Here is a 143,785-nt window from a genome sequence, read left to right on the forward strand (position 1 = left end):
TTAGCCTTCTTCTTCTCCTCCATCTCTCCTCCTTCTCCAGCATTGCTACAATCTCAGCCACCTGACTGGTAGAGACATGAACATCTTTGTCCACAAGCTCAATCACCTTAATGAGGTTGTCAATGTTGACCTTGCCATTCTTATTTTTATCCAGTGTTGAGGCCAAGCTGATCAGCTTGTTTTCTGGAATGTTCTTGATTTACTTCATGGTGCTGATGAGCTCAGTGATACTGATGACTTTCTCTCTCCCGCTCCCCCTGAGCCCTCTGCCTGGCCCAGCTTGCCAGGCCTCTGATCCATCTCCAGCTGTGCGATCAAGCTGTCTATCCGCCAGATCACCTGCTGAACTCTCTTTGTCAGTGTCTTGCTGGCTTTAGATTTTTCCACACATTTTTCTTTGCTGGTCTTTGAAACTTCCTTCTTGATCTCCTGCAAGTCATCACTATAGTCCTGGACATCCTCCTTCAGCAGCTCCAGCTCCTCCTCCTTGGTTAGGGACTTATTTTGCTCCTTCAGTTTAGAACACGTGTCGCTAAGTACACCCATTTCTTCTTTAGTTATTTTCTCTTCCTTCAAGATCTCCAGCACAGGGGCAGTGTCCTTCAGGGCCTCTGAGGGCAGGATCACATCAGGCACTTCTGGCTGCTGGTCAGCCACTGGCCTCTCAGGGGTGGCTTCTTCCACTTCGTTTTTTGAGATAGCTTCTGCAGCTCATTCTCCCTGTGCTCCAGCTGGATGGCCATCTCCTCCTGTACTGTGGCCTCCAATTTCACTTTGTTGTCCACCTGCTCACCCTCCACCTTGTCCACTTTCACCTGGGCTCCCTTCACCACTATCTCTGGAAGAGTCTGCAAGGTGGATTTGAGCTGGTCAGTAGGAGAGAGGGTGTCTGGGAGATACATAGCTCAGGACAACAAGAGCAGTGATATGGGGATCTCTTGATGCAAATGCAGGTCCAGCCACTGCTTCAGCAGGCTCCTCAGGTGGTTTTCTGAGACCCCAAGGGCCCACATCCCTCGAGTTCTACATGTCGACAGCAATTCCTTGATATTCAGGCTGTCCACCCCTTCCTCAGCAATCAACTCATTGTCGGCCTTTATGGACCTCAACCTCATGGTGAGCTGGAAGCACAGGAAGTTGTTGGTGCCTATGGCCTGGAGACCCAGCAGCTCACACAATGCCACCAGCTGCTGGCAGGTGAGGTTATCCAGGGTCAGCTCATCCTCAAATAATTTGGGAAAGCGCATGATTTCTTTGTTGTTAGGTCTTTCCTGTCTCTCGGATCTTCTGGAAAAACATGGAGAAGCCTTTGGCAGTCCTCCCCTTGGCTTCTTTGTTCTTCACGGCCATCTCCTCGATGGTGTCCTGGAGAAATTTAGCCAGTTCCAGCTCCCCCATAGCTGCTTCTTCGGTCTCTCCTCCTTGATGGACTGGGTCTCAAATGTGGACAGCAACATGTTGGGAAAGATTTTCACTATGATGGGCAACAGCAACTCCATGAAAAGCACCACCGCAAAGATGAGGAGAGGGACCAGGCAAAAGAAGTCAGCACAGACATGGACAAACTCCCTGTCCTGCCGGGTCAGCACGTGGCCACTGAGAATCCTCCAGAGCATGTGTGTGGCTATCTTGGTGTCGATCCAGAGAAGGTCTGCCTGGTAATGGTAACAGTGCTTCAGCCCGTCCAGGACCCTCTACCCTACAGACTTCACTGGCACCTCTTCAGCGGGGCTGTACCCGGGGCTGCCTTCCTCCAGCTTCTTGTCCTTGTCCTTGGGGGACATGACTACGGAGTAGTCGCCAAGGTGGGGAGATGAGTGCCAGCAGCACGCAGGAAGGTCCTGAGGTCCCGTGACCACCAAACATGGCACCACCGTAGCCACTGTGTGCCAGCGCTCTGGCCTCACAGGCCAACCGATGAGGTGATGGCCTCTGAAGGAAGATACACCGGGTAGGCGGGGGTGCAGCAGCTAAATGGAACATTCGCACAGCTTGTCAGCCCTGCGATGTTCGTCCAACGGAGACCAGCACAATCCCCCAGGTCACCCCTCAGGGCAGCGACGTGGGATGGTGGGAGCGGGAGGCCACTCGGCCCTGACAGCTCCTCAGTAAGATGGATGACAGGGGCCTCCTGCAACAGCTTCCTCCTCCTCCTCTTCCTCCTCTGAGGCTCCTGGGCCTGTGTTGCACCTCAACCTGGCCCACAAAGATGACTGACAAAGGCTGTGGACCAACAAACAGGTCCAGGACCCAGCATCAAAGGCAGCCAAGCCACTCACAGACTTCTGGGGACCAGGTGGGCAGAGCAGGGACGGGGAGGGGAGGCGGGGTTGCCTTCACCAATGGGCACTTCCACTCCTGCACACTCCATTTCTTTAGATGGTTGATCTCTTTCATTAGTTTTATCATTTCCTTGTGTGGGTCCTGTACACATTTTATTATACTTATACCTAAATAATTCTTTTCTTTTTTTCCTTTTTTTTTTTTTGGTAAGTGTTACTGCATTTTTAATGTCAAATTGTAGTTGTTCATTGCTGGTATCTATGAAAACAATGGACTTCTGTATATTAACTTTTATTTTTTTTTTTGAGACGGAGTCTTGCTCTGTTGCCCAGGCTGGAGTGCAGTGGCTCAATCTCGGCTCACTGCAACCTCTGCCAAAAGAGTTCAAGCAATTATCCTGTCTCAGCCTCCTGAGTAGCTGGGTCTACAGGCACCTGCCATCACACCTGGCTAATTTTTGTATTTTTAGTAGAGATGGGGTTTCACCATATTGGTCAGCCTGGTCTTGAACTCCTGGCCTCAGGTGATTCACCTGCCTCAGCCTCCCAAAGTGCTGGGATTACTGGCATGGGCCACCACGCCCAGCCCTGTATATTAACTTTGTGTCTTGCAACTTTGCTATTTGTTCTAGTCGTTTTTTTGAAGTTATTTGAGATTTTCTCCATAAACTATCATGTTATCTGTAAACAAAGACAGTTTTATTTCTTCCTTCCTAATCTATAGACCTTTTCTTTCCTTTTCTTATCTTACTGCATTAGCTAGAAATTTCAGTACGATGTTGAATAGGACTGGTGAGAGGGGACATCTTTGGCTTGTTTCTGACCTTCGCTGGAAAGTATCTAATTTCTCACTATTAAGCATGATGTTAGCTCTAAGGTTTTGCAAATATTCTTTACCATGTTGAGGAAATTCTCCTTTGTTCCTACTTTCTAGAGAGTTTTGTCATGAACAAGTGTTTGATTTTGTCTCTTTGCTTTTAACCTTTATAGTTAAAGTGGCTTCCTGTAGACAACAGAGAGCTTTTTTTATTCCTCTGACAGCCTATTTTTAATTGGTACATTTAAAGCATTCATATTTAAAGTGATTATTGATATAGTTGGATTATTAAGTATTGTGTTTGTAATTGTTTTCTATTCAATGCACTTGTTTCTTATTTGTTTATTTATTTTGAGGTGAAGTTTCACTCTTGTTGCCCAGGCTGGTGTGCCATGGTGCAATCTCGGCTCACTGCAAACTCCGTCTCCCAGGTTCAAACAATTCTTCTGCCTCAGCCTCCCAAGTAGCTGGGATTACAGGCACGCACCACCATGCCCAGCTAATTCTGTGTTGTTGGTTTTTTTTTTGTGTGTGTGTGTGTGTTGGTGTTTTTTTGTTTGTTTTTTTGTTTTTGTTTTTTTTTTAGACAGAGTCTCACTCTTGTCACCTAGGCTGGAGTGCAGGAGTGCAATCTCATCTCACTGCAACCTCTGCCTCCCGGGTTCCAGTGATCCTGCTGCCTCAGCCTCCTGAGTAGCTGGGATTACAGGCACCCACCACTATAGCTGGCTAATTTTTGTATATTTAGTAGAGATGAGGTTTTGCTGTGTTGGCCAAGCTGGTCTCGAACTCCTGACCTAAAGTGATTCGCCCACCTCGGCATCCCAAAGTGCTGGGATTACAGGCGTGAGCCACCATGTTTAGCCTGAGTTTTTATTTTAATCTTACTATAGCTGATCTGTGTTTAAGGTTTGCTATAGCTATAGGTGCCAAAGGCTTTGGTTTCCTCTAATTTCCTTGGTTTGTTTTTTCTCCATGGTTAACTTTGGGCTTCCCTAAGAACTCCTTCTTAAAGAGTCTGTGTCTTACAGCTGTTTCAATTGTAATTCATTGTTATTATACGGAAGACCTGTTGTGGTGGTGGAAACAAAATGTTGGGGAGAGGAGGCATTCTATACTCTTATTATTAAATCTTAGTTTTTTTAGTTGGCCTGAGTCCCTGGGCTGTGACCCTCAGAAGCATTTTTTGTCTCCATTATTTTTTTCCCTTCTCCTTAAGTAAGACAGACAGGAAGGATGGAGGGGGTTGAGTTGTCTAATTGCTCCAGTCAGACAAGGCTCTGATAAAGTAGTTTCTCAGGAGGGTTGGCCTTTGTTACTGAGAAAGCTCTAGGGGTATTTCAAATGGTTATTTATCCACTCTTTCTGTCTGGAATAATGGTTTTTTTCCTCTGATCTTCCCAACGTCAGTCTGGTGGGGTTCCTGGAGGTAAAACCCACTTACGTATTGAAGGGAGACCTACAATTAGGCCCCCAGAAGTTTTTAATTTTCAAGCAAATTCATTCTTAATTTCCAGAAATTCATCAAAATTACAATTCAAGTGTTCCCAACAGTTCCTGGCTCCAGTGGTTTCTGCTTCAAGTAAGCTGATCTTGGCTGTATTCACTCATCTCCCCAGATTTCAGAGTGGCAGTTTGCCCTGTGACCTTAATTCTCTGAAGAGAATTAAGAAACATTGTTGACTTTCAGTTTGTTCAACTTATTTCATGGTGTGAGGATGGGTGTGACAACTTCCAAACTCTTTATACATCAGAGCTGAAACCAGAAGTACCCCCTGCTGGCATTTTAACATATCTGCCAAAGGCCTGCCTCCCAGTCATGGGACAGGGGGACAGAAAACTGTGCAGGGGAAGCAAAGCCAGGAGGAGCCAAATCCATGATAGGTCCATTCAGTAGACCTGTCCTGCTGCCCTGCAAAAAGGAGACCCAACCAGGGGAAACCAAGGCCCTAGGGAAGGAGCCACAAGCTTCATGCCCAAGAGCTCTCAGACTCCCTATTCTTCTGCCAGCCCTGGCCTCTGGATCCCCCCCTAGGGCTTGAGTTGGGTTGCAGTGGAGGAGGAAGCATGGGGCACATGAGGGTGGCTGAGGTTAAGCTGGCCAGGCAGACCCATCAAGCACTAGCTCCACCCCTCACTAACTGCAATACCTTGGCCTGGTCACTGCCCTTCTGGGGCTTCCGTCCCCATCTGTAGGATTATAAAATAACAGCACTATTCTGGTGTAACTTTGGAAGAGAAGAAAGTGCCTGGCACTGAGCCTGGCATACCCCAGTGTCATACAAACACATTTCCTTCTTCCCCCTACAGGAGTCACCTCCAGTCCAGTATCCCTGCCTTTGCACTGCTTTCCCTGACTCCTCACAGGTCAGCACCACCTTCCCTTCATCCCACCCCAGCCCAAGGGCCACCCAGAGGAGGGAAAGATGGAAGGCTGATAGCAAGTGACGAATGTTAATGGCGGTATGTGCCAACCACTCTTCTAAGCATGATGTATATATTTGCTTAGATATATGCTCCAAAAAAAGGTATGATCTAGAAAATGTGTTACCTCTATATTACAGAAAAGGAAAACCAAGGTGCAGAGAAGTTTAGCAACTTCCAGGATCACAGTCAGTAAGTGGCGGAGCCTGGGTTAGAACCCAGAGCCCACATTCTAGGAAAAGACATAAAGGAAGTGAAGATCCTCCACCTTGGGAAGTGGCGACTCAGCAGGGTGAGAGCATCTCACTCATTATACTAGTTTGGCTGTGGGGTTTTAAGGACTGGAGGCTTCCTCCAGTGACCTCAGTTTCCAGGGTTAACTGAGGGGATGCTTGTGCCAATGAGAGAGCCAGAGGCCCCATAGAGCTGGACTGAGCATGGTGCAGATCCCAGATCCCCATTACCCTGTAGTGAGAAGGGGTCAGGGATCTGCCGGTGTGCCTCATCCAGGACTTCTTGAACTTGAATGTGCTCACAAATCCCTGGGGATCTTATTAACATGCAGATTCAGATTCAGCAAGTCTTGAGTAGGGTCCACGGTTCTGCATTTCTAATAGGCTCCCAGGCATTGTTGATGCTGCTGGTCCAGGGACCACATTCGGAGAAACAGTTCCCTATGGGACTGTGCATTCCTCTCAGGCCTCACTTCCTTCAGGCCTCTTCTTGCTTCTCTCACTCCACTTGCCTGATTCTCCAGTTCTGGAGTGAGGGTTCTCCCCACTGCTCCACCTCTTAGGTGGCAGGACAGCTTCTGAAGGGCATTTTAAGAAAATTACCCAGGGAATGGCCAGCCAGCTACCATATTAGTTAGCCAGCATGGGTCAATCTATGAGTTGGGCCCAGGACCATCCATCACTTCTGAGATCCCAGAACTGTGGCTTCTGGTGAAAACACAGCATTTATATCACCTGTAGAATGGAGAAATGATCATAGAACCTGACCTCAATGGTTTGGCTTGAGGATTAAATGAGTTAGCATACGCAAAGCAGTCAGCTCAGTACCTGGCACACAGTGAGCACTACTTAAGCCTTAGATCTCACTTTGTTGAATGACTCTTTATAGCAGATGTGGGTTTGATATTGGCCCACAGATTATTGCATGCAGTGGTCCTCAAACTTGAGCATGCATCAGAATTGCCTGGAGGGTTTGTTAAACGTGGATCGCTGGGCTGCACCCCAAGGTTTCCGACGTAGTAGGTCTGTAGTGGGGAGCCGAGGATCTGCACTTCCCTCAAGTTCCCAGGTGCTGCTGATGCTGCTGGTCCAGGGACCAACTTTGAGAACCTCTGATCTAGGAGCAACTCCTGTCCCTGCCCCACAAGGAGCCTGAAGGCCAGAGCTAGCAGTGCTAGGCCAGGTCACACCCAGAGCTAGAAGCCTTACCAGCCAGGTATCTTGGGCTCCAAGAACACCAGAGAGGGGCTTGTCTGAGGCCCGAAGCCCCTCCACAGGCCTCTCCTGCAGGCTTCTGCCTCCTTCCTGGCCCAGTGCCCTGGCCCTCGGAAGGCCCCTCCGCCCAGCTTTGTTTGCATTCCTGGAGGCTGCGTCAGCCTGGGCAGCGGGCGTGTCCATGCGGGCTGGCCTGGTGCAGCTCTGATGGCTGGCCCCGCACTCCAGGCCTCCTGGGCTGGGGCCGCAGTGGCCACGCAGGACTCACTTAGCAGGTCGGTGACTCATGTTTCCTCCCAGATTCCGGGAAATGCCTTCCTGCTGCTGCTGCTTTTTTCTTGTTTAATGAGAAGTTCTCTGCAGACTTCCATGGCAAACTCAGGATGGGGAGGCAGCGGGAGGAGGAGGCCAAATCTATTCCCAAGAGGGGCCCCAAGAATTCCCATCTCTCTCACACACGCACACACACCCCCACTTTATTGCCAGCCCCGGCCTGAGCCCCCAACCCACCATGGTGCTTTGGTCCAGGAGGGCCAGCCCCAGAAATGCTTGCTTTTATTAAAAAGGAATGGCCTCACAAAGGCACAACTGTAGGAAAGGTTGTAATTTGCCCAAATAAAACTTAATTTGATCCATGAAATAGCTGTGGTTTATTGTGTAATAGATGTGCTATGTGTTTCAATTTAATAGAAGCCAATATAATAGGGGGCCAGTGGGGGCCTCTAGAGGCCCACCTCTTCCCCTACTCACAGTAGGGCCACACAGCCCGCTCCAATGTTGGGACCCTCCACCAGGAGAGGACAGAGAAGGGCTGCTATAGACCTCTGGCCCAGACCACAGAGGCTCGTGGGAGAGACAGCTCAGGGACAGAACAAGTAAGAGTGCTTGAAGGGGAAAAAAAGGAAAGAAATGAAAACCGCCCTTTTACCAAAGTAAGGCTGCGGGTGCATGAGTCTGAGGAGGGGGCCGTGGGGGCTGAGTCACTTTCCTGTCCACTGCTGGAATGGGAGGGCCTCTGCTAGGGGCTGTGGGAGAAAGAAGGCTGAATCTGTCACTTAGAGTATGTTGAGGGGATCCCTTTGAAGAAGGCTTCAGGGACAGTTCCTGGGGCAGTGGGCAGCTGCTTCAGCCCCCGGAGCCTGTGCGTGCCACCTGTGCTCGGACTCAGAGCAAAGGTAATAGAAGCCAGGGGTAGGAGAAAGACAGGAATGGGGCTTAGTTGGGTCTGGTGAGGCTCCCAGAGATGGTCCCCTCCAGCATCCCCCTGCCCCCCGCCACCCTGGTGGTCCAGACTGAGGCCCAGAGAGGATAAGTGAGTTGCACAAGCTCAGCTGGTCCTCATTCCATAAATTCTTAGTACACACTGGTGCTAGATCAGGATGGGGGCAGGGTGGGATGCCAGGCTGGTTTCACAGGACCCAACCCCAAGAGTGCTAAGCAACTGACAGAGAGCAGCAGGGGAAGGGAAAGCAGGTATTGCTCTAAGCATGTCGTGTGCATCATCTCATTTAATCCTCGTGACAACCCAGTATGCTAGGTATTGGTGGCCCAATTTTTCAGCTGAGGAAATTGAGGCCGGGGTGGTGGCTTGTCCAAAAATCAGTTACCCCTCAACCCCAATCCATCTTGTGAGTGGAGACAGTATCTACCCCATCCTCCCATCCTTCTGGGTTCTGGAACTCTGATCCCTACATCCAGGTTATTCCTCATTCATTCTTCCTGTTGGGTGCTTTTCTTTAAAAGGCCGTTATTTGGCTCAGTGTAACCTTAGACAAACTTCTGAGCCTCAGTTTTCTGATTTGTAAAATGAGAACTGCATGCATCTCACAAGGGCTATTCTAAAGATTAAATGAGATGCCACATGAAAAGCATCTTAGCCAGGGCTTGGCATTCAGTAGGTACTCACAGGTACTCATTAAATCCATCTATTTCTAACAACCCCCATTGAGAATACCATATGCTAGGTTAAGTTCTGGACATTAATTTGGGAGGGAGAATAACCGGGATTTGAATTCCAACTCTGCCATATACTCACATAGTATTGGAACAGGTTCTCATCTTACCTTTCTGAGTCTCAGTTTCATCATCTGTAAAATGGGCATAACATTACCTATCACAGGGATGATGGGACAATTAAATGAGATAATGGATGGCATATAAAAGGTGTTCAATAAACAATAGTTGTTATTTCATCATTATTATTGCTTCCTAAATGCTTTTCGGTGGGCTGGCCTCCAGTGTAAATGACCAACATGTCTAGTGTGATGCTTCCCCCTTGATCTTGGTCGTGTTGGCTCCTTTCACGAGAATTTTTCAGTCTGTCTGTGAGCTGGGGTTTCTGCCCTGAGGCTGAGAGAACGCTCTGTGTCCTCTCTGCCCCAGAAACAAATCACACATGAATTCAATGACTGAAGGAACTGAAGGCAGCTACCCTGGAAGCATTTGCAGGACACAGTCTTCTCTTTTGTTCTTCCAAGGAAATGCCGCCGCACTGCCAAACCCACTGTTGGGCTGAGAAGGGCGTGTTTATGGGGCAACAAGAGGGGGAGAAATTAGTCAGGGACAGCAGCAAGAAGCCTTCTCTGAAAGCCAAATGAGAGAGGAGATGCCCCCCATCCCCTCACAAGGACCCTGGGGTGCTCCTCTCCTCCCCTGCTGCCTTGCCAAATCCCACCAGTGCCCACTGGACCACAGGGAGGCCAGGAGGCCCAGTTAGAAAGCTGTGCAACGGCTTGTTCATCAAAAGCTGTACCATGGGGCTTGTATGAGATTGAAGCCCTTGAAGACTGTGATTCACCCAAGGCCACAGCACATTTGTGTGCGTGTGTGTGTGTGAGTGTGTGTCTGCTATTTCCATATGTCGTGTGATCCCCCTTCATCTCAGTACCTCACAGGGGTGCTACAGAGATCAAGGGAGGCGGTCATGTGTGGAAGTCCACTATTAAACGATACAAATGTGAGGATTTATTTATTTATTTATTTATTTATTTTTTAGACAGAGTCTCGCTCTGTTGCCCAGGCTGGAGTGCAGTGACGCAGTCTCGGCTCACTGCAACCTCTGCCTTCCGGGTTCAAGCGATTCTCCTGCCTCAGCCTCCCAAGTAGCTGGGACTACAGGCACGAGCCACCACGCCCGGCTAATTTTTTGTATTTTTAGTAGAGACGGGGCTTCACTGCGTTAGCCAGGATGGTCTAGATCTCTTGACCTCGTGATCTGCCTGTGTCAGCCTCCCAAAGTGCTGAGATTACAGGCATGAGTCACCTTGCCTGGCCTGAGGATTTATTTATTGTCTTTTAATAGAGTCAAACTTCAATTAAGCAGAGCACTGGCAGCCAGAGATGTTTAATTGAGATTTAATGGCAAATCCTTTTTGTTCAACATTTATTGTGGAGAAACTTTTTAAAATTATAATTCATAATGAAGTTTAATAGAATGAAAATGATATATGATCTGTGTAGGAAATTTCAAAAATGTGGGAAACTATAAAAGAAAAAGGATACAAAAATCATTCCTAACTCCAGAACCCAGATATAGTCACTGGTTATTATTTCATGTTCATATATGCATGCATTTATATCATTAATATCATTATTGTAAATTTGTATGCATATATATACCATTTTATTCTGCTAGGGACTGAATTCAGTGCTTACTACATTATCTATGTATATATGTATAAATGAAGTATCACATTATATATATGTATGTTTATCACCTGCTTTTTTTCCATTCAGCATTATTTAATGATAATTTTTCTATATAATAAAAAATATTCTAAAACATGATACTTTTCTTTATAACAATAATACATGTGTATGGTAAGGTAACTAGTCCAGAAAAACAGGAAGTAGAAAGAAAAAAAGCCAGTTGTATCTGCATCTCCCGCCCCGATTCCCCAGATGCAAGTGCCATTAACAATTAAGCATAATTTTTAAAACCTGTATAATATTTTGACACATAGATGTGCCATCATTTCTGTAATTTCCTATTATGGGACATTTAGACTGCTTCAGAATTTTTTCTGTTATAGAAAAATGAATATTTCTCAGAAAAGATCCCCAGAGGCAACATTGCTGGAACAAAGGGCACAAATATTTTTAAGGCTTTTGATCCAGATTGAGAAACTGATTTCCTGAAAGCAGCTGCCATTATAGCCTCATCCGCATGGAAGGAGAACGTGCCTTTTGCCCATCTCATTTTATCTCAGCCCCACTGAGCGTGACTTAAAAAAAAAATACTTTGGCCAAAGTGATCAGTGAAAAACAACATCTCCCTATTTTAATAGAATCTTTTGTTTTCTACTGAGATTAAGCATTTTTCCAAATACTTAGCCACTGAAATTTTCCCTTTTGATTTTGTTTTTTATATCCATTGCCCATTTTTTCTCATTCTGGGTTTTAGACATTTTTTCTTTTTGATTTGTAAGTGCTCTTTACATATTTCTTTTTATTTTAATTTTATTTATGATGTGTTTTGATGTACAGAAGTTTCCAATTTTAAGTATTCAAATATATGCATTTTTTCGTTTATAATTCCTTCCATTACTGCTGTGCTTAGAGAAGCCCTTTCCATCCAGAGATCAAAATCATGAACATTTTATGTTAGTTATTTTATGATTTCATTGTTTTCACATTTTGCAGTCTCATCCATCTGGAATTTATTCTGCTCTGTAGTGTGAGGTGAACATGGAGCTATTTGCTCCCCTCCCCACTTTCCTCCACCATCTCCTGGGTTTCCCTAGCTCCACTTCTTAAGCAAAGCTCCCTTTCCACGGGAGTTCTGTGCAATGCAGCAGCTCCAGGCACTGTGCTGTCACCATCTGAAGACCCCTCAGTCCTCCAGCATCACCTACATTTGCCCACCATATGCCATGGCCCTCGCCTCCTCCTGGGGACACAGACCCCAACACAACACAGTTGCCAATCTCAGGCAGCTCCTAGCCTAGGGAGACAGTAGGCCTGTAAACAGACAGTCACAATAGCATGTGCCAAAGTCTGGAACAACGACGGGTGTCTGGGGGCTGTGCGAGCCCTCAGAGAGGACTCAGGGTCTACCTGTGCCAAGTGAGGGGAGAGCTGTAAGGGGATGCATCCCTGAGGAAGGGACAGGTAAGCAGGAGCATTGAGAAGCCAAAATAGTAGAAGACTCCAAGGCACACAACCAACAGGTAGCTCCAGGGGATTACAGTGGCTGGACCTAGGTGGGAGGAGCCAATTGTCACTATATGCCATTTGGTCCTCGTGCATGTATCTCCTAATAAAAACATTAAATGTTCACAAGAATCACCATTTTAAATGAACAGAAAAGAATTTCTGTTCCGCAATTCAGCAGTGGAGTGGGTGAAGGGCCTTCTAGGAAAAGCATAAGCAAAGGCTTGGAGTCACAAACCAGGAAGGCATGACAGCTCAGCCTAGGGAGGGTGAGAAGCTGCAGACTAGGAAGGGCCTTCTATTCCCTGGGAAGAGCTCGGGCTTGCACGGGCAACCATGGAAGGCTTTGCACAAGCATTGACTTGGCCAAGGCTGCATTTTAGAAAGATCCATCTGGCTGCATCACAGAAAGAGGAACAAAAGTCACTCCTGGGATAAGCGAAGGGACCCAGGATGAGACAGCTATGGTGATGTCACAGAGAGATGATCACGTACTCAGAGCCATGGTGGTCTGGGGCTGCCTCTTCCAGCCTGGAAGAAGGTGAACATGTGGACACCTGGCATTTAGTCACTTTGGGATCCTGCCATGGGGGAGGATTCTGGGTCTGCTCTGCCCCGGCCCCAGCCTCAGTGTGCTTGGCTTCTCTGGGGGTGAGAGTCAGGGGGCTAGAAAAGCTGAGGAGCCCCAAAAAAACTAGTCTCTGTAGCAGGAAAGATCTCGGTCCAAACTCTGACTCTGTCTCTTATTTCTCATGAGAAATTAAATTACTGAGATCCTGCCATCCTCATTTTTCTATATCTGCACAACAGGACAAAGGGGTTAGTGCGAGTACCCAGCAGTAAGTATCCCATTAGAGAGTGTAGGTAAGGTTGCATGTGCATGGGCTCCCGTTATGTTATATGTAAAGTATAATACCACTGCTCTAAAGAGGGGGAGTGCTTTAAAAGGAGAGTCTAGGCCAGGCATGGTGGCTCACGCCTGTGATCCCGGCACTTTGGGAGGCCGAGGTGGGTGGAGCACCTGAGGTCAGGAGTTTGAGACTAGCTTGGCCAACATGGCGAAACCCTGTCTCTACTAAAAATACAAAAAATTAGCTGGATGTGGTGACACACGCCTGTAATCCCAGCTAATCAGGAGGCTGAGGCATGAGAATTACTTGAACCCGGGAGATGGAGGTTGCAGTGAGCCAAGGTCGCATCACTGCACTCCAGCCTGGAAAACAAGAGCGAAACTTCATCTAAAAAAAAAAAGCTGGGCGTGGTGGCTCACGCCTGTAATCCCAGCACTTTGGGAGGCTGAGGCAGGTGGATCACAAGGTCAGGAGATCGAGAAAATCCTGGCTAACATGGTGAAACCCCATCTCTACTAAAAATACAAAAAAAATTAGCCGGGCATGGTAGCGGGCACCTGTAGTCCCAGCCACTCGGGAGGCTGAGGCAGGAGAATGGCGTGAACCCGGCAGGCGGAGCTTGCAGTGAGCCGAGATCGTGCCACTGCACTCCAGCCTGGGTGACAGAGTGAGACTCCGTCTCAAAAAAAAAAAAAAAAGGAGAGTCTGGAAGATGCACTGCTTAACTCAAAGCCATATCTGGAATTTCAGGCACAAGAAGGCAGCTCATGAGAAAACCCCAGCCCATACTCTGATTAGCCCTTTCCACTCTGCTCTGTCCATCCCAGGCCCTCTGGCAAGCCTTTCATTCTCTCCTGGGCCATGTCTCAGACCACATCACTGTCCACATAAGTACCTCCCGTTTTCCAAAGCACTTTCCTGCTCCTGAGCTCATTTTGTCCTCACCACAAGATCTAAGCATGTCTTAGACCCATTTCACAGATAAGGCAACGGAGATTCCCCTATGAGTAGGGGGCACTAGGGAGCCCACTGGCTGCTCCATGCTCCCCCAGCCTTCTAAGCCTCTCAAGGCTTAGATCTGGTGGTATCCAGAACCAAGAGACATGAAATGCCACAGGCCAGGGTCTGTGGGGCACATGAAAGAATCCCAGCACGTTGGATGAGGGAAAAAACTACTGAGGCCGAATTTAGGGAGCACTGGAACTGAAGTCAGGCAGACCTGGTCACAACCCAGTGCCAACACTTGGCCGTGTGACCTTAAGCAATCGCATGACTTCTCTGATCTTTCACTTCTCCCCTGCAAAGCAGGCACTATCCCACAGAAACTGAAGCATTACTGTGCGCATAAAACCAGAGGCCTGATGGTGCAAGAGTTATCTCTTACCTGTGTAACAAATTATGTGTCTTTGAAGAGACTGCCTAAGGAGTCGGTCCAATCTGTCCTGTTTGTCTACACCACCAGTCGGGTACCGTTCAGCACTCCATGGAATGATGCATGCCCCACCCCGCCCCGCCTTCTAAGGCATCCGACGAACAATGTGTGTGGGGCGGGGCAGACAGCCATAAGTGCTGACAGGTGTTTTGCATGGGAGGTGCAGGAGTTGGGCTATCTCATGCTATTTCCTAAAACTTCTTAGTTTTTCAGTAAGGTTAAGGGAAATGGCAATCAGATAATGGTTAGAGTCGTCTGGTGGAGGATGATCAACCCAGCAGTCTACTAAATTTAAGGCCCTTGCAACAGTTTGGGAGAGTTGCACCAGGGCATCTTCCACTGTGAGAAAGGCTCCTGAGATCTAAAGTGTCCACCCCTTCCCAGGTGCTGGGGTGTTGCTTTCCTTCCACTAACCCGAAAGCAGTGTGTTCCATTGCAGTAGCTGTTAACTTCACCTTTTTTCCAATTGTGCCTTACTTGTATCCAGACTTTTCTTCCAGAAGGGTCAGGTACAAGAGCAACAGGATATTTTTATAAAATTTAACCAGAATTCAGTTTGAATCCCCAAGAGACCAGCATGGGCAACATGGCAAAACCCCATCTCTACAAAAATACAAAAATCAGCCGGGTGTAGTGGTATGTGCGTGTGGTCCCAGCTACTCAGGAGGGTGGAGGCGGGAGGATTGCTTGAGCCTGGGAGGTCAAGGCTGCAGTGAACCTCTTGGCCAAACTATCAACTGTAGGTTGTATCAACTAGGCTGGCCATTCAGGAGAAGTAAGAAGTACAAGGCCCAGGAATTTTTTGAGCAGAATCTCAAATTTTCAAAATTGATTTTTTCTTTCTTTCTTTTTTTTTTTTTTTTTTGAGCCAAGGTTCTCACCTTGGTGCCCAGGCTAGAATGCAGTGGTACAATCTTAGCTCACTGCAGCCTCAACCTCCCAGGCTCTCCCGAGTAGCTGGGAACATAGGCAAGTACCATTGTGCCTGGCTAATTTTTGTATTTTTGTAGAGATGGAGTTTTGCTATGCTGCCCAGGCTGGTCTCGAACTTCCGTGCTCAAGCGATCCACCCACCTTGGCCTCCCAAAATGCTGGGATTGCAGGCATGAGCCACCATGCCCAGTCTCAAAATTGGTCTTTATAAACTCCCCACCTCTTTCATCCTGGTCATTACCCAGAAAGTGGCCAAGAGTAAATGCTCCCTTTCTGGACAGCCAGAATCAATGACCAAACTGCCTTACTCAGGTGTGTAGACTAGGAGATGGTGAGACAGAGTTGGAAACCTCGACCCAAGTTTTGAGGAGGTTGTTCCATCACTCAGCAGTATTGGATGCCAGTGGATGGCAGGATTGCTTTCTGCAATCAAACGTACACTCTTTTTTTTTGTTTGTTTGTTTTTTGAGATGGACAGGGATGTAAAGCTGAGCTACTGCTGGGGCCAGGTGAACTACGTTGTTGAGTCTACCATTCCCATTGGATGAATAGAACTTGTTGGGCCCTTGCCACCTTGTTATTCATTGAATCTGAGTTGACCTACCCCAACTGGGAATATCAGACCATGCAGTCACAAGGCCCCTGTTTGGTTAGGTGTTCAATTTCACTAAGCCCAGTAGCAAGCTAACAGACAATTTATAAAGGAGTATAAATCACACAAAGCTTCTCCCTTTAGCCAGAAGCTTCAATCAGCAAAATCATCTGTCACTTTTTGCTCTTATAGCTCAAAGGCGTCATTAGAATTGTGGGGCCCCAAAGGTATCAGCACTTCTCTGTGTATGAACTTTCCCCATTGAGAGAATCTCAATGGCCCTTATGGGACAGGGAAGCATGAGCATTGAATCACCAATTCCTGCCAGCCATTTAGATGTAGAAGCCACAATAGCAGTATATTGACACGGCCCAAAGTAGTATGTTAGTTTCCCTTCCCGTCAATGAGCCCTACTCAAGTACATTAGCTGAATCCAGGCTCCCCTCCCGCCATGGGTAGGATGTTGATTTGGCTGCCTGTCTCCCGCAAACCCATAAAGGTTTGAGTTCTTCTCCTCTCTAAAGTCCCTCGGTGTGCTTGAATGAGAGCAACTTTAGCCCCCTTAGGAACAAGAAGACTTTAGCCCCACCCCAATCTTTTTGTTTGTTTGTTTGTTTGTTTTGAGACAGAGTCTCACTCTGTTGCCAGATTGGAGTGCAGTGGTGTGATCTCGGCTCACTGCAACCTCCACCTCCCAGGTTCAAGCAATTCTCCTGCCTCAGCCTCCTGAGTAGCTGGGACTACAGGCACACACCACCACACCCAGCTAATTTTTTTATTTTTAATAGAGACAGGGTTTCACCATGTTGGCCAGGATGGTCTTGATCTCTTGACCTCATGATCCGCCCACCTCGGCCTCCCAAAGTGCTGGGATTAGATGTGAGCCACCACGCCCGGCCCCACCCCAATCATCTTACTCCTTAGATCAGTTGAGGTTGGGGTAGCAGAGGAGGGGGCCATCAGAGGTATGAAGGGAGAGAGTGCTTCAGTGCCAGTAAGCAAGGTGCATTCACTTTTGGCTTCAACCAGCATGGTGGTTGCTTATGGCCCAGCTAAGCAGTCCACTCAAAGCCCTATATTGGGACATTCTAATGTTAATGTATTAGGACATTCTTGCATTGTTTTAAAGAAATACCTGAATATGTAAGACCAGGTAATTTATGAGAAAAGATGTTTAATTGGCTCATGGTTCTGCAGGCTGGACAGGAAAACATGGGGCCTGCATCTGCCTCTGGGGAGTCCTCAGGAAGCTTCTACTCATGGCAGAAGGCAAAGTGGGAGCAAGCCTGTCACATGGTGAAAGCAGGAGGAAAGAGTAAGAGAGAGGTTCCACACACTTTTAAACAACTAGGTCTCACCCACTCTCACAAAGACAGCACCAAGCCATGAGGGATCCGCTGCCACGATCCAAAGACCTCCCACCAGGCCGCATCTCCAGGACTGGAGATTACAATTCAACATGAGATTTGGGCAGGGGCAAATGTCCAAACTATATTATACAGTCATCATTGTTGACACCTCTAGCTTAGTTTTAGTTCTACCTTGACTCAGCAGCTGCAGCCACATTATTTTCTGGCTGGGGCCACAGGATTTATGCCCAAAGACTAAGTTGGGCCTGACCTGCAGACAGTGCAGCAACTTGTTAAAGGAGATCACCTGAACCCAGGGCATCTGCTGCCCCAAATATAAGATCTTTCAACTTCTTATGTGGTTTCAAAATAAGGACTAGGGGAGTTTTCCAGGGTGGTGGGGTTGATAGCAAAACTTTATCTAGATATATTTGGGTCAATTTCTCATTCTCTAGTGGGTCACCATTGGTATTGCAAACCCAACATGAAGGATTAAGAGCTCTAATATCTGCCAGGCATGGTGGCTCACGCCTGTAATCTTAGCATTTTGGGAGGCTGAGGCAGGCAGATCATCTGAGGTCAGGAGTTTGAGACCAGCCTGGCCAACATGGTGAAACCTCGTCTCTGCTAAAAATACAGAAATTAGCCAGATGCGGTGCCACATGCCTGTAATCCCAGCTACTCAGGAGGCTGAGGAATCGCTTGAATCCAGGAGGCAGAGGTTGCAGTGAGCCGAGATCGCGCCACTGCCCTCCAGCCTAGGCAACAGAGCGAGACTGTCAAAAAAAAAAAAAAAAAACACACACACACAAAAAAAACTAATACCAACCAATTCTTCATCTGTGGTTTCCTCCAGGTGTTTGTCTGTCTCAGAGAAATCCCCCCAAGCAGGCCAAAACTCCCATATATTCCCTCAGAGCAGCCAGGGCCCATTGTAAAAACAACAACAACAACAAATAAACAACAAAAAAACTGAGACCTATTGCTGTCATCTCCAAATGGATGGCATCTCCAGTTGGCATGGTAGAAGGCAGGGGGGGCTGAGTGTTGTCCTTCTTCCTTCACAAGCATCATGTGCCCACCCCCTCATCTCTCCAGTGAACCTGCCTAAGTTGTAACAACCCTTCTCGTCTCTGCCCACAGCAAGAGTGAGTTTCCCTCCCTTCACCCTCTGTGCATGTGGCCATGTCTGTAATTGCTATCTGAAAGGCAGTGCCATCTTCTGCCCACCTAGGACAAAAAGCTTAGTGCTTCTTTGTTTCAGTGGGGGAGGGATTGAGGCTGGCCATTAGATTGGCAAGGAAGCCCAGAGAAGAGTTAACAACCACGAAGGCACTGTTTTGGCAGCTGTCTTTGAATCTATTCCCAGTACTCAGCCTGCAACCATCTCTCCAATTCCTTCTCATTAACAAGCATTAAAATAAAATAGAGGGCCACTTATTGTCCATGTGACCATACAATTTGATCAATATGTTTGGTGCTGGTTTCCATGGACTTCCCTCAAATTGCATGAATTGCCTTGTGAGACCCTTATCTTTCCTCTTCAAGAAAGCTATTTCTCTGTCAGTGCCTCATCCTGATCACCAAAACTGTCAAGAACTGTGAAGAATCTGAGATTTTATCTATTTTTTAAATAAGACAAGAAGTTAGCTTGTCACTGTTTCATGAAAGACATGAGAAGACACAAGACTCCTGGGTCAGAGACAAAGGACTTCTTTCTGTTTCTCATGATACAGAATGAGTATCATCATAGTTTCCCTTGTGATGTCAAGAGAGACAGGTGATACCACACACTCAGTGGAGGTGCCTTATAGGAGATGAACCTGGACTTAGGGAACCCAGATCTTTTATAATGGGCAGTAAACATGCCTGCCTGTTGCACCAAAGGGAGATACTGTATCTTCTAATGCTTGTGGCTCTCATATATCCTTGAAAATATAGTCCAGAACAAAGGCCATCAGTGCTTCTGCTTGCAATATTTGCAGAGAGACCCATGGAGAATTGTCTCTAAATGCGATATGCTTTCTCATTTGATTCCTACATGGTAGAAGGTATCATCCCCATTTTACATATGAGAAAACCAAGGCTCAGGGGAAACATGAAATACCCAAATTCACACAAACTGGAAAATGATGGAGCCAGGATTCAAACCTGTGTCCGCTTTCACATCTCTCTGAAGCCAGCCCCTCCATCATCATCAGTAGCTCAGGCATAAGGCTTGATGAAGAAGGTAGAGAAATCTCTCTGATCAAGGATGGTTTTCATTGGCTTTGTGGACTTCAGGTACCTAGTGCCTCCTCTTTCCCCAACCACGGAAAATTCAAGAACAAACTTACCTCAGAGGCCTTTGGTTTCTCCTGGTCACTTGGGAGTCCACCCCCAAGGCTTAGAAACTGTCACAGAAGATGTTTGATGACATCTCCTGCTTCCTCTAGGCCCGGGCCAGCCCTCACCTAACAGAGCACTCAGGCTCAGACTCAGACAGAACAAAGCTTCCTAGACATATGGACTGACAATTCCTCAATTTAAAAATCTGCATGGCTTGGCCAGGCGCGGTGGCTCATGCTTGTAATCCCAGCACTTTGGGAGGCCGAGGCGGGCGGATCACGAGGTCAGGAGATCGAGACCACGGTGAAACACCGTCTCTACTAAAAATACAAAAAAATTAGCCGGGCGTGGTGGCGGGCGCCTGTAGTCCCAGCTACTCTGAGAGGCTGAGGCAGGAGAATGGCGTGAACCCGGGAGGCGGAGCTTGCAGTGAGCCGAGATTGCGCCACTGCACTCCAGCCTGGGCGACAGAGCGAGACTCTGTCTCAAAAAAAAAAAAAAAAAAAAAAATTTGCATGGCTCAAGTCTGGTTCTTTTCTGCAAGCTGTGACAAGGACACCTCTCATCATGGCCAGGGTGGAGCAGAGACCCTAGATGTGGGCCCAGATGGTGCCAAGGGGCCCTAGGAGCTAGACCTCAGAGCCCCTGGGCGCTAGAGTGAAGAGGGTTCAGGAGCCACCAGGACAGACCCAGTGCCACTCAGCTTTCTGGGGACCTGATGTGGCTTTTGACATTCATTGATGTTATATTTGGGGCAGCACAAAGCAGAGAATTTTTAAAGGGTCAAAATAGTTGTCATCAGGGCCAGGAATGGCAAACATCCTTGCCCCATTGGTAGAGAAGGAAAGGAAATAAGGGGCCAGTAGGGAGTCACCACTTCCAAAAGATCAGCTTCTAATACACACACTGTACTTGGAAAACACCAAAATGCTGCCCATTTTAGGCAATTTAAGGAACTTGGCCAACATTGAATGGCCTATTTTGGAAGAGGTTTTTTTTTCTCCTCTACAAAGACTCATGAATAGTTGTGTTTCTGTTAAAATGTTCACGAAAATGCATTTTGGACTGAGCGCATATATGCAGGGGTGTTTATGTGCATGTTTTCCTAGGCGTTCCAAAAACTCCATTTTGTTCATTGCTCAATGATGAGAAATAGAAAGCAAAACTATTTTAAAAATAAACATTTCCAATTTGCTGGTTCAAGCAGAACTGACCCAAAAAACTGGCAACAGACATAATATTTTATGTATTTAATTTTTATTTTTTTTAAATTATAGAGACAGAGTCTCACTATGTGGCCCAGGCTGGACTCAAACTCCTAGGCCCAAGTCATCCTCCCACCTCAGCCTCCTAAGTAGCTGGGACTATAGGCGCACATCACCATGCCTGGCCCAAACAGGATTATTTAAAAGAATTCAACAAATACTAAATGTCACTCACGATGGGACAGGCCCTGCTTAACTACTTCACAAATATTAACTCATTTAATTTAATTTCCCTAACTACTAACTATGCCCATTTTAACAGATGAGAAAACTGAGGCTCAGAGACTATAAGTAACATCTCTTAGCTCGAGGAAGAGCTGGGCCTGGAGCCCCAGAAGTTGGCTGCAAAGCCTGTGTGCTCAGCAGCTGTGGAAAGTCAGGTTCAGAAGTGCTGCCACCAGCAGGGGTGTGGGGGTAGGAACACCAGCTCTGGAAAGAGAGATCTGAGTGTGAGACCCAGCTCTGATACTTACCAGCTGTGTGACCTTGACAAACTTGTTTAACATCTCTGAGACTCATCTATAAAATGGGATAAGGATTACATGACATAATATAAACATAACAAGTACATAACAAGCCCCTCAGTAAATGATAACTGCTATTATTATCACTAAGCAAAGTAAGAGTTCTGTTACTAGCAATGGTTCCAGCTTCTCTTGGCAGGTTCAACGTGAAAGTCCACCTTATCTGCCTCTCTTGGAGCATAAGACTTTTGGGTGAGGGGCAGGGGTTCTCTTGAGCCCCTGAATTCCCCCAGAAGCCATCTGGCTAAGACTTTTCATTTGAAGGGCACTTGAGGCCTGGGAAGAGGGGGATCTCTCCCAGCATCACTTACCCAGGTCTCCCGTGGTACCCCAGAGAGTCCAAGGAGGTCAAGTTGAAAACCATCTCTCCTTTGCTCAGATTATGGACACCCAGTCTCAGGCTCAGAAATCCTGGGTACTTTATCTACACTCCACTAGCCCCATTGATAGTTGTTTTAAAAATGGTTAGAGAGGGCTGGGCGCCATGGTTCATGCATGTAAACCCAGCACTTTGGGAGGCCAAGGCAGTCGGGTCACCTGAGGTCAGGAGTTCGAGACCAGCTTGACCAACATGGAGAAACCCTGTTTCTACTAAAAATACAGAATTAGCTGGGCATTGTGATGCATGCCTGTAGTCCCAGCTACTCGGGAGGCTGAGGCAGGAGAATCGCTTGAACCCGGGAGGCAGAGGTTGCGGTGAGCCGAGATCGCGCCATTGCACTCCAGCCTGGGCAACAAGAGCGAAACTCCGTCTCAAAATAAATAAATAAATAAAAAGGTTAGACAGGCTACAAGGCTGTTCTATGTCGCTAGTGGTGATCAGCCTAGCCTGAACACCCCCTCCCCAACCCCCCAACAGCCTCCTCCAAACCCCCAAATGGGCCAGGGTGACACACACCCCCCTCTAGGTTCTCAGGGCTGCTGGCAGTTATCAAGGGCTCAAAATCCCAGGGTGAAGGATTTAAAAACCTTCTCTTCATTTGCCCTTCATTAAAAAGTATGGGGAATGCAACAATGAGAATGTGCTTCATGCCACAGGACTGTGCACTTAAAAATGGTTAAAACGGCAAATTTTATGGTATATATATTTTACCATAGTAAAATGTAAAAAACATGGGCAAGATAGAAAAAGTTCTGGAGATGGATGGAGGTGATGACTGCACAACAATATAAATGTATTTAATGCTGCCGAACTGTTCACTTAAAAATGGTTGAAATGGGACATTTTATGATATCTATCTATCTATCTATATTTCACCACAATTAAAACAAAATGAAACACATGATCTGCACCCCAACTCTTCTTGCCTCTCAACTGCTTTGCTCAGGCCAATGCTGGCTTCCCAGAAGCCTTTGCTGCATTGCTGAGGCTGGCTCTGGAAGGAGCTTCAAGTCATGTATTGGCCTCGCTTTGCTACTGCCTTGCTGTGTGATCCTAGTTAGCACCCTGCCCTCTCTGAGCCTCAGTTCAGGGATAGCCATGGCACTAGACACACTCTGAGGCCTTTCCCAGTTCAGATGGTCCCTGAGTCTGTGGTTCTAATTCATCCAATGGACTGCCCCCCCACCCCGCCCACCTCCCACCACAAACCAGGAATTCTTTTTTTTCTCCTGTACTTTAACAGATGCAAACAGCAATTCTTGTCACCACACTCTCAAGAGGGTAGAATAAGGCTGCAGGCCATGAGCCCCCAGAGCCTGGGCCTGAAGGTGGGGGAGGGGTGAGTGATCTTAGGGGCCTGTAGGGAGAAGCCAGCTGGGGGTTGTCATGGAAACACATGATGCTAATAAACATAACCCCCTCTACATGGCTGCTTGGTCCTTTAGAGTTTATATAACTCGCCCACATCCACTACCTCCATGGTCTTTTCATTCCACAAACATCCAGGGAGTCCATCCTTTGTATCCGCCACTGGGCTGGCCCATGGCCACGGGGGCCAGTGGGATATGAGATATCTCTGGCTCTCAGGAGTCTCCAGGGGAAGAAAGAGTAGACAGCGGTGTGGTCAGAGCCTGGATGGGGTAGGCTGGGAGATGATTGAGAGGAGGCGACAACTTGGGCAAAGGCTTGGAAGACAGAGACAGACAGAGAAGTCTGGAGTGCGGTGTTTGAAGGGGGTTGTCTGGGGTTGAGATGGGGCAGAACCACATCACATCAGGGCCTCACAGGTCACTCTCAGAGGCAGGTCTACATCCTGAGGGTACAGGGAGTCATGCTGGCACTTGGAGGAGGAGCGGGTCAGATTTGGGTGCAGATCATCCCTGCGGGTGGAGGATGGATTGGAGGTGGCAGGAGAGGGGCAGCAGCTGTTAGGGGAGGGACGTGACCATGGATCATTGATTCTACTCCCCAGCTGAGGAAACAGGGATTCACACAGGTCGGGTGACTGCCCAAGGCCACCAGCAAGTTCAGGAATCTGGATCTGAGTCCTCACACTTGAGGAGTCCCCACACCAAACCTTTACTCGCCTCCCTGAGCTGCCTTCCAGGCCCCCAAGTCATACCTGTGAACACCTGATGAGAGCTTAATGCAGGCCAGGTCTGAGTGCCTGACAGGTACGAGTTCATCTAATCCTCCCAACAACCCTAGGAGGTAGATACTCTTATATTATTATTCCTCACTTTTACAGATGAGGAAACTGAGACAGAGAAGTCAAGCAACTTGCCCAAGGTCACACAGCTGCTAAGTGGCAGGGTCGGGATTAGAACAAGGCAGCTGCAGCCATAGGCAGCTGGGGCTTTTATGCCTCTTGCAATGTGTGGGATGGGAGTTTGCCGGAGGGGACAGATGGGCAGGAAGTGGATTATGGAAGTTTGGAGCACCAGGAAGTCCCCAGAGATTAATAACGTGTGTGCATGCTACGTGACCTTGGGCCACTCACAACCCCTCTCTAGGCCTCAGGTTTTCTCATCTGAGACAAGAACTCAAAATCTCCGGGTTCCCTTCTCTCTTCCCATCTGTTCCTCTCATTCCTTGGGTCAACCCTTCCATTCCTACCCTCAACATACACACCCAGAGACTAAAGCAGGGGAGGTGCTGGAGATCGGAGTGGGGTATGGAATAGAGGGGAGAGGAGAACGTGGGGACTAACCCTTCCCCAAAAACCTAGTCAATTGCAGAAATCCCCCTGGGGCATCACCTTGGATTTGGGGGGCAGTAAGTCCTACCAATCTTGCCTCCCAGGGTCTGCTGGGACCGGGCTCCCCTCAGCACTCTGCAGAGACCCAGGACTTGTTTAGAAAGTGTCTCCATTGGAGCCTGAGTCACCAGATCCCTGGGTGGTCTAGGGGAAACCACAAAGTTACTGTGAAGCAACAAGACTAGGAGAGGAGTGAGGACGGCAGGTCTTGCCACCGCTGAACTCAGCAGCCAGGCCAACTCCCAGAACTTGGTTTCCCCATTTGTAAATTGAGGAGTTGGAACTGGACTCTCAGACCCCCGAGAAGGCAGCCACAGGGCCTCTCCTTGACACTTGAGGCCACCCCAGGACCTCAGGGAAGTCCTCAGCTTCGGAACAGGAGATAGTTTCAAGGTTGAGATCCCTGGGTCCCCAGAATTCAGTCTTTCAGGCATGCATATTGTCCCCCAAGGGACAAGCCCACTCCAGCAAAGCCAATCACAACCAGGGCATGGGGAGAGCTCCAGACTGGCATTTGAGACGGGGGCTTATTGCTTCCTCCAGAGAGCTTGGACAAATGACCATTAATGTAAGCATCTGCTTCTTTATCTGTAAGGACTCCCAGGCAGTGAGTTAGTGTCACTAGTCATTGCTCCAAGCACATCCTCACAGAGCAGCCTGCTATGAGCCTGCAGAGTTCAGACAGAAGGGCCAAGGCCTGAGCAGTGCAGGGCAACAGACTGGGTAGGGAGGCATGGGGACTCCCACGCTCAGTTCGGGCCTGGGGGTTGCAATGGGAAGGGGTGTAGGAGTTTGGGTTGGCAGCAGAACCAGGAGAGTTTTCCTTGAAGGCCAGGGTGGGGCCAGTGAGGCTTAGCTCTAAGAAGCAAATGTTGGCCAGGCACAGTGGCTCATGCCTGTAATCCCAGCACTTTGGGAGGCCGAGATGGGCGGATCACCTGAGGTCAGGAGTTTGAGACCAGCCTGGCTAACATGGTAAAACCCCGTCTCTATTAAAAATACAAAAATTAGCCAGGCATGGTGGTGAGTGCCTGTAATCCCAGCTACTCGGTAGGCTGAGGCAGGAGAATTGCTTGAAACTGGGAGGCAGAGGTTGCAGAGAGCCAAGATCATGCCATTGCACTCCAGCCTGGGCGACAGAGTGTGACTCCGTCTCAAAAGAAAAAACAAAAAACAAAAAGCAATGTCATGTGCCTGGCTGGTCGCCCTCTGAGAATCTGGGAGACAGGGAGAGGATGTCAACTTTCTATCTGCATGCAATAGTCTCCAGGGTAGGGGGCAGGAAACCTGGGTCACACTCCAGCATTCCTTGACTACAGGCTTGAGACGAGCACCTCCCTGCTCCGGGCCTGTTTCCTCACCAATAAAATGGGGCTGTCAACCCATGATAATGGCAGATTATAATGATCACTTCCACATCCAGGCATTGCAGGGTGACTGGCTGCTTCCTCTAATGGCAAGAAGCCTCTCTTAGGAGACTAGCATTGGTAGGCACCAGGCTCAAGGGGAGCCAGGAAGGGTTCAGGGCTCAGGGGACCCAGCAATGATCCTTAAGCTGCCCAGGTCTGCTCATCTCCCTGGCCCACTGAGAAGCAGCCTACCTTCTCCACTGCCCCCTGAAGATCACCCTAGCTCCTCATCTTGGTGTTTGAGGGTGGCCCAGCCCTTTCCAGCCCTGGCCCTGTGTGAATAATGGCAGCTGTGTCCTGGTGACAGACCAGGTAGTACGTGGCGTGCTTCACTCTCCCAATTCATACCTACTTCTGAGGTGGGGACAATCTTATTCCCATCTTACAGATGGGAACACCAAAGCACGTTAAAAAGTTATGAAGTCACGGAAGTCACTCTGAGTGGCAGAACTGGGATTTGAACTCAGGCAGCCTGGCTTCAGAGCACGAGTGTCTGGAAACTACCCTCCTGCTTCGTGGTCCCTGCCACCCCCAAACTCTTTGCTCCTGCACCCTCTGCCACCCTTAGCCTGCCAGCTTCCTGCTCATTTGTCCTGTGAGGACCGGAGGTCGAGGCACCGAGCCTCCTAGGAGGCCTCCCGATTCTTCCTCCTCGGCACTCCCATGGAGTGGTTGCTTATTCCTTTTAACTATGCACCCACAACTGCCTGCGAGCCTGAGGTGCCTCCCGTCCTGCCCCTACACCAAGAGCTCTCTGAATACTCCACTGAGACAGCCATCTCTGCTGAGTGTCTTCAGGCCAGGGCCTCAGTGCAGAGCACCCTGGCATGGCCAGCTGTGGTCAGCCCAGAAGCACCGGCATGCCTCAGTATGAGGACAGAATTACAGGGGTGGGGACAGTCTATTTGTAAATAACTTTGAGAAACAAAGTTAAACGGTTTTTCTTCTTGGAGGATGTGGTGGCCATGATTCCTGTCTCCTGGTATTCATGTCCTTGTGTAGTCCCTCCCACATTGTAACAGAGATGGTTTGTATGACCAGTAAGTATGGCAGAAGCGATGGCATGTCACTTCTGAGATCTAGTTACAGAAGAAAGCAGCTTAGGTTGGGCATGGTAGCTCACGTCTATAATCGCAACACTTTGTGGGGCCGAAGTGGGAGGATCATTTGAGCTCAGGATTTCAAGACCAGCCTGGGCAACATGGTGAGATCCCATCTCTACCAAAAATACAAAAATTAGCCAGACACGATGGTGTGCACCTGTAGTCCCAGCTACTCAGGGGGCTGATGCAGGAGGATCACCTGAGCCCCAGGAGTTTGAGGCTGCAGTGAGTCATGATGGGGCCACTGCATTCCAACCTGGGTGACACAGTAAGACCCTATCTCAAAAAAACAAAAACAAAAACAAAAAAACCAGCAGCTTCACCCTTGCTCTTTTGCATCACTTGCTCTGGGGAAGCCATGTTGCAAGTAGCCCAGTGGAGACGCCCACATGGCAGGGAACTGAGGGCTCTTGCCAGCAGCTACATGAGCGAGCTTGGAGCAGGTCCCCCAGACCCAATCAAGACTCAGATGACTGCAGCCCTGGCCGACAGCTTGATGGCAACCTCACCAGAGACCCCGAGCCAGAACCACTTGGCTAAGCTGCTCCCAGATTCCTGACCTGCAGAAACTGCGGGAGATAATAAACGTTAGTTATTTTAAGCTGCTAAGTTGGGGGATAATTTATTATGCAGCAAGAGATAATACACAGGACTTCTCAGAGCACTTAATATGTTAATATAAATCTCCAAGAAAAAAGATATACAATGCAACATTCCTCTTAGTTATCTGGCCAAGGAGACTTTCTTTTTTTGAGAATATTCTTCAGAAAGCTGATCTAATGATATGGCTCTGGTCCTACAATTCCATGTAACTTCTAACCTTGATTTTGTCTCATGAGCAAATCATTTATCCTTCCAGAACCTCAACTTTTCCCTTTTACAAAGTAGAAATAAACCATCTGCCTTTACATAAATCATTAATACAGCCCTGGATGGGCAGATTCTGAGCTATTTTTGCCTGGGGGGTGGGAAATAGCCTGTCGAGGTCCTAAAAAGATCTACTCACCATGGGGCTCGAGATGGTTCTGCAAGGTAGCAGGTGGGCTCAAGGCCCATTTCAATCTTTGTTCCCCAGGCCATTTCCACAAAATGGTGAAAAATAGTGTCTTCTTTTAGCTTGTTCATAGCTCCAAGATGGGGGGCATGGACCTGGGCCCTTCTAGGCTAGGGCATGAACCTCCTCCATCAGACTGGAAGAGCTTGTCCAGGATAAATGGCCAGTGTATTCTCCCTTTCCCCACCGCCATCCCTATCCAATGGACACCCCATAGCCATGGGCAGGAAGGAACAACAAAACTTTCTCTAGTTTACTGAAGAGTAAATGTGACTTTCCTCCCTTTTCCATTTGTTCTGTCTTTATCCAATAAAAGTAAAACTTGAAAACTGAGGTCAAGTTCCAAGGTACATGATGGGTCAGAAATCCGCTGAAGCCCTACCTGCCCCCTTCGTAAAAAGAAGACAGTTTAAAAAAACTATAATGCGAATACTTTATTATCGAGTGACTGGTATTAGCTTTTTGTCTGGGCATTAATATCTCAAAAACCATACACCAAACCCAGGCTTTTCCACCTAGCTCTGCTGTATCATTTTCTTTATATATATATAAAAAAAGTAAAGAAGAGGAAGGAGGAAGAGAAAGAAAATATATCTGTATTGAAAGAATTATAAGCCAAAGTGCGTCTTTCTTGTTTTGTCCATATACACACATTGCACCATACATAAATAATTACATTGTAAAAATGACTCCATAATTACAAGTATAATATATATTTCCATATAATATATAAAACTTTATATTAAATCTAGGTAGATGATATCTGGGGGGTTTCGTCCGTGGGGGCTGTGTCTCTGGGCATCGGCCCCTCTCGAGGCCGGCAGGTGGCGGTGGCCGCGGCCTCCCACCTGCCCTTCCGCCGGGGCCGCCACTATCTGGGGTTGTTGAGGAGGATCTCCAGCCAGCAGGGGCAGGAGGTGATGAACTGCCGGGAGTAGCAGGGCCCCCAGCCCTTGGCGAAGCTGATGCGGACGCTGTTGGGGTCATAGGGGCCGTCGGCGGCGTCGGGCTCGGGCGCGTGCTGCAGGCCCGAGCGCTCAAAGTCGAACACCTTGATGGAGTAGCCGGGCGGCACCTTGCGCACGACCAGGGCGCGGCCGCCGGGCGCGTCCAGCGTCGGGGAGTTGACGAAGATGGGGTGCTCGCCGCGGTTGTAGGCCCACACGCCGTCGGGCTCCTTGCTGAGCAGGATGCCGAAGCCGATCTTGCTGCGCGTTCGCCGCACCGACTCGCTGCGCTGCTCCAGGTTGAGCTGGCCCAGGCAGAAGCCGCTGCCCTGAGGTAGGTCGTAGAAGATGCTGACGGCCTGGTCGTACACCGCGTAGAGGCGGCCCACGCGCGTCCGGTGCTCCCAGTACGCCACGCTGCACCAGTGGCTCGGCTTGGTGGCGTCCGGAGACATGCTGGCGTCTGCAGGACAAGCACAGGGACCGCCGCGTTATTCTAGGTGGGGAGGTGGGAGGCACCAGGGAGCGGAGGTGGGCACTGCTGTCTGCACAGTGGGAGCTGGGTAAGGTTTCCAGCAGCCAGCAGTCATGTGGGCACCGACTGTGTGCCAGGTTGCCCTCAGGAAATATAGCCCACAACGGGACATCTCTTTCACACACACAAATTCACACAAGGAGAAAACAAAGGTTATGAGCCACAGAGTGCAAGCCAGAGAGCGCCTGTTGTGTGCTAGGTGCTGTGGATGCAGACATGAACCCTGCACACCCTGCCCCTGCCTCTTCATGCTAGCAGGAGAGACAGACAACTGCCTGCACGCCCCCAAAGGAGGGGCTGACTGTGGAGTAACCACCACGGACCAGGCGTGGAGCACTGTACTTCTCACTCTTCACAGCACACAGGACTCACTTGGTCCTCACGATCACTCTGCAAGGACGCCACCTTCTCCTCGTTCTACAGAGGAAGGCACTCCGCCAGAATTTGAACCCACTAGTCCAAGTCTCAACCTGATAGAGTAGGGTTAGGCTATTGGGGGATGGGGGGGAGGTTGAAATCCCATTAGAGGACTCAAGCACAGGGAGGTGGGCTGGGGGTGGGAGGAGTTGCCCCCAGGATCCCTTCCAGCCTGGAGCAGTGGGATTCCTGTGGTAGCCTTGTTATAAATATGACTGCCTGACTGCTCCCTGCCTCAGTCTTAGCCTCCCAGTACCACCCACCTGAGTTGGCTTTCTTGGCAGGAAATGCAGGTTTGTACCAGAACTGCAGCCACTTCTGCATGGCAGAGGAGCTGAGGGTCCCTAAATGACAAAGAAAATGGCTCCTTAAGGGCTCTGGAGCTGCCCAGCAATCGAAGGTGTGTGCTGCTCCTCTCTGGGCCTCAGTTTCCCCACTGTAGAGCACAGGGGTAGCTAAGACGTTACTGCAATCCCTTGTCACTCTGACTCGGGCTGTCTGTGTGTCTGGAGGAGTTTAACAATTTTCTGAGACCAAAGTTCAGACCAACACAGGCCAGGGTGCTCCCTGCTCTCATGTGGCCAGCTTCTCAGATTCTGACATCTGGCCTCTCTGAGCTCACAGCTCTGAGAAGCAGGCAGGCACCTATAACTGCCCAGTGAGGTGACATGATTTGCCTGCCATGCCTGCTTCCACACAGGTCCCTGGCCTGGGCCTCTGCAGAGGGAGGTGTTCTGCTGGCGGCTTGACAGAGCAAAGCAAAGCGCTTCATGGCTGTTTTTCTGAGGAAAACTGATCAAAGTCCAACCAAATCCCAGAGGACAACACTTCTAACAGCTTCACCTGGGAGCCTGAGTGAGGCCAGCTCTGGCTGCCTTTGCCTTGGTCCTGCCCCTGCCTAGAAGCCCCAGAAGAACAGGATGGCAGGGCCCCTGACATCCCCTTACACACTGGGAGGCCTGCCCAGCCACCCAGCAGGAGGCTGTCTGCCTCAGGGGCCTCCTGGAGGCTGACTGCTCTGCTGTGGCTTTGGGCGGGGCACAGCCTTCATGAGTGTGCCCTTTGCCCTGTGCCTGGCACCGAGGTCCCAGACACAGGTCCCCAAGTCTGCTGGGGGGTAATCCAAGTCCTCACACCAGCCCACAGCTTGGATCATTTTGCCTCAGTCTCCAGCGAGGCCTCTGATGCTTCCAGCTGATGGTCAGAAGAGGAGGAAGAGGTCCTGCATCCTGCTCTCGACAGAACTGCCCCTTAGCCACTGGGCAACAGTGACAGAGACAGCTCAAACCCTTGGGAGGTCACCAGGCTGCAGGCATCAGGCCAGTCCCAGCAGGTGGGCAGCTCGGAACAGCCAGACTCTGAGCTCCAGCCACCCCACTCCAGTGCCCCTCTCCCCAGCTATCTATCTGGCACAGGTCTGGGAGTCCCCAAGGGCCAGAAAAGCAGCACCATGCCTTCAGAGGCCAGGGATCTTTAGTGGGGTTGGGGGTCATGGCCCAGGGTCACCGCCATGGAAGGTCTCAATAGGACCGTGGATGACAAGGCCCTTTGCAAACCACAAAGCACTTTACAAATGTTAGGGGTTAGCCCCTAGCCTGTCACCTGTGGTGAAAGATGTGCCCGGTGAGTGAAGGAATGGAAGAATGAAGCAATGAATGTCTGAATGTGTAGAATGAGCCCTGGTTAGGCTCCGTTCTCTCACACACATATGTGCATTCAGATTTCATGCAGTGTGTCCAACACAAGCTGACATGCTCTCTGTGACACCATGAGTGAGAAGGTGGGCGCCCCCTAACCCACGGTCCCCACTCTGTTCTTCCCATAGCTGCACAGCCCCCTCCCCCTGTGCCTCTCAGTCACAAGCCTGGGCTGCCACTCAGGTGAGGGGACAGTCTCTTACAGAAGGATCTTTTTCTCCTCGTGGCTCCTAGGCTGTGGTACCACCATCTCCCACGGCCATCAGCCTAATTAGGAACCAGCTCTTTAATTGCAAATAAATACCAGGGAGTCAGACCCGAGTGAACAACATCAAAGATGACCGAGCTCTGACCGAAACTCCCGCTCACTACCCCCTGCTCAGGGCCTGGCCTAGTTCCCAGCCAGACTCTGGGTCCTGCTGGGAGGGTTCCGGGGGGAGGAGGAGAGAAGCTGTGTCTGGGGTGGATGTGGCAGAGTGGCACTAGCCTGGGAGGAGTCCTGCCTCCTGGCCCTGATCCAGCAAGTCATCTCCCTCCCCTGGCCTCAGTCTTCCCATCCGAACAATGAGATCATTACTCTCCCCAGCTCTAAATTTCCGTGATTTAGTTAATGTTCCTAGGACTAGTAGCTCTAGTCCTAACCACCCGAACCCAGAAACCAGCTCAGATATCTATCAACAGAAAACCAATAAACAAAAACTAGGCACATCCAGCCAATGGAACACTACTCACCAAGAAAAAGGAACAAGCTACCAAAACCTGCAACAAGGTGCATGAATCTGAAGGGCATCCCATTGAGCACGAGAGGCCAGACACAGGGTTCGTGGTGTGTTTCCACCGAGACAAAACTCTTGAGAAGGCAAACTAATCTACGGCGATGTAAATCAGAACAGTGGCCAGGCGTGGTGGCTCACGCCTGTAATCTCAGCACTTTGGGAGGCTGAGGTGGGTGGATCACCTGAGGTCAGAAGTTCGAGACCAGCCTGGCCAACATGGCAAAACACCATTTCTATTAAAAATACAAAAAAATCACCCGGGTTTAGTGGCGGGCACCTTAATCCCAACTATTTGGGAGGCTGAGGCAGAGAATCGCTGGAACCCAGGAGGCAGATGCTGCAGTGAGCCAAGATTGCACCACTGCACTCCAGCCTGGGCAACAAGAGCGAAACTCTGTCTCAAAAAATAAAATAAAATAAAATAAAAATAAATCAGAATAGTGGTTACCCCTGGGGAGACGGAGACAGCTGGGAAGAGGCACAGGAGAACTTTCCAGCATGATGGAAATGTCTTATTTCTTGACTGGAACCATGGGAACTTAGGCATCTGTGCTGTAAAAAGCCACACCCTGCATACTTAAAGAACGGTGGATTTCACTTTAGGTATGATACCTTGAAAAAATTAAAAAGAAGAAAGTGGCAATGTCCTGTGGCTATCCTAGAGTGGCCCCAGCAGGGCTCCACAGTGGCCCAGGGGACAAGCCCTGTTCCCTCCCGGTGGCACCCACATTCCTGCCACCAGAGGGTGGTGGCTGTCTGCGCCGAGGAAGAGGTGGTGACTGGTCCCAACAATAGGCCTTCTCCCCTGCACAGAAATCGGCCCCTCCGATGGCTGGCATTCTTTTCCCTCTCTGCCCAGGGAGGGTGCTGCGAGCCCAACATGTAATTTTGTGGGGGTGCAGGGGCACCAAGGGAGCTGACTGCAGTCTGAGGGAGGCGGAGAGTGCTGAAATCCTAAGAAAAGCCTTTCGCTTCTTCGAATCAGCAGTTTTCTGTCAAAACAAAGGGCAGGAACGTTCCTGCGTGCTCCCCCGTGGGCTGCATGCTCCAAGAGCCTGAGCATAAACTGCAGCCTGCTTTCTTCCGGCTTCCCCCTTTCCTTTTGGCCAGACTGCCTTGGACTCAGCCACTCCTGAAGGAACCAGCGTTGTGCCCAGCTTAGACTCAAAGATTCAGGGCATTCGTGGGAGGCTCAGTCCGAGTCCTCTGGGTCTTCAGGGGTCTGGGTCAACAGGGGAGCAGGCGGTCCCTACTCCTTCACCTTCCAAGTCTTTGCTGCTGCTTCACACCCACCTGGGCCATAGCAACCTCCCTGGCTCTCCCAGGGCTGGACCGAAAGGGCCTGCTCAGCCCCTCGTTGATGGGCCTGAAACAAGGGCAGACAGGCCCAGACCCTACCGAAAGCGAAGAAGAGATACTCAAAGTCTCAGAAGCCCAGAGAAGTTAAGTGACTTGCCCAGGGTCACCCAGCAAGTTGGTGGCAGAGCTGAAGAGGGGCCCAGGGCTGGCTTTTCCAATCCCCTTTGCACAGGGCTGCACTGAGGCCTCCTGCCATCCTGGAAAACTCCTTTCTTCTGTCCCGTGTCATGCCTGTGGCTTCAAGTTCCAGTCCAACCGGCAGCTTTTCATCTGTGGCTCCCAGGCCTGGGAGTAATTACGTGGCCCTGCATCTGGTTAACCTAACACCCCTTTTAAAGCCTTGTTTGCCCATTAGATAAGTAGTTTTTGTTATCAAACTTAGAGGGAAAAAGGAGTTTCCACTTAACTCTCCTTTGTCGTTTTAAGCTGCAGAAATGGCTTCAGGTTTTGCAGCAAGTCTAGAGATGCAGCATTAATTAGAGGCTCTTTTTCTTTTCTTTGTGAAGGGAGGGGAAGACCAGTTCTTTATCCACCGGGCTCCGGCAGTAAAAGCAGAGAAGGAATGTGCACAGGGCCATGTTAATGGTCAACAGCTTAGAACGAGCCTCTCTGCTGAACTCTTTCCAAAAGCTGGGCCCAGCTGACAGGAGTTTCCTCTTACTCGCTCCCACCCACCCCTCCCCACCCCTCCCCACCCCCCACCTCAGCTCCAGCACCTTTGGCTCCTAGAGGAAGCCGGGCTTCCAAGGGGAAGTTCCTAATCGGTCATTACATCACGGGCGGTCTGGCCACCACCGCAGCCTGCCTGCACAGGGCCCACCTCAGGGGCTCTTTTGGCGGCTGGTCTCTACACTGGCCACCACCCTCCAGACAGCCGCTCAGCTAGTCGGCTGGGGGATGGAGGGGTGCCCCTAAGACAGGGAGTGTGATGGGAACAGGAGGGCAGCATGACAGAACCAGGAGGAGGGAGACTGAGGAACAAGCCGTCCACATGGCCAAGGCACAAAAACAGGCTCAGAGAGGTAAAGTGACTTGCCAAGGTCACAGTGGAAATGAGCCACACAGCTGGGACCAGGATGTCTCCTGCATAGGGTTAAAAGCATGGACTAGGGAGCAAAGGTGCCTGCATGTGAATCCCAGCTCTGCCACTCAGCAGCTGTGAAATCTTGGGCGAGTGACTTCACCCTTCTAGGCCTCAGTTTCCTAACCTGTAACACAGGGATGCAATCAGTGGTTACTTCATCAGGGTGCTGGGATTAATTTCAAGTGTGTCAAATAATGCCTGGCTCAAAATAGGTATTGCATAAGTTAACAGCTATTATGATTACTAATATTATTACTACCATGCAGCCTTATCTACACATGTATATAAATTATATGATAGATTGACTCAGCCTGTATAGTTCATAAGGGTATTCGTATTCAGTAGTAACACCTGTGAACATAATATGTGCCAGTGGAGTTGAGAATCAAGAGGAAATAATAATAGCCATGATAATAATATAATAAACTAGCTCACATTTAAGAAACCTTTACCAAATACCAGGCAGTGTCTGAAACCCTTTAAATGCACTACCTCAACATAGGTTAATTCTCCCATCTTAAGATGAGGGAGCTGAGGCCTGAAAGTCCGGAAACATACCCCAACTTCTCAGCCAGGAAGCTGCAGAATTGGGATTTGAGCTTCCATCTATCTAGGCTTAGAGATGTGGACTCTTTGCATTACTCCTGTGGCTGCAACCTGTGGGCTGCAAAATCCCAGAGGACTTCAGGGCAATGGCACAGAGACCATGCTATAAGAAGCTGGCCACGTCCACTCCACGCCATCATGTGGGGGTTCTGCAAACACTGGAAGTGAAGAGGGATCCTCGGAGGTGACAGTGCTAATGACACTGCCCCACGACATGCTGCCCACCTTCCTAGGAGGGCGGTGGGCTTTTCAAATATCACACCCTAACAGCTATTTGTGGTCCCCTATGCAGCCCTGGAAACACACTTTCTGGCTTTTAAGTGTAGTTTCTCCCCCACACTCAAACATTCTACCCCCTAAAATACAAAAATGAGTATTTTGTAGATGGGCTACAATCATAATAATTGATCTTGGGAAAGGGCTGCTAGCCCTGGCTAGTCCCAGGGGAGTGGGAGGCGCTCTACACGCTTCATTCATGATCCTTTTTGAACTGTGCAAGTCCAGGAGGCAGAATCATCCCCATCCTCAGGACAGACCCAAAGTCAGACTGCGGCGCAGGAATCCCGACCCTGAGCCCACCTTGGTGCTGCCTCATATGCTCCCTTAGCTCTCTTGGGTGGTCCTCAGAGTCCCCCAGTTGCAGGAGGGGTTTAGGAGTGATCTGGGGTATCCTGACAGTGAGTGGCCACCTAGCTGGGCTGTACCCAGCTTTCTGGAGGCCAAGGGTTTTCTGTAGGCTTTTCTCTGCAGAAAGGCCTTTCTTTCAGCCTCAGCGCCCTGACTGCAGCCTGGCTGGCCCCACCTCTCTGGCAGAACAAAGTGGCAGCCTGGGCTGTGATGGGTAAGGTTTCCATTCTTTTATCTCTTGCAGTATTCAAACAAATCCTGAACAGATGAACTCATCTTGCAACCCTGACACAAAACAAGCTTTTTTTTCACCCAGGTCCTCCTACTACACAGGCCTGCTCAGTGTCTCCTCCATAGACCGTTTCCCCAGGAGCTATTAGGCCTTACCACTCCAGCGGGCAAGGGGACCCACCAGAGGATGAAACCGGAGGCCCCACTCCCATCAGCATGCCTCTACCTGCGCTCCACCTGCAGCTCACCCGTCTGGCCATGCCAAAGAGATCGTCTCCCACCCGCTAAGACTGTTCCAGGTTCCCTGGGCCCAGACAGCATGGCTTTTCTCTCCAGGTCCCGGGGCTCTGTGGTACAAGCTCCCTTCACTACACTCTCCGCAGGCAGCTATCGCTTCGAAGAGCCACATGGAGGCTGGTGGTAGAGCTATCTCCTCCATCAGAGGACTCACCCATCAGACTCTGTGCCAGAAACAGTGGTGCTGCCCTCTTAAAAGAAACTGCAACTACTTAAGCCTGAAAAGAAGAAGACCACCTGACAAGCAAGGCAGGGAACCCCCTCAGGCCCTTGGGGAGGAAAGGAGCCCAGGTGGGGGAACTCTGGTTCCCTGTGTCCTGGAGGGAAGGAGGGTGGAAAGGGAGAGCCAGGGCAAGATAAGCAGATTATAAAATCAGCCCACGTTTTGAGAAGGAACCAGTTTCTGTAACAAAGCCTCTGAACTTTGCTCCCATTCCAAGTCCTCTTTTGTTTTATCATAAAGTCAGACTCTGGAGTGTGTTTGTTTGTTTTCTTACTCAGAGACCACCTGAGGTGGGAAAGCCTTGCTTTCATTATTGCCCCTGGAAAGGTTCTAAAATAACAGTGTGCAAGACAATGAAGCTGGGTACCTCGGTCCCCAGGTGGCAGTTGTGAGATGGGAGGGGCCCCCAAATCCTCCCAGCTCCGTGGGTCTGCACTGCTTATGGCCAAACTGCTGGGATCACATATAAACCAGGGCCCGCACCAGCCTTACATCAGGCCGCGCTGGTTCTTACATCAGGCTGGGCCTGAGTTCTCATCTCAGGCATTAAATGCCCAAGTTCACCAACTGAACCCAACTCTGAAGTCCCTGGTTAATCTGAGACCACAGAGACAAAATTGGCCCTTTGGGGGTTCAGATAGGGACAGCCTGGGCGTGCATCAGAGGTGCAGGGATGCTAGTTTATAGCAGATGATGGTAGGCTTCAAGAAAGCCCTTCTCGGCCGGGCGCAGTGGCTCATGGCTGTAATCCCAGCACTTTGGGAGGCCAAGGCAGGTGGATTGCCTGAGGTCAGGAGTTCGAGACCAGCCTGGCCAACATGGTGAAACCCTGTCTCTACTAAAAATACAAAAATTAGCTGGGCATGGTGGCAGGTGCCTGTAATCTCAGCTACTTGGGAGGCTGAGGCAGGAGAATCGCTTGAATCCGGGAGGTAGAGGTTGTAGTGAGCCGAGATTGTGCCACCGCACCCTGGGTGACAGAGCAAGACTCCGTCTCAAAAAAAAAAAAAGCCCTTCTCTGGGCACATTCTCCATCTTGCAGGTTCCCAGAGCTGAGAGAACTTGAGGCACCTCTAATTGTCTTTTATTTCCCAAATACAATGTGTTTTATTGGCAAACCTCCTGCCTTAGACTTCTTCTTGGACCTAATATAAAGCCATAAAAGCAAAGTACCTAAAAATTGCCCTCAATTAGCCTGTCTCAGCTCTCAGGAACAGGCACCCACACTGGTGTAGAAATGTCCCAGTGGGTAACCAGGTAAGGTACCCACAGCCCAGCTCCCTCAAATCCTTGGCCTCACCATCTCCTGCCACCAGGCCACTTAGCTCCCTGGGTTTTGAACACCCCACCCAGTGTGAATTTCATCCATCCACTCTCTTGATCTGGAATGCTTCCTGAGACCACAGACGATGGAGAGGTGAACTGGTGCAAATCTTCACAGCTATGTTACTGTGGGCGGGTGACCACATCTCTGAGAACCAGGATCTGCTACCTACTTTTGAGGGCCAGTGAAAAATGAAAACGCAGGGCCCCTTGTTCCAAAATTAGGAAGATTTTCAAAATGGTGAAAGCAGAGCATTAAGTTAAGCAGAGACCTCTTCCGAGCAACAGCCCTGAGTTACCCCACACATCCAACACCCATGGAGCCGGCCCTGCCAGGGGCTGGTTTCCTCTAGGTGATTACCTAACTCACAGGTTAAGGGGTTTTTGAGAAGGACTTGACAACAGTACCTGGCACTCGGTGACCATAAGTTTCTTTCCCCATTCCCTAATACTTGTCAGAAACTTGCTTAACCATCCAGACACCACTGTCACTTCCTTTGGAAAGCCTTCCTCAGCCCCTGGGTCTGAATCACACACCCCTCTTCTGTGACACTCAAATTTATGCTGTCAGCAGAAGGGTACGTGTCTCCATCCAATTCATCCACCAGCAGGCTGGCCTGGGATTCAGCTGGCTTGATCTCCCCTCCCCTCCCCAAGGACCTGGTACTATGTGGCCTAACAGAGGTGCTCTTGGCAATGCGGAGCTGAATATAAAAACTCAAAGGCTGGAAGGGCTTTTGAAAAGTCATCTGCCTCCTTTCAAACCCAGCCCCAGGTTTGAAAAAGGCACTGTGGCAATATTGTTCCCATTTAACAGATGGTACTACTGATGCTCAGAGGTTAGGATGTTAGGTAGGCGAGGAGAACCATTGTCCCCATTTGCTGATCCTCCTGATGCAGCCTGCTTAACAGAATGGCAAATGAGCTTACTATGTGTGAGGCTTGTTTCAGTGGCTCGAAATAAAATGAAACAAAATAACATCACCTAAAGCCTACAAGTCATCTTACCTGGCCATGGGAGTGGATTTAATTTCTCTGGCTTGCTAAGTCTATGGAAGTAAATGGAACAGGGAACATAGCTTTGAATGGAAGAGCCAAAGAATGGGTGGAGAAGCTGGTTTTCTTATTTGCAAAGCTCTCAAACATAAGCTCCATATCTAACTCCAGTTTGTTCTTATTTACCAACTAGACAGAATCAGGTGACCTTTGCAAATCAAATATACCTGCCTCGATTGACACTAAAGATGTAGGCTGGATATGGTGGCTCATGCCTACAATCCCAGCACTCTGGGAGGCCAAGGTAAGAGGTTCACTTGCGCCCGGGAGTTCGAGATGTGCCCTGGCAACATAGCAAGTCCCCATCTCTACAAAAAAATAAAAAATTATCCAGGCATGATGGCATGCACCTGTAGTCCCAGCTACTCTGGAGGTTGAGGTGAGAGGATTGCTTGAGCCCCAGAAGCCGAGGCTGCAGTGAACTGTAGTTGCACCACTGTGCTCCAGCCTGGGCAACAGAACAAGACCCTGTCTCCAAAAAAAAAAAAAGATGCAGCTTGGGATAATCATTCCAAAATTAAAGGTACAAGGGTGGGACATTAGATAATAATTCCTGCATTAAATCCTTTCCTTTAAAATAGCCTTTTGTTATACAAAAATACATGATCCACACCTCTCTGGTGAATGCAGAGGCCTATACACTGAATTTTCTTAAAGTGAGGATTGCCTCAATCATTCTTGTGTGTTTCTGGAACAAACAGAAATGCTTTATAATTAACAAAAAGCTAATATTGACTAGAAAGATTATTAATCCACAATTAAATACTAATATTTGCTGTAAAGAATGCAGTAACATGAGACTTAAGCGTTCCCAACAAAAATGTTGCAAAATGCCCTACTGGCTTGGCAGAAGTACATGGCCCTGCCACGGCCACCCATCTGTTCTCTGTGGCTGTGCTACTGTGCAGGCAAGTTGAAGCTGCTTGACGCATCCATGCCCAAGCTCCCAAGCTGCCAGGAAAGAGCTGGCTTGTTACAATGATCAGGGGTGAAGGGTGCAAAGGAGGGAGGGAGCCAACCAGTATATCCATCCCACCAGGCTAATAGGCAGACACAGCCCCACAGAGACCCCAGGACCCACACCTCTATCCCAAGTCCAAGACTGGTTTCCAAGGTAGAAGGAGGCCAAGCTTGTTTCCCACAGCCCATGCCAAGAAGGCAGTTCTATCCTCATTGATGGTGATGGTGGGATGTTCTTTTGAACTGTGGAAGGTTTCCCAATTCTACAAGCCCATTCATAAATGACCTTGTTTTAGCTTATGGAATACAAAACTCACAGAGGTTTGGTGACTACCCCACGGCCCACAAGGGTTAATGACGAAGCAGGATCAGATGCTCCTTCCAATGCCACTGCCTCCCGCCCAGCATCTTGAAGAAGTTGAGTCATTATCTTAGTAAGAGTTTCATATTTCTCAGAGTAATTCTTTAGCCTGTGTCTGGATAAGAGCACACACTGCGTGACTAACACCAACACAGCAACAACATGAGGGCAGTGATCACAACTGTCAACCAGCTTCTATTTGGTCTTCTATTGCCAAGGTTAACTTTTCAGTGAAGATGGGCATGCCATGTTTTCCATGATCCAGTTCATAATTCTGGATTTCTTCTAGAAAAGACAAGAGTCCCAGGGAGACATCTCGGCTGAACTCGATCGTGGCAATGCCCAAGTGCCTTCTAGAACTGTTTCCCCCTCTGGAGGGCTGTTTGCAGCTACAGGGACCTGTGTGATAGGTGGGAGGAGGGGGTGCCTTTCCTGAATCACACGGAAGCCTTGCTGGGGTCTACCCAGCAGGCAACTTACATGCACGGGCCCAGCAAACATTGGCAGAGATTCACTAATAGGGACCCTGTTTAGGTTGCTGCAGACACCCTCTGTTCTCACTGGGTCTCCTGTGGGAATCCAGTGGCTACTGAGAATCTATGTCCACATATCCCATCTCATTTAATGCTGAGAACAATCCTAGGAGGCAGGTATCATTTTACAGAGGAGAAAATGAAGGCTCAGGGAGGTTAAACCCCCAGCCTAAATCACACAGCCGACAAGCCCCAATCCGAACCCGGGGCAGCCAGACCCTCAGCCACTCTTCCTGCCATTTCTCTTCACAGAGTGCATCCTGGACGGTGCTCAACTTCTAGTCTGTACCTAGTTCCAACAAACAGTCAGCACAGTCCCTCTCCCTGACATCTCCCACGGGTGTGACTCGCGCCTCCTCCACGAGGCTGGCGCCTGCCCCCTGCCCCCCATCCCTTCCACCCCCCTTCCCCATGGGCACAAATGGCCCTGCAGGCCGCCAGTGTCTGCATTCCTAGAGCACATGCCCACTAAGGAGGATCCTGAGTAATTCAGCCCATAAATCATGGCCATTGTGAATTTCCCTTTTAGCCACAGGCAAAGTCAAACTTTTCCTTCCCCCACTGTAGTTAACCACTCTTTGTTCACTGTATCTCTCTCAGCTCCGTCTGGCTGGGGGCCAGCTCTCAATTATTAATTAATCTGGGAGGCACAGGTTGCATTCCTGGCTACCTAACCACTTCCTCCTCAGTGGGGAACTTGCAGGCCGGGACTTTTGAGTTACATCAAGTGTCGCACAATATCCCAGCCCTGTCTTGTGGCTACTGCTGCAAGAAAGGACATCTAACACCAGAGTTAAAAGTAACAGCAGAAAACCCGAATACCCAGAAGTCGCCTTTCCCAACTCTATCCCATAGCCCCAACCCAACCTGCATGCCCCCATCATCATAAAGCCACAGTGCGACTCGGTTTCTCTTGTCTGTGAAATGGGGAGATGTTCTCCCATCAAGTAAGGCAGTGGTCTGTGTGTTTGTGTAGGAAGGGAGTAATCAGTGAAATCAACGAGCTCTCCCCTCTGGTAATTCTTACTAGCTGGAAAGGGATACACCAAGACTTAAAGTTAAGAAGCAGTCCTGGCCGGGCATGGTGGCTCACGCCTGCAATGCCAACATTTTGGGAGGCCAAGGCAGGCAGATCACGAGGTTAGGAGATAGAGACCATCCTGGCTAACATGGTGAAACCCCATCTCTATTAAAAATACAAAAAACTAGCCAGGCGTGGCGGCGGGCGCCTGTAGTCCCAGCTGCTCGGGAGGCTGAGGCAGGAGAATCACTTGAACCTAGGAGGCGAAGGTTGCAGTGAGCCAGATCACGCCACTGCACTCCAGCCTGGGCGACAGAGCCAGACTCTGTCTCAAAAAACAAAGAAGTCCTGAGCCTGAGCCAGAGCAGGTGCTGCTTCTCACCTCATCCACTCACTCTCTCCTCGCTGGCTGAAGGAAAGTGCCAGGTGACTGGGGTAGTGGGGATAGCAGGGGTGAGGGCTGCAACTCAGCCTTATTAAAGTCATTCAAGCATCTTAAGGGGCGGTGAGGGAGAGGATGGGAGTGTGATCCCTCTTTGCTAGGTCAAGTTTTCGGGAGGCCTTTGCATGGACAAACATCCCGAGAAACAAGGGGACCAGCCTTGGCGTGAAATGGAGCCCTATGGCGGTGAAACCCAGGGGTGGAATCTGAGCAGTGTCTTTAATTCCTAAAAGTAATAAAGGTCTTTCCCTCCTTTTAAGTTACAAGTTAGAATAGGTACTTGATGTCAGCAACAATGCTGAACCTTTGCTGCTAGCTGGATGGAAGACAAAATGAAGCCGTGAGATCAAAGAAGGACAAAAATGATGGAAGCAATCTATCATGGCAAGGACAAACACTTACGTGGTAAATGCCATCAAGTACCCTAGTATCCTTTTGGTCATCTCCCTCCTCTGGGCCCATACACAGCTTACAGTATGTCAACCTTACCCACAGTATCCACCGAGCTGTCAACTGTGAGTTCCAAGGACTCAGCACCTTAGGATATATAGTCTAGGAAAGATCTTTAAATCTCATGCTTTCTGCATTCCATGTTATATCTGCTTTTGATGTGACAAGACAGATGACTTGGCCCCATATCTTCATATACTCTAGGGAGGAAGGGACGCTTTTGTCTCTTGGCTTCCCTTCCCTAAATACTGAGGCTTTCGGATAAAGCACGCATCCCACCAAGATAAATTATTGTGCACATACAATAAAGTACCATTAATTAGGACTCATAAATCCAGAGTTTGTAATAATTCCGAAAGCAGCTGGGTCGAAGTAAAAAAAAAAAGTTTTGATAAACAAATGCAAAATATAAATAAGGTTCAGGAGAACTGTTTATCCTATTAGCACTGTATAAACAACTGGCATACCAATTACAAATCGCTCTTATCTGCTCTCGAAAGCAGATCTCTGCATGACCTCTAACGGGAAACATTATCCAGTTAGTATCACAGTCTACAGTATTTGGAAATCACAAAACCTGGTTTCTTAGACAGTATCCTTTCCAATCACCCACCACCCAATCAGCCTGAACTGGTGAGGAGCCCCTGAGCTGTCAGTGCTCTCTCTGTGTATCTGGAAAGGAAGTCCCGTGGATGGCCGAGGCGCCTCAGCCCTGCTCTGGTAGTCAGTGGCTGCCCAGGAAGGAGTGGCAGCTCTTGGCTCTGGCATGCCCACATGCCACCCAGTTATCTCCATGCCCATCTTCGAGAAGCGGCGTTGTCTAGGGCGTTTGGCCAGGGGTCTCTGCCAACTCGGGCTTTTCCAAACGGACAGGGTGGGGCCCCACCCCTGTGTGGAAACCCCTGCGTCAACTGCAGTAGGTAAACCAAGGACAGCCTGTTTGTGGCTTCCTTGGTGATTTACATGTTAGCTGGGCCCCAGGTTCTCTCCCTGGGAGGAAGCAGCATTTTCAACCCTGGGGAGGACAGAGGTGAGGGGCCCCAGATAAGCTGGGGAGTGTGGAGTGGCAGGAAGAGGCCCCGGGCAAGGCTGTGAAGCCATCGCGTGGAGAGGGTGCGTGGGTCCTGGCCCGAGAGGGACAGACTGCAAGGCCCCAGAGAGGTGGGCAGGGGGCCAAGCTGGAAATACCGAGGGCTGCTCCAGCTCAAGGAGACGGCCCTGCCAAGTCGGGGAGGCGGCACTGACGAGAGAATGGCAGGTTCCGGCTGGGCCAGTCCCCAAGGGCACCAAGTCAGGAGCAACTGCCTGTGTCTCTGGGCACGTGGGGGCTGGAGCCATGCCAGGGAGACCCAGAGCCGCCAGTGTCCCCAGGGTGCCCCTGTCCTGGCGCTACCCTGCAGCCCACCAGCCTGAGGATCCCTGAGGAATGCAGAGCCCCTCCAAGTGGCATGCTGACCTTGGGCAGGGAGTCAGGCCTGGCCACCAGACTGGAAGATTGCTCTTTTCCCCTCCACCTTCCATCTCCTGGTTCTGGAGGTGCTCAGCAGATCTCACTGAGCCCACTGTGCACGGGGTCCCTGCTGCTGCTTGCCTTGAGGGCACTTTGGACATCTTCTGGTTCAGCAAGACCCTGACTGTACCCACTGGGTGAAGGAAGCAGCCTCAGAAGGGGATCCCAAGACTGGCAGGGACCTCTCTGCTGTGTACTTTGGGGACAACTCCTCCTTTGGGACAGGGAAGCCAGGTAAACTGGTGAACTCCTTTTTCTCTCTCCCTCTACCAACTCCTCTGCATCTTCCCCTTGGGCTTCAAAAATTGCAATTGTAAGACCAACAAAAACACCACAGTTGGGGCTTGGCGCTGTGCAAGCATCCTACCACCAGATGGACATTCTGCCACAGACACCATGGGTTCTGAAGCTGACCCTTAATCAACGGTATAGTTTGATGGGAGGGATTCTTTATATGTCTGGAATCTGAGCATCCACTGAGTTCAGCCCTCTTTCCCCTCATGGCGTTTACTCTAAAACAGGCAGACCAACCCACTTACTTGTGAAGACCCACCAAGAACCACTTCCCAGCAGGTCCTTCTTGCTGCAGTCGGACCACCTCTACCTCCTCCAAAGTGCCCCCTCCAGACAGTGCTCCTACCCCACCATAGAGGGCTGCCCAGGCCTTGAACACAGGGAGCTCCACCCAGAAACCCTGGAAGCAAATTCCCTGAGGGGAAAGAGTGGGTAGGATGTTTTCAAGAACCACTCATTGTGGGTTTGGGTTTCAGCCAGCAGAAGTGCCACTGAGATGCCAGAGAGGCGTTTCCTTGGGAGACAGGGCCCCTCTCACCCACTTGCTAAGCGCCTACTGTGTGCAAGGATGCACCCACGCAGGCATATCGGAGGAATGATTGATGGTACGGCGAAGGAGGCAATGGAGGTGGAAGTGTGGAGAAAATAACGGGGGAGTCCAAGGAAATCAGGGAGACTCTTGTTTTTGTAAACATCATTCCTTCCTTCTGGTCAGTTCCAAGTTCTTTAGTGGGCTATACACGCATTATTTTTTTTCTCACACATCAAAATAGCCCTCCCTCAGACTGGAAGAGGAACACAAACATTCTTTGCTGCTGGCCTGCAGGAGGTGAGCAGTCGCCTAGGGCTAAGCTGACTGCAAGCCTGAAGACGCCCCAGCCTGGGAGTTCTGAGCATCACTTCCTTGCTCCCAATTCAAAATGGACTCTGGTGTCTGGGGAATCCGCACACCACCCCAGTGGGCCATGTGAATGTCATGGGGTGAGGTGGGCGTGCCACTCTTGGGTTGGTAAAAGCTCTGAAAAGTACAGGGTGCTGTGGAATGTACTGTCTAGCAGCAAGGGCGTGTGTATTTCAAAGAAACGTGGAGGAAGCCAGGGGAATCTAAAGGATTCCTTGGGAATGTCTGGGCTAGAGATCATTCAGCCTGACCTCCTCCCTTTACAGAAGAGAGAACTAAGGCCCAGAAAGCAGAGATCACTCATCCAAGGTCATCTAGGAGGGCAGGGCCTTACAGCTAGGGTTGCTGCCTCAGAGGAAGAGCCCCCATCCTAGATACCACCAGGCCCAAGGAACGGAGACAAATAATCCTGGTGAGTCCAGCCAACATGAATTATTTTTGCAAAATGGTCTGTTTATTTGTTCTTGTGGGTAGAAGGGAGAGAGTCCTTCCTCGCATCGCTGTCGGAACAACTCCCCGCCTGTGCCTTCGAAGTGACCCGCCCTGGCTGGCCAGCACCACGACCAACTCTCAGGCAAAGGATGTGCGTTGCAAAAATGGGGCAAAGTTTCCTATTCTGAAGATAACATTGTAAGACACAGGAAGTCTGAGAGCAGAGCTTGGTTTCCAGAAAGCCTCCGCACACCCGTTCGCAACCCCTTCCATTGTACGGGGCTGCTGGAGATTCTGAGGCCTGGGGGTGGGGCAGGAGGGACAGGGACAGTGCTAGGAAGTGACAGAAGCCACAGACCAGGTAAGAGCCCAGAGAGGGGTTTTCCCGGCTCTCAGGCTCACTGGACCTCGTGGCAATGCAGACGCCCCTCTGAGTTCCAGCTTCCTCAACTGAAAAATAAACGGGTTAAAAGAGGCAGTGTTTCTCCTGCCCTGGTGTCCAGATTCCCAGGCCCCACCCCTGGAGCTTCTGATTCATGGGTCCTGGGTGGAGCCCGGGAATCTATGTTTTTAACAAGAATTAGGAGGCCCCTTTTCTGACTCTGATATGTCATGATCCCTCGAGAGGAGGGTTCAACAGCATGGCATGGTGGGGAGGGAGTTAGCTTCCTCCAGGGAGGGATGACAAGGGCAGGAAGGAGACCAAACCAAGTCAACTTCCTAGCATGAGACGGACGTGGTTGGTCCCAGCGCCAGGCCTGGGAGACTGGCCGGGAAGGCGACACACTGGAGCCGTCGCAGACGGCCCTGACTAGTGTGTCTGGGTGTGTTTGAGGACAGGCCCTTGGGACAGTGTGCACCTCCCTGTGGGATTTGGAATCAAGGACCTCAGTTCAAATCCTAGCTCTGCCACTTCCTAGCTGTGCGTCTGGGATGAATGCCTCAGCCTCTCTGGGCCTCAGGTTCCCCAGCTGTGACATGAGATCAGGAGCAGCCATGAGGATGAATCACTGGAAAGGGACTAAAGTACTAATCACTGACGAGTCCTTCGAGCCCGCCATGTGCCAGGCACACCTAGTTCTCACAACAACCCTACAACGTAGATGTTCTCAATTTTCAAAGTCACTGGTGGTATGCGATTCTGACTGTCCTGCTCTGGCATGCAGGGAGCCTTCCCCCCATGCTGCCTTCCTTCCCTTCTCTGGATTCCACAGGCACTGTCTAGCACCCATGATGGGCACTGCTCTGCATGGGGCACCAGGAGACTGAGACACATCTCTGCCTGCAAAGCTCCAAGTCCAACAGGAAGAAAGGGTGTGACCGCAAAAGAGCATTATAAATGAGGGGCAGCGAGGCAAGGAACAGAGAGACATCACATTCATCTAGAAAAGGAAGGTTAACAATCAAGGATTTGAAGGCTGAGTGCAGTGGCGGGGAGGGTGGGAGGGATGGGTAGGAAAAGCGGCATTCCAGGTGTGGGGAACGGCATGGGCAGAGGCACACAGGCAGTAGACACGGCCAGAAAGGTCTTGTTTGACCAGATTGCAGAAGAGCTAGTGAAGAGTCTGCAGAGGCCACCTGGGGACCGGACCATGCAGGGCCCTGACTATCTGGTCAGGAGTAAGCACCTGTGTTGGGCAAGGAGAGCCAGGACCCAACCAGTTCCCAGTCTCAGGTATGCACACCCCAACAGAGGGCAGGGACCCTGCTCACACTACCTCTGGATCTCAGGATCCAACCTGGTGCCAACAAGTGAATGTGAATAATACTAGAAGACAAGTGCATTCTACAAGTGCAAACTCTAGGACAGTACAAAGCAGTGAAGATTCAGAGCTTTTGTTCCTAGTCTTTATTTGTGAAGCCTATTTAGAGGTAGGACAGATCACTCTAGTTTAAAAAATAAAAGGAGTGAACGAAGATCCAGCAAAGTACAGTGGGATGAGCATCTATAAACATATACATATGTAGATCATCAAGTTTACTGTGCTGCAATCCATAGTCACAAAGATATGGAACTGACCTAAGTGCCTATACATATTGGGTACAGTGTACACTGCTCAGGTGACAGGTGTACTAAAATCTCAGAATTCACAGCTATAGAATTCATCCATGTAACCAAAAACTAGTTGCACCCCAAAAGCCATTGAAACAAAAAAAGTTTGCTGTGTTGTTCATGAATATTTCTCTCTCTCTCTCTCTCTTCCTCTCTGTCCACTAGGTCTGTGCACTTCTGAAAGCACGATTATAAAGCCCCACTTTTCTGGGGATTTATCAAATTCTCTTATTTCTGTCTATTTTTGATTTAGGTATTTCAAAGACATGTTGTCAGGTGTACAAAGATTCTTGATTATTATACCTTACAAATCGTTTTGGCTTCGATATAAATAAAGAATCAGCAAAAGAGAAATTTAGCCTGCCAGCTGTTTTTACCGAGTTTTATTGGAACGTAGGCATACTCATTGTTTTGTGTATTATCTATAGATGTTCTCGGGCTACAGTGGCAGAGTTGAATTGCTGCAACAGACACTGTGTGCCCTGCAAAGCCTAAAGTGTTTACCATCCTTTTTACAGAAAAAGCTTGCTCTGAACCTCTTGGTTCCTGCTTTTTTGCCTGGAATTTTATTACTTCATATATATTGGTCCTCTTGCTTTCTTTTTCTTTAGCATTGTCTTTTCCCCATTCCCTTTAGTTTCAACCTTTATCCATAATTTTGTTAAGGTGGGTCTCTTCTAGGTTAGCATATAGCTGGATGTATAAAGACAAAATCTGAGAGCATTTATCTTTTTTTTTTTTTTTCCTGGAGACAGAGTCTCACTCTGTCACCCAGGCTGGAGTTCAATGGCACAATCTCAGCTCACTGCAACCTCTTCCTCCCGGGTTCAAGTGATTTTCCTGCCCCAGCCTCCCAAGTACCTGGGACTATATGCACCTGCAACCAGGCCAGGGTAATTTTTGTATTTTTAGTAGAGACGGGGTTTCACCATGTTGGTCAGGCTGGCCTCGAACTCCTGACCTCAGGTGATCCATCCACCTCGGCCTCCCAAAGTGCTGGTATTACAGGTGTAAGCCACCACACCTGGCCCTGAGAGTGTTTATTTTTTAATAGATTATTTTAACACATTCATATTTATTGTTATGAGTGTTTGGACCTGCCGTGCTATTCTCTTTTTTGAAATTTATCATGTTTTGTTGTTGTTTCCATCCTGCCAAGCTTTGGAACTCCCTCTCAGGAGAAGAGTGGGATGGGGAAGAAAGAGAGGATTCTGCTTTAGCAGTATGTTTAAATTCTATAGAGAGAGAATGTCACTATATTTCTTGCATAATCATGTATTACTTCACTATTAATAATAAAAAAGAGTTTCGAAGAACCAAGAGTTGTGAATGTACAGGGATCTCTGTGATTAATTCTCAGGTCAGCAAAAGTTCCAGTCACACTTTCCTGCCACTGTGTCCACCCGCAGACACACAATGACAACAACTTTCTATCCATGGAGTAAATGTGGAATTCACTTCAAGGAGGGTCCCACGCCCACTCCATCAGACTAACAAGAAGCTGGCCCTTCTGGGCTCTGCTGGTGGCCACGGGCAAGTGCTGTCTGAGGTAGGCACACATGCCTGAGAGCTGTCCCTACTGCCCCTAGTCAGGGCACCACCACCACGTCTGCAAAGCCTACCCCGGTGCCCAGGATATCCAGCGCATTCCATGCCACTCTGTTGTCCTGCCAGCACTTCCCTCGCGGCTCAGTGGACATTCTGGCGTCCAGGCTGTATGAGCAGAATGCGGTGCCCAGGGCAGCCCTGGCCAGACCCCCTCCAGGTATGAATTGCTGCCCTCGTGCCTCTGCCAGGGGGGCCCCACCTTCAGAATTCTCTTCAGCCCTCCCCAGAGTGTCAGAGCCTAGCAGGACCTCCACAAGACTGTGGGACGAGGGCCAGAAGGGGCCAGCGTCAAGGCAGACCAGCCCCCGGCCTAAGAGGCAGGGAGACCCAGCCTGAGGGTCCTGCTGGACACCCCTCAGAAGTGAGCCTGGGTTCAGCTCTGCCTCCAGCCAGCCCCACACCATCTCTGGGCCTCTGCTCACTCCCCTGGGCTAAATAACGTGTCCACTGTCTCCTGAGTCCACATGAACCTCTGTCATTCTGGGAGACTACTCCTTAAGGAAAGGGTGGCTGGAGGGGGTCCCCAAGCCGAAAGGAAAGCAGCACTTCTTGCTATGTCTGATACCCCTAGACACCAGGTTCACTCCTTCAGAGGCAGAGGCCGGGGCTGCACACCACGCCTCCTTCCGTACCCTGCCTATCAGAGTTGGCAGTTGGTGAGGAATTTTAAAAAGTGTTCCCTGGACGTCTGCTGTGTTTCTTGTGTCTCGCACCAGCCCCCTCTATTAGATCCTTATGGCGTGGCCGGGAGACGAGGACTATCACGTACACTACAGATGGGGAAACTGAGGCTCAGGGAGATTAAGCTATGTCCTCAGGTCACCAGAGCTAGTCAGCAGCAGAAGCTCCCCATCGCTAACCCAAAGTCTAAGGACTCCCAGTCAGGGATTTTTCCACTGCACCATAACCCTCTCAGGTAGACATGAGGCAGAACTTCCCTCCCAACATATGAGTATCGGGCCCAAAGCTCCCTGTAGGGGAGGAGGAAGGAATCTTCCCAGGGAGGAGAAACAGCCAAAACAGACACAAGAGTAGCATCTCCCTCCCATCCTCCATCCTCACCTCTGTCCAGAGGACACAGCTCATGCTGCAAACCACTCTGCCTGAATTCACTTTGTGATTTTAGGCAAGTTAAGCCCTGGGCTTTGGTTTCCTCAAACCTAAGAGGATGGACTATCGGAAACTCTGGTGTCCCTTCTGGCCCCACCAGTCCAATCTCCACTGGCAGATTCTGCCATGTGTATGGGACCCTCCCCTTTGTGGGTATGTGGGATGGAGGGGAGGGCAGACAGAATGATGGAAAACAAATATTTTCAAGGGATGGGAGTAAACACCACTGTTGGCATGGCAGCACCAGTGGAGCTGCTGAACTAGAATCCTGAAACCGTTAAAAATAGGAAAAGAAACGGTACAGTTCACATATTTTGCAAAGCTAAGTTAAATCAACATCTGCAAAAAATATCCCTGTTAAACGGAATAGCAGGATTTCATTAAGTAAATTGCAAGTTGGCAAAAATTCTGAAAGAAAGGGGAAAAGCCACGGGCTGGCCTGTAATTTAAACCTTATTTTAACTGTGACAGCATGACTGCAAAGGGCTCCGTTTCCAAACGAAAGGAAAAAAAATAAAATAAAACCTAAAAAAAAAAAATTTTTTTTAAAGGGCCTCCTGCACTCCCAGGCACCCCCTACTCCTAGCTTCCACATACCCACAATATTTTCAGTAATTATAATGTTACCTAGTTTTCCCATGGATACAACAAATGAGGGACAGGGAGAAGGGGGAGGTGTGGGGAAGAAGGAGGAAAAAGTGAACACACAGACAAAGTCACCATTGTCACCTCTAATTAGTTTTTTTTTTTTTTTTTAAAACCAAAATGGCTTGAAGCATAGAACTCTGGGAATCTGTTCCTTCCTCCAGGAGGCCTTTCTGTTTAACCCCACTGTGGGTTCCCCTGGCATGAAGCCCCATACAGTGGTGGGGGCCAAACCCAGTTCAGCCCAGAGAGGAGGAGATTGCCCCCTCACTTGCTGGGATGACCCTGCTGCTCACCTCGGGCAGGCTCCTCCCTCCCTGAGCATCAGGTCCTCAACCCTGGAATGAGGTGACAACAGCAGCCACTGCCCAGACCCTGGAGTACCAGCAGAGCAGTGGAGAGGAGGACAGGAAAGCCCTCTGTAAAACCCAGAGCACCTGAAAGTCCAGGGACAAGCTACGGGCTCTTCCACCTGGAGCCCAGGTAAGCAGATGGCTGCAATGGCAATTTCATGAACCTGTAAGCAATTGCAGACACAGCCTTCAACACTCAAGATCCTGCCCCTGAGCACCGCAACCTCTCCCTTCATAGCTAAAACCCAGGGTTCCCTGCACCAATCCCTGTGGTGTCATTCAAGGATGGTTCAATACCTGGAATGTGCTTCTCATAAAAAAAACTTGAGCAGAAGGGATCATCTACTTGGCTGTTAAAAAATCTGTTTTCTTATTTGGCAACAGAACACACACTCACTTCTCTCCTCCCATAAAGAATCTTACTGTTAACCCCCATATCTAAAAAAGATCAATGTAAACCCAGCCTATCACGCTGGCTGGGGCTGTGAGTCCATGAGAATCTGTCTGGCACCATCCTGCGAACAAACAGTAATTTCTGCTGGATCCTCAAACTGGTGGTGATTCTTCAACATGGCAGTGGCCCTTTGTAGTGGGCCATGACTCCTCCTCATCACCCCCATACCCTTAGGAAGGCTTTGAAGGGTAAAGACAGCACTGGAACCAATAAACAGCTTTTTTTCTGCACACAACTGATCTGCTGCTAGTTTCTAGAAAAAAACAAAAATGGACCATATGAGAGTGTGCAGTAATTTACAGGCCCAGAGAAGGTAAGGTGTTTGCCTAAGGTCACACAGCAAATAAGCAGTAGAGGAGGGGATTACAGATAAGAATAAAGCAGCCTGTCCCTCAGCCCCTACTGGAATCTTATCTGCTTGGTGAGGTGAGACACATAGCACCCCCAGCCCACACAGCCTCCCCTTACCTAGCACCCCTCTGCTAGGAGCCACAAAGCCTCATTCTGTCCTTTTCACTGTTGCCTTAAATGGACTTTTAGCTCCCACCCTGTTGGAGTGCCTTTCCTCTGAGCCTCAGTGAATCCATCTGTAAAATGGGGATTATAATTAATCATATCCCATCCTCAGGACGGTTATAAGGATTCTGGGAGACACTCTACGTAAAATGGCCAACTCTGTGCTGAACAGCTAGTAGGCACTCATTCTGCATAACCCTACAAAGCCCAGCATAGAAGGCACTCAGAGAAATCACTAAATGGTAGGAAAATGAGAATAAATGAATCCTATCCACCTCATAGTATCAATGCTGAGGGACAGAAAATAAAATGGGCACATGCATTCACTGAGCTCCTGCCCGGTACCACTGGATGTAATTCACACAAGGGGCCTGGGTGAACAGTGTCTGTCCACGTGCAAGTGGAAGGTGGTCAGAGGAGGCTGTTTCGAAGATGCAAGTATGAACCCCTGAATGCTGCAAAGCTCAGTCCAGTCTTTCTGCAGCACAGGAAGAGCCTGCCCATTCCCCAGGCAGTGACAACCAGAGCCAGGTAAAGGTCTGACCTTTCTGCAAGGATAAGTTTCAGCTTGACCCCTGCCTTTAATTTGAGAGCACAAGCAAGAAGTTGGCCCACTTATTGAGAGTGGCAGAGGTTGAAGGAGTCCAGAGAATACAACAGTCAGGTGGAGAGACCAGAGGAATGAGAAATATGCCCTTGTTTTTGAAGACCAGGTAGCCATAGCACCCATTTATGGAGCACTTACTGTGTATATTCTTAACTCAATCCTGAGATGGGATTTTTACTTTTACAAAGCAGGGCAGATGAGCCCATGACCACCCACCTACATGTCACTCATGTAGAGGTGACATCTGAACTTGAGCTCCCAGGCACCCTGCACACTGCCCCTTGGGGCCTCCGAGGGCAGGCAGTGCCAGGAAGCTGGCAAGGAAATGAAACCCGAGTCATCCAGCTGGGGCACCCCTGAGCCAGGACCGAGGAGTCCTGGCTCCCTGTCTGGGGCTGTTTCCCTCAGACCTAAATCTCCAAAAGAGTGATGAAGTCTGGCAAGAAGAGGAAGAAAAAAAAAATGTAAATTTCCTCTTCAAGTTCAGTGAGGGTCTTTGAGGAAGGGAGGCCTGAGGTGTGCAAGGTGGGGAGCAAGTATTAGATCTCGCTGGTCCTCCTACCATGGCAGAAGGCTAGAGGAGCCACAAGGCTCACTCCTAGTTCTGCTCAGTTCCTAGTATGGTACGACTTTGAGTAAGTCGCTTCCCTTCTCGAAGCCTTGGTTTCTCCATCTGTGGAATGGACTCAGGCCCAGAAATAAGACGCTTACAAAAGGCCACCCAAGGGAGCCGAGGCAGGAGGAGGGAACAGAAGAAATGGTGCCTAGAGCAGCAGTGCTGAGCATTACAGGAACAAGGAGGTGCCACTAGGGCTCCTTGGAGACGGCCCAACGCACAAGGACCCACATCTGCCCAGATCCCTGCGACTGGGGTGACAGGAGGGCAGGCTGGGATGGGCACTGGGATGTCCCCACCCCTCCCTGGGCACACTCTCTTACAGGACCCATCACCTTTCCCACATCCCAGATCCTAAAAGTACTGGGAGGGTCTGATCAGGCCTCAGGGACCTTTGTGGGAAATGCATGGGAGGCTGTGGAGAAGAGGAAGGAAGACAAAAGACTTTAAAACCTGGGCTGCAAGACCCCAAACAAGCCTTCTCCCCTCTCTGGGGCCCTTCAACTTCACCTGCAAAATGGCAATAACGAAACAACCTTCCAAGAGTTGTATGTCATGAGAATTCAGTAAGACAGCACACTGAAAGCATGCAGCACATGTACGCCTTTAGCAAACGTTACCCCTGTCCCCCTGTACCTTCTCCCTGGATGCCCCTTGCTGTCCCCTGTGCCAAACATCACCTCCTCCGTGAAGCCTTCCCACACTTACCTAGGCAATTCTGTTGAGTTCCCACAGCAAAATATTCAGATTTTTATAAAAGCTTTCTGTATGGTTATTTTTTTTATTATTTTTTTAAAGAGATGGGGACTCACTCTGCTGCCCAGGCTGATGCGAATGATGCAGTCATAGCTCACTGTAGCCTCGAACTCCTGGGCTCAAGCAATCCTCCCACCTCAGCCTCCTAAGTAGCTGGGACTACAGGCATGTGCCACCACGCCCAGCTAATTTTTAATTATTTTGTAGAGACAGGGTCTCACTATGTTGCCCAGTCTGGTCTCGAACTCCCAGCCTCAGTAATCCTCCTGCCTCAGCCTCCCAAAGTGCTAGGATTAAAGGTATAAGCTACTGCACCCAGCCCTATGTATGTATTTTTAAATCATGAGTCTGTTTCCATTCAACTGTGAGCATTTTGAAAGCAGGGGCAAGAGCTGGTAGAGTGACACAAGACCATCTATCCTAGTGGAAGAACTCAAAACACCCTCCAAAGTCACACAGAGAGCCAACGCCAGACCTGGCCTTGAACCTGAATCTTCTGAGCATGAGCCTGGGGCTCTCCCCAGAGGATCTCCTCCAGCAAGATCTGTGGTCTGTCAGAAAGTGGGGAGGGCCCCTCACAGAGGCAAAGCTGCCAGCACTGGCCTCAGCCGTCCTGACCTACAAGAATCCCAGAGTCCTGGGAGTCCCGAGACCCAGAAAAGCTTCCTAGGCCTCAACGACTCCAGCTTGAAAGTGGGCAATCCTCATTCCATCTCCCTCAATGGTTTCCCTGAGGAGCAACTGAAAAGCTGGATTATTAACTGCCTGAAAAAAAAAAAAAAGAGGTGCCATTAAATGAAGGGGTTTTTATTATGTTTATAAGTAACTATAATAAAACATACCTTACATAGCAGCTTCCTACGGAAGGAGTAGGAGGAAAGGCAGGCTGGCCCTCCAGGGCCCGACTCCAATTCTGGCTGTCACTAAGTCACCGTGTGACTCGGAGAAGTCATTGGTGTCTCTGAGACTGTTTCCTCTTCTCAACAAAACAAAGGTTTGGTCTGGCCGATCGCCAAAGTCCCTCCAGCTCTGACATCCTGCTCTGTGCCTGGCACCGTGCAGGTGTGGGGGGTAGAATGGACAACTCAAGCACCCAAGCTCTGGTGAGTCAAACATCTGGCACAATGACCCACTGAAGACAGGGTGAGGGCCACAGCCAGAGCATGGCCAGTCACCTCCTCCCCACCACTGGCTTCACCCTTTTCATTAACCTTGACACAGGCCTGCCACGTCAGGAAAGCAGTGTAGACTAGGGGCTCAGGAGGCCAGGGCTTTGGGTCTTAGTTCCTATGGGCCTCAGTTTCCCATTGTGGAAGAGGCAGCAATAGACCCACCCAGCCTGCCACCTCACAGCCTGATGGGAGGGCCATGGGAGGGCATGCACTATCAGCCTGGAAGGGAAGGGAGTGGGAATGAATAGTCCTGAACATCCACTATGCGCTAAGCACCAGGCACTGTTCATGGACTACCATTCAAGGCTCACAATTGGTGGGCAAGTAGGTTCAGCAGCTTCACCACGGCCACGGGCTACCAAGAGGCCAAGCTGGGACTGGCCCCACCTTCGGATTCTGGAGTAGGAGGTAAAGCCTGCAGGTCTGAGCCCTCTATGCAGAGCAAAGATGATCACCACCACCACCACCCTCTGACTTCCTGCAGAATAAGGCTCAACATTTTGCAAAGTACTTTTACTCAGAGAATCTCAGGCACGGGGCCTTCTTGGTATTTGTTCTCCAAAAGGCAGGGGCTTGCTGGGCTCTCCTTTCCTTAGAACTACTGCTCTAGGAGACCAGTGCAGGGGGTGGAGGTGTCTCTGGGTTACTCATGGCCTGGCACGTGGAGGCGCAGCAAACACCTCTGCCGGTGCTCTGCTCACATCCCCTCAGCCCCCACCAATTCCATGCAAACACCAAAACCTGCTTTTGTCCTAGGACTCGTCCTGCCTGCTAGGGGCTTGTTCTGCCTGAGAGCTGGGAAGTGCCAGGAACAGATGCACCAGGAGTGGGGGATTAATACCCCAGCTCAATCACCCCTCGAGGAGGATAGCTGGGGTGAGTTCTCTATTGCTTCCCTAAGTTCCCGGCAGGATTTGGCTCCGACTGCCGACAGAAGTAGCTGGCTTGATAATGCCACCTGCACTGGCCCCTTCTCTTCCCTTCCCAGTGCTCTCCTAACTGCTGTTTCCTGGGTCAACCCCCCTGCCTCGATAAACTGTGCACTCCAATTTATGGTGCGAGGTCTGCTCCTGGGAAAACCGCCCCTTGGCACCAAATAAATCAGACCATAGCCAAGTCCAAGTCCCTCAAAAGATGGGAAGCACTGTGAGAACAAGGCTTGGGTCCTATCTGCTTTGTACCTCACACTAGGTACAGGGCTGGGCTCAGAGGATGTTCCCTTAAATGGAGCAAAATGAAATTCGGATGAGTCATTCAATGAGCATTCACTGGCCACGTGGAATGTCCCAATCTTCTGAGCATACAGAACATACAGAAGGACACTTGTCCTTGTCCTCAAGGCACCCCCAGTCTAACTCGGAGCTAAGATATGCAACAGTTTATGAAGATACCCACAAAGAAAGAGGGGTGGCCGGGCGCAGTGGCTCACGCCTGTAATCCCAGTACTTTGGGAGGCCAAGGTGGGCGGATCACGAGGTCAGGAGATCGAGACCATCCTAGCTAACACAGTGAAACCTGTCTCTACTAAAAATACAAAAAATTAGCCGGGCGAGGTGGTGGGCGCCTATAGTCCCAGCTACTCAGGAGGCTGAGGCAGGAGAATGGCGTGAACTCCGGGGGGCGGAGCCTGCAGTGAGCCGAGATCGCACCACTGCACTCCAGCCTGGGCGACAGCGAGACTCTGTCTCAAAAAAAAAAAAAAAGAAAGAGGGGTTTGGTACCAAGGGGGTTTTCTTATGCGTCTAGATTTGATGTCTCTGTCTTACTCAGCGGTGACTGGCCCAAGGTCACATTGCTTTGCTATCTATCTGTAAAAACAGATTTCTAGCCATTCCAGGGCAGGGTTGCAAAGAAGCCCCCCTATGTCCCCCACAGCAGTCCACAGGGTAAGCTGGCAATCGATACAGGGCCACTGGTTAATCTCTGAGGAAAGAACACGTGTGTGAGGGCTGTGTGTGCTTCCCATGTGTACACATTAACCTCGAAGGACAAAACCTCGCCAGGGCTGGAAAACGTGCTGAGGACACATGATTTTCCCTTTCTCTCTTCAGAGCCAAATCCAATCTGCAGCAGGCTCCACTGTCCCGGCAACTTTGAACAACTGTCCATGCACAAAGACTCTATTCCAGCACACAGAAGGGGGTGCCACCTGGGGTCAGTCCTCCTTGGGTAGGTATCAGCCGAGATTAGAATCACAGAGTCCCTGGACCCAGGAGGATTCAACCAGGCACCTTCCACCATGCATTGAGCTCACTGGACACAGGAAGTGCCCAATGATCGCTGTGTCTCTGCCCCCTAGTTTCCTAGACCTGCAAGGGCCTTCTGGAGCTTCCACTCCGTTAATTTTTTTTTTGTTTTTTTTGAGATAGGATCTCTGTTACCCAGGCTGGAGTACAGTGGAGCTATCATGTCTCACTGCAGCCTCCAACCTTCCAGGCTCAACTTTGCTCCCATCTCAGCTTCCTGGGTAGGTGCATGCCATGACGCCTGGCTAATTTTTGTTTGTTTTGAGATGGAGTTTTGCTCTTGTTGTCCAGGCTGGAGTGCAATGGCGTGATCTCAGCTCACTGCAACCTCTGCCACCAAGGTTCAATCGATTCTCCTGCCTTACCCTCCCAAGTAGCTAGGATTACAGACACCCACCACCATGCCCAGCTAATTTTTGTATTTTTAGTAGAGACGGGGTTTCACCATGTTGGCCAGGCTGGTCTCAAACCCCTGACCTCGTGATCCGCCTGCCTTGGTCTCCAAAAGTGCTAGGATTACAGGCCTGAGCCACTGCACCTGGCCAATTTTTGTATTTTTTGTAGAGATGGGGTTTTGCCATGTTGCCCAGGCTGGTCTTGAACTCCTGTGCTCAAGCAATCTGCCCATCTCAGTTTCCCCAAAGTGCTGAGATTACAGGCATGAGCCACCAGACCCAGCCCACTCTGGTAATTTTGAACCAAGAAGGCACAACAGAAGCACCTGGGGAACCAATTGAATTAGACTGGGCACCGGGCATGTGTATTACGACAAAGTTCTCTAATCTGAATTCCTGATTTAACAGAGGAGAAACTGAGTCCCCAGGGCTGGTGACTGATCCAGGAATCCACAGCTCATATCAAGTCCTGGCAAATGAAATATTTGGAAAAGCACATCTCATCCAAGTCTCTCCCTATAGCTTTAAAAGGAAACTCCCGTCGAGTCTCCTTTTCCTGATAGTCTTGGGCAAAAGCAAGTTAGGGAACAGCAGGGAAGGGGAAAAGCCTGGGGAAGCGCAGGAGAGTAGGAACTCCCTCCCCTGAAAGGGCCTTGCAATCTAATGAAGTGAAGAGAGGGAGATTCAGGTGGCAGTTCAAACGCGAACGTTTTAAAGATGAAAGTATGCAATTCAATTAAATGTTTAAATAGTGTTTTCTCATACTAAATCACTGAAACGTTTGTGCATTCCTTGAATTTCTTGGGGCACTGTTCATTTTTATTTATTGTTGTAACCCAATGCCCTTAGCTGCGTGAATGGTGCTATTTGAAGGAAACTTGTTTTGCAAAGGGGAAAGTTGTCCCAGGTCTCTTAAAAGGTTCATTATGTGCGTGGTAACTAGGCTCTATTAATAATCCCGGACTATATAGGCACGGCTTACTTTCCATTTAGCATTATATTTTCCACAATTCTGTAAACAGCTCCTCCACACAAACTCTTTTGATATTTAATTCCTCCCTATTTTTTTGCCTAACCACTCTTCTCTCTGGGCCTACTTCTTATTAAAAAAAAAAAAAAATGGGAAGAAAGAAATCACCAAGCACACATATTTTTTCAATTAAGCCATGCTTGGTGCCAAAATATATGGATCCCACTAATAGCCATAAGTAATCTTAAGGTCTTTTCCCCAAATATTTTGATTATTTTACAAATCCCCCAAGGAATGTGCTCTTAGGATGATTTATGGAGCCCAAGGAGGCTCATGATTGGAAGGAGTGGTCTGGCTACAATGGGGCAAGTTAGGGCGTGGGGGTGGCTGTGTGCACCCCCAGCCACTGCCTCGTGCTGGAGAAAGAGAAGTGGGGTGCAAAGCGCTCTCAGGGAAGACTTTAGGCCATCTCTGCAGGGGTGAGAATGGGAAGGATTAAGGGTTCCTACGTGGGACAGATGGCTGCTGTCAGTCCTGAGGAAATGGTGGCCAGAGCATAAGTAACCACCACAGACAATCCCTAATGTCCAGTGATCCCCAAGTCATTTGCATTGGCCCTGCATTCTAAGGCAGGTGTTTCGTTCAACCTCTACCAAATTTATGCTCCTCGTTTTCCAATTATCCTAGGTAGGTATGACTAAGGGGGAAACTGTGGAGTCAGTGTCCGAGGAAGGCTAACCTAGTCTTAAAAACTACCTGTGAATTAGCTTCAGGTGAGAAGCAGCAATGCCAGTAGGCAGATGGGGTGGTGCCAATGCCAGGCGGGCTCTGCAATCAGCATCTCCCAGCCTCCTGACCATGAAGCCCTTGAACCCCCCCGAGGGAACACCCAGAAGAGAAGGGGGCCAGGGCCCACAAAGACCAGCTGGGAGGAGCAGGCTTAGTTCCCCATGGGGAAGCAGAGTCTGGCCAGAGCCTCCTGCTGACGGAGGGAGTCCAAATCAAAGCCAGGCTCCTTAGCACCGGCAGGTAAGGCGCTCATGGGGAAGGGCAGGTGTGGTGGGAAGGCCAGGCCTTGGCAGCAAGAGGCCCATGGCCCATCCATATCCCGCCAGCCTTGCCATGCAAACACGGCAAACCACACAACCTCTGGCCAAGCCTCATTTTCCCCACTTGCCACGTGGAGATAAGAATTTCTGTCCTCCTGGCGGGATCCTCTCAGGGAAGATCAATTGGATCAATTAGATTAGTTGGATTATTTTTGTAAAATGAAAATCAAGCCAGAAGAAATTTTACGTATTAGTGCTATTCTAGCAAGAACTGACATACTAAATGTCCAAAAGCACGATATCCCAGAAAGTCACTCAAACATACTCTTCCCTTATTAATACTTCAAAACAAGATTAACCCTTTGGAGCCCTGGATCATGCCCCCAACTCTGGGGAATTCAATTCTTCCCCCATGGTCGACTCTGATTTGAAGGGTCTATGAATCACATGGAGCCAGGAGACTTGCTGGATTCACTTGTGGGTCACTGTAACTTCAAGTCCAGAAGCGAGCCCTCTGCACTACTTCCGCCAGCTGCTGTCAAATCAAACCTCACCCTGCCTGGTCACCTGAGCAGTTTGATTATCATGCCCACCAAGGACACAAAATCAGCCACAGCCAAAAGTGTCCAGGCCTCAGCTTGACAAAACTCAGGATACAAAAACCTCAGCAGTCACCGTCTCAGCCTCCCACATGCAAGAGGGTGCCTCAAAACAGCATTTTTCTCTGAATGAGTGAGTGACTTTTAATAAGCAGGTATGCACAGATCCCCAGCCCCCACGGCCAACACCAGGACCCCCCACCCTCCTAGTGCAAATCCAGAGAGGAACTTGGAGCCTCTGTGTCAGCAGGGGGAACAATAGGCTGAAGTCAGGGTCCTTGAGGATGTGGAACAAAGAGCTGGCTCGCCAGGGAGGGAGACCTTTAACTTCCAGACCTTTAAACCACACGTCCCAGCCCACACGTCCCACATGCTCCACGGGAGGGAGGAGGAGAGCCTATGGGTCATGCAGCCTTTTGAGGGTTCCAGCTTTGCTGGGGCCAGAAAACCCCCACTTCGCAAAGGATTAATAGGACAGGAGTCACCGAAGTTGCACAGCTGCCGTGTCCCTTTCGTCAAGTCTAGCATTTATCATGAAACCTTCCCTCACCTGTGTCGGAGGGCTTGGGGAGGCTCCAGAAGGGGTGGGCAGAGGCTGGTGAGCCCAGTGCCAGCCTGCTCCATCTCCCCCACCCCCAGCACCCTCTGGCTGATGCTTGGGGAGCTTCGGCCTCTTATCCGGGCCTGCCAGCCAGGCACTAGTACACATCCCTACTGGCCACACCTGCCTGCAACAGGCCTTTTGTCTCTGGCTCTGAACTGGCTGTGGGAAGTGGGGACAAAGGAGTTGGGGGTACCAACGGACTTCGGGGGAAAACAGAAGAATTGAAAGGGGCCTCCTCACTTCACACCATGTGGTTCTTATCTAGACAGAGAAACAGAGGTGGAAAGAACTCAAAGAGCATCTACCACCCACTCATTCACTCTGTGGGTGAGCAAGCTTAGGCCCGGAGAGGGATAGGGACTTGTCCAAGGTCACACAGCAAGCCAGAGGCAGAGCCTGGGGTGGAGCCTGACTCTGGGTCTTATGCCAGGCCACTGCTGTGCCACATACCCTGCACAAGCAGCATCACTTTTCTAACACTTGGTGTCCTCATCAACAAAATAGATTCAGTAGTCAGATCACCAAAATACCAGGAAAATCTAAGATGGGTGTTTTTGCCAATGTAAAAGTGTCCTCCTGGAGTAGGAAGCCCTTTTCCCCTTGGCCCATGGGGAAGGGGCGTTTAGGTAAAGGAGTAGAAGAGAACAGGAGGGAGAAGACCACTGAGAGCTGTTTAAAAGTGGGGCCCAGGAAGCCGGGTGGGGTGCTGAGAGTACTCTCTCGGGGGAAGGGCATCTGGAGCTACCAGGCAGAAGGTATGCCAGCTGGGATGGGGGTGCTGTGAAAGAGGGACCTGGAGTAGGAGTGCGGGTAGGGGGCTCAAGGCCTACAGGGCTCAGCTAGAGCTCCGGATTTTAAAAGCAGGATGTGTGGCTGGGGCCTCTCTTCTTTCAAATAAACAATCCACAACCTTATTCAAAACAGAGGGCAGCCAGGGAAGAGTTGGATCACCTTATTTCCATACCCCCTGGGGGTGCCACCAGCCACCTTGGAGGGTCCTGCTAAGAGGTTTTGGGGAGGGCAGGGTCCTGGGCTGGAAAGCAGCCACCCTCTGGCCAGAGGTCACCTGGTAAGGGGCAGGCTTGCTGGACCCGTAGGGCCAAATTCTTGGCAACTGACCCTCTCCCAGCCCCCATCTTGACCACAGGCACCCAGATTCTTGGCAAGAACCAGAAAGGAGCCCCCAAGAACAAAATCCAGTCCCTTAAGAAAACTGAGCCTCAGTCAGGCAACTGCCCAGGTCCCATAGGAGCTGGGGACAGGAAATCAGCCCAGACTCCCCACCCAGGGCTTCCTAGCACTCACTAGAGGGACTGGCGATGAGGGCTGTGGGCAGCACACTGGCTTATCCCACTTTCCTGCTGGGATCTAGACCACTCTACCAACCTTCTTGGATTCAATGGTCCCACAGAGCCTTTGTTCACTTGGCCAGTACTTATGACAACAAGGTTCTAGGCTTAGGGGGTGTAGCCAGCCATGAACAAGACTCAAACCTTACTTTAAGGAGTTCACAACCAGCTTCTGTGGGTAACACACTGCTTTTTGTTGTTCAACAAATATTCACTGCACATCAAGTCCACGTGGCTCTGAGCAGATGCCAGAGATGGAGGTGGATGGAGTGGATGGAGCGGACGTGGTGGCCATGGCCCCACCCTCAGCCTGGACTTGGGATCCAGTGGCCTTCCAGGTGTTTGCCAGGTGTCCCGACACGTGTTGTCTTCCCCCTTGAGGCACATGGAAGCCGCCTGAGGACACAGACCAGGTCTCTATTCTGTAGTACGTTCCCAAATGGCCTGGCCCGAGGCAGGCCACACAGCATTCACTCAAAAACTGGGAGTGGACTATTTACCAAATGCCTCCCTTCCTCTGGCAGGAAGTCGCTCCCAGAGCCGTGGTTTTTGTTTTTTTCGACTCTTTCTGGGCTCGTGGTTTGGAAATAGCAAAGGGTTGTGAGTTACAGGATCCGGGCCCTCTCCTCCAGGGCTGCTGAGAGAGAAAACGGATACAGCCTTTCCGGAGGGCACTCTGACCTTAAATGTGTGTGGCCTTTGACCTGGCAATCCCACTTCTAGGAACATACCCTAAGGAAGTGACCAGTGATGTGCACAAAGACATAAGATGCTCACCAAGCAGCAATGTTTTATGATAGTTTCTTTAAAAAAAAAAAAAGTCACTGCAACAACCTAAATATCCAGCCCTGGGGGACTGGTTAAGTAAATATGGCATGGAATACTAAACAGCCATGAAAAATCACAGACTATGTGTTGAATTGAGGACAATGTTTTCAGTATTGCTAAGAGAAAAGAGCTACAAAACACCTATATGAACTTTTTCATTTGGCTGCATAGAGACCACTGCTACTTCCCATATTTTGCTAAGAAAGAGAATGACAGGAAAAATAACGTCTAAATAATTTTAAGAAGAATAATATAATTATTTTCTTTTAAGGCGGTAGCATTAGGGGTAATTTGTTTTTCCTTTGTGCTTTTCTTGTTTTCTAAATGATCTGCATGAATCATGTATTGCTTTTAAAACAAAAAAAAGAAAGAGGAAATGCTATTGAGGTAGGGCTTGGGCCCAGTTCCTTCACTAACTGGCTGGAGGAACAAGCCATTTAATATCTCTGAGAGCCTCTTTTCTATATAATGAGGGCATCAGTGACAATGATAGCTAGGAGGATTATACTTGCACATGTATGGGCATACGTGATCTCATTTTACACTCACAAAAGCTTTTTCAGGTATGTACCCATTTTACAGACACAGAAACCAACTCCATGCCAGCCCAGAGGCCCCTGCTCACCATTCAAGCTCAGCTACTCCAAGAGAATGCAGTCCAAGTCAGCCTTGTGAGATTGGCTTAGTGGGGCTGCCCTGGGAGATAACTACCCAGCCCAGAGCCACCCTCCTTCTTAGAAAGAAAACTCAGCTGCCACTCTCACTGCAAACCGCAGGGAGCTCTCAGGATCCCACGAGGAATAAGGTACTGGAGGGGCCTCTGGCTGGTGGGAGCATCCATCCATTCACTACACCTTCCCTGGGCAGCTGCCACATCAAGGGCAGGGTGACACATGGCAGGGCAGGGCTATAAAGGACCTGTTATTTGACAGAGGGGGAAACTGAGGCCCACAGAGGGAACGGTCACACGGTCAGGGCATGGACCGCCACCACATGCTAACCGTGGAAGGGCAGCTGTTCTGGAATACCGGACTCCAGGTGGGGGACTCTAGGGAGAAGATTTCGGGGCTGAAGATTAAGGGAAGAACCCAGTAAGAGCACTCAAGCCCAGAAACAAAGCCAAGCCTCAGGCCAGGGAGCGCAGCGGGCAGTCCAAGCAAAGGCAACGTCCACCAACCCCCCTGGCTTCCTTAAGGACAGCTGGGGGCCTGGAAATGGGTGCTGATTGTCGACAGGGTCAGAAATGCTGGTGGTGACCCTGAGAGCCACGAGCTTCATTATGAGGGGGTGCATAGCCTATCAGCTACTCCTTCCCAAAAATGGGGTCAACTGTGGCTGAATCCCGTTTTCAGAGCTACCAATTACTGTCCAGAGGGGCTGGCTAGACGCCATGGGGCCTCAAGACCACAAATATTGAGGCTGCAGAGGATCTTGTATAGGGTGTCACTGCCGGGGAGACCCAAGGGTGAGTGTCCTGGCCAAGACCACCAGACATACCCTCAGCCAGGGCAGGCGCACTGGGAAGAAGCCCATCCCTTTCATTGGCAAGGTGGAATGAAAGTAACTTGTCCCCCCACCCTAAGACTGTGACCCTCACAAAGGTCTGTCTATTAGTGGTGAAGCTTCCAGGTACCCCAAGTTGCTCTGAGGGAAACCAGACATTGGTGGGATTATGAGGACCAGAGCATCAGCCCCTAGTGGCCAGAGGAAGGGCACGTGCTCAGGGCGGTGAGGGGATGCTGACTCCTGTGAGAGGCAGGCTGAGAAAGGTGAGAGGGCCTTCTCCGGGGTGCGGGGCCACCACTGTACCTGTGTCATGGCTGTGAGATGCTCAAATTGCCACAAGAATGCCATATGCTGAGGCTTAAAGGGTCACTAGCTCTGAGTAAGTGACTACCCACTCCGCTCACAGTGTGTGGGGCACTGGGGACAGGGAAAGGCAGCAAGACCTCCGCTGCCCTGGAAAGTTGTAGGGAAACAGGGCAATCTCTCCCCCAGTCTGGCTTCCTCCTCTCGGAAACTTCTCATCTTCACTCATAAAGGGCCTGAAAACCTGATTCTGTCAGCAGGGAACCCCAACCAGGAGAGCGGCCTTGCAGCCTCAGTACATAAGGGTCCGAGTCAATGCCTCAGGACACGCACTTGTAGAGCTGCCTGGAGGGACTGGCAGCAATTGGAATCTCTCGGGGCATTTGAGTGGGGGAGTGGTGACAGCTGCAGAATGTTGCAAATATACTAAAAACCACTGAACTGTGTACTTCAAAATGGAGTTCTGTGCATTTGATCTCCATTTTCTAAATTGCCCCAAAAATGTACACTCAGAGGCCCTACCCTAGAGATTCTCTCTCTGATTAGTGAGCCTGAGCCCAGGAACCTGCATTTAACACATGCTGCAAGGGATAATGGTTCCCAGTCAGGGTTAAATACTCTCAACCCCAGGACCCTAGTTTCCATATAACATTGGGTCTACAAGTTATATGTCCTCCCACCCAACCTCCTCCTCATTTTACAGATGGAGAAACTGAGGCCAGAAGCAGGAAAAGGACCCAAAGTTCTGTAGGAGCCAACGAAACACAAACCTTCCCACCTAAGAGCAGGGTCTGCTACAGAGGCGAAGCCCCTCGGCAATCCACCTCAAACGTGGTGGATTTGAGGGTGGGGTTTGAGGCAATCCACCTCAAATGGGGTACAGTGGCCCAATCTTCTGGCAGATAAGGGAGGGTCGGGGAGGGCCAGGGATGGCCTTTCTTGTCCAGTTGCCCTGAACAGAGAGCTGCTTACATGGCAAAGGCATCCACCATCTCCCCACCTGGGCCCGAAGAAACCAGAAGGCCAGAGGAGATGGAGTTTTTTTTTTTATTATTGTTATTTTTTAAACACGAATTATTTCCAGCCGGAAGGCAGAGGGATGAGGGCCATTGGAGGCCTCCGGCCGCCGGCACCCAGCCAGCCTCGTAAATGTCTGGCAGCTGGAGGGAGACTCAGCTCATTGCTATCGAAATGAGCTCGTTCCTGCTAATTTCCCTGGCTCACCAACTGATGTATCCAGTGTGTTCCCAAATCTCCAAAGACATTTCCTAAGCCACCCTCCAGAGATCTGAGAGAGTCATGAGGTGTAGGTGGGAACTTCAGGGTGGCCTCAGTTTCCCCAACCAAAGTGTGGGAGGAAGAAAAGGGAGCAAAGATCATTCACTCAACTGTAGTTGAGTCAACTATAGTTCTGGCCAACCTTTACTCACTGGGCTGCTCATTCCTGTGGGTGAAAGGAGAGATGGCAGGATAAAACAGTCCCACTGCTGACACTCAGAATAACTCCCATCCCTTATCAAGCACCCAACATGTCCCTGGCACAGAACTCAGCACCTGGCATATAATCTCTTTTGGTTTTCACAAGAACCCGGCAAACAGTCCATTATTATAACCCTTATTTTACAGAAGAAACACCAAGACTCAGATAAGTTGAAGAATTTGCCCAAGGTCACACAGCTAGTGAATGGCAAAGTGTTACTCTAAAGCCAGGCTCTGCAAAGAAATCAAGAAAAAGAGGCCAAACATGGCAGGATCGATCCCACCATGCCATCTCGGCAGCATGTACTAAGGATCAGATGTGTCTCCTTCTCGGGAGTTCAGAAAGGATAGCAAATACCCACTGGCCACCCCAAGCTGGGTGACTAGAGAAGGCTTCCTGAAAGAGCCTTCAATTCATGCCCAGGGCTGCCAGAAGCTCAAAGAGGGGAATGGATAATGCTGGATGTCCACAGGACTGGGCAGGATGTAGCACAGCCAGGAATACACAGGGGAGGACTGCCAGGGTGAGTGCCACGGCCTGCCATGTGGGCAGACCCCACCTCCCAGCCGGGGCTCTTTCTCCCACCTGGGAGACCAGGTGTCCAACTCACAAGCTAAGAACTCAGCCCTAGTAGATCCATAGGCCAGAATAGAATGCAGCCATCAAAAACAATGTTTATGAAGAATGTTAATGACACAGGAAAATATTTATGTAATGCTGAAGAGAAAAGGCAGGACGCAAAACTGTATTTTTTTTAACAGAACAGCCAGGTGCAGTGGTGCGTTCCTGTGGTCCCAGCTACTCGGAAGGCTGAGATGGGAGGAGCGCTGGAGCCTCATAGTTCGAGGCTACCCTAGGCAACAAAGCGAGGCCCATCTCTTAAAAAACTAATTAAAATTTTTCTTTTAATTTAAACAGAATACAACAAAATGTTAACAGTGATTATCTCTGGACAGTCAGATTATGGGAGTTCCCTCCTTGCATCTCTTTGCACTTTTCTCGGCTTTCCAAGTTTTCCCTAACATGCCACATGCTTATTTGCAAAACAAAAGCAAATAGGTATATTTAAAGCAAACCACAAAGATGCCACTGCCAGCCCCGCCACCAACACCTTCTGCACCCTTCACCAAGGGCTCTTAACAATGCACACCTGCAGCCCCTGAGTGGCTCCTGCCAGCCTGCCTGCCCACCCATGCTCCATGTGGGACAGAAGGGGCTCTGTGTTGGCAGTTAGAAGGCCTGGGTAAGGCCGGGTACGGTGGCTCACATCTGTAATCCCAGCACTTTGGGAGGTCAAGGTGGGCAGATCACGAGGTCAGGAGTTCTAGACCAGCCTGGCCAACATGGTAAAACCCCGTCTCTACTAAAAATACAAAAATTAGCTGGGCGTGGTGGCACGCGCCTGTAATCCTAGCTACTTAGGAGGCTGAGGCAGAATGACTTGAACCTAGGAGGCAGAGGTTGCAGTGAGCTGAGACTGCACCATTGCACTCCAGCCTGGGTGACAGGGCAAGACTCCATCTCAATTAAAAAAAAAAAAAGAAGAAGGCCTGGGTAAGATTCCTCTCTTAGAGCCCTGGGAAGATGGACACATAATGCTAAACATTCACTGGTCACCTCTAGTGTCCAGAAGGCTGCAGGATAGCACAATCCACACCCGGGTCCCATGTGCAACCAGATGAGGGCCTTAGCTACTCTCAGGTGATACAGGACCCAGAGAAGGATGCCTGTGAATGCACTGCAGTGATTCAAAGATGCCACCTACACAGTCTCGGCCTCCACCGTCCATGATCTTGCTCCAGATAGTTGCCCTCAAACTGCCAAAGCATCCCTCCTCACTCCTCCTCCATTTCAGCCCACCCATCGGAACCCGCTCTCTGGCCCCAGATGCAGCCACTCCCACACCCACCCTGCTGCTTGGAGGGGAATTCATGGCGGACACGCTCCCTAGACAAGGCAGGGTTATTCGTAGACATTTGGAAGCCTGGGTGCAACATGGAAAAGTGTTTAATGTGACGTAAGGTGAGGAGGGCAGAGAGGAAAATGTTATCTTCTCTGCCACTGGGCTGTGATCAAGTGGAAATATATGCATGAGACAAGAAATCGAAGGACAGAAAGGAAACTGGGCATGGCAGTTGTGGAACAGGCAATATTTTTCTATTTTCCAAACTTCCTGGAGGATCGTGACACTCCTCTCACAACCCCCTGCAATGTCCACGGTGACACAAACAGATCCGTGTATGAGAGCAGCACATGTGCCCAGCCCCAGTATCCTGTTCAGAGCTGAGCCTAGAGCGTGCACCCGCTGCACACCTCCAGCTGTGCCTCACCATCCTCCCTCGAGCAGCCTTCCCTGGCTCCATGGGCCTGTCTGTCCCGGGATTGCCTGGCCCACAAGCGTGGAAGCTTCCCACGGGCAGGGGGCTGTTTTCTTCATCTGTGTCCCCGGCTATTGGTATAAAAATAGCCTCTCGGTATACATTTTCCACAGGATAAAATATGAGGCTTTACAAAGCCATTCTCCTTTTGCAAGATTCAAAGAGTTCTGTGGATAGATGGTGGTGATGGTAGCACAGCAATGTCAATGTCCTTGACGCCACTGAACTGAACACTCAAAAATAGTCCAGTCGATTGTATCAGCCTTTTTATTATTACCATAGAGCAGGTACCCCAGGGTTCCCTCTCCTAACCAGGGTCCTCCCAGCCCTATTTCAGAAGGGAGGAGGTGGCACTCCTCACTTCCATGTTTATCCAGCGTGAAGTTCTGGGAAGTGGAGGCTCAGCTCCGCGTCACTGGGGCTTGGGTCCCAGGCTCTGGGTTTGCCACACGGGCCTTTTTCCACCTCCCCAGGCCTGAAGCTGGAACTGCATGACTTCCTGGCTCACTTGCTTTTTTTTTTTTTTCCTTTTTCTCTAAAGTCATTATAAACCTGTTTACCTTTGGGCTGCAAAGGGCCTAGGCTCCAGGCAAACAGAACTTATGTGCCAAGCAGGAAGAGGAGTGGTGGGAAAGGGGGATCTCTCCAGGGCCAATGGGGTGAGGAGGAAAGTCGGGACCCCAATCGCCCAACAAAACCCTTCCTCCTTCCTCCAATTCAACACCCATGTGCCAAGTGCCTACACCATGCCAGGCACTGCCGTCGGACGTGGAGAAGTACTGAGCTAGCAGCGAAGTGGGTGAGCCGACCCGCGCTCACTTCTGCTAGCAGAGTGCTACTCCTGAAGCCTGTGCCATGAGTCAGTGAAGGATGGGGTGGCCAGCTCTGCTGTGGGGTCAGGCTCCAGAGAGAGGTGGTATGTGTGGGACCTTCAGAAGGAACAGGAGGAGCCAGCCAGATGGGCAAAACCAGTCTGGCAGAGCATTCCAAGTAGAGGGACTGGCAAAGGCTGTGAAGGAGCCCAGCATGCAGGCAGTTTGGGGCAGAGCCTGTGTGCCAGGCTGAACCTGGGCCTGCTGGAGGCAGGGACCCGGGGAGGATGCTGAAAGCAGAAGTGATGCCAGCTCCTCTGGAGGCCTGTGCTCCCTGCCTTCCTCCTTGGTTTATTCCTTCCCAAATTCATGAACAATGAGAGCCGGCAGCCCAGGCCGATGATCCTTGGCCCTGGGTGCATGTTAGATTCACGTGCAGAGCTTTAAAAAGGAACTGAAGGAGCCAGGTGCAGTGGCTCATGCCTGTAATCTCAGCATTTTGGGAGGCCGAGGTGGGTGGATCACGAGGTCGAGAGATTGAGAGCATCCTGGCCAACATGGTGAAACTCCGTCTCCACTAAAAATACAAAAATTAGCTGGGCGTGGTGGCGAATACCTGTAAACCCAGCTACTCGGGAGGCTGAGGCAGGAGAATCACTTGAACCCAGGGTGGGGCGGAAGTTGCAGTGCGCCAAGATCACGCCACTACACTCCAGTCTGGCACCAGAGCGAGATTCCATCTCAAAAAAAAAAAAAAGAAGGAACTAGGGGGAAGGGGAGAGTGTCTAACAGGGCCTCTGATGTAACTGGTCTGGGGTGGAGCCCAGGCATCAATATTTTTTCAAAGCTGTACGAATGATCCTAATAGGCTCTGCTGTCAGGCAGCACCCTCATGAGGCCCTGGTGAGAGAATGCCTCCAAAAACCTTTTGTTAGTGCTGTACCCATTGGGGTGAAAAACATTAAGGTTCGGGGTCAGCCCCACCTCACTACGAATCTTAGCTCCACCACTTACAAGATGTGCAACCTAGGTAGTGTTATCAGACAAAATACAGGACACCCAGTTAAAATCTGAGTTTCCGATAAACAGCAAATCACTTTTTAGTATGCGTATGTCCCCAATATTGGATGGGACACATCACACTACAACTCATGCAAAACTTTTTTCATTGTATTCTGAAATTAAAATATAAATGGGCATCCTGTTTTTGTTTGTTTTTGCTAAATCTGGCAACCCTACACCTAGAGCTGGTCCTTTAACTTTCCTGGGTTTAATTTCCCCACTGGTATCGGTGAAATCACCGAGATGGAAGAAGGCAGCAAGATGCTTGGCATACAGCCAGCACGCGGTGGGTGGCTTTGCTTCCATCCTCCTCAGGAAACTTTGTTCTAGTAGAGGTTTTTTATTTTTTAGGAAAAATTTCAAGCATCACCAAAAGTGAAAGAATAGTAACAATAAAACCCCATACACCCATGTCGCGGATGCTGTGACACACCCTGACCAGGTCCTCTTCACCTCTAGCTACTGGGAGTTTTGGGGCAATGGCTCACAGATGTCCCTTTATCGGGAGAATTGTCCTGGGTCAGGCAATGATTCCCCCCTCCAATGTGGGTGTGTGTGTGTGTGTGTGTGTGTGTGTGTGTGTGTGTGTGTGCATGCACACGTGCCTGCTTGTCTGCCTGCAGCCAATGACCAACTGACATGGAACAAAGGGCTGGGCCTCACACCTCAAAGTGTGACCATTCAGAGGAGTAGTTCCCTCTCCACGTCCCCAGGGATCAGGCTGAGCTGGACTCCAGCGGAGACCACATTCTTGCTGCCCCATCATGCTCCCCCTCACTCCTTTCTTCTGAGAACACGCTCCCCAATAAACTATGTGCATCTGAATCCCATCTCAGGCTGTGCTTCTAAGAACCCAACCTAAACTACCTCTCACCCAGATTCAACAGTTATCAAGATTTTTGCCACACTTGTTTCATCTAGCCCCTTTTATTTGGTGTTTGGTTTGTTTGTTTTGGCTGAAGTACCTCATATCATTTCCCCCTACATCCTTCATGATGCATCTCTAAAAAAATATAGGCAGTTAAGTTTTGACTTCCTTCCCTGATTGCCCTCCCAAAGGAGAAGGCTCTTGTTGGGGAAAGAGTCATAACTCCCAACAGTGCCAAGGGACAGAGACCAGAGGCCAAAGAGGCAGGCACCCAGCCATCCACTCTGGCTCCCAACCAGCCCTGGACTATGGTGTGGCTTTGGTGGCCAGCAGGCCATGGTCACCTCAGGTCCCACCTCTTTTGTGTGGACCAAGAGCTCTGGGATGGTGTCCTGGCATCCTCATGATGATGCTGCCAGGGCCTGAGTTTCTCTCTATCCTAAAAGCAGGGGATGGCATGAAAAGGCTGAGCTGGCTGTGGCTATTCTGCTGGCCACAGCCCCCGCACACCCTTCTGCTGGGACCCTGGGCGGTCCTACCCACTGGGAGACACAGCCACGAGGGTCCACACTCTACCATGCCATGGAGCCTGCTATGGCAGGAGGCAGTATGGAAGGCACAACAGCTTTTATTTAAAAATACGGTAAAATACACATAACATAAAACTTACCAACTTAACATACATAGTTTTAACGTGCATACTTCAGTGGCATTAAGTACATTCACAATGTTGTACAATCATCACCCTATCTAGTTCCAGAGCTTTTTCATCATCCTAAATGGAAGCCGTCTACCTAATAAACAGTCACTTCCCGTCACACCAGCTTTTGAGTTCAGGGAAAAATTGGGTTCTCATCGCAGCTCTTTCACTTGCTATCTGTGTGACTCTGGTAAGTAAGTGAAACCTCTCTGAGCCTCAGTTTCTTTATCTGTAAAATGAACTAACTTATAGGGTGTCATAAAAGTCAAAGCTAAAGGGTAGTGCCAAGTACTTAGAGCCACTCCTGGCACTATTAAATAAATGCCAGGCTAGGGCCTCTCCAACTAAAAAGGCTCTTCCCCTCCCTCGACCTCCGCTCCCTGCTCTGTTCCCCCTTCAGTTTCCCGAGCTGTCTGCAGTGACCGAGGGAGAGGAGGTTGCTTCCCTCTCCCAGAGGCAGGGCGAATGGAATGAGCACTAATGCGTTCCAGTGTTTTCCCCTTGCCATGCCCAGAACCCAGTTCCAAACCAAAGAGTTACAAAGGCCTTTAAACTCCACACTCAGTACCTCGGGGTGAGGTCAGCCAAAACCTGCATTTCCAAGCACAGTGCTTTTCTACTCTGAAAACAGCCAAATGTGAACTGGCCACTCCTGAGGGTCAGAGCTCCCGGAAGAGCCTTGGGCCTCCTGGCTGCAAGCACTGATGGCCGCCTCTCCAGCCTCTCCCTCCCTCCCGGCTGTGGAGTCGCCTCCCAGTCACCATGCTGGGTTGCCTTTCCCAGTCCAAATCAGGAGTGCAGGACCCCAGCTCGGGCACAGGAGACCTGTCCTTTCATCAGCCACTGTGCAACCGCAGGCCAAGTGCCCTGCCCTTTCAGTTCTGTAAAATGAGGAAAGGATTCCCCATGACAAGGACTCGGCTCTCCTCCAAATCTCCCATCCTGCAGTTTATGTGAACATCAGTGCCCAAGCGGGATGGGACCTCACCAGGTCTTTGAATCCAGTTTTCTCCATTGCCTTCCATTTTACAGACAAGAAACTCACACCCAAAGGCTGAGGCAACTTGCCCAAAGTGTCACATTTGTTTCTGGGAATCCAGAAGAAATAAATTCTTCACTTTACAACTCTTCCCCTGAAAAAACACACTCAACACCAAGCATCCAAGCCATGAAAGTCCTATGCATATATGGTCAGGATATAAAAATCAATTATATTTCTATACACTAGCAATAAATAACTGGAGAATGTTTAAAAGTAACATTTACAGTAACACCAAGAAACATCAACTACCTAAGTACAAGTTTAACAATAATGTGCAAGATCTGTATGTTGAAAACTACAAATCATTGATGAGAAAAATCAAAGACCTAAATATATGGAGAGACATATTATGTTCATTGACTGTAAGAACCAATATTGTCAAAATGACAATGATGTCCAAATTCATCAATAGATTCAATGCAATCCCAATCAAAACCCTAGCAGGCCTTTTTTGTAGAAATCAACAGCTAATTCTAAAATTTATATAAACATGCAAATGCCTAGAATAGCCAAAACAACTTTGAAAAAGACAAAAGACTCACATGACCTGATTTCAAAACTTACTATAATAAGCTACAGCAACCAAGACAGTGCAGTATTGGTAAAAGGATAGACACATAGACAATGGGACAAATTTAAGAATCCATAAAGAGAACCACACATATATATCAACTATTTTAGACAAAGTTAATTCAAAAAGAAAAGAGTAGTCATTTCAACAAATGATACAACAGAACAACCTCTATATGAAAAAGAAGAACCTAGACTCATATTTATACCTTATACAAAAATTAACTCAACATAGATTATAAACCTAAATGTAAAACCTAAAACTATAAAACTTCTAGAAGAAAACATAAAAAAAATTTCTGTCCTTGGGTTTGGCAGAATTATTCATATAACTGACATAAAAAGCATGAAAAGAAACAACTGATACCTTGAGTTTCAGCAAAATTAAAACCTTCAAAAGACTTCATTTAAAAAAAGACAAGCCACAGACTAAGAGGAAATACTTGCAAAACACATATATTTTAAATGGCTGCTAACTAGAATATGTAAAGAATCCTCAAAATTCAATATAAGAAAACAAACAACCCAATATTTAAAAATTGGCCAGGTGAGATGGCTCACACCTGCAATCCCAGCATTGTGGGAGGCCGAGACAGGAGGATCATCTGAGGCCAGGAGTTCGAGACCAGCCTCGGCAACATAGCAAGACTCTGTCTCTAGAAAAATATATAAAATAAAATAAAACTTAGCCAGATACAGTGGGACACAGCTGTAGTCACATCTACTTGGGAGGCTGAGACATGAGGATCACTTGAGCCAGGAGTTCAGGGTTACAGGGAGCCATGGCTGCACCACTGTACTCCAGCCTGGGTGACAGAGTGAGACCCTGTTTCTTTGGGGGAGGAGGGGAAGTGCGAAGATTTGAACAGACACTTCACCAAAGAAGATATACAGATGGCAAGTTAGCGCATGAAAAGATGTTCAACATCATTCATCATTAGGAATGTGATTTAAAACCACAAGGCCAGGCGTGGTGGCTCATATCTGTAATCCCAGCACTTTGGCTGAGGTGGGCAGATCGCTTGAAACCAGGAGTTCAAGACCAGCCTGGCCAACATGGTAAAACCCCACCTCTACAAAAAATACAAAAAATCAGCTGGGTGTGGTGGCGCATGCCTGCAGTCCCAGCTACTCGAGAGGCTGAGACACAAGAATCACTTGAATCCGGGAGGCAGAGGTTACAGTGAGCCAAGATCACACCACTGCACTCTAGCCTGGGTGATGGCACGAGACTCTGTCTCAAAAAAAAAAAAAAAAAAAAAAGACACAATGAGATACCACCACTTATCTATTAGAATAACTCAAATAAAAACAAACTGATCATATCAAGCGCTGGGGAGGATATGGGGTAACTAGAATTCTCATATACTGCTGTTGGGATTGCAAAATGGTACAACCACTTTGGAAAACAGTGCCTGTTGTAAAGTTATATGTACTTTCAACCATATACCCTGCAATCCTACTCCTAGGCGTTTACTCAAGTGAACTGAAATCCACCTTCACACAAAAACCTGAACACAAATGTTGGTAGCCAAAAAAACTGGAAATAACCCAAATGTCCATCCAAGCAACAACATGGATGAATCTCAAAGCAGTATACTAGTTTTTAAAAAGGTACAAAAGGCTATTTGCTATATAATTACATTTGGAAGATGGTCTGGAAAATGCAAAACTATAGAGACAGAAATCAGATGGCTGAATGCCAGCAGCTCAGGGTTGGGGTTGGGCTGACTACAAAGACTCACCAAGGAACTTTAAGGGTAATGCAAATGTTCTCTATCTTGATTTTGCAATAATGGTTACATAATTATAAAAATTCACACAATAATACACTTCCACAAAATTTTACCGTATGTTGATTATATCTTAATAAACCAAAACAAAAACAACAAACTCTACACGGCCTCATGAGGGCTTCTCATTTCTCCACCCAGTCTCTGAGCTCACTGATAGAATGTGACAACCATTCTGGCCCAGAAAATAAAGTGACTCATCCAAGGACACAAGCTCTGGAGGCAGGCAGGCCTGGGTTCAAACCCCAGCTCTGCTATTTACCAGCTTGGTGCCACTGGGCAAATTACCTCTCCCCTCTGAGCCTCAATTTTTTCATCTATCAAGTGGACATAAGTTATAATAGAACTCGTCTTGTTGGTAGGACTAAATAAGCTTAAGGAACAAGAAACAGCACAGTGTCTGCCATCTATTTTGTACTCATCTTTTAGCCACTGTTATTACTACTCCTACTGCTGTTGTCATTATTACTATGAAAGAGCCAGCACTGACTCATGGGTAATGACTCCACACCGTGTCCTCCTGCATGAGATGGGCCATGCCAGGCGCCAGGGCCACCAGTTTCCTGGTTACAACCCCAAGACACAAATGCAGACCAAGGTCCTGCCCAAAAGTCACTCACAGTCTGACTGGGACAGCAGATAAACTCAATGCAAATTCAATGCACTACAAGGGAGCAGTACAGAGATGAAAGCCACTGAAGGTTTAGGAGAGGCCACTGTGGGCTGTGCAATCCCTGAAGGCTTCCTGGAAAAGGAAGGCTTTTCATGAACCTTACGGACAAATCAGATGTAACAAAATCAAAGGAAAGAAGCTGTCAGAAAGAGAGGAACCAGAAAATCCCTCTACCCCAACTTCTCCCCCATGACCCAGCCAATCCCTCCATCCATCCCTGTCAAAAGACAGTGGGCAGTCCGCATCCTTGGCATTTCCTTCCAAGGAACAGCCCTGCACCAAGGAGAGGTGCGGGCACGAAAACAGAGAATCCGGACACCATGCGTCAGCGGGGCACCCACATGTGTCCCCGCATCTGGGCAGGAGGGTCTGATGGAGGGCTGGTCTGGGATCTCGGGCTTCAACTCCCTCCCCACCTTTTTTTCCATAGACCTGAATTTGAGTTTGTCTGGGGAGTGTTTTCTTAAGCCCAAGTGTTTTTCCTGCAGCCCAGGCCCACCCCCTCCCCGCCCCTTCTGCGGGCCCAGGCCCTCGTCTGGAGCAGAGAGCCCAGCGAAATGCTGACTGGCCCGGCCGCGGTGCCGCCTTTGATGCACACCACTCTCCAGACTTCAATGTCGCTGTGTGCACGGCCCCTTTAATAAGTTATTTCCGTGGAAAACCCTGGTAACTCGGTCGTGAATCAAGCCTATAAACACCTCAAACCCATCAAAGCACCCAAGAAAGGGAGGGGGCGGGCCAGAGAAGAAAATCCCTTACGGTAACTCACACAGTGCTCCCTCAGAAGGGCCTGGGAGTCCACGATGTCAGAGGGGCCCAGCGCCCCCTCGCCTGGGGCCCAGCCAGCCGGCTGAAAACACCACGCTGTCACCCTGAAATCCAAGGCTCCAAAGCCCCAAAGGACACTGCCCGTCTGTGTGTCCTGGGGACAATCCTGACCCAACTCCCAGCAAGATTTACAGTCCAGAGAGGCAGACCCAGCCGGTTGCTCCCGGGGTACAGGAATGTAATGTTTTGGCTACTGGTGAAAGGCCCAGTTTATTGGAAACACACTTCTTTTCCAATGTTTAGTTTCCTTTCACTCTTTTCTCCTTTTTGTTTTTCCCAGAGTGCACTGCCCAGGGCCTTAGGAAAGGACATCATGGAGCTTAAAATCCAGCCTCAGGGGTGCTGGGGGATGCAGGGAGATGCAGGGGGACAGGACTCAGTTTTGTCTGAGTAGCAGGATGGCCACAACCTCCGTGTGGGCAGAGGTCCTGGATGCAGAGAGGGGAGACCCTGCTCTAGGCCGAGCTCTGCCACTTGGGAACTGGGGACCAAGCACAGGCGCTGCCCCTCTCAGGGCCCCATCTGTAAGAGGGTGAATGAACCAAATCCCCTCTAGAGGGGCTTCTGACTAAAACGCTGTGGTCTTGGAAAACAGTCTGGCACAATATCTAATAAGGCTGACCCCACATATAATGTAGAGCTCAGCAATTCCACTCCCAGGTATGTACCCAAGAGAAGTATGACCTTGTGTCCTCAAAAAGGCTGGTATAAGGTACCGATTGTAACATCGTGGGTAGAAATCAAAAGCTGGGCACTATCAATAACTGGAAACCATCAGTAATAGAATGGATATGTTAGACTAGTAGAATCACGGTCCATTCCCACAGAATATTATCCGGCAATGGGAGTGAGCAATCGGCAATACACAACAACAATATGGATGAGGCCGGGTGCAGTGGCTCACACCTGTAATCCCAGCACTTTGGGAGGCCGAGGCGGGCAGATCACGAGGTCAGGAGTTCGAGACCAGCCTGACCAACATAGGGAAACCCCATCTCTACTAAAAATACAAAAATTAGCTGGGCGTGGTGGCATGCTCCTGTAATCTCAGCTACTCAGGAGGCTGAGGCAGGAAAATCGCTTGAACCTGGGAGGCGGAGGTTGCAGTGAGCCGAGATCACGCCACACATTCCAGCCTGGGCGACAGAACGAGACTCCGCCTCAAAGAAAAAAAAAACAAAAGGATGAATCCCGTGAATATTCTGTTGAGTTAAAGAAGCTATATTCCAAAAAGCCAATAGGGTATGCCTCTGTGTGCATCGGATTCAAAAACCAGAAAACTAGACAATGGGGTTAGAAGTCAGGATAGAGCTGAGGTACACTTGGGGAGTGGGGAGTGGCTGAAAGGGGACATGAGAGGGGGCTTTTGAGGTCATGGTCTGTTGCTTCATCTGGGCTACAGTGACACAAGAAAGCTCACTTTGGCCAGGCGTGGTGTGGCTCACGCCAGTAATCCCAGCACTTTGAGAGGCCAAGGCGGGCGGATCACCTGAGTTTGGGAGTTTAAGATCAGCCTGACCAACATGGAGAAACCCCATCTCTACTAAAAATACAAAATTAGCTGGGCGTGGTGGTGCAGGCCCGTAATTCCAGCTACTTGGGGAGGCTGAGACAGGAGAATTGCTTGAATCCAGGAGGCGGAGGTTACCGTGAGCGGAGATTGTGCCATTGCACTCCAGCCTGGGCAACAAGAGCAACACTCTATCTCAAAAAAAAAAAAAGAATGCTCACTTTGTGAAAATTGTTCACATGTGACATCTGCACTTTTCTGCATGTATTATGCATTAGTAAAAAGTTTACATTAAACAAACAAAAAAACTCTACACTTTGGGGCCACATAAATCTATTCGCTAAGCCCACAGTCATCCGTGTATCAATTAAAAGGATTTCTGGGATGCCCATCCCTGACCTACCACAGATAGAAGTCCAGCCCTCCCTGAAGTGGCATTCAAGGCCCTCTCCCTGTGGGCCTCATTCCTTACTGCCCTGCCAGAATTACTCCCCATTCCCAGAACAAGTGTCCTCACATCTTCCTGCCTTTGCCCAACAGTTTCCTAGGCTGGGATGCCCTTTTCCTGCTTAAGCCTGGTGAAACCTTGCACCTTCCAACCCAGCTCTGACCCCAGCCTCCCTGGCAGCCGCCCTGGCACACTACTTATTGGAGAAACAGCATTTATGGCTGGGCACAGTGGCTCACACCTGTAATCTCAGCATTTTGGGAGGCCAAGCCAGGCGGATCACTTGAGGCCAGGAGTTAGAGACCAGCCTGGCCAACATGGTGAAACCCCATCTCTACTAAAAATACAAAAATTAGCCGGGCATGGTGGCGCACACCTGTAGTCCCAGCTACTCGGGAGGCTGAGAGAGGAGAATCACTTGAACCTGGCAGGCAGAGGTTGCAGTGAGCCGAGATCATGCCACTGCACTCCAGCCTGGGTGACACGGTGAGTGAGACCCTGTCTCAAAAAAAAAAAAAAAAAAAAAGAAGAAAAAAGAAAAAGAAAAAAGAAACAGCATTCGCCTTGCCTCCCTAGGAAGCGCTTTTCCCCCAGTCTTTTCTATTAGATTCTAAGTTTGCTGAGACTGCCCAGTCTCCTGGGTATTTTCTCCTTCTCACAATCCCATCCCTCAAGCTAACACTTGATTACCAATTCACTAAATTACCATTCACTGAAAATTACACGTGTGCCAGGCACACCGTGCTACATATTGTCACTGTGATCTCCATGGCCTACTACAAGCTGTTGCCGAGCCCACCTTTCAGGAGAGGAAATGCGGGAAGCAAAGTGTTGTTGACGGCAGGTCTGCCTGGCCCCAAAGCCTGGGCTTTCAGCCTCTGCCGGCCATCCCTACCCCTCACTCCACACCCCACTGCAAGGTCTGGAAGCAGGACTTGGGAGAGCTGTATGGCTCTTTATTTTTTAGTTAAACTGTTCAGACCCAAGGGAGGCATCAGGGCAAGGGCATATCAGGGCTCAGGTGGGGCTAGCTCCGGCTTTCCTGAACAATCACAGAGAATCTACCTGGATAGGATGACAACATCCATTTGGAGGAGTTGGTCAGCGAATGTTACTTTAACCACTGCCAGACTCAGTTTGCTCATCTAAAAACTGGAAGTTACAACACCTGCCTCACCAGGTTGTGGTGAGAATCTAATATGTAAGCCCCCAGTGACCCTCAGAGGGATGGTCAGATGTAACCTCCTTGCACAGCTAACCCCCAGAACACAAGTCACAGCTATAGAGACCAGCACAGCTCACAAAAGAACAGGCTGTTTATCCCATGTATGCTTATGCCCAGAAGTAATCAGGCACCGGCCAGGGGCTCTGATACAGAAAGGACTCCTGCCTTGAGGGGGAGACAGTCTGGGGGCTCTGCGATCCTTCCAGGTCCATCTAGATTTGGGTTCTTAGCCCAGACTGCGCATTAGAGTCACCTGGGGAAATTAAAAAAAAAAAAAAATCCCAATGGCCAGTCCAGCCCCAACCATTTTTGGAATGGGGTCTGAGCTTTTCCAAAACTCTTCACAGGATTGATGTGCAAAGAGGGTGGAGAACCAATGATTTGGACCAACTGACCCATTTATACACGAACAAGCCCAAGTGGAAGTAGTTTGAGGCCACCAAGAAACAGGGAACAGAATCAGGACTAGGAGCTGGGCCTCCTGGCCCCAGGTAGGGGTGGTGCTACCTTTAGACTCAGAGGAAACCTCTGAGCTCTCTCTGGCCTTCGCCCTGTGAGGGAGAATGCAGCTAAGACAGCTGGGCAGCCAGGTAGCAGGAGACAGGGTCTGCCTACTTAAGAGCCTGGGCCCTGTCTCCACCCTCCTTGGCTTCCCTCTCAGTCAAACAGCACAGGAAGCCCCAGAGATCACCTAGCCCCCCAACCCCAGTCAGAGTCTCCTTGGGCCTGAGACAGACAATCCCAGCTGAGAGAGTCTGGTGGTGTGGAGACGCCTTGGCCTCTCTGTGCAATCTGTCCTGTTTTATTTTGAACCCTCAGAGGGAAGGGGCAGTGGACCCCTCTGTGAATCACGAACATAACCTCAACGCCTACTACACACCAGGCTCTGCCCTCAGAGCCAAGTCCCCCAAGCCTCATTCCCAACATCCACCCTCGGGGAGCAGCCTAGAGTCCTCGCTTTAGAAACAGTGTCTCCTCCTCCCCAGTGATCCCGGGGTAGGGGGCGGGTGCAGGGAAGGGGCCTGGGAGTGACCCTGCACATCCCTCGGGCCCAGTAGCCTCCTTAGGGGCCAAACCTGAGGTCCAGAGTGGACGTGTGGTTTGCAGACCACACAGCCACTGGGTGGCAGGGCCAGGGACATTTCCCCTGAATGTCATACGTAAGGCAGTGGGCGGGAGGACTGAGGAAGGTGAGTGAAGGGGTGGCAGGTGGGGGAGAACCAGTCCTGGGACACCCGGAGGACACAGGCCCTGAGGGGCTGGCATGGCCACCTGTCTGCAGTGGTGCCTGCTGGATGCCCCATTTCACCTCATTTCTCCAAGGAAGCTGGAGACAGACAGCTGTACCCACTCCAACCCCTCTCCCAATGCTCCCCACTGACCACATCTGCCCAGCAAAGCCCCTCACCTTAGCTGCCTCCCATGGCTGCTGAGGAGCCAAATGGTGCCCTGCCCCTCCCAATTTCCACCCATGTGACGGAGCTGGCCTCCCCTCCTTCTTCCCCACCTGGCATGGAAGGCCTCCCAGCCCAGCTTCTCCCTGCTCTGTCCAGCACTGGCACTATCCTGGACAACTCAAAGAGATCAAAATGACTTCCAGACCCCTATCTGTGAGCTCCCATCTCTTTTAAAGATCAATTAAAGTCTTGGCAATGATTCACCCTGCAGTCTGGGATGGTGGCTTTGATGTCCGCTCCAGACATGAGACCTCTGTTTTTCCAAATCTAGAAACTGCTACCAAATGGTGAGGGTAGGGTCCCTCCCTGGGGCCAAAGGAGCCCCTGCTTTGCAGAGATGCCAGCCCCAAGGTCCTACCCTCTCTGGCAGGGGGTGCCAGGCCCTGACTGGGGGGCATGGGGAAATGGGCCATGAATATCAGGAATTCCTTCCACAAAGGACAACTGGGAAAGCAATGCATCTCTGCTTCCCTTGGCAGCCAAGGGCCATGGAGGAAAAATGTTTAATATAAAAACATCTGACAAAGTGCCTTCAGGATATATTTTCTGCATCAAAGAAGTAGCTCTTGGCAACAGCCACTCTACCCTGACAAGGAAACTTTCGAGCGCAGTTCCCGATTGTTACAGACGCCCGGGGAAAGCATGCCAGTGGGGATAGGAGGAGGGGGACCCTAGAGCCCGGCAGGCAGATGGTTGTGATTAGGCTGGACGCAACCAAGTACATTTTCTGGAATTTCAGGTCTCCTCAGACAACCTGCCGGTTCCCCTGATGATGCAGGCCGCCAATGTGTAGTGAGGGATAGGGGCCATCTGCAGCCAGCCCTGGACAGGCACCCGACACCCTGCCTCGCCAGCAGCCTCCCCTCAGAATCCCACCCACCTGCCATCTCACTGGTCATTCATTTATCCACTCAGCAACCACCCAATGAGCAGAGCCACTGGGGGGCTCGAGGTGATCACTGTTCATGCTGAGTCTCAGGTACCCAGGGACACAGAAGCCCCAGAAGCTCAAGAACCATGTTTGTGTCCTGAGTCTTCCAGGGCCGGCAAGGGCACCTCATCAGACACTGAGGAACCCAACAAGTGCCAGACTGCCTGGGTTCCAATCCCAGCTCTATTGCTTTCTTGCTGGGTGACCTTGGGCAAGTTACTTAACCTCTCCGAGCCTCTTACTTCTTCCTTTAATTTGGCTAATAAAAGTGGCTACCTCAGAGAGTTGTTGGGAGTAGTCCATGAATAAATATATTTATGGCACTTAGAGAGTACCTGGCACAGAGCTCTGTGTTAGCTATGATTATTAAATATGTGTGATGATCTTTCTGTCTTTAAGGGCTCTCTCTGGATCTCTTTACCCCAGGCAAAAATTCATTCATTCATTCATTCATTCATTCCACAATCACTCCCTGGCTGTGAGCTAGGCCCAGTATTAGAAGCCAGATGAGGTCCTTCAGGACCAAGTATATCCCAGGGTTCCCTGGTATCCATGACCATGATCAGCTGTTTCAGCTCATTCCTTTAGTGTTCAGGACAACCTCTCTGGATTCATCTTTCCCCATTCCTCCATCTCTCGCTTATTTACTTTCTAGCCACAAACTCTTAGAACATATGGTATTAACTGCATGCCTCCTTGCTTTTGCACAAGCTGTTCCTCCTACTTGAAAGGTTATCTATAGCCTGTTGTCCGCTTGGTGAACTCTTAGTCATCCTACAAAACCCAACTCAGAATCACCTTCTCTGTGAAGGTGAATGCTCCCTGACTACTCCCATCCCCACCCCAACAGAGTCCCCTGCTTTGAGCACATCTCTAGGGCAGCACTCAGCATGATCAGTCACCACTGTCTGTTTGCTGTCTGCCTCTCCTCTAGACCAACAGCTCCTAGAGGGGAAGGTCCAGCCTTCCTCCATTTTGTATCATCTGCCATGTGCATGTAGTAGATTCTTTTCTCCCCCTTTTTATAATAAATTCTTCTTTGTTTTTAATTTTTATTTTTCCTATTTTTTTAGAGACAGGGTCTTGTTCTGTCGCTCAGGTTGGATCAGAGCGCAGTGGTGCAATCACGGCTCACTACAGCCTCCAACTCCTAAGCTCAAGTGATCCTCCTACCTCAGTGGCTGGGACTACAGGTGTGTGCCACCATGGCCAGCTAATTTTTAAATTTTTTTAAGAGGTAGGGATCTTGCTATGTTGCCCCCGGCTGGTCTCAAACTCCCAGGCTCAAGCAATCCTCCTGCCTCAGCCTGGGATTACAGGCACAAGCCACCACACCCGGCTGCAGTAAGTTCTGAATAATAAATGTTCAATACATTGACTTGTCATTCAAAAGCCCACACTCAGGAAACACAATAGCCCTGAAGTCCTTTGTCTGAGGCCATGAGGAGTCTAAAAGCTCTGTTACCTCTGCTGAGTCAGTTGCCCTCTCTGGACTTTGCAAGTATACCCCCACTGCGGCCCCCAAGTTTAGTGCCTCGGGATAGAGGGGTGGAAGTCCAAGACACCGATCCCCTCCCTCCTCATGACTTTGTTCCATGCCACAGTTTTGCTTTTGGCCAACGACAGGAGAAGCTAAGATGCCCCAGGACAGAAGCTCTAGCTCTTTGACTACTCCCCACCCCAAGGCCTGGGAGCTGGTACGTACAGCCTGGAACACATCAGCACCAAGGAGCCCCTGAGATCAGTGACCCATTGGACCCAATATACAGCTGAGCAAACTGAGACTAGACAGGTGAGGAATTTGCCTGAGGTCACATGGCAGGAAAAGGGCACAGCTGAGCCTAGAAACCACTCTGGCACACTGCCCACCATCCCGCATTGCTTCTTGGCAGACACGGGTTGGCTGGGCCCTCCTTCAGCTGCCTGTTCCCCCAGGACTGCTCTAGTCACCCCCATCACTCCTGCCGACCACCCCTCACACCTCTACCCCAGCCCAGGAAGAATGGATTCTTCTGTGAGATACTCAGGAGGTGTTAGGAAGGGAAGGCATTTTTTTTTCCTTTGGTTGGTCAAAGCTAAAAAGACACATGGCAAGGGCTTGATGTGAGTAGTAAATACCATCCATTTGGAACTGGAGCTGAATGCTCCTTCTCCCCTACCCATTTCTGAGTTGGAAATGGCAGGGTGGTACTGGCCAGAATTGGTATCAGTCTGGCAACCTGTCCACTGCCTCTAGGCTGGAGCCTGACCCCTGGGTATAGGCAGAGTGGGCATGGGTCATGCCCGAGGGCCACCTCTTAAACCCAAGGGTACCGGGCTAGGTTCAAGTCTGATTGTTTCAGGGCACCATTCACCCAGATGAAATGCCCTTCCTGCTCTCCAAAACTAAATGAAATGTTCTTTTCAGCTAAAACGTATCCCCTGCCCTCCTGCTTTCCCTTTGAAACCACTCTGCATACAGCACCCCAGACCCACAGGCAATGAGTACTCTCATGTGACAGGCTTGAGCATCGTCATGTGATAGCAACATTCCGCAGGCCCTGCCTATCGGTCAGGTGTGATCAGTCTGTGAAAATTCATGGAGCTGGCACTTATATGTCCACTCTGCATGTTTGGATAGAAGTTTTTTAAAAAAATCTTTCCCAGGTCCTGGCCTCTGCCCATCTCGTCTCCCACCAACATCTGGAGCTTTGCTTCCCAGTCCCTCGAAACTCCTTTGGCTTCTCAACATAAAGCTCTTTTCACACCTCCAGGTCTTTGCATCTGCTATACCTGGAATGCTCCAAATCCTGTCTTCCTCTACCACGCCAAGAGTTGATCACTAATCCCTTCTTTCTCTGGACTGCCTCTTGTTATTGTTTGTGTCTTTACCTATCTGTGAATACCTTGAGGGCAGAAATAATGTAACTTTTATCTCTGTGCCCCTAGCCCTGTGCACAGTGCCTGGAACACTGTGATGGCCACACCCACCACGTGCAGTGTGACAGGCCTTGGCTGACTCACAGGCATCATCTCATTTAACCCTCACCACTAGGGATATGTTGTTATTATCATCCCCATTTTACCAGTGAGAAAACTGAGGGACAAAGCAGCTGAGTGACTCTCCCAAGGTCACACAACCAATAGATGGCTGACTTGGGGCTTGATCGCAGGGCCCACTGGTGCAGAGCCCATGCTCGTCAGCCCACTACAGCTATAGGGACTCAGAACACACTGAATGGACTGAACCGCACACCCTGGAACACAGAACTCTTAGAGTCTGTTAGATGAGGGTGTTGGACGAGAACACACTTGGTCCCTGTAATCAAGAAAACAGCAGGAAATGACACCGTACACACACACTCCTCTCCCAGCTTCAGTAGGCACTGACGGTAACACCAGACAGCACCAACCCCAAGGGAACCCGGAAATGGGCAAACGGCAGGCACAGTTGCTACCAAGTGGCAGGTGGGTAAGCAGTGTGGACCTACCTTGGGTTGCAACCCTAGGTGGGTCTACACTGCTCCTGCTTGCTGTATGGCTCTGAGTCAGTCTCCCAACCTCCCTGGGCCTCTGTTCCCAAACTCTGCCAACTTACACAATGCAACAATCTACAAAATGATCTGTGCCCTCAAGGAGCTTACAGTCTGGTTGGTGGAGGAAAGATACCCACATCCAGCTCAGCCCCCAACTCTCCATGTAGCCTACTGTGGCTCCCTTCCTTCCCCTGGCATCCTCCTTTCTAAACTGAAGGGCCTGCTCTCACTAACACAGCTCTGAAGAAACCCACATGCTGTGAGGACTGAGATACCAGGCACAGAGGGCCAAGGTTCCAGCAAGAACTGCCCGATCCCAGTGATGGGCAGCTTAGACCATGCCTTGCATATAGCTGGACAGTGACTGCCCAGCTCCCACCGTGAGGGCCCTGCCCAGTGTTCCATAACAAGCATCCCCATCCCCTTCCCAGCGCCAGACCCTGGCAGGGGTAAAATATCTCATTTAACCCTCACCATTAAGGATATGTTGTTATTATCATCCTCATTTTACAAGTGAGAAAATGGAGGGACAGGGTGCTTAATAAAGCACTTGAATGGTTATCTTACAGGCACTAGAATAAGACAGCAGAGGGGAGCCACTGGTCCTAAAGAAGCTTGCCCAGTGTGCCGCCTCCAGCCCCACAGCATGGAGTCAAGCAGGCCCGGGTGCTTAAGTAGCCCTGCCACTTCAGGCTCCCGCTAAGTGACTCAGAGCTCACCCGGCCCGGCCTGGCCAGGGCTCCTTCCCTCACCCAGGGCTTAAAGCTCCTTATGACATGTTCATTGTTTTTCTAGGCTGGAGTCAGAGATGCTGAGAGAACCCTGCCCTCTGCCACCAGCCTTTCTCGGAACTGTCATTTCTTCATCCTGCAATTCTGAGAATTATGGCATGTTCTACTTTAAAGTTGGAAAAAAAAAAGTTTGCCTACCAGCCACTCACACCTTAGTATGAATTTATTTAACTAGCTTCTCTTCCTTTCCTCCCCAAACTAAACTGAAATCAAGCAAATGGAAGAGGAAAGGAAATACAGCAGAGAAGAGCACAGCCTGACAGGGGCCTTGGACAGTCAGGTGACAGCACCCCAGGCCCTGAATTAGGCGAGGAAACCAGAGTGCCAAAGTTCTGAAGGTACCCCAAAAGTTCTAGGCTTTCCATTCTTCCCAAATCCCATCGAAGACTCCAGGTGTAAGGTCTCCAGATTTGGTTAAAGCTCTGCATTCTAGCCTCCCTCCACCACCCCCCTCCCCAGTGACCTTGGTGAAGCCACTTGCCCCCTCTACACTGTTTAGTGGAATCACATATCCAAATTGGGAGCTGATGTAGAGATCAAATGAAGGTTTTCCATCAACTACTCAGCAGAGAGCCGAAGCAAGTGCGTCTCCTTTCCTGCAGCCCCTCGCCCTGCCCACTCATGCCTCCTTGCCTGCCTGGGCCTGGGACTAAGCCTCAAGAGGCCCATCCTTCCCCCAAGTGGCCTCAACAACAGGACAGGGAAGCAAAGCAGAGACCATGGAGCTGGATATAACAGATAGAGTACCAGGCCCAGCGCTGGGATCGTCATTGTGCGAGACAAACTAGGGCAGTCTCCATCCCGGGGCTGCAGACACCCTGTTTGGGGATGACGTGCATCCCAGGACACTGAGGGTGACAGGGCTCTCAGGATCGGCAGACCCCCAGAACTCCGGGAGATGGAAGGCCAGGCCAGCGAGTGGTGTGATCTCTGGGTGGTCCCCAAGGTTTGTCCAGTAGTGGCCTGGAAGGGCACGGAGCCGCCCTGCACCCTTGCTAGCCCCTCATCCCCTTCTCCAGTACTTAAATCAGGACAGGTGCCCACCAGGCTCCTTTTGATCATTTTACTTTGCTCCTGCCAGGGTCTGGCTTAGGGAAGGGAACAGGGATGCTTGTTGTAGGACACTGGGCAGGGCCCTCAGGGTGGGAGCTGAGCAGTCACACTGTCCAGGCTCATGTTCCAAGCCTGCCACTTACATTATGGGCAGTTGGCCCAGCAATGAGCCTCAGTTTCCTCCTCTATGAAATGGGGAGAATCACACCTGTCTCACTGGGTTGTGGTAAGGAGTCAATGAAATGAAGAATGCTGGCGCTTAGCAAAGTGCCTGACATGTAGTGAGTGTCGATAAATGTCAACTGCTGTCATCATCAGCACCATCATCATTATTTGTCCTTAGACATCAAATGCCCTGGCCTGGCCCAACACATTGTGCCCACCTCTGCCCCTCACCTTTCTGACTTCACCTCTGATCCTGCCCTCCCACACAACCTTGTATTCCATCTTGCAGAATGACTCGTGCCTTCACCATCCACCAGGACCTGTCGCCCCCTAGGCCATTTCCCTCCCTGAATATGTCCTCCAGTGTGACAGCCAGCACAGCCCCATGTCTTTGGGCTCCCAATAGGCAGGCAGGCAGCTTAACCCACAGGACCTCAGATCCCCACAGCACAGAGCAAGCTGGAAAAGCTAACAGTGGGCCCTCAGGGGGGAACATTCCACGCATGGCATCCCTGGAAGGGACCAGGATGACACAAAGGGAAACACTCCATTCACCTACTGAGGCCACCCAAAACTCAGACCAAAGTCCTTCAAGACCTCACTCAATGTCTTGGCATAGGAAATCCCCAATTTCCTCCCCAAATCCTTCGGCTCCTTAGAATTCTAAGGCATTGGACACATTTTCCAACACAGTCCTTTTGCAGAGTCACAAGTAGCAGGGACCTTCTCACCACCCGGTACCAAAGACTGCTCTGGGATATCCGGGCGGAAATCTCAGACACAGGCCCAATGAGGCCCAAAGGCAACAAAACTAATGGCCTTGGGGTCTCCTGAGACATCCCAGCCTCTGGATTGAGGGAGAGGTCTCCTGACAGTGCTTGGGGGTCTGGTCCTTCCAGCCTGAGCCATACCAGGCCTCCTCTGGAATGGTTGGGATCTAATGAGACTATATCTGCAAACACCTTAAAACTGTAAGGTATGCACATGCACATGCATAGACAGACAGACAGACAGACAGACACACACACACACACACACACACGGACTTTCCACCATTAACAACAGGGAGAAAGAGGATGTCAAAAAATTACCCATCTGTCCAGACAACCAACGCCAGTGGAATCCATCTGAGGGCTGGCAATGACACAAAATCATAAATTCAGAAATACTTTTAAGCCCCTTGCTTCAAAATTATATGTGGCTTTCACTCATGTTGGTGAAGAGGAAAAAGAAAGGATTGAAATTTTAACTTGTGTTCATCTGATTGGGCCTTTGAGGGAAAGAAATTATTAGAGAAGGAAGTACCCTAATGAGGGGAGCCACCAGAGACCAGAAGGCACTCAGGAATAGGACCCAGAAGACCTGGACCCCAGGACCACTAGAGCCCAGGACCAGGTTGCCCATTGTGGGACCCTGTGTGGCAAGTCACATTCCTGCTTCTGCTTCCAGCCTCCCCATCTCTGCAACAGCCATACTTTTGTGAGCTCCCATGCCTTGGTGAGAAGGGAATGGATGGGCGAAAGCTCTGGGCTGGGGAAATGGCCAGGCAGCCATGAGCAGCCAGTGCTGCATTATCCTTAGAGTTGCAGGGAGACTACATCAAGAATGACAGGGCTTTAGGGGAAATACATTTATTGAAGGTACATTTGGCCCTTGCAGAAAAGTGGGGGACAAAACAGTGATGAAGAGCACAGACCCTGGAGACAAACAGCCCATGGCTGTTCCAAGAGAATGCACATAAAGGCGGCCAAGTGGAGTGCTGGCCATAGCATACACTCAATAAATGGCTATGATTTTGGCAACTGCTACCATGGCATGGATGTGGGGTGAGGGAAGAATGGCTCAGATGGAGACACACAGCCGTCCAGCCATGCCCACTAGGTATGCAGCCCCAGCCTGGGGGCTGTCAGTCCCAGCCAGCACGCCAACAGGCCACCATGCCACCAGCCATGCTCCCAAAGGGCCCCACAGACCTTGCCCCTGGCCCTCGATGTCCCCAGTCCAACACCGACCTCTCATTTCTCAAGGAAAGTTTGATTCGGATATTCTTCCAGATGTGGGGGTCCCTATGACCAGCTTCTAACTGCAGGGGACAGAGGACTCCAAACCACGGTTCCCTCGGCTTCCTATCCTAGCATCTGCTGCTCAGGGAGAAACACAGAAACCACTGGCCTTTGCCAAACTCCTCACTTGCCAGATCCTCCCTGCAACCTCATTCAGCCGGCTCCAATTCCCCCAATCTTCTGACCCTTCACATTGATCCCTGCCCCAGAGTGGGGACACGAGGAAGACAAATGTGTACCACATCCACTTTGCTGCCTCTCGCAGCTGGGGGAAGAGGATCTCTTTCTAAACAAGAGACGGAGAGCTGTGCTGAGCTTTTATCATTTCCAAGCGAGACAAGAGAGAGACAACTGGTTAAAACGTGGTAGACAGGTGCTTTAAAAGTTATCTTCAGGTTTCACTCATACAGACTGTTCTTAACCCCAAGAACACCAGCGACTGAAACATTGGCAACCTTCCCATCCAAGGATTGGAGGAAAAGGGAAACAAAAAGAAGAGGGGAAGTCAAAAAGTCTTCCACCAAGCCCCCTCCGCAGCTGTCCCCTTCGATAAATTTCAACACAACAGCAATGCACAATGAGAAAAAATGCTGACCTGAGAATTCACCCGGAGCAGTGATGAGGGAGTTGGTAGCCTCCGTTTCAGTGTAAGACAATGTGGAATCGGACAGATCTGTGGGAGGAAAGAAAAAGAGGACTTAGTTGGCCGTGGGGCAGCACTCTCTTTTTTCTTCTTTCTCATGCATCTGTGTATGTGTGCACGTGTGTGGATGTGTGTGCTTGCAAAGGGCAGCATGTCCCTCCCAACTTTCTGCTGTCACCCTGTAACCCCATCTCAGGATCACCCCAGACCAGACCAGCCTGCCCAGGAACTCTTCTGGAAAGTGCTGACTGTGGTGAAGCTGGTACCTGAAAACGCTGCAATTGCCCTGACCACGGAAATAACCCAAGTTCAGGGGACCGAGCAAGTAGCAACTTGGAGCCTCCGTGGGTAAGGTTAAATTAAGCCCCTAAACAATTCATAGTTGCTGTACTTAATTACAACCATTAAAATTCTTGAAGTTGTTCCTTCTTGCTTCCTTCCTTCCTTTCTTCCTTCCTTCCTTCCTCCCTCCCGCTAGAGCTGGGGAAACTGTTTTAACAAGTCACCAGCCGTCCTCACTCTGTCCCGCTTACACCCCTCTAATTAAGGGCTCAAGCATTTGCTCCCAGATTAACTTTGTTTTTTCTCTCCCCTCCCCCACTCCCTAACATCCAAACCTGCTCACAAGAGCAACTTTTAATGTCTGGACTGTTCTTTTTAAGGCGTTGGTTTTTTTTTTAAGTAGTTTTAAGTACTTCATATGTACATTATTGGTTTTCCTCTGTCTGCAGAGCAGTTAGATGAGAAAGAGAAATTCGTTTGCACATTTTCTATAGAACACTGAGCTGCTAGCTTGACAAGCCGACGCCTTTTGGGACAGGCAGACTTGGAAAATTTTTCCTGGGCCTGTGCCTCTGCTACCACCAATGGATGTTGTCCCCGTTAAGGGACAGGCCTGTCTAGGAGTTGGAAGGCCTGCAGCACACACATCTTCTCACCTGGCACAATCCAGGACTGGTTCGGGTGGTCCCACCTGGCCCCCGCCGGCCCAGCACAGCTACTCCAGGCAAAAGATTCCTGGCATAAAACTGTTTGCCCAGGCCCTCACTAGCTAGAATTCCATTTGATCCTGCAGGAATTTTTTTCCTTTTACCACATGGCTTGGGGAGCGGGAAGATAAAACATTAACCAATTTGGCCTTTTTTTTTTTTTTTCCTCTCTCGTTTCCCACTTGCCAGATGCTGACTGGGTGTTCTGGGTTTTATTTTGTTTTTTGGTCTCATGTGATCACAGAGGCTTAGAAGTGAACTAGCTTTTTGTTTACGAAAAAGCAACAATGCAAGGAAGAGAAAATAATACCAAAAAATAACGCGGGACTATTTATCAGGGAACGAAAAAGTTATCTGCTGGAAAAATATGTTAGGAGAAAAATAAGGACACACAGAAAAATCTTTAAAAAAAAAAAGCTCAATGCTCAAGTGGGAAGTTCTTAAAAGAGTTTTGCTTTTAACACCTAATGTTCCCAAAGTGCTCAGTGCCCACAGCCCTGCTGCCACTTCTCATCTGAAGTAGCAACATCACAAGCCGAGTCCTATTTCTTAGTGAACTGCCTTACAGCCAACACAGACAGCATTGTGAGGTTTCCAGAAGAGTGGAAACGACAAGCGGTTTCCACCTTTCACAGCTAGTAAGTCCCTATCACGCCCTTGCCAAACCCTCACATCTAGTGTTTCTAGTGAGGCCCTGAACAGTGTCTCAATGGCTGCTGTGCAAAAGAATGTTCACAGCCTCTATCACTGCTCAAGCCTCAAGGGGGAAGAACTCCATCTGCAAGTTGGAGCTCCAGGTTCAGGTCCCGCCTCCACTATGGGCCAAGCAACATCAGGGCTCACCAGCTTTTTCTATAAAGGGCCAGAGGTTAATATTTTCAGCTTTGTAAACTATACAGTCTCTGCTGTAACTACTCAACTCTGCCTCAGCCATGGACAAAATGGAAATGGACAAGCCTGGCTGTGTTCCAGTAAAACTCCACTTCCGGACACCAAAATCTGAATTTCACGTAATTTTCAGGTACCACAAAATATTATGCTCCTTTGGATTTTTTTTAACCACTTCAAAAATAAAGGCCATTCTTAGCTTGCAAACCATATAAAAACAGGTGGTGGGCTGAGCTATTTGACCACCGGCAAGTGTCACTTCCTCTTTCTGGGCCTCAGTCGTCTCATTTGTAAAACCATGGGGACAACTGTTGGTTTCCACATGGTCACTCTGCAGGGCTGGGCAGTGTCTTGATTTTTGCTGCTTTATCACAGGCTAACTGACAAACCCTCAGGGCGATGATCCTTGACATTCAAACTGAGGTGCTAAGAGTTTTCACTAAGAACTTTTGAGGGTTTTTTTTCTCTAATGGAACTAGGGATCGTACAAGCAACTAGTGCAATTATGCTGACTTAGGAAATGCTGAGACAGGCCTCCGAGGGAAGGACAGTGAGCCACCCACCTGAGTGGGGGCTGCTCTGAGTTTGTGCCTCAACCCTGCAGCTCATTAGCCGGGCAGCTCCTCCCCCTCACTCAGTTTGATTCTTCATCTCTTAAGTGACAAGCTTCCACCAGATCATCTCTCCAGTTCCCAAGAGAACTAAGGCTCCCCCATTCATGGGACAATCCTACTTCTGGAACAACAATAGGGTGGCCACCATGGTTTGGTGGCTGACTCCCACACCCTCGTGGAACAGCCTCTGCCCACCCAGCCTGAGAAGGTCATACTCCTGAAGGGACCTGGTGGGCACTTCTGACTTCACAGCAGGTGAGGGGTCTGGAAGGAAAACTGGGGTGGATATGCCTGAGTGTCTACGACACTAAGAAGTGACTTCCCCAGCCAGGCGCAGTGGCTCATGCCTGTAATCCCAGCACTTTGGGAGGCCAAGGCGGGCAGATCACGAGGTCAGGAGATCGAGACCAGCCTGGCCAATATGGTAAAATTCCGTCTCTACTAAAAATAGAAAAATTAGCCAGGCGTGGTGGTGCGTGCCTTCAGTCCCAGCTACTTGGGAGGCTGAGGCAGAAGATCGCTTGAACCCGGGAGGCGGAGGTTGCAGTGGACCGAGTTCACGCCACTGTACTCCAACCTGGGTGACAGAGCGAGACTCCAACTCAAACAAAGAAAAAAAGAAGTGACCTCCCAGATGATGCTGACACACACTACTGGGAGGAGGCCTTTACTGAAAACCAAACAAAACCCACTTTTTGCGGTCACTTGGTGGAATGTTGCAGCATTGTTGCCACGCCATCTGACTTTTAAAGCTTGAGTCCCACAGGAACTGCTTGGGTCACAAAGTTGCTCTCCTGGTACTGTCAGGGCCAAACTAACTTGCACCACAATCAGGATCCTACAGATTCCATCACTTCTCTGCCTCAGAACCCATGCTCTGAAACCCCACTAGAGGAAACAGAGAGCCAAGCAATCTCCATTTTTTTTTTATTTTAGAGATGGGGTCTTGTTCTGTCCCCCAGACTGGAGTGTAGTGGCACAATCATACCTCACTGCAGCCTCTAACTCCTGAGCTTAAGTGATCCTCCCACCTCAGCCTCCTAAGTAGCTAGGATTACAGGCCTGAGCCACCATGCCCAGCTAATTTTCATATTTTTTATAGAGATAGGGTCTTGCTATGTTGCCCAGGCTGGTCTGGAACTTCTGGCTTCAAGCAATCCTCCCACCTTAGCCTCCTAAAATGCTGGGATTACAGGCATGAGCCATCGTTCCCAGCCACAATCTCTACTCTTTTTTTTTTTTTTTTTTTTTGAGACAGAATTTCACTCACTCTGTCGCCCAGGCTGGAGTGCAGTGGCGTGACCTCAGCTCACTGCAACCTTCCAGGTTCAAGCAATTCTCCTGCCTCAGCCTCCCGAGTAGCTGGGATTATAGCTACTCGGGAGCATGTGCACCACCACACCTGGCTAATTTTTGTATTTTTAGTAGAGACGGGGTTTCACCATGTTGGCTAGGTTGATCTCAACCTCCTAACCTCAAGTGATCTGCCCTCCTTGGCCTCCCAAAGTGCTGGGATTACAGGCGTGAGCCAACAATCTCTACTTTTGAAACCACTTACATCTACCCCAGAATATGGGCTGATCATCTAGACTCAAGATTTTACAGAAAATATGTTCTGCCTCTGAATGGGAGTTGTCTAAAATTACCAACTCCACTAAGCTCACCTAGGGGACAGTCCATGCCAGGGGCTTTGTGTACCAATATACATTCCTTTTTAACACTCCAATTGTTGTTTCTGCTCAAGTGAACATCTTGGCTTAAAAAGGGGGAAAATATACAGCTCCTCTCAACAAAGACTTCATGCCCAACCTATTTGTTATACTACTAATTAATACACTCTAAAGGAGAATAACCCAAGGCTGGGGGGCCCAAGAGAGAGGAAAGAGACACAGAAATACCAACCCACCTCCAGTGAGATGCGTAAGTCAAAACCCATTCATCTTCGACAGGCCCATGTTTAAAGGTCACAGAGAGGTTAATGATGAGCCGTGGAATTTCGAGATGTAAATAGCCTGCTGCAGAAGCTGGGTCTGCTTTGGCCCAACTGTGGGAGTGTTTGTGCAACTTCACCCCATTTCACAGCAACCAGTCTGGCTTTCACCCCTCCCCTCCAGCCCTCCAGCCCTGAGGCTGGACAGACACTGGGCTGAAGGGGACCCAGTTCGGGACACACCTCTGCAAGGGTAGGAAGGAGGGCATACTTACCCAGTGGCTTGTACTCGTCGCGAGGAGACAGCCGAGAGTAGGGAGGTGGCGGAGATTCTGGAAGACAGAAGACAGCATGTCACTGCCAGGGTGGGGGAGCTCACACCTCAGGTTCTACATGCTTTTAATTACTGGTTTCCTCAAATAATAAACTCAGCCTTCAGGAAGCCCTCCCTTTGTCCCACCTCCTCTGCTGCCCAAATCCCCTCAACAATTAAAGCCACAGGCTTGGGGCTCAAACAGATATGGGCTCAATCCCAGCCCTGCCACCTTTGGCTGTGTGGCCTCAAGCAACTTACTTCACTTCTCTGAGCCTGTTTCCTCAGCTCTAAAATGAGGATAATAATCATCTAGACCTCCCAGGTTTGCTGGGATAATGTATGTAAAATGTTTAGTGCAGCTCTTGTAACTGTTGAAAAACACCTCCATAAACAGTAACTGTTACTACTTTAACAAGAGAAACGTGAGTGCAGGGAAAGTCAGAGCCAGGGTTTGCTGGACAAAATACCGGATGCTCAGTTACATTTGAGTTTTGGATAAACATGGCACCATTTTGTAGTATGTGTTCCTTTCAATATTGGGGGTGTACTTATACTAAAATATGGTGCGTTATTTATCTGATATTTGAATTTAACTGGGCATCCTGCATTTGATTTGCTAAATTTGGCAAGCCTAGCGTGAGTGCAAAGGCCCAGACACAGAAACTCGTGTCCAAACAAGCTGCATTAGGGCTAGCATTCCTAGGTGCAGGGGAGGACAGTAGAAAGGCTTAGGACCCAAAAGGCCAAACCCAGCTGTCTCAATAGGAGGCCTTAAGCCAGTCACTTCCAGCTGTTGGCCTCAGTCTCCCCTTTTGTAAAGGACAGGGGAGGAACACAAGCTCTCTACAGCTCAGACGCTATGATTCCTTATTGTCTATGATATTTTTCTTTGGGTTTCCTTTCATTTGCCTAAAATACTCCTCCTTAAAAACATATACTTTGCCTTCAGAAGAATTCCTTAGCTTCTTGCTTTATGGGAAGTAACAATTTGCTAAACTAAGTAACAATTTGCATGAATGAAATGACCCTTCATTTTCGGTAAATGAAACTAAACACAATCAAATCGCAAACTAAAACAAACTCTCAGTGGTAATAAAGTGGTAATAACTATTATTAGGCGGGTATCAGTAATGACACAAGGGGTAATAAGTGTTTTTCACAATTGTAATAAGGCACAATTAGTTATAGGAGCATTTGTTTTGCTCCATACACCCAATGAGGCCTCACCTCTTCCCCACCCTGGCTTTTCCAGCTCAAAGTTACTTCCAACAAAGTCAAAGCTCTGAGGTTTAGAAACAGAGACTTTCTGTGGACAGAAATTAGGGAGAAGGAAAAGTGAATCAGAGTAGCCACTGAGAGAGACGTGAACATTTGCCCGGTGTCTACCTTGTCTCACTCCATGCCAATCACTTTCAATTTTATTATTTTAGACCACAGGTACAGAGTAGTTAATTATGCTCATCAGGCACCTATTTTTATTTAATCCTTTCTCAAAACACAAAAAATAAATGAGATGACATCATCCCCATTTTACAGATGAGAAAACTGACTTGCGCATGTGCCCTGAGCCAGTCATGGTGGAGCTGGGATTCCAGTCCAGGCCTGACTCTGCTCTGCCACCCAATGAGGTGGAATCAAGAGATGCCCTGACTTACACCCCTTCATCCCCGCTGGGTCTGGGACACCACCTGCACAGAATGTGCTCACTAAATGTGGACACAGACAACTGGGATAAGGCTAATGGTAAAGTTGAATACACCTGTGGACAAAGATGTGCAAAAAGAGGATCTAGGGGGCTCTCAGGCCTAGAGGCCAGCCTTGAGTGAGGACCAGCCTCTCAGGATAAGAGACAGGGCATAGGAAGGGTTGGTGTTCCACAGGAAAAGAGAATTGAGGCCAGTGCTTCCACTGTACAGAGAAGGAGACTGGTGAGTGGAAGTGACTCCCTCAGGACCTAGGTATGGAGCCAGAACCAAAGCTAGGTCTCTGAACTCCATGCCCTTCCACTACCCCCATGAGCTTATCAGAAAGCCTGCAATTCCTTAGGGTTACTTTTGCAAAAATCTGACTGGCTGAGGTCTAGGCCACACATGGCATGGAGCTCTGGACATCTGCCCCAGGATTTGTCCCCAAAGGTGAATCTTGACAACTATGGGCAGTAGTGGCTGGAGTCAAGCCTCTGTAACCAATGCCAGCATCTCTTCCAGGGGCTGCTTACCTGGGACTCAAAAGGTGGAAGGCAGGAAAGGCTCATGAAGTCCCACCTGGAAGAACTACCTGGGCCTTGGGTTGTGACACCTGCTACACATGGCCATAGCTGAGCTGGGAGTTCCAATGTCGTGAGATAGAAAGAAAATCTATGAACCTGAACCATGAGACATGCCAGCTAGTGGAGCACTACAAAGCGTTCAGGAGGGACCTCACCAGGCTCCCATTAGCTCTGGCAAAATGGTATGCACACAACTGTTTAACAACTGCAGGGACTGAAAGCTAATCACTAGATTCCATTGTAGGCAACTAAAAAAGTATGAAGGCTTTAGACTCCACCCCACAACACAAGTATTTAGAGTGTCAGAGACAGAAGAGGCCTTGGGGTTCACCCAACTCAATTCCTTCTTTTCACTGATATGAAAACTAAGGTCCCGCTTGCTGAAGGACCTGCCCGAGGCCACACATGAAGGTAGCTGCAGGTGTTATAGGGGAGGCCAGCTAGAGACCAATATCAGGTAACCCTTTCCAAAAATTGAGATATAATTCACATACCCTAAGATTCATCCTTTTTTAAAATATACCATTCAGTGGTTTTTTAGTATATTCACAATGTTGTGCAACCATCAACCACCATCTAAACACAAGACATTTTTTTCATCACAAAAAGAAACACCATCCCCATTGGCAGTCACTTCCTAGACCCCAACCCCAAAACTCTGGGCAACCACTAACCTACTTTGTGTCTCTATGGGTTTGCCCATTCTGGACATTTCATTTCATACAATATATGGCCTTTTGTGGCTGGCTTCTTCTTTCACGTGGCACAAAGTCATCGAGGTTCATCCATGCTGTAGCACATTTCGGTGCTGGACTTCGTTCTTTTTCATGGGTGAATGATATTCCATTCTTCGATGTACCATATTTCATTTATCCATTTATCAGCTAACGGACATTTGGGTTGCTTCCTCTCTTTGGCTGTCATGAATAATGTGCTATCAACACTACTGGGTAACAATCAGCCGCCACTCCCACATGGCTGCACCCTGTGGATCTGGACTGGTGGAGCCCCAGGGCATTACCTCAGGTGGGCAAGGTGGGCACTCGGGTGGGACACTTGCTGGGTGAGACTAAAGGTCAGAAAAGAAACTGTGAGCTGCCACCAGGCCCTCTGTCTACTCCCCTCTTAGAAGTTGTCTTAGTATTCTTAAAAGTTGTATTGATTTTAAAATAATAACCAATATGCTCTAAACTTCAACAGGAGAACTTTTAGAGCACTGCAGGCCCCTCTGAAAGAAGTGGACCTAGTAGGGAGAAAAAGAAAAGAGAGGGAGACAGCAAGACATCAGAAACTCCAACCCCCTTGGACACCCAGCCTGAGGCATCTACTTCAGGAATCTCCTCCAACTTCCTGCAGAAGCAAGAGCAGTCAGCCAGGGGCCAGTGCACCAGAAGGTTCAGCTCAGCCCAGGCATGCCTCTGGTTAGCCCCCAGGGGGTACTTAGCCTTTTGGGATCTAGACCTAAATTCTAAAGCCAGAAAAGAGTTCACAGCCTCTCCCAGTGCCTGGCAAAGTTTCAGTATGGGACATTACCTTCCACCCCATCTTTGCAGCTCAGCATCTTGCTTAGGAAAAGATCCACATGCCTCCCGGGTTGCCAAGTTTCCCCCCTCCCAAAGAGGAGCTGTGGGTGGGGAGGGGGCCTCCTGAGTGCCCGTCCTTCCTGCCCCCAGAACCTGAAGACTCAACCCTAAGCCCCATGATGGGAGACGCAGCAAAGGAGCTCCTGGCACTTTAAGGCCGGCTGAGCCTAATTGCCCAGATTCCCCTGGCAGCCAGATAAACAGCGCGGCCGGCTGGCGCCAGCAAGAGGCAAACTGCACATTATCACCCCTTCCTCACCTCCAGGAGGAGCTAGGAGGAGCAGACAAGCAGGGCTAGGGGCCGCTGAGCCGGGCAGGGCGGGGGCTTGGAAGCCCAACTTGAAATTGATCTCATTTCAAAGGGATAATGCCAGGCCAAATAAAAGGAAAACTTTCTAGCCCATTCTAATTCCTATAGTCCTGGCCTGGGAACCCTGTGTTTTCCTAGGCGGCCTCCTCCAGTCGTTTAAAATTTCTTTCTCTCGCTCTGTCTCTCTTCCCCGGGCGCAATTTGGATAATAGTAATTTACTGAATATAATTACAGAAAAAAAAAGTGGGGAAGCAAAGAGCAGGAGATTTATTCCTAAGTTAATGGATACTTTCAGGAGAAAGGAGCTCTATAAACACAGGTTAGAGCTGTGATTAAAGTATTTCTCCACATTTCCGTCCACATAGGCACCCACCGAGCTCAGCGAACTGGCTTTTCCTGGGACAGAAAGACACCCAAGGGGGAGGCAGAGCTGGGCCTGACTCCCACGGGTTGGGAGGCCAGGAGGCCCCCAGTCCATGCCCAGCAGAGGTGGGTCCCCTCCTGAGGACCCCAGTTTCCGAGACAAGCCTGGGGCAGAGTGGGGGAGGGGACGGAGGCCTGTGTGGCCTGGAATCTGCACATCAGCCCTCAGGGATTCCCTCCAACCCCTTACTTTAGATATGGGAAAAGAGGCCCAAAGGGGAAACTAGCCCCAAGGCCACAACTCAAGTTGATGGAGAGTGGGCTCTGAACAGCAGGTGTCCACACTGCCCAGGAAGGGGTCTCCTGTCACCGGGGCTGCCTGCGGTGGTCGGTGAAGGTGCGGAGGTGACTGCTGCCAGGTGGGAGTCCCTCAGTGCCGGTGTTCCCGTGTACTTTGCTGGCTAGCGGTGTGCCTGCGCTGTGTGTGTGCGGGCATCTGTCTGCCCGGAACCCCGGCCCTCTCCCCAGAGCCCTGGAAGGCGCAGTCTCCTTATCAGGACGCGCACCGCTGAGCCCCAGCTATGCGCCCGCCCAGTTACGGGAGCCAGGCTGGCGGCCAGGCGGTGGAGGCGGGGTGGGCAGCCCAGGGCTCCCCCAGCTCTCAGGCCAGGGGCAAGAGGGTCAACCTGGCACATACTGGAAACTTCCCTGACCATCGGTCCTCCCAGCTGTCCCCAGGGTGGCTGAATGGGGGCCCCACAGGCTAGCAGCTAGCAAAGAAACGGGAGGAGACTTGGGGTGCTGCAGCCCTGACAACAGCGCCTCCTTCTGGGAGAAGGAGGGGAATCAAGTCCCAAGGCTTAGTCTAGATTTAGATGGGGAGAATATTCCTAGAGCCACCCCCACTGACCAGCACCGGTGGCTGAGAGGGGCGGTAACTCATCCAAAGTCAAGCTGCAGGTTACTAGCTGGGCAGAGCCTAGGACTAGGTCCATGGTCAAGAACCGTTCTACTGCAGCGTGCCAGGTATCTCTTGACCTGTACCTCTCCAAAACCACCAAATGCAAACCAACACCCAAGCCAACTCCTAGTCCCAGGAGTAGTAGCAGGAGTGGTCCTGTCCATCGTCTCCAACTTCTTCACTCCTCCCCCTCCCTGCCCACCCACCTGAACGTGCCTGACACCTTGACTCTGAGCTGGCTGGCTCCCTCTCCTCTGACCCATCCTCCAAGGTCCTGCTCCAGGTTGGAGCTGTGGAGCTCCTGCATGCCATCCTATTACATACACACCCATAGCCTTCTGGTAGTTCACATCCAATGACCTGGCCCTGCACACTTCCCTTCTTCCCCCATCTCTCCCCCATAAATCCCTCGTGGGATTATGATTCTTGAGGGCACAGATCCTACTCATATTTCCACTCTGTTAGCCACAGCACCCAGCACAGTGCCTGGCCCAGAGTAATTGCTTAACAAACATTTGCTGCACACTGAAGTGGCGAGAGAGAATATACCTGCCAGGGGCTTCTACAAGAGTGGAATGGACCTACTTAAAAAAAAAAAAAAAAAAAATGACCAGGAGCAAGACAACAATAAATAGGGGTCTCCTTTCCCAGAGGCAGGGAGGAGACACAGTTGGCAGAGGAGAGAAAGTCACTTCCAGGGAAAGCTGTCAGGAAGGGGAAAAGAATATATAGAAAGACTGGCATGGGCCACAGATCAGGGACTGCTCATGGCTCCTAAATTCGGACTGGAGTGACCATGAGGGGAGTAGGGTGCCTGATCAACACTGCCCCTCCCCACCCGCCCCCATCAATGCCCTCTATGCAGGAATCATCACTGAGGGGAAACTTCTTTTCCTCTCCAGACACTATTCCACACGCAAACAAGACACCTAGGACAAATGCACCGTCCTAGGCCCACTTTCCCCTTCCACACAGAGAGTCAGGAGACCTACAATCTGACCCTCTCTGTGCTCCCAGCCTGGGTGCTGACTCTCTCCAGGGAAGCCAGAATAGAGGGATTCAGAGCCCTTCCAGGCTCAAGAGCCTGTGACTCCCTGCCAGTCCCACCCCTGCAAAACCCCAGTGCCACCTAATGGATTCCCATACATCCCTCAGAGGCTAGCTACAGGCTTAAATGTGTGTTCCCCGCAAGACAGAGGTCAGAGCAAGGCAAGTGCAAGCTCCTGGCCTGCTGGAGCCTCCTGACCTGCTGGGGCCTCCGCCTGTCTGCACCTGAGCACGACGGCCTGGCCAGGTAAGCAAGGCTGAGGGTGGGGTGTGTGCAGGAAATCCCAAGAGGAGAACAAAGAAGGGGGGCAGTTCTCAGAGGTAATCCAGTATCTGGCTTCTTCACCTACTCACCGATGCCTCCAAGACCCTAAACTCTATACAAAAGCTGAACACAAAACTTGAGAAGGACTATGGAAGACCCTGGCACTTGACACCCAAGGGATGTGGGGAATGATAATATGTGGGGAATAAATTTATGAGGGTGCTCTTTACTCCAGAGAGCGGTTACCCTGCAAAGCTTTGTTGAAAGTATACAAAGGCACAAATTGGACATTTGATGAACACTTTTGATTTTAGCTATGATTTGTGTACACCCAATTTCACAACTTACAGCTACTTGGACATAGAAAAGCACAGTATGGGTAAGGGCACGTGCATACAAACGCTAGAAGCCTGGGCACAGACTGGGGTAGATTCCGGAATTGAGGTAGGAGGAAATAGCACCTACTTTGGTCTCTCCTTGGCCTGCCCTCCCCTTTCACTGCCTATGAAGTTGGAGCCTACATCATGTCCCTGAAACTGCACAGAGAAACTACGACATGTACCCTTTTAAGTTTACCGGAGCCTTGAGATAAAGTTGCCACTTGATGTGTGTGCTGGGACACCCACTCCCCTCGGCCGGTCTGAGGCGCCTCCCCTGGTGGCTCCCACGCTCCAAGGGCACCCGGGGAAGCACCCGCAGCTGCACCGACCCGCAGTGTCACAGACAGAAGGGCACGGAAGAGGACGGGGACGGGGAGCCAGGGCCCCCCCGGCCTGCGCAACGCGCTCACCTGGCCCGCAGAGCCGGCTGAAGTGGTAGGGGTTGCAACACACGGTGGGGCCGTCGGCGGCGGCGGCGAAGCTGTGGCAGCCGCACAGGGGCTTCAGCTCCACTGCATGCTGCAGGTCGGGCCAGCGGAAGAGGCGGCCGAGCAGCAGCTGCGGCGGCGCGGGCTGGCCGCCCAGGCGGAGGTCGGCGCGCGGCACCAGCACGCAGCCGCCCGGCACGCCGCCGCGAGACTCCACCGCCTCCAGCAGCGTGTCCAGCGAGCGCTCCTTGAGCCGCTTCAGCAGCGAGTACGTGACCGTTTTGAGTTCCTGCTCCAGCAGCAGCAGCCGCGAGCGCGCTTCGCGACTCCGCCCGCCGCCCGCCGGCCCCAGGGCTGCCCCGGCCAGGGGGTCGCTGGCGTCCCGGGGCGCGCCGGCGGCGTCCCGCTCCGAAAAGAGACAGCAGGTCACCGTCTCGCAGTCACTCTCGGGCAGCCAGCCCGGGCCTCCCGGCTCCGCCACGTCCAGCAGGGAGCTCCCAGCGCCGGCCCCTGGCTCCGACATGGGCCTGGAGGGGCCCCCTGCGCGCCGGCGCCTCCCCGCGCCCTGGGCGCCTCGCTGTCCCACTGCGTCCCGGGGCCGCCGCGGGGCTACCGGGCGGACTTCGGAGCGGCCGCAGCCTCCGCCCTCTCTTGCCCGCGGGGCCGGCTCAGCTCGGCTGCCCAAGCTCCCATCCTCGTCGCCGCCGCCGCCACCGCCGCCGCCGCTGCCGCCTTCCTCCCGGTCGGGGACCACACGACTTCGCCAAAGTCGCCGCACCAGCCCCGAGCGTTTGGACCTGAACATACGATATCCTTTGGCGCCAGGGGTGGGGGGGAGACGGTCTCCAGTTACCGGGGGTCCGTTCCCTCAGCGAGGCGCCGGCTGCGCGGGTCGCAGCCCCACATGAAGCTCCGCCGCGGAGCGCCGTGCAGACCGCGCACAGCCTGTCGTCGAAGGGGCGCCGCAGGGCGACAACATGAGGGAGCTCGCCGAGGCGGGACGGCCGGGAACACGCGCACGCCGAGCCGCAGTCCGCGCGCGGCCAGCGGCTACATGGACCGCAGCGGCGGGGCTGCTCAACAACTCCAGCCCCCACGCTTTAGGGGGGCTGCAGGCGGCGCGCCGCCAGAAAGACCCCACATGGGCCGGCGAGCCTTCAAAAGTTGCGCGGCTGGTCCATGAGCACAAAGCGCTCGCGCGAACCCCCAAACGTGTCTGGAAAGCCCTGCCTTTACCCTGCCTTTTTTTAAACCAAAGCGCTTAACTACATGGGCTTTTCCTGCAGGATCCGAAAGGCAGGCTTGTTGATACCCCCAGCTCCCTTCTTACTTACTCCCTGCAAAAAGGAAAAAAATAACAAAAGGAAAGAAAGAAAAGGAAATCCCAAACAAAACCTAAATCCCTGGATTTGCATGCACGAAAGGCCAACGCCGTCTCAGGTCCCAGGCGCTAGATGCACTTGGAGCGAGTTTCTCCTGGACGCGGGTGTCAACACATGAGTGGAAGCTGTAAAAATCCCAAAGAGCTGCTGGGAATCCTTAATTAAAAACGCAGTCCACCGAGGCAGAGGTCGCAGCCCGCCCCACGCTGCCCTCGGACGCTTCGTGCGCCGAGGCCGCCCCCCCTCCCCCCTCCACAAAAGTGCCTCCCGGTGGCCCCGGGGTCCCAGCGAGGTCTGGCAAGGCAGCGCCCGGCGGCTCTTTCTCTCGGCTCAGCTCCCTCGATCGCTCCCCCACTCGGCTCTCTCTCTCTTTTTTGTTCTCCTCAAACGCACACTGAGGGCCCCCGGAGGAGCGCCGCGGAGTCATTGGCTGCCTCCCATCATATGCCAGTCTAGACACTTTGGCGGCTCCGCGGCGCTGATTGTTGCGCAAACAAGGTTTCAAGTTTCTTAACTCTTAAAGGAGAACACGTCCCATTGCAGGGCCGGAGGCTCCAAGGGGCCGGCTCCCGGGGCGGGCCGAGCTCGGGCCCCCGCCCCACACCACCCCGGCACCCCCGCCGGGGGCCTGACAGCGCCCGCGGCCCGCTTTCTGCCTCGCGTTGCGCCCAGAGCACGGATGCCAGCGAGCACACACACGCGCGCTCGGACACACACACACACGCACAGGGTTACACGAGCCACGGCCAGGCGTGCGAGGCTCGGCGGACCCAATGAGACTCGGACGCAAACGGGGCGCTTTGCCTCTCCCTGGCTTGTGCACAAACTTACAAACACACTTTGCACTTTAAAGTTGTTCCAAACCCCCATCCCAGGGCAGGCTAATAAAAATGGGTGTGCGTGTGTGCCTTCATGGGTTGAGCCTCTGAGGAGCAGGGGGCGGCGGATATGTTGGGGTAGCGGATCTTCCGTGACTGCACGAGGGACTTTACGCTCCTTGCACAAAGTCGGGGGTCGCTCTGCTGGGCCAAACAGGGAGCTCAGGACGCTTTGCGTACGGTGGCTGCAGGCTCGCCCGGAGTGGGGAGATGGAGAGGGTGGGGTAGAGGCGGGGAGTGTCTACTCGCTGGCTCCTCTCGGTCGCCACGGCCCTCCCTCGGAGCGAGGCGGGCCGCCGGCCGGCCAGGCCCCCTCCAGGACGGGTGCTTCCTCTCCCCTCTCCAGTTTACTCTCCGCACCTCGGAGAGGGCTGTAGGTGAGGGATCACGCTTTCCCTAGCGAGGTTTCCACGCGAAAATGGGGGTGGGTTGGGGGCGGAATCGGAGGCGCGGCGGCGGCAGCCTGACGCCCGGCGCGGGAAGGGTTAAGGCCGCTCCTGCCCCTGGAGCCGGCGCGGCGGGGTACCTCCTCGGGCGCGCTCGCTCGTCCGAGGGTGGCAAAAGTTCAAGCTTGTAAAGTCGGGATTGGTCCCGCGCGGAGGGGAAAAAAGGCCTGGGCCCCCCTCCCCCCCCGGGCGCGGCGCCGATTGGCCAGGCAGCGGGGCCGGCCCCGCCCTCTCCCCCGCGCGCGGCGGCCCCACCCCCGGCGCAGCGCCCCGCCCCTTTCCGGGCAGGAGCCTGGCCCCGCGCTGAATGAAAGAAATTCCGCTACTCTCATTGGCCTGGGGCTGGGCGCCATTCCCCCGCGGTGGCCGCGGGGCGCCGGCGGGCGGGTCTCCATGGAGGGTGGCCACGCGTGGGGCTGGCCTGGGGAGTGCGCGGCGGTGCGAACCCCCGGCCGTGTCCAGAGTCGGTGTGCGCTGGGGGAAGGGTGGCATTTGCAAGGAGGATTCAGAACCCTTTGCTGAGCTTTACCTGGATCCAGGTACTGTTCGCACTGCGCTCTCTGAGAGTGGCGGTTGCTCCCCGAACGAAAGATCGGACTGAGACACTTCCTCACACCCATCCCCTACTACTTTGGCCAAATTAAAGTAGCGGTCCTAGCCTGTTTCTTGTTTGAAACCGCGGATGAGGATGCTTGCCCTTCGTGCTTCACAGAACCACGAAGGTCCCTGAAGATAGTGCACGTTAAATGCACAAATCGCAAGCGAACAGCAGGATGAATTTTCACACGTGAACAAACATGATGTCACCAGCACCCAAAAAGCAACGTGACCTGCACCCCAGAAGCCTGTCTTGTGGCCCCTTTCAGTCACTTCTCGCCCATGGGGAAATTAATACATCTTAAAATACAAAGAGAAACTCAATGTATTTTCTTTTATCCCCGTGTATGCTCTTGGTAGATTATCTTTGACTGTGGATTACAATAGTAATAGTTCGTGCGTATTGACCATGTTCCAGGACTTAGTTAATGCTCACAACACTTAACATAGGTACTATTAATATATAAGGACTTAACATAGTTACTATTATTATCTCCAGTTACAGATGAGGAAAACTGAGGCACAGGAGCTCACTCATGTAACTTGCCACTAAAACGAGGATGGCATTGACAATGCTAACATGCTAAAACCAGAGAGGCATGAACCAGCACGCCTGCTCATCCCCTGGCTGGAAGTGGTGTGTAGGTCTGTGTTGCCAGACTATACTCTTCAGGCAGGGATTTCCAAAATGTGGTTCAAAGGCCCACCTACTGAATCAAAGTGTCAGGGGTTGAGGCCCCAGAATACAACGTTTTGGGGATAGCTATAGTTGTTACCACCATTTTATTTTTATTTTTTATTTAATGTATTTATTTTTTTGAGACAGAGCCTTGCTCTGTCCCCAGACTGGAGTGCAGTGGTGGGATCTCAGCTCTGCACTCAAGTGATTCTCGTGCCTCAGCCTCCCAAGTAGCTGGAACTATAGGCATGCACCACCATGCCCGGCTAATTTTTGTATTTTTAGTAGAGACGTGGTTTCACCATGTTGGCCAGGCTGGTCTCAAACTCCTGACCTGCCTGAAATAACCCGCCCGCCTCGGCCTCTCAAAGTGTTGGGATTATAAGTATGAGCCACCACGCCCAGCCTGTTACCACCATTTTTTATTTTTTGAGACGGAGTCTCACTCTATCCCCAGCCTGGAGTGCAGTGGTGCGATCTTGGCTCACTGCAACCTCCACCTCCCGGGTTCAAGTGATTCTCCTGCCTCAGTCTCGCCAAGTAGCTGGAACTACAGGCATGCGCCACCATGCCCAGCAAATTTTTGTATTTTTAGTAGAGACAGGGTTCTACCATGTTGACCAGGCTGGTCTCGAACTCCTGACCTGCCTGAAGAGATCTGCCGGCCCTGGCCTCCCAAAGTGTTGGGATTATAGGCATGAGCCACCATGTCCGGCCTATTACCACCATTTTATAGATAAAGACACTGAGGCACAAAGGCTTGCCAAAAGTAACTTGCACAAGCTTGTAGTTAGTGGCCGATGCCGGATTAAAACCCAGCCAGTTTGGCTGAAGAAGGGGTATGCTTGTGTAATGGGAAGCAAAGGAAATGGGCCAAGCAGGAAGGATTACCAGCAGGTAACCTGCAGGACCTCCTGAGGGCAGGGACGTGTGTGCTTCCACAGATGCTCAGCACATACCTCTAGGGACTCCCTTCTCCCCACTTCCACCCCCATGCCTCTCTGAGGTACCATGGCATCCCAATCTGCAGAGTTCCTGGGGGAGTGCCCTGAGAGATGCCCCAACAGCCTCATACCAAGGAGAGATTGAAGCAGTGACCTTTCTGGGGAGATCTGCCTTCTTTGCTGGGTAGTAATGGCAAAATCTGGCATCATCTCTTGCTCACTGGGAGATGTGGCATCGTTCCTGATGTGCTCAGGAACGATGCCACCTGAAGCTCACTGAAACCAGAGTCCAGTGGGCCTAAATTCAGTACTGACCCTACTTACCTCCCTCAACTTTATGAGCCTTGGGATTCTCATCTGTGCAGTGGAAATAAGAATCATGCTGGAGGTGGTTGACAAAATTAAGTGACAAGAGGACCTAGAAGCAGCACTCCTTACAGGGCCACTGCATCTGAGTGGAGATAATGTCAGGATGGGAAGAGCAGTGACAGTCCTGCTATCCTTGGATTCCTAGGGCCCATCCAGCCTAGTGCCTGGCATGCGTTGTGGCCACTAGAGGGTGTGTATGGCGGGGCCCAGCCAGGCAGGGCTGTGCTACGACCTAAGAACACCCTCCCTCGAGGCTGCCAGACTGGAGAGCAAGCTCCAAATCCCTAGGGATGTAGGGAAAAGAGAGGAAAGGAAGAAGGTGGGGTCCCTGATGCTTATCCACAGGTCTCTGCACCCGAGTTACTCACAAGGTAACTCACAGGTAACTCTGACCCCCTCAGATTCAAATGTGCCCCCACTCTCTTATTCCAGTATTTTCCCCAAAGCACTCTATGCTTCCTCTTTACTGGGCTTGTCCCAATTCAAAACCGTACCATCTTTTATCTGTTCTCCTCTACCTTTGGGATGTAAGCTCCACAAGGGATGAGATGGTGAAAGTAGCAGGCCCAGGCCACCCACAGCAGCGTGGAGGCAGTGGAGTCAGAAACAGGCCATTTGATGCCATTCTGCCTGTGCCATTGAAAAGCTAAATCACATAAGACAGCGCTTGCCCCATTTCTTCTTCCTGGTCCCTAGTTCAATGCCTGTCACATAGTGGGCACTCAATAAATATTTGTAGGGTGGTTGAAATAAAATCCCCCACTTAACTGAACTCCATACTTATCCCTGTGCCAAGCACATCAGTATTTCATCATATCCCCGCAACAGGACAGTGAAGAAGGTTTTATTCTTCCTAGACCCATATTTTTAGAAGAGGAAACAGAGAGGTTAAGTAATTTGTTACAGATCACACACCGAGTAGGTAGCAGAGTTGAGACTTGAACCCAGAGCTGCCTGAGACGTGTGTGCATCTTCTTAATACCTAGTCCTAGAAAAGAAAACCAGTCCCTTGTCCTTGGGAAATGTCCCACGCTACTGGAAAGGCACAAGGCATGAAACAGCAGAAATCATGCAAGGGAAAAGTTACTTCTGGGTGGTGGCAAAGGGGCAGTATTTAGGGGCTACCGCTTATGAACAGAGACATCACAGAGGGGATCTGGGCCACCTCTCGCTATAGGCAGGTGGATTGTCAGGGAGACTGAGTCATCATGACCCACTTCATAAGAGACTGATAGATAAACCAGGGTCCCACTTATTAACTCTAATGGCCCAAACTTTTTAGACTAACTATAGGCCCAAGTGGCTAAGTGGTATTGTCTCCCACTTTGGAGGGTAAATCTGCTTGGTCAACACTGCCCCAAATGGGAGAGTGGGGCACCCTTGGGCAGTGGTAAACAACCCTTTTGAAGCTCTGATGAATGCTCTAGACCCTCTCTACCTTGGAAAATGCATATGTGAATGAATGGAACTTTGTGTTCATTCATTTAGCACAAATTACTGAGCTCCTACTGGGTGCCAGGCCCTCCTATAGATGCTAGGCATCCTGCAGTAAGCAAAACACAAAAATTCCTAGCTCAAGGAGTCTAAGGGGAAGATCATAACAAAATAACCTGGTAGCCAGTGTATTGAAGGTAAAGGTGCCAAGGTCAAAAATAAAGCAGAGAAGAAGAGAAAGGAATGTTGGGAGACGGCAGGTTGTGGTTTAAAGGAAGTGGTCAGGGAAGGCTTCCCTGAGAAGGTGACATTTGAGCTAGGTCTTGCTGGTGGGGGTAGAGTGGGGAGGAAATTAGCTATGATGCTATCTGGGGGAAGAATGTCACAGCCACAGAGAATAGCAAGTGCAAGGGCCCTGAAATAGGAGCAGACCTGGCACTTTCCAGGACCATCAAAAAAGTGATGAGATCGGAGTAATATTGGGGGCAGATTGTAAGTTCATATAGGCTATTGCTGGGTCTTTGGCTTGTCATTTGAGTGACTTGGGAGCCCCTGGAGGTTCTGAGCAGAGAAGGAACAGGATCTCCCTTCTGTTTCAAGAGGCTCCCTTGAACTGCCTTGTGAACTGACTGCAAGGGTGGGGTGGGAGCAGGACGTGGTAGGAGGCTGTGGCAGTGGTCCAGGCCAGAGGCCATGGTGGCTTGGACCAGGGTGAGAGCAGTGGACGTGGGGGAGCAGAAGTTGGATCCTGGACATTTTATATATTCTAAAGATAGAGTCAGCATGATTTGCTGTCACATCTTTGAAAGTATAAAAGAACATCTGAACAGTATACTCATGTCATTGATGCTTAATCTTTTGCTGGTAATAGTAATAATAATATTAGGAGGTTGTTTTGAAGATCAAAATGCTTAGCGCAGTGTCTGGCATCTAGTAAGGGCTCAATCAAAAGTAGTTTTTATTAGTGAAATGAGCTTGGATTCAGTCATTATCAAGTTAAGCCACTGAACTAATAGCAACCCTGCAAACTATTTAACCTTTGTGACCCTCACTTCCCTCGCCTGTAAAGTGGACCAACTTGACCAAGGTGAGAGTTAAATGAATAAAGTTCTGGCACACTGTAGGACTCAGCAGCTCAATAATCTGATTAATGAAGTTACTAAGCATAGGTACCTATCTCATATGGTCATTGTGAGAGTTGACTGAGATAAAATGTGCAAAGCATTTAGAGCTGCCACTGTTATTCTGCTCCTTGTGTACCCATAGGGAGGGCAATGCCCTGGACATTATCAGCCTTCAAAAATATTGCATGAATGAATGAATGAATGAATGAATGGAAGCATGAATGAGCAAAGTGCAGTGAGTTTCATGGTTGTTAAAAGGGATGGAGGCAGTTTTACGGAGGCCAGGGTGTGGACTGTGAGCCTGCATTACCTAAATCCATCCTCCTCAAACTGGGCTAATGTGGGGCCTTTTGGAATCAAGGGATTTTTCTGGAGAGGTTATTTCATTCACAGATGTTGGGGAAATTTATATTTTATTTTATTTTATTATTTTATTTTATCTTATTTTATTTTATTTTATTATTTTATTTTTGAGGCGGAGTTTCGCTCTCATCGCCCAGGCTGGGGTGCAATGGCGTGATCTCGGCTCACTGCAGCATCCGCCTCCTGGGTTCAAGCGATTCTCCTGCCTCAGCCTCTCGAGTAGCTGGGATTACAGGTGCCCCCACCAGGCCCAGCTAACTTTTTGTATTTTTAGTAGATACGGGGTTTTACCATGTTGGCCAGGCTGGTCTCGAACTCCTGACATCAGGTGAACCACTGGCCTCGGCCTTCCAAAGTGCTGGGATTACAGGCGTGAGCCACCACGCCCCGCCCGGAAATTTATTTTTATATTACATTTGTGGATATTTGATCTTTAATATTCAAGCTAACCCAGATATATCAGGGAATAGAATGCACAATTCTCATGAGTTCTGAACAGAGGTGGGAGACTTCTAAAGCATGTCACGGTCACTGTGAGCAGCATCAGACCCTGACCCCAGACTGATCACAGATCTGACCTCGGCCCTCCTGGAGGAGGTTCACTCTTCTAACCTTTAGGGGATTGTAGAAGCCCTCAGTTGAGAAATGATAACCAGAGATGTGTCACATTTTGGTGCCTGGCTAAAATTCAACAGAGCATTTCTACTGGGCACTTACTATGGGCCAAAGGCATTTAGTGCAGGGAGCCCTGCCCTTCAGGTACTAGGAGTTTATTTAAAGAAATGTCTGCATTCAATCAATCTTTTATAACATGGCCAGAGAAAGCCTCCTAGTAGTCCTCTCTGACTATCAGACTTCCTGATTGAGAACACTTTAGTGGATCCCCGTGGCTAACAAGCTAAAGAGTAATCTCCCAGCCCTGTTAGGAGCAGGTCCCACTTCATCTCCCCACTGCTCCACTACATGAATCCTGAACAAGAGAGGGCTGCTCTCTGGAACACCCCAAAGTGCCCCACCTGCTCTCTAATATCCCAAATTTTGCACTTCCTGGTCCATCTGCCTGGAATGTCCTTCCTCCTTTTCCTCCAGGCAAATGTTTTTCCCCGTTTCTCCCCAGCCACTAGCCCAGGGATATCTTCCTTGCACTGCCCTGGTATCTTACTTTCCTACTTCCTAGGGCTGGAGATGATTTGTCCACATTGGAGAGACCATCAAGAGCAAAGCCTGAGTCCTCCTCATCTCTGCACTCCTAACCCAGCAGCCAGGAGGTGCTCTCTTTTAGGGAGAGGAGACAGATCTTAACTTTTGATAGATATAGCCAAACTGGGTACCCCAGAGAAATTGTACCAATTTTCCCTCCCTGCAGCAATGCCCATACGTTGACCCTGCAATTCCAGTTTATACATATACCATACAGATGTACTTGCATATGAGTGAAACGATACATGTATATGGTCATGTATTGTATAACTGAAAAGGGGGAGTTAGGCTCCATAAGGTTATTTTATAGCAAAAAGAAAGAGATTGGAAACAACCTTAACTTTATCAATACAAGATAAAGAAATTAGCAGTAGTTAAAGAAATTAAGGTATATCATCCAGCTGTTGAAGATGAAGGAGGGGGCCTCCTGTATAAAAAGATCAACACAGGCCAGGCGCGGTGGCTCACGCCTGTAATCCCAGCACTGCAGGAGGCCGAGGCTGGCAGATCACCTGAGATCAGGGGTTCAAGACCAGCCTGGCCAACATGGTGAAACCCCATCTCTACCAAAAATACAAAAATTAGCCGGGCGTGGTGGCGCATACCTGTAATCCCAGCTACTCGGGAGGCCAAGGCAGGAGAATCGCTTGAACCCAGGAGGTGGAGGTTGCAGTGAGCCGAGATCACACCATTGCACTCCATCCTGGGTGACGAGTGAAACTCCATCTCGAAAAAAAAAAAAAGATCAAGGCATTAACTAACAACGATGTGTACAGTGTGCTACAATTTGCATGAAATTTTTAAAAGCATATATGCTTGTAGACACATAAATGTTGGAAAGATACATGATAAGCTGGTATAAATGGTTGCTTCTGGGGAAGGAAACCAGAAGGCTGGAAAGCTGGGTGAATAAACTCTTCAACCCAAACCCATCTGGTTTTTTGTTTGCTTGCTTATTTTTATTATAATAAATAGGTAATACTTGAACTTGGTACAAAATATAAGCAGTACCAAAGATTCAGTACAAAAGAGGCCTCTCTCTCTCTCCTGCCCTCAGCCTTCTTTGTGTATATCCTACAGTACCTCCTGAATTTTTGCACCATGAGCTCAATTACCCATTCAAAAACTATTAAATCAGGGCCAGGTACAGTGGTCATCCCTGCTACTTGGGAGGCTGAGGCATGAGGATTGCTTAAAGCCAGGAGTTTGAGGCCAAAATGTGCTCTGATCATGCCTGTGAATAACCACTGCACTCCAGCCTGGCAATATAGTGAGACTCTGTCTCAAAACACACACACACACACACACACACACACACACACACACACACTCAAGTATGTTAAAATAATAAATATATTATTAAAATAGTAAATATTTGTTGAAGGAAGGAAGAAATCAACAAAAGAATTGTTGATTAAATCATTAAGTACATGAAACAGTTCAGTAACCTGCAAAGCAGAACACTGACTAAATGACAAATGAAACGACAAAAACAAGAAGAGATCTAAGTAAGAACTGCCGACAGTCAGAGCGTGCATCCTGTCTTGTCTTGCTTTTAGTTTCCTGTGTGTACATCTCCTCTTCCTAGGCAGACCAGGACAGGCTTTATGCTCTTATTTACTTCCCAGAGTGAGGCGTACAGAAAGTGTGTAATAAACATTCCTTGCTTAATTCCTACTGGCCTGAGCCATGCTCTGGAAGGGGCTGAAGGACACAGTCACCAGTGCTCTCCAGGGTATTATGACTTCCAAGGGTCTTAGACATTGTCTTCACAGTCCCCTTCTCCCATACCATTTTTAAAAAATATTTTTTACAAGTGTATTGGCATCAAGACAAATGAAATCCAGGCTGGATTTGTCATTATATATTTATTATTACTATTATTATTATCGCTTTAAAGAAAATTAAAATTAAAACATTTTGTAGGCCACCTAAAATATCATGGGCCCTAGGCCCTGGACCTGCTATACCTAATGGATAAGTCAGCTCTGGGCCTGTACCTTGGGCATGACTGCTATTCAGTAAACAGGCAATGCTTCTAGGAGCAGCCTAGCTGAGGGAAAGACACATTGGCTTTGGAGACGTGAAGACCTGGATTTGATCCCAGCTCCAGCACTTACCCACTAGACCACTGTAAAGCAATCACTAACGCTTCTTGAGCTCAGTTTCCTCCCTGCTAAAACGCAGGGCTGCCCTGAGGATTAGAAATAATGTATGATGCTTAATAAACGCCCATTACTACTGGTTGATTTGTCCCCAAAATGGAAGGGGTGCACTGGAGGTGGGCCAGGTACATGGTTGGCATTGAGAACACTGACCACAGCCAGGAGTCCCAGCCCCTTCAGAGGCAGAGGCGGAAGGTAGTGGTGGGAGGTGCATTCACTTGGCATTCTCTTAGTATAAGTCTGGAGCAGATAAGGAAAGATTAAAATTCAGAATCAAGTCTCCGCTCAGCGGGTCTCAGCTTTGGCTGTGTATTAGAATCACCTGGGAGTTTTAAAAAACCACCAAAGCCCAATCCCCACCCCAAACCAATTTAATCAGAATATTTGGTGTGGGGCCCAAGTGTGTTGGTTATTTTTGCTTTTTTAGCTCCCCGAGGTGATTCTAGTATGGGGCAGGGCCCAAGATCTCCATGGCTATACCTGTGGATGGAAGGGGTCAGCTGGGGAGTGATCTGTCTTGTCTAGCAAATAACTTCTCACCTCAACAACTTCTAAGACCGTGAATTCTTGGTGGCTGCCTGGGTGGATTGAAAGTGGGCAAACATCAGTTGTAGGAAGCCCTTACAAGACCCTGTACCCAACAAAGTATTCTTTTCTTAAAGACAGCTTCCCAAATTGCAGCTTCAGGCTGCATCCAGCCTGGATCCACCCCTGTGGGTGCTGCTTTCAACCCAAAACCTTTCTGGTACCCCAGATAAAAGAGACCAGAGCATGCCCCACCCCCCAACAGGGGAGTAACTAAGAAGACACAGGACTTATCCCAAGAAGCATTGGGTGGGTTTCTGCAAGGGTGGACCAGAGGCCCCTCTACCTGAAGGCCTGGGTGTAGCTAACCTGTAGACTCCTAGGCCATCCCAGGCCCACTGAATCAGCATCTCTGAGTTAGGCCAGAGGCTGCATTTTTTACCTGCTCCTGAGGGGATTCTTACACACAGTAACATTTTTTTTTTTCTGTTTGCTTACTTGAGCCTTTATTATGTATTTTCTTAAAACTTTTTTTTGTTGTTATTTGTACTTTAAGTTCTAGGGTACATGTGCACAACGTGCAGGTTTGTTACATATGTATACACGTGCCATGTTGGTGTGCTGCACCCATTAACTCGTCATTTACATTAGGTATATCTCCTAATGCTTATCCCTCCCCCCTCCCCCGACCCCACGGCAGGCCCCGGTGTGTGATGTTCCCCTTCCTGTGTCCAAGTGTTCTCATTGTTCAATTCCCACCTATCAGTGAGAACATGCAGTGTTTGGATGTTTGTCCTTGTGATAGTTTGCTGTGAATGATGGTTTCCAGCTTCATCCATGTCCCTACAAAGGACATGAACTCATCCTTTTTTATGGCTGTATAGTATTCCATGGTGTATTTGTGCCACATTTTCTTAATCCAGTCTATCATTGATGGACATTTGGGTTGGTTCCAAGTCTTTGCTATTGTGAATAGTGCCGCAGTAAACATACGTGTGCATGTGTCTTTATAGCAGCATGATTTATAATCCTTTGGGTATATACCCAGTAATGGGATGGCTGGGTCAAATGGTATTTCTAGTTCTAGATCCTTGAGGAATCGCCACACTGTCTTCCACAATGGTTGAACTAGTTTACAGTCCCACCAATGGTGTAAAAGTGTTCATATTTCTCCACATCCTCTCCACACAGTAACATTTTTTAGTTAAGAAAGGATGTATATTTTGATCTGGAAAAAGGCTAAATGGTATATACATACATAAAAAAATCATCAAGGTTTACACTTAAGATGTATGCTTTACACACCTGACTCAAAAGACAAAAGAGAATCTACCTACCATGAGTCTGCAGCTTTGGGAAGGAGAATCAGGGGAGGCTGCCTGGAAGAGGGGCTCTTTGAGCTGGGCCTAGATGGGCAGAAAAGCAGGGAGCAGAACAGAGGGAGTTGGGAGGTCCAAGAAGAAGAGACTCTTGTAGCAATAGCAGTGGAGAAGGCGGGTGGAAATGGAGGGAGGATTGGTTCTGAGGCCTTGTCAGGCAGCTGCCTCATCCCCACCCAGGAGCAGGGTGTCCTCAGAAGACCAGGGCCTGTGTGGTCAGCAAAGGTAGCCCATGTAAACTCCCAACTTGCCTGCAAGTGCATCCAGGTCATTCTCCCCAACAAGACAGCATTGTTTGGGGTTCCAATGCAGGGCAAGAAAAACAGAGAGCCCAATTGTCCCTGTCATCATGGGTATATAATTTATAATAATGTCAGCTATTAAAGGATTTTTAGTAATTAACTGACAGTGGTGTGCTATTTCACTGCATTTTTGCCTGCCATAATGATCTTGAACTTTGCAAGGCAGTTTTGAACTTGCTCAAAATAAGCCCTGAATACAAAGAAGGGTGAGATAATTCCAAATGAGGGGTAAGAGGGGTTAGACAAAACAAGGCTGTCCTCCTCCCAGGAAGAGGGATGCACTGTGCAGAGCCAGGGAGGCTGAAGCCCCCTGTATTTCCAGGGAGCTAGCCACCCAGTAAAGTGCCTGCCAGGACAGAGTGGTCAATAAAGCAAGTCAGCCGTTTCATGATAATATGATAAGTTGCATATTTTCAACGCACCTTGTTTGTATGATACACAGCTAGGAATATTTTTCTCTTCCCCAAAGAAATATGCTTCCTTTTTTGCTTTTCCTGAAATATATGACTGTCTTGGTATATCCTTTGCTCTTTTGATTTTTAACAGAGACATAAGAATAGGAAATAATTCTTTCTCCTCTTAGTTTCACTTAAAAAAAAAAAAAAGCCAACATAAGCCCAAAGATGAATCGTAACTGACACTGAGTACTAGAAAGGTATTAAGCTGGTTGGGCGCAGTGGCTCACTCCTGTAATCCCAGCACTTTGGGAGATCGAGGTGAGCGGATCACGAGGTCAGGAGATCGAGACCATCCTGGCTAACACGGTGAAACCCCGTCACTACTAAAAAAAAATACAAAAAGTTAGCCGGGCGCGGTGGCGGGCTCCTGTAGTCCCAGCTACTCAGGAGGCTGAGGCAGGAGAATGGCATGAACCCGGGAGGCGGAGCTTGCAGTGAGCCGAGATCGCGCCGCTGCACTCCAGCCTGGGTGACAGAGCGAGACTCTGTCTCAAAAAAAAAAAAAAAAAAAAAAAAGTGGCGCGTGAGCCACTGCGCCCAGCTGGCTTAATACCTTTCTAGTACTCAGTGTCAGTTATGATTCATCTTGGGGCTTATGTTGGCTTTTTTTTTTTTTTAAGTGAAACTAAGAGGAGAAAGAATTATTTCCTATTCTTATGTCTCTGTTAAAAATCAGAAGAGCAAAGGATATACCAATACAGTCATATATTTCAGGAAAAGCAAAAAAGGAAGCATATTTCTTTGGGGAAGGGAAAAATATTCCTAGCTGTGTATCATACAAACAAGGTGCGTTGAAAATATGCAACTTATCACATTATCATGAAACGGCTGACTTGCCTTACTGACCACTCTGGCCATGGTGGGGTCTGTGGCAACTTGGTGAGCTCAGGCCCAGTGTTAGTGAAGCATCTGCTTCTCCACAATCAGAACTGCAGGCCCAAGGCAGAGACAACCTCAACTGACAACCTCAAGTCTCCCCTTTCTCCTTAATGGCAGAATGATTATTCTTATTTAAATTATTTTCAACTGGGCAAATTTTGTCCTGGAAAAAAAAGACTACCTTGGCCTGAGCACAGTCACATGACTACCCCTACTCTCTCCCTTGCACTCAGTGTAGCCATGTGACTATTTCTGGCCAATAAGATGTAAATAGGAGCAGTGTGTGAGACTTCTGGAAAGACTGCATAAAGGCTGCTGAGTCAGCCGAGAAGCACCCTTTTTTTTATTTCAACCTTTCCTTCTTTGGCCTAGGTTACAGATGTGATGGCTGGAGCCCTGGAAGTCATCATGGACCATGAGGCGAACTTTGCAGAGAAAAGCCATACACTGGGCCAGGCACGGTGGCTCACGCCTGTAATCCCAGCACTTTGGGAGGCCAAGGCGGGTGGATTACCTGAGGTCAGGAGTTGGAGACCATCCTAGGCCACATGGCAAAACCCTGTCTCGACTAAAAATGCAAAAATTAGCTGGGCGTGGTGGCGCACACCTGTAATCCCAGCTACTCAGGAGACTGAGACAGGAGAATTGCTTGAACCCGGGAGGCGGAGGTTGCAGTGAACCGAGATCATGCCTGGGTGACAGAGCGAGACTCCATCTCAAAAAAAAAAAAAAAAGAAGAAGAAGCCATACACTGAAGATGGAAGAACAGAAAGAGAGAGGAGCATAAGTCCCTGAGCTGTCTATTAATCTTCTGACTTCTTTTATATGAGAAAGAAGCATCCATCTCATTTAAGCTATTGCTATTTTGAGTTTTTCTGTTATAATTGGCCCAACTTAATCCATGTCAAAGTAACTGGGCTCACTGCAATGGACTGAATGTGTCCCTGCAAAACTCACATGCTGAAACCTAATCACCAATGTGGTGATATTAGGAGGTGGGGCATTGGGAGTTGATTAGGTCATGAGGGTAGAGCCCTCTTGAATGGGATTAGTGACCTTATAAAGGAGGCTCCAGAGACCTCCCTCCACCTTCTGTCAAGTAAGGACACAGCAAAAAGACAGCCATCTATGAACCAGGAAGGACCTCACCAGACACTGAATCAGCTGGTGCCTTGATCTTGGACTTCCCACATCTGTGAGAAATAAATTTCTGCCGTTTATAAACCACCTCGTCTATGGTATTTTATTATGGCAGCCTGAATGGACTAAGATACTCACTGTCACCTAATAGTCCAAATTTCAAACCTAGCCAGGTATACAGATTTGAATATGACATATTATGATGTCATAAATGTTAGAAACCACATAAAAATATTTAAAATACTGAGCAGGCCAAACAAACCATGTCTGTGAGCTGCATTCAGCCCAAGTGGCCCTCTGGCCTATACCACGAATGGCGGTGATTAGGCCTGTTAAAAACAGCCAGCCCTAGGTCAGGCGCAGTGGCTCACACCTGTAATCCCAGCACTTTGGGAGGCCGAGGCAGGTGGATCGCGAGGTCAGGAGATTGAGACCATCCTTGAAACCCCGTCTCTACTAATAATACAAAAAATTAGCCAGGCGTGGTGGCAGGCGCCTGTAGTCCCAGCTACTCAGGAGGCAGAGGCAGGAGAATGGCGTGAACCCGGAAGGCGGAGCTTGCAGTGAGCAGAGACCACACCACTGCACTCCAGCCTGGGCGACAGAGCGAGACTCCATCTCAAAAAAACAAACAAACAAACAAACAAAACAGCCAGTCCTGCCTGGGTGCGGTGGCTCACGCCTGTAATCCCAGCACTTTGGGAGGCCAAGGCAGGTGGATCACGAGTCATGAGATCGAGACCATCCTGGCCAACATGGTGAAACCCTGTCTCTACTAAAAATACAAAAATTAGCTAGGCATGGTGGTGCGCACCTGTACTCCCAGCTACTCGGGAGGCTGAGGCAGGAGAATCACTTGAACTCAGGAGGTGGAGGTTATAGTGAGCCGAGATTGCACCACTGTACTCCAGCCTGGCAACAGAGTGAGACTCCATCTCAAAAAATAATAATAATTATAAAGAAAACAGCCAGTCCTGTCATTTCTGTAAGGACTGTACTTCTCCATCCACTTGAACTTTTCTCCATCCACTTGAACTTAAGTGTGACCATATAACTTGTTTTGACCAATGAAATATGAGCAGAAAGGATGAGCAGAAGGGATGTAAGACATATCTGGGCAGAAAATTTCAGAACTAGTGTGGGGTTTGTCACATCCTCTTTTCTCTGCTGCCACCATTATAAAAGTATGTCAACGTGGAGCTTCCTTCAGCTGGATCTTCAAGTAACTTGGAAGAACAGAACATCCTGGTAACCTGCCTTATAGTGTGTAAACAAGAAATAAACATGTTTGTTGGAAATCCGCTGGGATTGGAGGGGTGTTTGTTACCACAGCATTACCTAGCTTATCCTGACTGACCTGCCATCTTGCATCCTGGGTATTGATCACTGGAATTGTACAAAACCCTCCTTCGGGTTTTTTTCTGTGGGTGAAATTTCCGTCTCTTTCTAGCCTTCCTACTCATTCTTTTTTCCATGTATTATTTCACTCTTTCACACATTCATATGTCAGAGGCATGGGAGGAGCCTTCTAGATGGCAAGTCAAGCCCCTGCTCTCAGGGAGCTCACATGCCTCCTCTGATTGGATGGTCTTCCCTTATGGATCCTTGCGGACCCTTCCCAGCCTCCCTCAACCAACCCAGCCATGAATGGGGGAAGAGGGGGTGGGGTGGAGTCCTTTGAGGACAGCCTCTTAGGACCAGGATTTGTGTCAGGGTTGGGTTTTTGTTTTTGTTTTTTAATTTAATTCAACCCTTACCACTTCTAGTGAGAAAACCAATGCTCAGAGAGGTGAACTAACTTGCCCAGTGTTACACAGTTAGGAAGAAGTAGCCCTGGACTTGAAGCCAGTTCTGACAACTTGCCAGGCCTGTGCCCCCTGACTACCCTATACTACCTGCCTCTACAGAAGCCTCTCGACTGGGGTCAGTACTATCCTCAAACACCATTGGTAGCTCTGAGGCAGAACAGCAGGTAAATGCACAGGATCTGGAGCCAGACTGCCTGGGGTCAAAGCCCAGCTCTGCCCTCTCATACCTGTATTACTATAGGCAAATTAACCTCAGTTTCCTCATCTGTAAAATGGAGATAATACTTGAGTCTATTTGAGCCAATATAAATAAGGTGCTTAGAATGGTACCTGGCACATAGTATATGTCCACTGAATTTTAGCTCTTAACACTATTATTATCTTTATGCCTCATGAATGGATGATTTTATCAGATTTCCTGCCCCGCTGACCTCTAGTGGAGAGAAGGATATTGAAAGAATGGGATGCTAGATGGTTATGCTTTGAAAATGTTAGTCATTATCTCATGTGAAACTCACAATAAATTTGTTCAGGTAATTAGTGTAAGAGCCTCCTTTACAGATTAAAAAAAAAAAAAGAATCTCAGAGGCTAGTTTCCTGCCCCACATCTTAGAAGGGATAGTAGAGAGACTCAGAGCCAGATCTGTCTGTCTTGAGCTCTGGGGGGGTTTCCATGACACGACTTAGATGGAAAAAAGTCCAGTGGTGTAGGGAGCATGCTAGGCCAGGGAAGCCCACAGAAGAGGGTGAAGCACAGAAGGCTATGGGTGCAGTCATTTGACAGTGGCCACCTTTTGGGACTCCACTGTGGGCAAGGCGGGCATGGTAAATCCATCATACCAGCTGCTGATGCCAAGCGACTTCCTCTGGTGAGCCAAGTGTGACCCCTGTGACAGCAGCTTCCTCTCCTATTTCCATCTGGCTCTCTCTGAAGACCCCAAGTCATGGCCAGCCTTCCCTGAGCTCACTCTGACGCCTGGATATAGGCAAGTCCTGCAAAACCTGGATGGGAGGAAGATACAACAGTACTGAGGCTGGGGAGTCCATGCTGAAAAATAGGGGCCTACTCACCTGCCCCATGTGGGGAGTCTGTGTTAATGATGCATGTCCAGACTGGGTGGGGCCCACTTTACCCTTTAGCTGATGGACAGGGAAATGAAGGCTCAGAACCTGGGTCTCTGTGAATGCACACACCTCTCAGGGAGGTGGGTAATGGGAACAAGTCTCCTACCTCTGCTCTCTCTCCTGACCATCCCAGAGACTCAGATTAATGCCCTCACTATCTCCACTGCCTTTAGCTGGATTTCTCCTCAGTTTCTCCTAAGTTAAGGGAAGAACACCCCCATGACCTATTTCTGTCTGTTTATTTTGTCATAGATTGAAAAAGGTTTTGAAATTCTCACTGAATCTGATGTAGTTAGTGCAAATCTGTGGTCAGCAGAAGAAACAGAAGGGCTTGACCTGCACTCTGTGGAAGCTAAGAGAGCTTGCACAGGGGCTTGAACATGGTGGATGGCAGCTGTGTCCATTAGAATGCTTTGATGCCTTTGGGTAAAAAATTTAAAAAGAAGGCTTTGGGCTGCAAGTAACTGGAAATCCAACTCAAAGTGGTTCAAACAATAAGAATCTTTATTATTTCATTAAAAAAAAAACCTGGATGTAGGACAGCCTCTTAGAGAAGCTCCATGAAGTTATCAAGAAACTAATTCTTTCTATATATTTGTATTTCCATCCACAGTAGGTCAGTTTTGACTCCACTAGCTTCCCTCACAGTTGCAAAATGGCTGCTGCAGTTCCAGGCATCACATCAGACACCCTGAAGAACATCTCTCCTACTGTCTTCTTCCTAAGAGTAAAAAAGTTTTACCCAGAAACTCCCTACCAGGTTTCTCCTCAAATCTCATTTCCCAGAACAGGGTCATCAGCTGACACAGGCTAAAGGAATTTCATGTGTTAGGTGGCTAGGTATCTTCTGTGTGGCCCTCCCCTTCTCCAGTCTGTCTATGTCCTGCAAGGCTGATATGTATGGGCCACATCTACAGGCAACCTTGCTGTCTGTCTTCAGGGTAGACTTAGCTAATGAGGAATACCAAAGAAGTCCTCACAGAATGGGAAGAGGGAGAGGTCAAAGTGTTTGTTCTCCTGGTGCCCTCCTTGCTGGGTTGCCATAAGTCTGCTGTGTCTTTGACCAAAAGCCACAGCTTCCATCAGGCAGCACTCTCCATACTCTACCTCCTCTGGTTCCGGTTCCTGCTCCCTCCCTGCTTCTCAGGCCTAGGAGAAGAAGCAAGCTCCCCACGATGGCCAGCCCCAGGATACTTCAACATCCCTTATTGCAATTCTCAAACCCTTCCCACACTTTGCAAATAATCCTTTGCCCAGCTCCCTCAGTTACCCAGCCAGAAGGTGCTATTCTCTATCCTTCCTCAAACCTGATCAATACATGGGGCTGGGACAGAGCTCCCTTTGCAGTCTTGAATCACTGTCTCTTGGGCCTCTTCCCAGAAGGTCTCTTTGGCACTTAACCCTCAGTCCACCAAATAGCATGCATCTCCCTATACCCCATCTTGACTTTCCCATTTCTGTCAATAGCACCTCCAACCACTCAGTATCCCAGGGTCAAAACCGGGGTGTCAATTTCCACTCTCCCACTGCCCTGTCCCCCATTCCACCCAGAATAGGATCTATTGGTTCCACTTCTAACTCTCTCCACACCTCAACCCTCTACTCAATTTCAGGCCTCCAACACTGCTCATCTGCCTCATGACAGCAGCCTTCTAAGTGATTCCCCTGCCTGTGATTCATGCCACTCCCTGCTGCTGCAAGAAACTTCCTTAACCACAGCTCTGATCCTGATGTTATTCTCCTGCTCAAAAACCTGACCCCATTCCAAATGCCTTAATCCATCATCAAAGCCCTCCATGCTTAGCCCCCTACCCAGTTTCCTGGTTTCAGTTCCTGCTACACGCATAACCCTCTGGCTATACAGGTCAGCTATTGCTGGGTAAAATAATCACCCCCAAAACTCAGTGGCTTAAAACAACAACTTTTGTTATTGCCCAGTTCTGCTGATCTGGGCCAGGCTTGGCTCACTCACATGTCTGCCAGCAGCTGACAGCAGGCTGGTCTAGGATGTCTCACTCACTTGCCTGGTGGTTGTCTGGGTGTTGGCTGGGTGAAAGGAAGTGATTAGGCCATATGTCACTCATCATCCAGCAGACTAGCCTAGAGGTGTATTCGTTACCTGTTGCTGTGTAACAAATTAGACAGCTAAAGACAATACACATTTTCCTACAGTTTCTGTGGGCCAGGAATTCAAGTGCTGTTGAGTTGCATACTCTGGCTTAGCCTCTCTCACAAGGATACAGTCAAGGTATCAGATGGGGAGGGTCTGTCTCCAAGTTCACTTATGTGCCTTTTGATAGCACTCAGGTCCTCACTGGCTGTTGGGGAGAGACGTCATTTCCTTGCCATTTGGGCTTCTCCATAGGGCAGCTCACAACATGGCAGTAGAACCCCTCGGCAAGGGAACAGTGACACCCTCAGCAAGAGAACAAAAAAGGGACCGCAAGATGGATGTCACACAGCCTTTTAAAACCCAATATCAGAAGAGCCAACCCATTGCTTTAGCAGTATTCTGTTGGTGAGAAGCAAGTCACTAGGTCCAGCCCATACTCAGTGGGAGAGGATCACACAGTGCGTTCATGCCAGGAGCCATTTTCAAGGCTGCTGGTCACACTGGGCTTGATCTTAGGCAGTGGCAATGTTCCGCCTAAGAACAGCAAGAGTGAATGCAAAAGTGTACAGAGTCTCCTGAGGCCCAAGCTTGGAATTTGCATACAGTTAGCCAAGGCAAGTCATAGGGCCAAACCCAGATTCAAGATGTGGAGAAACAGACTCTATCTCTTGATGGGAACAGTTACCAAGTTACATTGCAAAATAGGTACTGGCAGGCATGGAGAATTATGTCCATTTTTGCAAAGAACCACATGAGCTTTCCCAAGTGTTCCCCTGAAATGCCTGTGCTTTCAAGCCCACAGGCCTATTTTTTTTTTTTTTTTTTTTTTTTTGAGACTGAATCTCGCACTGTCACCCAGGCTGGAGTGCAATGGTGTGATCTCGGCTCACTGCAACCTCCACCTCCTGGGTTCAAGAGACTCTCCTGCCTCAGCCTCCTGAGTAGCTGGGATTACAGGCACCCGCCACCATGCCTGACTAATTTTTGTATTTTTAGTAGAGATGGGGTTTCACCATGTTGCCCAGGCTGGTCTCGAACTTCTGACCTCAGGTGATCCACCCACCTTGGCCTCCCAAAATGCTGGGATTATAGGCGTAAGCCTCTGCACCCGGCCGCCCACAGGCCTTTGAAGGCTCAGTTTCCTCCTCCTGTGCTGTCCTGCCCCACCTTGGCCTGTGACCATCCTGCCAGTCTTCAAGGACGAATTCACACTCTGTATCACTTTTCTTTTTCTCCTGTAACAAATTACTATGAACTTAGTGGTTTCAAACAACACATATTTATTAACTTTCTTACAGTTCTGGGAGTCTGAAGTCCAAAATGGGTGTCATCAGGTTAAAATCAGAGCATTGGCAGGGCTTCATGCCTTTCAGGAGGCTCTAGGAGAGAATCCGTTTTCTTGCTTTGACCAGCTTCCATAGGCAGCCTGTATTCCTTGGCTGGTAGAGCCTTTCTCGAAAACTCATATCACTCTGACACTGCCTCTTCTGCCTCTCTTTGCCACTTATAAGGACTCTTGTGATTAGGCAGGGTCCCATCAGATAACCCAAGATAATTTCCCCCATCTCAAAGTCAGCTCATTAGCAACCTTAATTCCACCTGCAACCTTAATTCTATCTGCAACCTTAATTCCCCTTTGCCATGAAACCTAACACATTCACAGATTCCAGGGATTAGGACATGACATCTTTAGGGGGCCGTTATTCTGCCCACCACCCTACCTCACTCCCACCCCCTTGCCCCCCTGTAAACAATAATGGCAGAAGCATTTATTGAGCACTTACTAGGTGCCTGCAATTGTGCCCAGAGCTTCTTCCCAGAAGGTCTCTTTGATCTTTGAATGATCTCAGCCACTCCTCACAACCCTATGGAGAGGGGTTTTTTTTTAGTGTTCTCATCTTACATACTGAAAGAAGTAACTCCCCAAGGTCACACAGTGAGTAAGTGCTGGATACTGGAATCTGAACTCCAGTCTGCCCAACTCTGAAGGCCAGAATCCCAACCACTTGCTCATGCTGCCTGCTTTGAGGACACCCTGATCCCTTCTATTAGAAGTCACCCCTCCTCTGTGCTCCCATAACTGAGTAATTGGGCCTCTCTTTTAAGAGATACTCTTCTGAAGTTTCCATTTTTGACAGGCCACTCCCCAGTGCCTCTGTCAAAGTAGTCATAGTACTTCTTTAATGAAAATCTCTTATGTACCAGATCTTTCACATACAACATCTCACACTCTCTGCTAAGGCAGGTGCTGTTTTCACTTTCCAGGTGAGAAAACTGAGACTCACAGAGTTCTGATTCTGCCACAGCATTCATTAGTGTCAGTGCTGGGAGTAGAACGCAGGTATAATTCCAAAGCCAGCTAGGCCACCTCCTGCAGCTGCAAATGCCCACAGCCTTTGCACACAGAATAGAAATACATCACAAGCTTGCTTCAAGATGGTTGTGTAGCACATTGGTTACAGTGGGGATTCTGGAGCCACGCTGCTGGGGTTCAAATCCCAGCACTCCCATTTTCTGTTTGTGTGACTTTAGGCAAGCTACTTAACCTACGTCTGACTCAATTTCTTCGTCTCGAAAATGAATGTAATGATAGCACCTACCTCATAAGGGCTGTTGCAAAGATTAAATGAGTTAATATACCTTAAGTGCCTCTGCGGTCATGCCACATGGTAAGCACTCAAAAGTGTTAGCTATGAATGTGAGTTGGCCTGGTCAGCTGCGGGTCACTCAGGTCCCCTGCCCCAGTCTTGCTGGGCATTTCCCTCTGTGAAACATTACCCCAGACTATGTGAATGGAAGGCTATCTGGAAGACCCACAAAGGTAAATATTGAGAAAATACTTTGTAAACTGTAGAGTACTGTACCAATGTTGGCTATTAATGATCTGAAGTACTTGGTAATCAGGTTGGGAAACCTGAATCCCCCTGGAGGACCCAGTTCAGGCCTCCTCAGCATTGGCCCCAGGGAAACAGAGGGCCGCAGCTGTCATATTGCCTCCTCCCCACCAATCTCCGCCACTCCCTCCCCCAGTCCATCCTGGGGTGGCCGAGGCTGCAGGAATGTGATGGTATCTCCGCAAACAGACAGTCTGTTCCCAGAGGAGACAGGGCCGCCCCTGGGAGGCCCGACTCTCCCCAGACTCGGCCCCAGTAAACACAAGGCTCTGTCCTCTTTATCAGCTTTGCTCTGCAGCAGCGGAGACAGTCTGCCCACTGGGGAGTCGCTGCAGAGCGATAAGCCACTAGGCCCCTTGTTGGCCGCCCTCCTGGGGCCACAGCCCAGCTGCCTGGGAATAGGAATCTTCAGGCTGGCCTGGCTTGGGGCCTGAACAACCTCCAGGGGCTAGGGGGCTGACAGTGAGGGGCTGGCTGCCTGTGCCCCGAGGATGAAGGAAGCAAAGGCCCAGAGTTGTGTCAAGGGGCCAGGGGACACAGTCTTCATGGCCCCCAATTGCTCTTAAAAACTTGTGTATCTGTTAATTACATTGCTTTGCAAGATACCTTTATCATCATCATTATTTTTACATATTGATGATGCTTTTACTGCCAATGTTTTCAAGTCCTCACTTTACTGGATGAATTAATAATGTATGTAAAGCAGTTTCCACTGGGCCTGGCCAGGGCTCAGTTTAAGTTAGCTTGCAGTAGGAGCAGTGTCCTAGTGTCCTCGTCATCATTCTAGTGGTATGGCCAACCCCCAGTTTCTTAGAAATAATACTAGCTGATGTTTATGTGGGTCATGTCCATTATGGCTTCGGTTTCTCAACTCCCTGGAGGTGGGGAGTACTGGAGTGAACACTGTCCCTATTTGACAGAGCAGGAAACTGAAGGGCCCAGAGAGATGAAGTGCTTTGCCCAAGGCTGTACAGCCAGGACGTGGGACCAGCTGGGATCAGCCCCAAGTCCTCAAACTCAAAGTCTGATGCTTTCTTTCCTTCCTTTTTTTTTTTTTTTTTTTTTCCAATTCTGGGCACTGCCTACTGTTGACCAACCAGTGAGGAGCCTGGAGTGAGTCACTGGTCCCTGTCCTGGGCCCTCTCTGGAGTCAGGGAGGGGACAGACAAGATCCTTCGTGTTAGAAATCTGCTGACAGCTTCTCCACAGCACCTTGGAAAACAACCAGTGACTTCTGTGAACCCACAGGATGAGCACTTGGCCAGGAGTCCAACAGCTCTGGGTTCTAGTCCCAACTCTGCTGCTGTCAGTCTGGTGACCTGCGGCTGAACAGTTACCCTGTCTGGGCTTGGTCCCAAGATCCTTATTTCCTCATGTTGTAAAATAAGTCATTTCCTCTGCCTTCGCCATCTCCGAGTTTGCTAGGTGAATTCAATGAAGCGATATATGGTAAAACCTCCTGGTGAAGAGCTCTGGAGTAGAACCATCCTCTCTTCCTGAACGACTGACTTTCAAACTGCTGACCATCATGGAGGGCCCAGCTCAGATTGCTTCCCCTTCCAGGAAGCCCTCTCTGGTCCTCCAGCTGGGCACAACCACAGCCTCCTCAGAGGTGACACACCTCTTCTGGGGTACCCTCTGCCTTGCATGGGGTCAAAATTCAGGGCTAATTTCTGGTGGCATCCCCCGATTCCAGAATAGAATCCAGCACACATTATGTGCTTAATAAAGCGAATGAGTGACAGAGCGAATGAATGAACTGCCAAAGGGAAAGAGCCTCTCTATCCCCCTTCTCTGTCTATAAGAAGGCTTAGAGAGCATGTCTCCTCCTCCTCTTTGGGCAGCTGGCATTGGGAAAGACCCCTGAGTGGCAGTTCTTCCTGAATACAACTTCCTTTCATTGCCACCTCCTACGCTTGGCTCCAGATCGTCAGGGGCTCCAGGGGGCCCCTGGGATTCTATCCTGACTCCCTGGCCTGGTCTTTGAAGCCTTTTCCAGCCAGGCCTTTTCTCTGGTCCCTGGTCCAGTGAGCACTCTCTGGTCCTGGGCCTTGCTCACATTTTCCAACGCTCAGAGAAACATGTCTGTTCTCACCAACCCTATACAATCCAGCCACCACTGCAGGCTTTCCTTTGCCTCCTCCCTTCTAAATGCCCTCTACCCAGTCAGGTACTTTCCCCTAGCCAAGACACCCTCAAGTGGCCTTTGGTTCTCCCAAATGGATCCCCTAGCACCTCCCCCGACCTCCAAATGTGTCCCCTGACTATTCCCTCCCCGATGTCAATAGGCTCTGGATCTCAGGGAGGCAGAGGGAGGAGATGGGCACTGAGTTAGAATTTGGGACATGCAGAATGGCCTCCAAAATGTCTCAGGTTTTCTCAGGCCACATCTTCTTCCCTGTGCCTGTTAGACTGTTTCTGCCTCCACCACCCCATCTGCATCAGATTCCACATCAGACCCACATCACAGGTGTCCCTGCAGTCCACTGCTGCCACCTCAGACCTCCAGCCACCCCTCCAGAATAGAGAGGTATGTCCGTGGCCTTGCTACCATCTACCCCAAACACCCACCCTATTATCACCATGGCCACAAATACCTCCTGCATGCCTACTATGTGCCAGGTACTATTCTAGGCACTAGAGACACAGCTGTGAACAAAGCAGACATTGTAGCTTCCCTCATGGAGCTTTCATTCTGATGTAGGAAATGAGGAAAACAGATAATAAAACAAAATAAGTGAGTAAAACATAGAGCATTTTAAGGTAGTTGAGTATAGGTAACTTTGCTGTCTTTGAAAATAAATGCAGTGGGGCATAGTGGCTCACATTTGCAATCCTAAGTGCTTGAGTTCAGGAGTTTGAGACCAGCCTGGGCAACACAGCGAGACCTCTTCACTATAAAAAAATTAAAAATTTAGCTGGGCATGGTGGCATGTGCCTGTGGTCCCAGTTACTAGGAAGGCTGAGGTGGGAGGATCACTTGAGCCTGGGAGGTGAAGACTACAGTGAGCCATGATCATGCCACTGCAGTCCAGCCTGAACAACAGAGCAAGACACTGTCAAAAAAAAAAAAAAAAGGAAAAGAAATGCATTGGCTATAATTGGCTATAAATATATAAATAAAGCAGGAGTGGGCTCATGGAGTGCAGGATGAAGTTGCTATTTATTTATTTATTTAGAGACAGTGTCTCACTCTGTTGCCCAGGCTGGAGTAGAGTGGCACGATCACTGCTCACTGCAGCCTTGACCTCCTTGGGCTCCAGTGATCCTCCCACCTCAGCCTCCCAAGTAGCTGGGACCACAGGCACGCACCACCATGCCCAGCTGCTTTTTATATTTTCTGTAGAGATGGGGTTTCACCATGTTGCCCAGGCTGGTCTCAAACTCCTGGGCTCAAGTGATTCTCCTGCCTCATCCTCCCAAAGTGCTGGGATTACAGCATGAGCCACAGCACCCAGCCTGAAAGTTGCTATTTAAATGAGGTGACCAGGTAGGCTTTGTGAGAAGGTGCCATTTGCTCAAAGAGTTAGAGGAGGCAAGAGTGGGCATTGAGGGTCCTGGGGGAAGAGCATTTCAAGCAGAGGGAAGAGCCAGTGCAAAGGCCCCTGTTTGAGTTGGTGTGTTCCCTTCTCTGTGCATTCACATTTGTCAGCCCTTTATTTGGTGCTTGTCAGAGTTCAAGAGTGTTGGAGGAAGTTTCTCACTTGGCCTCCTATCCTGCTTCACCAGGAGCTCCTTGGGGCAGAGACCCTGTAATGGTCAACTTCATCGCCAACACACACCCCACCCAAACATGTCTAGACACACACAGAGACACACACACATCCTAGACTCACACACTCATGTCCAGACATACACACCCAGACTCGCACAAAGAGACCCTCACACTGTGGCCAATAGTGAAGGCCTCAGCTATTGTCTCCTGAGAGGGGCTGAATGAAGAGTAAATAATAACTAAGTGTGCCCAGCTCCATCTAGTTTACAGAGGTCCCTCTTGTGTCTACTCCTGGAGCCTAAGAACCGGGTGGTGATTAAAGTGAGTCTCTGAGAGACCAAGGTGAACAGGCTGGTCATTGGTATGTGCAATACTGGAAACTGGCTTTTCTGATTATGCTCCAATTTGTGTTCATTTTTTAAAAATAGGTCAGATGTGAACACAGAACAAATTTCAAAATGTCCTTAGAGGCAAGTGTCCCTCCCCACTCCACCCCAGCAGCCGGCTCCCACCACAGGGTCTGAGTGCACTCACCAGTTTATTTCTCCTTTACCTAAATGAAGACCTAGGCTCTCTTCTCTCTTCAAAGAGATTCTGCTTTGCAAATACATTTGACAGAATGAAAACAGGCCAGGAGCCTCTGGTCTGGAAGCACAACCTCTTTGCTCCTAGTACCGAGGCTGTCTGGGGCCAGGCTTGGCATCCATTTGGTTTCTCCAAAACCACAAGCCTTTTGGATCCAGGACATGGCTGCTGCATGTCCCATGTAGAAGTCCCTGGGGAAGATCCACTGATCATGAGGAACCCGCTGTCCTCAGAGGGAGGAGATAGGGACCAAGGAAGAAGGGGGAAGAAGCAGGAAGGGGTTTCAGAGGGGGAAACCGGGCACTTTAGAGGAAATCACACTTTCTGGAGTTTCTTTAAAATGAGGACCCCATTGAATTACTTCTATTTTCTTTTTTCTTTTTCTCTCTTTTTTTTTTTTGACACAGAGTCTGCTCTGTCGCCCAGGCTGGAGTGCAGTGGCGTGATCTCGGCTCACTGCAACCCCCGCCTCCCAGGTTCAAGAAATTCTCCTGCCTCAGCCTCCCGAGTAGCTGGGATTACAGGCACCCACCACCACACCTGGCTAATTTTCGTATTTTTAGTAGAGACGGGGTTTCACCATGTTGGTCAGGCTAGTCTTGAACTCCTGACCTCATGATCCGCCCACCTCAGCCTCCCAAAGTGCTGGGATTACAGGTGTGAGCCACCACGCCCAGCCTACTCTTATTTTCTTCCTCGGCAGTTTTACAGCTGACAGACTGCAAGTTCCCCATGAAAAGAATGGGGCATTAATCGGCAGATGACCACCTCCTCATCCCAGTACAGTACCCCAAACACACTCAGCTACAATTGTGTAGTGTAATGAGTGCCTTCCCTGCCCCAGGAGCAGATCAAGAGTCACCATGGGCCTGCCGCCAGGTGCTTACAGTCTAGGGGAGGGGGCATGCAAACACAATAAATTCCCAGTGGGCAGGCTAGGGAGCCTTGGGGGACCAAAGAATGGGTGCTCCCCGTCAAGTGAGTAAAAGAGAGAGAAGAAAGGATATACAAGACCGCAGGCAGAGGGATCAACATATGCAAAGAGCTGGGGATGCTTAAGAAATGTTAAGGGGGACTTTAGTCTTGGGTGGCGGAGACCAAACAGAAGGTTCAGCGCAGGTCAGGTATGAAGGGCCTGGATGTCAAGGGATATGTCTGACTTTATCTTATAGGTGGGGATTTTCAAGCAGGGTTGTGGCAGGATTCGACTTACGTTTTCTCTGGATCTCTCACAGCTGGTGAGCAGTGCAGGGGATGGGTTGGAGGCAGAAGATTCTGACTAAAGTTGAGTAGAGATAAAGCATTTATTTATTTATTTATTTATTTATTTTGGAGACAGAGTTTCATTCTGTCGCCTAAGCTGGAGTGCAGTGGTACCATCTCGGCTCACTACATCCTCCACCTCTTGGGTTCAAGCAATTCTCCTGCCTCAGGCACCAGAGTAGCTGGGATTACAGGCACACACCATCATGCCGGGCTATTTTTTTATTTTTAGTAGAGGCGGGGTTTCACTATGTTGGCCAGGCTGGTCTCGAACTCCTGACCTCAAGTGATTCGCCCACCTAGGCCTCCCAAAGTGCTAGGATTATAGACGTGAGCCACTGCACCAGGTCGAGAAAACATTTATATGCTTTCATTCTTGAACTGGGTGATGGGGACACAGTTTTTATATTTTTTATGTTCTTTTTTAATGTCTGAAATCATAATTAAAAAATTAATAAAATAAATTTAAAAATTTAATAATAAAATTAATAGCACTGTTACTAAGTGAATCAAAGCTCCAACAGGGAAAGATAACAATTACCACTAATGATGAAGCTTATGTACTTAGTAACAGTGCTTAATAGACAGTATTCCTAGGACTTTACAAATATACACTCTTTTAATCTTCATGACAACCCTATGGGACAGGTGTTTCCCAAATTACTGATGCTGATGAAGAGAATGAAGTACAGAGAAGTTGAGTATCTGGCCCAAGGTCACCCAGTTAGTAGGAAGGAGAGGTGGGATTCAGGCACTGCACTCTTAACCTGGAAGGCGGGGCCGGCGCAGGGGGCGTGGCTATATTGGGCTGAGTCTGAGATGGGGCGGGGTTGGGGCAGGGGTGGGGCGGGGTTGGGGCGGGATGGGGCGGGGTTGGGGCGGGGTGGGGCGGGGTTGGGGCGGGGTGGGGCGGGGTTGGGGCGGGGTTGGGGGGTGGTCGGGTGGGGCCTCTGCAGGTGAAGACAGTTAAATCCGGGGCCCGACCGGAAAGCGCCGCCCTCCTGCTCTGTCTGCTGGGCCTCGTTTTCCTTCTTACGTTCTGGGAGTCTTAGCTGTTTGCTACCTGTTTTCCAAGCAAAAACCGAGTGCCCTTGCAAGAGCCTGGGCTGTTTGGACCCCAGAGGGGGTGCCTGAGGAACCTTTCTGCTCCAGGCTCCTGGTGCCATGGCAGCCTAGACCCAAGAATCTAGGCTCAAGGCCTGGAAACGACCCCAACTGTGGCCGTCGCCTTCCGAGCTACAGTTCCCTGGCTAAAATATGGGAGTTAGGGGTCGTTCCACTGCTAGTGCCTCAGAGGCCTCAGAGAGGAACCATACCTCTCACCTCTCACCCCTGCTCTTGCCTTCCAGCAAAACTTCCGGTGATTTTCACATTACACAGAGCAGCAGCAACAGCAGCCCCCGAGAACTTGTCAGAAATGAAAACTCTCAGCCCCACCTCAGACCCACTGAGTCAGGAACTCTGGAAATAAGGTCCTGCCATCTGGTTTAGCCAGCCACCCCCAGGATTCCAATGCATGCTCAAGCTGGAGAACCACTGCTCTAACATGTCATTTCCCTAATTCTGGCCTAAAGCAAAACTCTTATATTTCTTGTGCTCAAATACCATCAATGGCTCCCTAGTGCCATGGAATCAAGCTCAAGTTGTCCTGACATCCAAGGCCTTTCACAGCTTAACTCCCATTCTACTCCACCCCCAGAAGAATTAGCCCCAGTGACTCCTGTGGACAACTACATCATTGTGTTCCCCAAAGCACACCCTGCATGTGTTTCTAGATGCTTGTTAATGCTGTTCCCTTGGCCTGGAATGTCCTTCCTTCTAATCCCCTTTTGACCAAAGCTTCAAGTTTCTCTCTTCCAGGAAATATTCCCAGAATATTTCTACCCTTTAGGGTGCCTCCCTGCTAGGAGTCCTGAGTCTTTGTGCTCCTGCCCAGGGATAAGCATTGATAGACTGGTGTTTGATTTCATTATGGGCTCAATTATACCCTCCCAAAATTCATACGTTGAAGCCCCAACCCCCAGTACCTCAGAGTGTGACTATATTTGGAGATAGAGCTTTTAAGGGGTTAAAATGAGTTAAAGTGAGGCCATTAGCCAATCTGGCTGGTGTCCCTCATAAGAAGGGGAAATTTGAATTCACAGAAAACACCAGGGCTGTGCACTCACAAAGGGGTGACCCTGTAAAGAGGCAGCAAGAGGGTGGCCATCTGTGAGCCAAGGAGAAAGGCATCAGAGGAAACCATCCCTGCTAGTGCCTTGATCTTGGACTTCCAGCCTCCAGCACTGTGAGGAAATTACCTCTGGTTAAGCCCCCAGTCTGTGGTTTTGTTATGGCAGCCCTGGCAAACGAATACAGATTTTTTTTTTTTTTTTTTTTTTTTTTGAGATGGAGTCTTGCTCTGTCGCCCAGGCTGGAGTACAGTGGCGTGATCCTGGCTCACTGCAACCTCTGACTCCTGGATTCAAGCAATTCTCCCATGTCAGCCTCCCAAATAGCTGGAATTACAGGCACCCACCATCATGCCCGGCTAAATTTTTTTGTATTTTTATAAAGACAGGGGTCTCACCATGTTGGCTAGGCTGGTCTCGAACTCCTGACCTCAGGTGATCCACCTGCTTCGGCCTCCCAAAGTGCTGGGATTACAGGCGTGAGCCACCGCGCTTGGCCAGATACAGATGTCCTAGAAGTTCATCATGTTTTTCCTGAGGTCTCTACCTCCCCTTTCTCAGTCTCACTCCTCCTGGGGCCGCGGAGGCAGGCTTTGCCATCACTCTCTTGTGTGACCCTGGGGCCTGCATGACATGCCTTTAGTGGATGGGGATCCCCGGCTCTCCCAGGGTAGGAATGGAGGGACACAGCAAAGGCGAATGGACAGCACCTACTTGCTCTGTGTCCCAGCCTCACACACGGTTTCTCTCTGAGGAACAGTGTGCTTAGCATTAAAAAGGCTCGGACACCAATGTGCTCACAGAAGTAATTTCTAGCTGGTGGATTGTGCCTTACTTTTTCCCTGCCTCTTCCCGCCTTCCTCAACTCAAGTTACATTTGTGATACAGCAACATCGGTGGAAGTTTCTGACCCAGGAAACTAGAAGCCATGGTGCACAGAGTCCTGAAAATCCGGGCTCCAGTCTTGGCCTCTTAACCGCTGTGTGGCCCTGGTTTAGTCACACCCCTCTCTGGGCTCCAGGCTCCCTTGTGAAAAGAAAGGTCTAGATGAGCAGACGCCAAACAATTCTGGGGGAAGATGGAAGGCTCCGGCTGATCACGGCAGGCGGTGCGGTGGGAGGCGGGAACATCAGGCTGGAGAACAGAGGAGGAGCAGCTGCACAGTGGACATCCTGGAAAACCAAGCCAGGAGGCGGGAGTGGCTGGGTCAGGCAGCGGGAAGCCGTGGGAGGAGCGGAGCAGAGGAGGGGGGCGGGGCAGAGGAAGGGCGGGGCAGAGGAAGGGCGGGGCAGAGGAGGGGCAGGCACACCTGAGTCAGGAAGGGGACTCAGGGGAGGGGCAGCCACAACCTGCCCAGGCCCTGCCTCCGTAACTTCGGTCCTCGCCACACTCCCCTTGTGTCGTCCTGACCTTCTTCCCATTCCTGGAACGTGTTTCCCACCTCAGGGCCTTTGCCCTTGCTATTCCCTCTGCTAAAAATGTAGACCTAGAAGGAGCAAACACGTCCAGCACTTACTAATGTGCCAGGCACTGTCTCAGCGCTTCACATACACTCACTCATTTCATCCTCTCCACAACCCTGCAGGTAGAAACAATCGCTATCCCTACTGTGCAGATGAGCAAACGGAGGCACAGAGAGAAGCAATTTGCACAAGACCTCATGGTAGCGGCAGAGCTGGGATTTGAAACTCTGGAATTCCACTTTTCCCTCATTCGAGTGGCAGTGCAAAATGAGATCACACGTGTAAAATGCTTAGAACAGTGCCTGAGATTTAATGAATGCCTAAAAAGTGTAAGTTGTGACTGGTATTGTCTGTATTAAGATGATCATGTCATGTAAAATGTATGCAATGCTCTCCCGCCTGCCTCCCACCACCCCTTACTCTCTGCAGTTTGTGGTCCTCTGACATTTTGCATGTCTTTGTTGGTCACTGTTATCCGGATTGTTCTTCAGATTGTGAGCTCCATAAAGGCAGGATTGTCTTGTTCATAGCTGTATCCCTTAGGTTCCAGCACAGCGCCTGGCACATAGTAGGGACTCGGTGAAGGTTTGTTGAGTGACTGACTAAAGGAATAGGAATGTGGGCGTGAGATGGGGAGGCTGGCTTCATAGCCAGACATGGTGGGGAGAATGTGGGGCTGGAAGCTGGGAGGAAGATCAGATGATTTCAGCTTAGAGAGGTTTTGACAGAACGAAATATGGCCTCCATTGCTAGGGCAAGAGGAACGCCAGGCAATCAGCTGGCCACTGGCTACCAGGAGCCACTCAGAGCCCTCCCTGCCCCCCCTCTCCCACATTCAGGGAGCCACCAAGGCCGACTGAGACTCCTTCCTAAGTAGCCTTGAGTCTGTCCCATTCCCCATTCCCAATCCCTAGACCCAGGGCCCATCCTCCAATCCCAGGGCACAGCCTTGGCCTTCTCACGGACACGCTTGCCTCCAGCCTGCACATTCTCTCCAACCCACCCCCCACTCCATATTCAGAGGGGACTTTCAGAGGGTCCCACTACTGCCATGATAAAGTCCACACTCCTCAGTGGGCCTACTAGCCGCATGATGAGCCGGCTCCAGCCCTTCTTCTCACTTTTCTCCCGCAAGCCTCTGCATCCCCCCTACACACCCCAACTTCCAGCAATACCGTGCTGCCAGCAGACCAGGCGATTTCTCACCTGCCCTGAGCTTAGCCCAAGATGCATTCTCTGCCAGGAGTGCTCCTACACCGCCCCCCAACACCGCCCCCCAACCTGTCCAGCAGAGATGTGCTCACCTCCCAAGGCTCAGCTGGATCTATAGCCTTTCCTGAATCCCCAACTTCAAGAGGAATGATCCTTGTCTCCCACAGTATGCTCCCCGTCCCGCCTCTGCACTTATTTCCCCACACAAGTATGACTCCCGGCTAGATGGTTCACCACCTAAAGACAGCAACTACGACGTGGTCATCTTAATACAGATAATACCAGTCACAATGTACACTTTTTAGGTATTCACTAAGTCTCACCAGCCTGACCAACCTGGTGAAACCCCTCTCTACTAAAAATACAAAAAAAAATTAGCCAGGCATGGTGGTACACGCCTATAGTCCCAGCTACTCAGGAGGCTGAGGCGGGAGAATTGCTTGAACCCAGGAGGCAGAGGTTGCAGTGAGCCGAGATCATGCCATTGCACTCCAGCCTGAGCAACAGACCAAGACTCCGTCTCAAAAAAAAAAAAAAAGTCTCAGGCCCTGTTCTGAACATTTTACATGTATGAACTCATTTAGTCTTTCTAACAACTTTGTGAGGTAAGTACCATTATCCCCATTTTGCAGCCAAGGACACTGGGGCACAGAGAGGTTATGTAACTCACTCTTGGTCACACACCTGGTAGAGGGCAAATCCAAAATTTAGATTCAGGCCCTGGAGATTCCAAAGCCAGTGTTCTTTCCTCCATGCAGCCACTGGCAGGTCTGCTCCCAAATGGGCCCATGGGTGGAATTGAGGCCTGGGACAAGCTCTGGCCTCCTGATGGGCTGGCCAGCAACTCTTTCTGATCACACACAGTCCTGCAGGGCCTCACAGCCAGCATGCCCAGATGGAGCATCAGTGGATCTGAAGCCCGACAACCGGATGAAAGCCTATGGAACCAAAGCCCATGAAATCCCTGAATCTGCTGGGGCTTCCAGCACATGGAGAGAGCTGGCAGGGCAGTAACTTCTGGAATATGTTAGTTTGCTATCACTGCCCTACCAAATTGCCCCAAACTTAGTGGCTTAAAATAACACAACTATCATCTTACAGTTCTATAGGTCAGAAGTCTGGCTGGGCACTGTGGTTTACACTTGTAATCCCAACACTTTGGGAGGCCGAGGCAGATGGATCATCTGAGGTCAGGAGTTCGAGGCCAGCCTGGTCAACATGGTGAAACCCCATCTCTACTGAAAATACAAAAACTAGCCAGGTGTGGTGGTACATGCCTATAATCCCAGCTAGTTGGGAGACTGAGGCAGGAGAATTGCTTGAACCTAGGAGGTGGAGGTTGCAGTGAGCCGAGATCACACCACTGTACTCCAGACTGGGCAACAGAGTAAGACTGTCTCAAAAAAAAAAAAAAAAGAAGAAGAAGAAGTCTGACATGCGTCTCTAACACCAAGGTGTCAGTAGGCTTCTATATCTTCTGGGCACTGTAGGGGAGAATCCATTTCCTTGTCTTTTCCAGCTGCTGGAGACAGCCTGCTTTCCTTGGCTTGTGGGCCCTTCCTCCATCTTCAAAGTCAGTGATAGGGAACCAAGCCCTCTCACGTGGCATCACCCAGACTCTGCTTCCCTTATCCTATCCCTTTCTCTGACTCTTCTTCTGCCCCCCCCCCTTCCATTTTTCAGGATCTGTGTGATTACATTGGGTCTACCCAGATAATTCAGAATAATCTTTCCAATCTAAGGCCTACTGATTAGCAACCTTAATTCCATCCACAACCTTAATTCTCTATTTCCATGTAACTGAACAGTTCCATAGGTTCCAGGGATTAGGATGTGGACCAGTTGCAGGGGCATTATTCTGACCACCCCACAAGTGTTGCTTAAACCTCCCCATCCCTAAATATCTGTGAAATCATTGGAACAGCCTCAAACTTGCACAGTGGGACAGCCTGGGCCTCAGTTTCCTCAAAGTCTCCAGTGTTGGGGCAGATAGGAGGAACATGCCTCCATCAGAGAAGTCCCTCTCAGCCCTCCAGGAGGACAGCACATGGGGGCCTGCCAAGGACTTGCAGTTGACCATTTGGCAAGAAGAAAGTGACCCCTCAGAGCATTTTCACCCATTACCAACATCCCACTCATCCTGAGCACAAGGTCATGGAGAGGTTCTCAGCCCCATTTTAAAATGCAGGAAAGTGAGTTTTGGAGGGGTGGGGTTGCTTGCCCAATGTCTCACATGTAGCCTACATACAGATGCTCTGAATTATGCACTCATTTTCCTGCCACCCTGCTTCTCACAGTGAGGTATTTGCGCCACCCAGCTGGCTAGGGTCCTGGACGTCAGATAAATGACCCATCTTCCTCACTGTAACTTTTTCTCAAGCATAGGTTACCTAGAATAGTCCTTCTGCATTAAAATAGCACAAATATTATAAAGTAAAATGCTAAAGCCATTTGAATTTTTAAGAAAAAAACCTAAGACCTAAAATAAACTGTGGGGGTTGCATGGGTCATGCCTGCCAAATCTCAGAAGGACATATTTCTGCTTCCCAATCTTGAGGGGCATTTCAGAGAAGGCACCACATGCACCAACACAACACTGCATGCACGTGTGTGTGTGTGTGTGTGCACTCACATGTTACCATCTTCCCCAGAGACCCAGAAAAGCTGGCGGTTCAGCCACAGCCAAACTAATTCTTCTGTTCCAATATGGATGTTTTAAAATTTCTTTTTCTCATCTGACTTCCCCAGCTAGAACCTCTAATACAATGTTGATAGAAGCAGTGAAAGTAGGCAGCCTTGTTCTGTTCTTGACCTTAGGAAGAAAATATTCAGTCTCTCACCACTAAGATATTAGCTTTGGATTTTTCATAGATGCCCTTGATTAGGTTGAGAAGTTCCCTTCCACTCCTAATTTATTGGGAGTTTTTATCAGGAATGAAAGTCGTATTTGTCGATGCTTTTTCTGAACTTATTAACATGATCAAATGATTTTTCATTTTTATTATGTTACTATAAACTAAATTATAATTTGATTACATTGTAAATTACATTGATTGATTTTTTTTTATTATACCAACCTTGCATTCCTGGGATAAACCCCACTTGCTATAATGAATTATCCTCTTCATATACTACTGGATTCAATTTGCTAAAATTTTGTTATGAATTTTTGCATCTATATTCATGAGGGATATTGGTCTGTTGTTTTCTTTTCTTGTGATATATGTGTCTGGTTTTGGTATGAGAGTAATGCTGGCCTAATAGAATGGGTTAGGAATTATTCCCTCCCTTTCAATTTTCTAGAAGATTTTGTATATAATCGATATGCTTTCTTCCTTAAATGTCTGGTAGAATTCTTTTTTTTTTTTCTGAGATGGAGTTTTGCTCTTTTTGCCCAGGCTGGAGTGCAATAGTGCAGAATATACACTCTGCAGTTAATGGATGTAATGTTCTAGAAATGTCAATTAGGTCAAGTTGGTTAGTAGTGCTGTTGAAATCTTCTGTATCATTGCTGATTTTCTGTCTGCTTGTTCTATGAGTTATTGAGAGAGAAATGTTGAATCTACAGTTGTGGATTTGTACATTTCTTCGAGCAGTACTATTACTTTTTGCTTCATGTATTTTGAAGGGTGGTCAGTCAGTGCATAAACATTCAGGATTGTTAAATCACCTTGATAAGTTGGCTTCCTTATCATTATGAAATGACCTTGCTTATTCTTGGTAATATGTTTTGTCTGATATCTACCTTTTCTAATGTTAACACAGCTACTTCAGCTTTCTTTTGATTAGTATTAGTATAGTGTATATTTGTCTGTGTTTTTACTTGTAACCTATTTTTTCTTGATGTTTAAATTAAATTTCTTGCACGCATCATATAGTTGAGTCTTGGTTTTTTACCCAATCTGAAAATCACTGATTTTTAATCAGGGTGTTCACATTTAATAACATTTAATGTGATTATTGATATGGTTGGGTTTAAATCTATTATTTTGCTATTTGTTTTCTATTTGTCCCATCTGTTATTCATTCCATTTTCCTCTATTTCTGCCTTTTTGTTATTAACAGAACAGTTTTTTATGATTCTATTTTATTTCCTTTGCTGGCTTATTAGTTATAATTCCTTTTTGCATTGTTTTAGTTTGTCGTTTCTTTACTATGCCTTTTTAATTTATCGCAGTCTACCTTCAACTTATACTATAACACTTCACATAGTATACAAGAATCTTATAATAGTATTCTTACATTTGTCCCCTCCCAGCCTTTATGCTATTGCTATCAGGCATTTCACATTTAAATTTGTTATAAACTCAATAATACATGTTATTATTTTCCCTTTAATAGTAAATTATATTAAGAAATAAGAAAAATAGTCTTAATGTTTACCCAGGTAGTTACCACTAACAGTATATATACATAAAAAATACATACATACATATATACGTATATATGTATTTTATATATATTTATAAATGTGTATGTATGTGTGTACGTGTGTGTGTATATATACATATATACACACATATATATACATATATACATATATACACATACATATATACATATATATATACACACAGCCTAGGCGAAAGAGCAAGACTCTATCTCTAATACACATATATAATATGATGTATATGTATCTCTCTCATGTAAGTATCTCTAGATACATATGTATGTATGTATATATGTATTAGAGATAGAGTCTTGCTCTTTCTCCAGGCTGGAGCAAAGTGGCTTAATCACAGCTCACTGCAGCCTCAAACTCCTGAGCTCAAGCAATCTTCCTGCCTCAGCCTCCTGAGTAACTGTGAGTACAGGTGCATGATGCCATGCCCCATCTAAATTAAAAAAAAAAAATTGTAGAGGTGGGGTCTCACTATGTTTCCCAAAATGGTCTCAAA

General features: G+C 49.5%; 1 protein-coding gene and 1 pseudogene across 1 annotated transcript; both read right to left on the minus strand.

Annotated features, from left to right (window-relative positions):
- The window catches only part of LOC129481554 (mitochondrial proton/calcium exchanger protein-like), a 9,766-nt pseudogene extending 40 nt beyond the window's left edge, over positions 1-9,726 (minus strand).
- Positions 9,727-28,521: 18,795 nt separating this feature from the next.
- On the minus strand, positions 28,522-106,260 carry SMAD6 (SMAD family member 6). Its single transcript, XM_055278038.2, has 4 exons — positions 104,257-106,260; positions 96,627-96,683; positions 91,883-91,960; positions 28,522-29,512 (listed from the first exon to the last, which is right to left on the minus strand). The coding sequence occupies exons 1-4, from the start codon at positions 105,077-105,079 to the stop codon at positions 28,974-28,976; spliced, it is 1,497 nt and encodes a 498-aa protein (XP_055134013.1). The 5' UTR covers positions 105,080-106,260; the 3' UTR covers positions 28,522-28,973.
- Between the last annotated feature and the right edge of the window lie 37,525 nt (positions 106,261-143,785).

This window comes from Symphalangus syndactylus, chromosome 5 (genome assembly GCF_028878055.3).
Source record: "Symphalangus syndactylus isolate Jambi chromosome 5, NHGRI_mSymSyn1-v2.1_pri, whole genome shotgun sequence".
Lineage (NCBI taxonomy): Eukaryota > Metazoa > Chordata > Mammalia > Primates > Hylobatidae > Symphalangus > Symphalangus syndactylus.

Bases quoted from the DNA above. Each gene is read 5' to 3' on its own strand.
- SMAD6 (XM_055278038.2), bottom strand. From the start codon at position 105,079: ATGTTCAGGTCCAAACGCTCGGGGCTGGTGCGGCGACTTTGGCGAAGT. The intron at 96,684-104,256 runs GTGAGCGCGTTG...TCTGTCTTCCAG, and splicing joins CAGCCGGCTCTGCGGGCCAG to AATCTCCGCCACCTCCCTAC. The intron at 29,513-91,882 runs GTCAGCATTTTT...CTTGTCCTGCAG, and splicing joins TGCTCCGGGTGAATTCTCAG to ACGCCAGCATGTCTCCGGAC.